We start from the raw sequence: 121,896 nt of genomic DNA, 5'->3' as shown, positions 1-121,896 counted from the left end.
TATGAAATTCACTAAACAATGGCTTCATAATCAGCACACAGTTGCACATCAGTGTCAACAATCTGAGGCATTATTAAAAAAGCGAACAAATCAATCATTACTGAGTGTGGCACTCCTGCTTTCATTAGAAAATCATATAGATTAAATGTTAATCATAGCTAACTCTATACCAGTGGGCTCCTGCCAAGATGACAGATGGACCATTAATGAGAATAACGAGGGGATCTTAGTCTATACACGGATATGGAGATGCAACAACAAGCATAACACCACACTTGGCTTCCAAAAAACTGTTATTCAGTCTGAGACAGAGGAAGATAATCAGCGTTCACATGCAGAGTCGCCTCCTCCCTGAAGTCAAAGAGTCTGCGTCGGGAACGTGTGAGATCACTTCCATGTGAATCAGACGTGTTTTAAGATGTTTACGTAGCGGACGCTGCCACGGGAGACTGAAGGGAAATTGGTGGTAACACCTGTCACACACATTCAACATCACACATTAGAATCCGTCTCTTTTACTGGTCTGTGAGCGATGAATAATTACTCTTGTTTAAAAATCTGCCTATTAGCGCTAACCAGGTTATATTGGACATCTGTCTCAGAAAGCTGACTGATATAATTGGCTGCCATCGCGTCGCGCTGCAGTCTATAGCGAAGCACAGCGGCGTGACAGGCGTCGAGGAGCGGCGGCCGATCGCTCCGGCTCTGTGACGTCGCCGCCGCGTGTCGCTCTTCACAAGTGAGTCAAATGAAATCGTACGAGATGAAAGTTGCGGCGAAAACAGAACACATATGTCCATGTGTGGCGCTCAGTGGCATGTTATTGGCACGGTGTTTTCATCAGGTCTGATAACATATGTTTAGAACTCAGGAGGCTTTGGGCAGGAGGGAATAGCGCGGCGTTTGAAGTCAACTGCCGCATTAAGCAGAGAAGCGGCACAGTTGTGTGGAGATGCTCTCTTGTTCAAAGGGATGGAAGGAACCGCTCCGGGGAGCGTCCAACATCAAGAGCTGACCCCGGCACTGTTTCCCGCTACCTTCTGCCATGCGTCCCGCCGCCGTATGCTGTGATTCCCAAAGACCGGCAGGCCTGTGCCATCTGGCCTCACTTCGGATTCCCCGGACACATATTGGGAATCCAAACTATGCCACCTCCCCGTCTCTCCCTTCCCTCTGCGCTCGCTCCCTCTGGGTCGTCTCTGCGCCTCCACTTCATCCCTGCTTGAGTGCTGGCTCAAGTGGAAGGGGTTTGCTCTCCAAGTGATCCCAGTTGCCCTTTTCCTCTTTAATCCCCTTGTGATGGGATCCAGTAGGAGCCCTTTAAATTCAGAGGGAACCGGTCGATAGTTTTTAAGATGAAGGAAAATCCCCGGAGGGTTATCCACCGAGCGGAGTCTGTCTCTGTCGCAGGGCGCTGAGTTCGTTACATGACCTTCAGATTGCTTTTTTTTACTGAGCTACAAGCCTAAAATTTCACTCCACCTCAACATGCAGACAATTCAACACCTCTGAGTTATAATTTTGTGCCACATATTGGCTTGCAGCTACAAATCTTTACCAGCCTCCCAGTTTTAAAGTGCTCCGGAGGCACACAAAGGAAGAAGAGGCTCCAGGAAGAGAGCAGAAGTGGGCTGTACAGTATGTTCTGTAGCACTGCCACAGATTTCACACTCTTTTTGTGTGTCTCTTTCTCTTCCTCTCCTCTGGGCGTCGCCTCAGTGGGGAATTCGATTCCCTAATAACTGGGGAATCAAAGTTGGACAGCACCACTGCTGAGAATCATAAAGGGAGCAGTGGAGTGGCTGGCCATTCATTCATCCGGGCCCATTACAACGTATACCAGATGGACACTGCACGTCACCGGGTGACATCTCAAGACAGCCGCGGCCGCCTGCCTGCCCGGCTCGGAAGAGATGAAAGTTAGGAGGGAGACGGGAGGCAGGTTGCGTCAAACAGAGACAGATCTGATCAACAACTGCACCGAGATGAAATCAAAGTGGCTGAAGCATGTGGCGTGAGGCATCTGGTATTCTAGCAAACAGAAGCTAGCGTAGCTGCCAACGCTTATGGGGAGAGCTGCCTCCCCCACTCCACGGCCTCAAGCCAGTGGAAGTGCTACTGGCTTGTGTTTTAAATCCACAAGAGGTGCGCTGTTCGGCTGTTCGGCTGTTCGACTGTCCGGAGGTTGGTTTGGTTTTTTTGGAGGGTGGGGAGGATTCTCGCAGGTAGCAGAGGCGCAAGATGCGACAAAGGTCCTGGACTCAAACCAGGAATTCTTGTTTACATGGTTGACACATTTTTCGACCAGCGAGCTGCCAGGACGCCCCCTGCGCTCAGCTCCTCACACAACAAGTCTAAACAGTAGCTAATTTATTCAAAGTGAATCAATAACAAAGGTGACATTAGGAATTTGTGCTGGCTGGAAAGACGCCAGTACATCTGCTCAAAATCCAGGGCCACTTTTCTTATCTGCAGCGGGAGCCAAGATCTGATAACAGATTTTTAAAATGGTCCTCTGGTCTGTTTTACATCAGCAAATATTTCATTTTCATCCCAGATACCGGCTTCTCACAAAAAGCTGATTACGGCGGCCCGACAAATTAAAACGGAGGTGATGTAATGTGGGTTTATGCGGCGTGTAACGACATTATGTATGGTGTATCTGTGTACATCTGTACGTCAAGTGTAAAGAACCTGTCAAGCCCTCTTGGCATTGATTTTACATTTCATACTACTTCCTGCATAGAGCGCTGTGAGCATCTGATCCCCTAATCTCAGAATGCCAGCTTTCACTCAATGTCATCTGCCAATGAGCTGCAACCAGGCGCCCATCCTGCCTCTGGCACCAGAACTGCACCCATCCAGCTTGTGTGCGCTAATACCCACCGTTGCTAGGCTACAACGAGAGGAATCAAATTTAGGTGGCTTCCACAGCTGCGCTGTACTGTTGTGCACCGAGGGATATACATGGCAGCGTTCCCAGTATGCACCTGGATGGAATGAAACAGGAAGAAGTGGAGAAGTCTAATCTACTAGGTACAGTAGTGGCTGTCTGCCCTGCGTTCCTCCCGAAAAGTATGTCCGGAAACAAGAGGAAATCACATTTCACATTATGGATTTTCAGATTTTTTTTTAAAGAAGCCTTGTAGTGCTGACCATGTCAATGAATGTAATGTGTTTACTGACAGCAGGAAGGTCAGAGGGGGACTGTCGGGGGAGAACGAGGGATTTTATCTGGAAAACGTTAGCTCCGGGTCTTATTCCAAACACTTTTCCAAAATGGTGCCATGAGGTGTTTGACTGAGCCATGATATAAACAGAAACATGTGAGATATAAAAATTGTAGAAGTCTTGTGATTCTTTACGGAGTCATAATGCCGCCGCTTTTAGACTTTCACTTATCGCGCTGAACAAACGCTGTGATCTCGTCCTCTTATAATCAGTTCAGTGCATCAGCGAGCGCTCTTTGCTCAGATCTGTGAAACTACAGAGTTTTGAACAATTGGCTGCGAACAGTCTCTCCGACATGCCAAAAACCATAAAGGGCTTCTCCACAGCTGACTTCCTGCATCTTGGTTTCAATGTAATCAGTGAGTCGCGCTGCTCAGACATTGTTAATTCACAGCGTTCACACAACTGCGACGACGTCTTAACAATGATGTTTTCCACAGAGTTTGTGTGCCAAAGACTGAATTGGGAGATCTCGGAAGACACGCCAGGCTGACATTAACAAGACACTTGTGAAACAGGCGTCAAAACGAAGGCCGCAGTTGGAAGAGCATTTTCTAAAAATTAAAAAGAAAAAAAATGCATTTTAACAGGCTGAAAAAGATTTATTTTACATTTAGCACAACTGGATGCATAAATGTGGTGCTGTGAAAACTTTACAGCTGCACAAAAATGCAAAATACTTCCAGAAATAGTTTTAAGAGCACAATGCTGAAAGTCAGATGTGTCGTGTGTGTTCATCTAATATAAAGCTACAGTCAGCGGCTAGTTAGCTTAGCTTAGACTGTGGTAAACAGCCAGCTACAGCTACAGTGTTGGTTGTATGAGTCTCTGCATCCTGCCAAGAAATAGTTTGTTCTTACTCTTGGTTTTTATACAGATTATTCCAAAAATATAACGTGTTTATTAGTGAGATTTAGTGCCGTTTGTAGGTTAATGTTTTCATCTTTGGACAAAGCCAGGCTAGCTGCTTCCCAGTCGAGTCTTTATGCTAACAGGCTAGCTTTATATTTAGAAACATTTCAATCTACTGTATCATATTTATTCTGTTATTTTTTCATTATTTAAGTCAAGCAATTCTTTAGGTAAACTTCATAATATAACATTCTGTATAATGTTCCTACCTCCTCCTCTTCTTCTTCCTCCTCAGCTCATCTCGTTACTAGCGGCTAACGTCTCTTTGACCAAAATTCTTTATTTCTAAATCAAACATGAACCACAAACAGTAGTTCAATACCTGGTTTCTTTTCTCCTTCTCTTTCAAGAGACTCTGTGGAACTTCTGGAAGCCGGTTGTTAGCTTCTGTTAGCGGACTTCACTTATAAACTAACGTTAGCTGCTGTTAATCTGTGTTAGCGGAGCGGAGAGAGGCACCATATCGAGTCCAGCAGCATAAAACAACTTAAAGGGGCTTTATGTGGAGTTTAAGATTCAAATATTACAAAAATAGCCTCAATTACCACCAGAATATGAAGATATAGCAGTTGAGACGTTGTGTGGAGGACCTCACAGGGTGTATTCCAACCCAGCGCTCCAGACAAGAAACCACATTCAACAGCAAAAAGAAAAAGAAAAGACAGAAATAGAAGCAGAACAAGATTTAACATCAGTGTGAAATCATCACAGTTTGCAGTATGCAGAATATACTGATGTAGTTTGTTAGCACGCAAATTTGTACACGGTCAATTTCTTTAACTAAGATCGTTCTCTTCTGATTAAAATGTCGTTAGCAAAGCTACATAATGCACCGAGAGTTTAACAGGATGTTTGCTGTCCACAACCTAAAACTAATCTCCGTTTACGACAATCCCTTTTTAAAAGCCAACATCGCTCAAGTTTCTCATCTGACTCGCAGACAGTGTGGAAGCGAAGGCGTTCATTCAGGGAGAGAGTATTCCAACATTTTCTTTCTTTACTCTGTCTCGGCATATACGGACACGATTGGTAATCCGTCCGTGTGTAACTTCAAAGCCGGACTTAACCAGTGGGTGGAGAGCAATCGTTTAATACGGGCTGTCAATGCACGCTAATAAATGCACAAATACACTTTCATTTGAAAGGCGGCCAAGTTTCTGGACTTTGGGATCCACCCCCACTTGGATAAACCTCCTCTGCACGCACCAGCTTTAAATAAACCAGGAGAATCTGTCGTTTGGTGCCAGACAAAGGGACGACTATCTTCGCGGTCATCTTTAAAGTGAACCAGGAGCTCCAGGAAGAAGCATTGTTGACCGGTATTTTGCAGGTTTATCCCAAAAGTGCAGAATAAATCCCCTCCCTCCTCCAGCTCCTGCTTTCCACTGTGAGCCAGAAACAGATGCCGGTGCCTCCATGATGCCAGCTCTCCCAATGGCAGCGACGATGACAGGAGCTGCCAAAAAAATCAGTCTCCTTCAGTGGAGGAGGCTCAAGTGATGTTCAAGTGCATCCTCTGAAGGAAACTGCGATTGTCTCATATGTGAACATTTTTGGCAATCCATATCAAACGAAGTCCTTCATTTATATAAAAAAAAGACGCACATGTGATTCATTTCCTGTCCTGTGTTTCATCCTCTCCTTCAACTTACTTCCAGGTAGGAGATGAGTGCTCGTGACCGAGAGGAAGAAAGATATTTCAGATCTGAGCAGGAGAGATGAACTGAGCAGGTGAAGGAGAGCAGAGGCAGCGGGAGGATTTTTGTTCTATCTATATTTTAAAAATGTGGTTTTTGTTAGGATAAGACATTAATGCAACAACTACCAGTAGAAATACTGATGCACAACCCGACATCATCCGCAGCCGACTGCTGGACATGTTTCCTGAAGCTAACCGAGCCCGCGGGGTGGCAGCAGCTCGGCCGGTGGGGACTTGGCCGGGGTATCGGAGGGTGGTCGGCTCAAGTCCAGCACAGACCACATTGAGGAGTTTGGACGGGGAGCTGGAGAGGTGCCAGCTCCCCTCCCCGGGCTGTGCTGCAGTGCTCATGAGCAAGGTACCGAACCGCTAACTGCTCAGACGTGTAGCAGCCCAACATATCTGCCCTCAACTTCACATCTATGAGTTCAGTAAAACATTTATTTGGCATTTGATGTCGATTAAAAGATGCACGGTCTAATTTAGTAGAAAATATGTATTACTTTGTTTATATGTGGCGGACCCTGCCACCTTTACAGCCTCAAACATATTTTCCTCTGAGAACAGCTCGTTTATTCAGGATAAGAATAATAACACGGATAACATGAATATATCTGAGTTTATATTATAACCTCATTAATATTGTAAATGTTAAAAAATCTGAGTTTGAATTTCTTCTCCATAACTACTTAGTGCTCCTTAAAAAAACATATTAAATAATAATATTTACATGATATAATCTGTCTCATGAGCACATTTACTTCTGATATTAGTATATTTTGCTTGAGCTTTTTGAATCTCATCTCATCGCAGGAGCTTTTACTCGTAAGAAGTATTTCTATGTCATGATTTAATACTTTTATCGATAGAGAAACGTATCAATGCTTCACCCAGGTAGAAGACATGTAGTATTATGTAATATGCTTTAATGTGTTTCCTTTAATTCAGAATATAAATAATATTCAAAATAATATTATATACATCGTTCAGAGGAGTAAAACCTCTTTGTCATCTCTCGGAAAGAAAATCTTGAAGCGACGCTGACTGCAGAAAAGAGATCGTCCAAATAGTGAATACAGATTTATGCAGTGGAGGATTTACAGCGTCAGAGAAGTTCTTTAAAACAACATTTCAATGTCAGAACACTTCCTTGGAAAAATGCTGAAAATCCTGTCCACTGGAAGTAAAGTGGAGAAATAAAAAATCATGCAATGTCTTTTATAACAAACTGAGAAAGACATAGTTGTGAAGAAATGATCTATATTTGAATAGCAGTTGTTGAAAACAGAGCACACACACACTGAATGAACGTTGAAGTGAACATTGTCTGATGGATGGAGACGTCTTTAACACGCAGCGCCTACCGTAGGACGGCTTATGAAATCAAAAAGCTTTATATTTCCTGTGGGAACCGGCATATCTGAAGACCTACAAGCTTCTCGTTCTCACACACACACACACACACACACACACACACACACTCAGTCTCACGCCCCATGTGAACACTCATCTTTAACGAGGGGAGAGCTGAAACCATGCGTGATTGTTTTAGAGAGGCTGCCCTAAAGGCACGTTATCGCTCAATGTGGGACCGCTTCTCCCCGTCATACGTCCCCTCTTGTTGATTGTGCAGCGTGGATCAGCGGCAACAAAGGCATCATTAGTGGGGCTTTGGTCCCCACCAGGCCCGGGCTAATTATGAATGGGGGGCCTGGTAATAATTCAAGGGCCCATCGGTGCAGCTTGAAACTGAAGAGAGAACTTCACAGATTCAGCGGCGGCGCGCTCGGCCCATCTGCCTCCATTTCCCAGCCACCTGCCTGAAGATCTGACCCACGTCAGCCACGAGGATGGAGCACCATTAAGCACAAGAGAGACGCGGAGGGAAACATATGGGATTTATACATCGCTTTAATGAACGAGCTGCAGAGGTCGTTAAAAGCTTTGGACAATTACCTGGTTAGAGCGCGGTGGTAAATTGTTTAACAATTGTTGTTTTTCTGCATTTATTTCAGGATCAAGACTCAAATCATCTCCTCTCCTTCACAGGATGAGAAAGTAGAATAGTTTCCACTGTTCATGTGAGTGCTCACACACAATACAGTTATAGATTGAGGAGGAAACATACATGGGAGGATTGGAGGAGTATGTTTTCTCTGTAAAGATCATGTGTTTAACTGCACACCTGAGGGGGTAGCTGCTCTGAATACTTCTGTTGTTGTGTAACTGCTGTGGACTCCTCCGCCAGAAGAGGGCAGTATCCTTTTTCTTAATCACATCTCAAGTGATTTCCCTCTTGGCCACAAACAAGCACAAACATTGCTCCAATTCCAAACCACACAAAAGAGGGAATTTGAAAGTAAACAAATGAGCCCGATGGGATGATCAGCATTCTCAGATTCGCAGCATAAACTCTTTTTCCCATGGAGCGGGCTCATAATTTCAACACAGGCCTCGGATTTATATCTCAGCGCTTGATTCATTCGGTGGCGGAGCTCTGATTTACGACAGCTCCCAGATTTGACATCTTTTCTTTTTTTTTTCTTTGACAAAAAAGAAAATCCAAAGCGGAGACAGATTAAAGCCTCGAACTTGGAGGCCGGCTGCAGGGCCTGCGAGGAGCCGCCCGCATTATTTATAGATGCCGAGAGTGTGTATTGTATCATTTCAGTTCACTGATACTGTACTAAGTTCAGCTAATTTGAAATGTGAGACATTTGGACAAACTCGGCGCCGTAAAGTATTCATGAAATCATGAGGTGTGGGATAAAGTGGAGGTGGCTGGAATGCAAATCAAGGACACGGTTTTCTTTTTCCAGATGCTGATGAATAACATGGTCAAGCATACAGCGTGTTGGACGCTGCGCAGCGATGAGGTGAGACCGGAGAGAAACTCAAAGTGGAGGTGATGGAGGTGACGGAGGTGATGGAGGTGATGGAGGTGTAGGGGGAGAAATTCTGATCAGAAGAGACAAAACAAACCTACTGTGTTTTTCACGAGTCAATTAAAGGTGTTCAAACTGTGTTCATACCTTATTTTCCTCTGAGAACTGCTTGTTTATTCAGTTATTAAAAATATAAATACAATATAACCTCGTTAATATTCTGAATATTAACATCCTGAGTTTGTATTCCCTTGCGCCCCTTTAAGTTAAAATCAACTCTGCGTTCCGAAATTGAACCGGAGAGTTATCGAGAGGCGTCCAGATCAATTTTCACTATATCCTCTGAATCAGATGTGAGTATGTTGAGCAGTACCAACCTGCGCAGGTCGCTCATTAATATGCAGCCCTAACCCTAACTCTTTCTGAATGGAGCAGTTAATTTGAAAATAATCGAGAGTGGCACACAGCTTTTGTGGGCGATGACATCACCCTGCGGATTATTCACGCAGCTTGCAAAGAAGGTTTCCCAGCGATCGGTTCACTACGAGTTATAAGTGCCGCCTCGGGGCGACGAGCCTCTTTTGTTTTCTTTTTCCCCTCAAAAATTCCTACACTGAGTCGCACGCTCGAACGCAACATTTCACAAGCCTACGCGACAAAATATTGTAAAGATTTAAGAGCTGAAATCGATGAGGATGTCGTGCTTTAGTGCCGCCGGTCATATTTGTGGCTGCAGTGAGTATTTGCCTTCCCTCTCAGTTTCCAGGAGCAGCGAGGGGGACTGACGGAGGAGAAAAGGGGAGCACTGAACACTGACTCACAAAAACACAGGGCTGGTTTTGATCTGGACTCAATGGCCTGGAATAACTGGCCCCCGAAGAGCTCTTGTGTCAAATGGTATCTGTGACAGGGAACAGAGAAGGGGGATAAACATGCTGCATTTAACATGTGGACATAACACCTCCCCCTCGCACCATCTGGAGGAATACAACCTCATCCTCAACTACTAAAAAACGCTTGTTTTTGGTCGCTTTTCATAAAAAGCTTAACTCATCGCAGGTTCTGATGCAGCGGCCGGCTCAGAACAAGCTCGGTTTCTTGAGGAGCCGCGAGATGAGTATCAAAATGTTCATTTTTAACAACGCGCTAGCAGTGGAGATGCATCGACAAGTTGGCTGACTCCTCTCTCCCTTTGAATCGTCCTCTGCTTTGTAATGTGAGGGTGTTTGGAGGCAGGTCAAAAGGCCCTTTCAACCCAAGTCCTCACCTACTTCCTAATGAATTCCCAGGGTCCATCAACCTGCAGGCGCTCCCATACAAGCTAACCAATGATTACACCTTGAGGGGGAGAGGGGGCGGTTGGAGGAGGAGGAGGAGGAGGAGGAGGAGGAGGAGGAGAGGCTGGTGAGATAGAGCATCCCCAGTACACACACACACACACACACACACACAACCTCACACACAACAACCACCACCACCACCACCACTACCATCACCCCCCAGATTGGAGGCAGGTGCAGCAGCAAATCAAGCCTCATTAGCTGCACCTTCTGCTAGCGTATACCGTGGACAGATGGAAGCTCGCCCTCACATGTTACCTCACATCAGATGGCAGTTGGAGGAGGGTGGCTAGGGGGTAACAGGGAGGTACACTCGCCCCCTTCTGCCGGCACTGCTTCCTCCGAGCTACAAGATGCCCCTAAGTGCAGATCCAGCACCAGAATGCTCCTTAACCTTAATCCTGCTGGCAACAACTAGTTTCCAGAGAATATCTGACATCAGATCAGTTGTAACGTATTCCCCGTCAGGCCTGGCCCTGGTTAGAGAGGTGCATGCCTCGCCCAAGGAGGAGTCGTGGACTCGCAGAGGCCTCCACGGATGTGTATCTGCCGAATACATGTAAAAAGAGCTGCGAGCGGGCGAGCGAGCGAGCGCAGGCATATGATATCCTAAGACACACTATGGGGCCACCAGGTAAGCGACAGAGCCCCAACTGCAGGGTATCACATCGCCCCCTTGTCCTCATAGCTCTGACACAAGATCCCGAGCAGCTAATTGAGGCAACAGTGCAATTCATTGGTGCCAGGCCCGGTGTCAACACCTCCTTCAAGGTAACAGCAGATTTATCCCCGTTCCACTGGGGACGTGGGCAAAAAGTGTCAAGGGGAGGCCATGTGCAAATTGATGCTGCGTGTGTTATGTGAAATATTGCAAATGTGCTTTTCAGCACAGACGTAGAAAGCACAAAGAGATCGGTTCTAGGATGCAGGAATTTCCTGTTGAGCCCCCGAAGCTGTCGGTCTAATTCCGTGAATCATCTATGAAGAGAGTTGCCAGCTCGATGACAGACAGCGAAACCAAATCAGACGCCAGTTTCCCCCTTAAATCCCGCTCCAACTAAACCGGTCACTTCCAGAACCTTCCTCAGCTGAAAACCCAAGGAGAAAGAAGTCACAGGACTGAGTGGAGAGCGCCGAGCACTGAAGCTGCAGGTAACTTTTAAGTGCTTTATCCTCATAATGAGGTCAGGCCACGTTTTATGACTTAGATAAGTGGTGTTTTGGCATGTCATTATGTGTAATTAATCAAAAAAATATATATAATTCTGGTTTTAAGTTGAGGTCCGCAGGGGTGGGTATAGGGAAATTCTTAAAAGGCTGGTGTTGCAGGAAAAATGAGGGCAGTGGCACAATGGGTACTTTGTTTAAAGCTGGTAGCTGGCGGAGGGAGGGAGGGGTCGCTGCAGTGGAAACGGAGCTGCGACATTAATGGATCGAACTTAACCGTTTTCTCACCGTTTTCAGCCGCAGCAGGCAGCTGTTGTCAGCTGCTATAAAGCTATGATGAACACTGTGCAGTAGCTGCCCTGCGCCAAGACACAGCTAGCATCTAGCATGGGAAGAAAATGGAGCATTTAGCTACTGAAGAGGCACAAATTTTCTGTCTATACTGGACGAATGGCATCCGGTTGTAGCAGGGAAGCTAGAGAATGTGCTTTGGATGAACATAGATCTCTTTCCTTCTTCTTTGTATGTATGAATAATGCTTAGAAACTGAACCAAGCGCTTCTTCTCTTCGCGTCTCAGAGACCGACGAAACATATCCATGTTGAAATTGGAGAGCTAGCGAGCTGTTAGCATCCAGTGGAGAGCAGAGTCACTGGTGAGTTTGGATAATAGAGCTAACAGCTCAATGCTGCAGCTAACAGAGCTATTAGAGCTAAAAGCTAACTGAGCCAAACACACAGAAGGACTGACAGTTTATGCTCAGAGGAATGTAAAGTGTAAGCCAGTGAAATAAATGCAAGAAAATGTGCTCGGGATGAACAAGAGATCTTTCTTTTCCTTTGCATTTACAGTTAATACTTTATGAATGAACTCCCCACTTCTTCTCTCTCTGCTTCTGTTGAAATAACTGACAGAAAACTCTATTAATGCAGGTTTGAGGCTGCGAAGTAAAAAACAGAGACGTCTAAATGAATTTAAACACCCAGATTTACCTGTACCAGTATGCATCCTGCAGTTAGCATCCTGAAGGTCGTGCCAGGTTAGCTCTCCGTACCGCTCACCTCCAATATAACCGGCAGCCATGTTGTTTGACCGTTTGTCTCCCTTCAGTTACTGTTTGACCGTCAGCAGTGTGAGACGTGTTAAATTCAAACTTCACATATTTAACATAAATTCAGGAGCCTTTTTTTTTTAGGCAATGTCAGAATCCCTGAGAACAGTCGTGTTTGTGATGTCACGTCCTCGTGTGGATGAACTTGACATTTTTAACAACATTAATTTCAATCAAGCTGCTGAGGAGGTACTTCTGTTTGGCCGGGAGCTAATGAAGAGAAACAGACACACATATGGGACTTCCTTTTTTTCTCTTTTTCTTCTTTTCTTTTCTGTGTGTCTCATCCTTCGATCTACACCCAGATCCGTGCGCCATATGGGAAAGTGTGGATGAGAAGATGCGAGCGCTGCGTTGCCATGTTCAGTCTCCCTCCAAATGCAGCTGAAGAGAATCAAAAACAGTCTCCCTCTCTTGTCGCGCTCACTCCCATGGGCACATGAAAGTGAAGGTTACACTCGCGGCTCTCTTTTTTTTTAATGACGGCCCTTTTTTAAGGGGGTTCTGTTTCATTTAGAGGAAATCTTCATTGTTAATCCGCTGCCTGTTGCCAGGTTTGAACACGCGGTGCCATATGTTGTATTCTGCCTGGCTACCTTACTTCTAAAACAGAGGATTTCAGATTTGTCATCTTGATACGCTGCACAACCAGAGAGCCTGATTCAGGTGTGCTGATGGTCTTTGTTAATGTTCAGCTGGCTGCAGTCGCTGCAGAGCGAATACTTAAACTTTAAAACCAAAATGCAAATGTTAAGGAATCGATTGAAACCCTGAGAGAAGGTGAAAGCTTCAAGAATGGTTTAAACCAAGAGCACTGCATGTCAGTCTTTTATTAAAGGGGCATTCTGTAGTTTTGGTGAAGAAATGCAAACTCGTAATTAATATTTTTACAATATTAATATTAATATTAACGGTGGCAGGGTCCGCCACACATAAACAAAGTAAAACAGTATGAAACTGTGTCGTCCTTTATGGTCAGAGAGTGTTTAGGCATAAAAATCCGTCAATTCATTACATTTTTTCCTCCCGAAAACTACACAGTGCTCCTTTAAACGCACAAACGTTTCTCAGCAAAAGTCGATCACAGTTTCCAGCTTCAGAGGAGAATTCTCCGCTCAATCACGTCGGCGTGCTTCAGCCAAGACGAAGTCTGGAAGCCATTAACAAGCGAGTGTAGCGGGGCTTCAGCAGAAAGTACAGTAAATGTTAAGCAGGTGAGGGATTCGAAAGCTATAATGATGTGAATTTTACTCATCAATCTTTTCAGCGGAGAGAGAGAAAAAAAAAGCTGGAAAAGGATTTTGTGGAGTCTGCAACTTTTATTTTCGAGCTTGGCGCCGCTTATTTCTTTTAATCTCACTCACACTGGAAAACATCTTTTGTCGCTCTCTCATCGTGCTGCAGGATTCGTACGTAGCTGCGAGTGTTGACGGGTTCATCAGGCAGATGTTTGTGGATACGAAGGATACGGACGCAACCGCGCCTGCATTTCATAAATAAAGTCGCCTCCCCCCCAACATAAACAATTATTCCAGCTCGTATTTTCACAGGTGGGAGTGTGATATTATTATGCCACAGTCTATACGTCGCACCATTCATCACATAATTAAGTTTTCATGCAGTAGATTGGCTCCTTATTGGCTGTCACTTCAACTCTATGCTGTCAATGAGAAAAGGCCCCTCTGTGGTCCCTTCCATCAGCCCATCTTCACTCTGCATACCTGCCAACACAGCCATAAAGAAATTACCCTAATCATCGCCGTAATTAACGTCAATAATTATCGACAGTGCCACAGAATGGAGGGAACGCTGAACAAAAGGTTTTTTTTAATTCTTCGATGCCTGTTTCCTGGAAGATGCGTCATTTCCGCTGGTAAAAACAGTCCAGTGAACGCACCGTAGAGCGAGTTATAGGAGGCAGGTTGATGTCATAGACGTGCTAACGAAGAGTGCCAACCAGCAACAGCAGGTGACCCCCCCAACACACACACACACATGCACACACACACACACACACACACACACACACACACACACACACACACTGCCATCCCCCCTGCATCTCCTCTCTGTTTGCCAGGAGTGCACCTGCAGCTTATTATCCAAGCCTTTAGCTTTATAATGTAGCGCAGGTGCCAAAGTGCCAAAGCACCATTGTAACACACACAAACACAAACACACACACACACACACAAGTCAACAAACAGAACAGGCATCGAAATGGGCACACACACTTACAGATGTGCAATGATTAATTAATACTATGGTTGGTGGATCCTAAGCATGGCTCCCTCCCAGTGTTGGGAAACACCGGGGGCACACATGTGAAGAGTCAGACGAAAAACCGGAAAAAGCATTTATTTAAAGAGTTAATATATGTTGTTGGATGAGACAGTGTGGAGATTTATCTCTCTGACATGATGTTGCAGTGTGCTAAATAAAGGAGAGTTGCTCTCTCTGTTGTTTTTATGGCTGTCGTTAAATTTAGTGTGAGGAGTAATGGTGTTGGCGCAGGTTAACGCTGATCTTTGTTTCATTAGCCTTTTTCTGTTTCTTTTCTTTTTTTACTGACGATACGACTGTTATGAGTGAATTATCTGCTCAGTAAAATATGTTGATGCCTCAGTTTGTGGTCAGAGTTTTCAGACTTTTTATAAATGTTTTTAAAGAATAGTCCCCACCCCAGTCTGTACTGGTGCTACGAGCTGACTCTCACTGGATCGGGCGCTCAAGCACTGGCTTTGTTTACCATCAGACGACTAGCTAGGAGGGCTAGCTGATTAGCATGCTAACTTTGAATGTTTTGAATAAAACATTTTACCTAACGCTCCTTTACAAATGTTTTTAAATGACTGAGACTGTCACTCTTGAAGGACTTTGTGTCATTTTCTTTGAGTCATACATTTGCATAACTAATGTCGCGCAGCTAGTTTAGCACATAATTGATTTAGCTAAGCTGCTCTGTGTTTGTAAGTGGTGCTGGGTCAGGCATGTGTGTGCTGACCAATCAGAGCAGACTCTGGGTATTGGGGGGAGTGGGAGCCTTAAAGAGACAGGAGCACGATGCTGCAGCAGACAAAAAGCCGAAGCAGACAACATTTACATTACATCCATGGATTGAATGCTGATGGATTAGTTTTAAAAGCCTGTCAGAAGGTTGTTTTTATCCTGAAAAAGTCTGTTTTACAAGCTGAAATAAAAGTGTCAGCGTTCAGAGTGTGCGTGGAGTGATGTGATAAAACGTGGCATCGCATGGAAACCATTAATTTTCTCTCCTTAACAGAGAGGTCAGAGGTCAGACTCCGACACAAGGACGTAATGGACTGTTACCGACTCCCTGTGACAAGACAAATAATCTTGTATCTCAACCAGGTGTGGTGCAGCCCTCAGCGTATGTGCGATAGTAGTAAACCAACAGAAATAACAACTAGGTCTCCCCTTCTTGCAGATAAACTCACTTTACTGTAAAATTCATGCCAGGCCTCATTATTGTGCAGCGGAGAACATCTGTCTGTCTTTTCATTTCCAGCACGCTGCATACTGATACGGTATATATGTTCAGTGGACGCAGAAACACACATAAACGTCGCTGGTGTGTATGTTTCCCCGCTCTGCTTTGGCGATGATTTTGTGCGCTGCATTGACGGGAAACCACAGGGAGCTCCAGGCGGGTCGAGACGCTGACCACAGGCACCCCGACTCCAGACTCAGTGACAGACCTTGTGGTGACATCTGCTTTTACTCAGGAAGAGCACTTCAGCACTTAATAAAGCATGTAATCACGCTGTTGTAACTTGGGAGCAGACAAAGCAATGCAGGCGCGCAGCGAAAACGCGTCACACACCGACTTTTTCCCCCCTTTTTAAAGAAATGTCTGTTTCTGCTTATCTGATTTTCGGTTTATCAGCAATTTTACATTAAGACCCAAATGAAGACAAACAGCTACTTAAAGCCTCCATGATTGATTACAGGTCTTTACTGCACACGCAGGAAAGCCATTTGCGTCAAAACACTACTGTAAGGTTGTTGGGTCTCTTCTCTTTCATACACCTGCATGCAATTTTCTACATGTAAGTGGACAGGAAAAGGCAAAGGAGTTAACATTTTTAATCCTGATGTAATTTAGGAGGGTGAGAGCCGTGCGGCACAATCAACAAAAGAGGTTCTGTGGGCGTCATGACAGCTGGGTCACAGTTCCCCGTGTTATCACCCAACAGGACATGCTGATGTGGACACATTGCTGAAATATTTTCTCAAGATTTCAAAAAAGAAAAGCCTCTCCCGTGTTGTCTCTCAGGTTTTGCAAAGGTTTTGCTTCGCAGAGCACATGCAGGCTAAACTGAAACTCACTTTGAGTGTGTTCTCTGTATCTCTTCTCATATTTCAGCTAAACTGCCTCCTCGCCAGGGCCAAGGAATGCATCAAGCGCCATAAATCAGGGGCTTGATAGGAACTTGGCGTCTGGACAGCAGCGCAGAGAGCTGTGTTATGTAGCCACAGTACTGTAAAGATGTTTTAAGGTGAACATTACCATCTTGGAGAAGGAGAAAAATCCAAAAGGGAGGATACTTTGATTCAGGGGAAGTTTTGTCCAAATGACAGAGCAATGAAAGCCCTTCTCACCTCCTTAAGGCCCTCGCTTTCCTTTCCTTGTGAATCACTATGATCCCCTGCAGGAACACGGGCCTCAGTCTGCTGCCGCCTTTCATTTTATTTACATGTTGGCCTCAGTAACCGGGCCGTTTATGACGAAGAGTGTGTGCAGGTGGGTTTTTGCTGGAGCTCCATCTTGTGTCTCCTCCTTGTCGTGGCGAGAAGCGGGGAAAGAGTTCATGGAAGGGAGGCAGCCGGCGCTGTGTGTGCCAGGTTTGTTTGTCACATCTCCGCCTGTCTGCGCCTTATGCAAATGGGCAGGGGGCTGGGAGGGACGGCTCCATGGGAAACTGCTGGTGCTAATCCAGCATGTTGAACAGGGGAGGAGAGGAGTACTTTTCAATAAAGCAACCCCCCCCCCCCAACCCCTCTGTCAAGTCATACACACACACAAACACACACATGAACAGCGTGTTCTCATCCCATGTGCGCGTTGGTGCCTCCGAACAAACATCACAGGGGGCGACACAAAGATGCACACATGAACTCGCTTCCTCTCACACACACACACACACACAGAAACGCTGAACACCTGTTTCTTTTCTGCGCATCCAAACAGACATGCTTTAATATGTGAACAAATCCCACGATCTTAAGACCCACTCTCAATCCGCCGGGTGTAATACCAGGGTGCATTCAATGAGATAACAACGACCCTCAGTGTGATCGGCCTGTACTTCCACCTAAAGATAGACTAATAACACGCTCCAGCCACAGTCCATGACTTAGACTATGAAATTTATGCAAATTTGTGTGGGAATACGCAGAGCTGAGAGTACTATTTAGGACTAGTGTGTTTTCAGACAGCCCTCTTTTATTCCCCGAGCTCTCCTCAACTACATTTTTGCAAACTGACGCAGGCCGTTGTCTGAGGTCTCATGAAGAGACGGGCTTTTACCAGATTTCTTGCCTTTTTAAAGTCTTCAAATGTATTTGAGCTAAAATAAATAGCTTGGTATTTTGGGAAATATGCTTATTCACCATGGAAGCTCAAAGAAGTAAATTTAGCAAAGTGTCATTTATATCGTAGGAAAATGTTTAAGACTCAGGTTTTACTGTTTTATTTGTAATCTAAGTGTTTTATTAGAAACAAAGAGAAACTCACACTATGATGTTGATAATATCACGATACAGCGTTGATGCAATAATCGATACAGTTTAAGACAATAATTTAATGATACATGGTGGAATCTGTCTGAAGAATACAAAATAAAACAGCCAAGTGGAGGATTTATTTATTTCTTACTGCATGTTGGTGGTAGTTTCACCAAATGTGACACTATCTGTCGCTAAGCTAAGTGTCTTAGCTTAGCGCCTCTTTAACACACACACTGACTGCAACGTGCCACATTTAGTCCCACAACAAATTAACCAAATATGTCGGCTTTCCTAATGTAACGTTAGCTAATAAACGTCAGCAAACAACTAATACCTCGAAGCTAACTTACAAAAAACAAACCTACCTTTTTGATTTTAACAAAGCACAACCTGCTGTCATAACTCTTATTACTTAGTTAAAGAATTAGCTTGATAATTTGTGAAATATACTTACTCACTGTGGCTGCTCAGTGCAGATGTAATGATCCTGGGTTTTATTGTTTCATTTCCACTTTTATTTTGAAACTGTGCCCTTGTGTGTCTCTTCCTGTTGTTCCCCTCCTTACCTCACCTGTCCTCCTCCCTCCTCACCCACCTCACCTGTCCCTGGTCCCGTCGTTAGTGTGACTGTGCAAAATAACGTTAGCATTTCAACAAAACAGCTAATAACTAATATTATCTGTTGCTAATAATAACATTTTTTCCATTTTTAAGAATTTGTTACGAAGAGTAGCCGTGTAAACAACACTCCCCAGGCAGTCCAGCTAGCTGCACGGCTAACTGAGCTAACAAGCTACCAGTAGCTATAACACCATTGATGGACAAAGAGAATACAGAAGTGGCTGTTAGCAGTTAGCTACTCCGGTTGTAGTTTTTTGGGAGTATGAACTCAAGAACTGGCAAATTATGGCAACAAAATACTGACAATTGCTTCCCTGACTCCAGTTGTAATGCTAAGCTAAGCTAAGCTAACCATCTGCTGGGTATAACCTCGTATTTAGCATACAGACATGAGAGTCGTGTTGACCTTCTCCTCTAACTCTCGCCATGATGTGGAATAATTGTATTTCCCCAAATGTTGGACCGTTCTTTCATGTGGAGTCCGGGTCTCTGAAACCCCCTTTCCCCTGTGGATTTACTTTCAAAGAGACAGATTTTATCTGTTTCGACAAAGTTAATGTTTTGATTCCTTTTTGTATTGAAATCATGAGCTCTGCATTGTCTGCACGAAAACACTTGCAATATAAATCCTTCCGTTAGTCATAAACCAATAAAGAATCTGCCAAATTCTGCCTTAATGACTTCCTGCGAGATAAAGTGCATTACACTTACACTTTGATGCCAGCAGACGAAAGGATCCGATTAATTCATTACCTGATTCCAACAGCACACAAGATGAATATTATATCCCTCCAATAAAACTTTGGGATGTGACAGAGTTCTTTGTGCTGGCATTGGCCCGGGTCCAGCAGCCCGGGTCCAGCCTCTGCACTCGCAGGGCTGTGTGAGAGTTCTCGCTGTGCTTCCTCCCCCCTCTCCATCCTCTCCTCGGTACACAGTCGGACGCACGTCGGAGAACCGCAAGGCGCCGTTACCTCTCTCTGGATCCGTGAGGGTGGAAGGAGGGGGGAGAGAAAAAATGGACAAACACAAAGGCAATCAACAAATCCCCTTTGCTTGAGCCCTGCGAAACATAATAGGGCCAAATCATCATCTATTTAGCTTCGTCAAATCACTGACAGCAGGCCTTGATAAAAGAGAGTGGAAAATATGTAGAGTATAAGGCGCTGCCAAGACCCTCACCGACTGGAGCCCCCTATTGAAGCCAGATGTTGACTCAACTGGCCAATTTTGATAAATGGCATGATGATTACCATTATAGATCGGGTAATTTTATATCAGCATGCCACATTGTTGGTCCTCTTTAATGATAGCCAAATGAACTCTGGTTCGTGCCCAAGGCCAGGTGGGCTGCTCTGATTGGTGTGCAGTGCCTCAACCTGCCGTCAGGAGGGCGCCCCTGCCGCGGACGGGGCGCCCGGTGTTGTGGGCACCGCTGACGGCGCCCGTTGCTGTCATCAAGTGTCCAGCTGAGCCCTGAGCCCATCACACAGCCCCGTAATGAGACTTAATTGGCGCTTTAGCCTGACTTTTGCCTCCTTCAATGTCCTCAATCCCATTAGAAGGGCTTACTAGATCAGAGCTTCATGTACTTGACACAGTGACCCAGATGGATGTTGCCTCGTATGACCCGCCGAGGTCCCAACAGACTGATTCTGCTGTGGTCCAAACACTCCGGTCTGTCTCCCATTCCTCCGGGATTGGGGTATTACAGTAGATTAGCTGGAGTAATACCACGGCGGAGCGCGGGTATGTGGGGTCATGGGATCGCTCCAGGACACGAAAACTAATGTTTGCTTTCAGTGGAAAAACCGCCACAGACACACTTTAAAATCGATGAAATCCAATTAGTTTAATACTTAACGTCAGATGGCCGTCGTTGCTCTGATTTGGCGTTCTGTCCTTATTCCACCCCTGCGGCAGCTAGCCTGCTTTTACAGACTTTCCTGCGTGCGGTGATCCTGAACAGTGTACTTAATCTTCAGTCTAATACAGACTGTAAATAAGAAAATACCTTTGTGTTAGGTCAGGTGAAGCAGGGCCTGATATAGTTACACAATGTCCGAGTCGCACGGCGTTAAATCATCAAAAACACACTCAACCTTTTAAGTGTGCATGAATTTATTTTATGATAAATCTCTCTGTGGAAGAACTAATCTGGGACATGGAAAGGTTTGAATAATCACTGAAACAACCCTCCAACATCTCCTCCTCCTCCTCCTTCCCACCGTTATCATTTTCATACAGTCCCTAAATTTAAAAGTCCAACTCAGTGCTTTTTGAATTTCCCAACAATTTCCAGCCAAACTGGCTCGAGTACAGAAATGTTTCTGCCTCTTCATCAAACATCGTCTGACAAGTGAGAACTTTCGTATTCAGCTCTCAAAATCTGCAATCATTCAAAACCAAATATGATAAAATAAACACGAGAAAACAGCCATAACACGAGAGTCATTTTTGTAGCATAGCTCATTTTATTGTTTAAACAGTTTTGCATAGGAAATATATCCACTTCCAGTAATTGACTGCAGTAAAAACAGCTGCTAGCAGTATAGGCTGGATATAACAGTAACAATCACAAAAAGTTGAGCCTTTATTTACACTGATTTTAATCTTGTGGCAATTTTAGCCCCTGCACCAAATGTAACCAGCTTGAAGGCATCGCCTAATGCTCGGCGTTTCTAAAATCAATAAAAGAAGGGATATCAAGGCCTTCGCTATACAGTTCACAATGGACACCTGTGGCTCCTAAACTGTCAATGAAAAGATAAAAAACAAAAAAAGTTTCCAAAAAGTCCTCTAAAACGTACATTCAGATACATACATAGACCTTTGCACACACTTGCAGTGTAACTACGATCACTACTGGAGACTGTTTACATATTGTTTTGTTGGTGTTGTTGTTGTTGTTCAGAATATATATATATATATAATTCCACCATGATTCATCAAGTAGAAACGTGTGCGCAGAGGGAAGTAAAAGTGCCACAAGACCCAAAAATAAATCAGCCCTGCAGAGAAAAAAAAATGGTGACGAATCTTCGGAGAAAAGAAAATAATTTTTTGATCCTTTCACTGCGATTTAACGTAGCACTGACACCTCCCGCCCCACTCCTCCTCCTCCTCCTCAAAAAAAGAAAAGAATAATAAAAAAAAAGAGTGAACATTTCCTCTCAGATTTTCCAACAAGCTTGACGTGGGCATTGAAAATTAAAAAATCAGTAAAAACAAAACAAAAAATCTCCAAAACCATCGAAGAAGTCATGACGAGCATGTTTTCCAGGTGAGTTCGCCACATTCTCTTCCGCGTGAAGGTGTGTTTTCTCTGATTTTTTCTTTTTTTCTTGTCACATATGAAAGTTAAGTCTATCACATCTTACAATTATATACAACAGACACTTGGACAGCGTTGAACAGGCACTGCATTGCTATCTTTTTGTCTTCTTTTGGTGAATGTTACATCCTGTAAAAATGCTGGTTTCTCATGTTTTATAACAACCTGATGCCGAGTGACTAGCAGCTAGCCAACGTATGGAAGGTGTACTGTATATTGCTCGTATGGGATGAAAGAAATGAAGTTCCTCTACGCTCTCGTCGGACTGCAGAATGCGTGACATTCGTTTGAAAAGAAGGAGAGAAAAATAATCACACGTATTGCATGAGTGCCACAGGTCCTCCTTGCATAAAGTCGTCCTGTTTCTCGATGATCGCAGTGACATAATACTAAAAAAAAACACACACACCCAAAAAAAAGCGAGTGTCAAAATCTGCCTGGGAAACGGCTCCTGCAGCTGCTGATGGGTGGAACACTGATTAAAATATCAAGAGCTTTAATTTTGACAGGCTACATTCAGCAGAAAGACGCAACCTTGCCCGACTACACCGTCAGCTGGAAGGTGCAGTAACCCGACTCTGGAGCACCTGCAATTAATGTCATGTTTGTTTGTAGTGTGAATGAAGGGTTTCCTACATCACATCAGGCATTGACAGCATGTGGAATGTGCAAAAAAGATGTGATGCCCAGATGCTGCTGCTGATCTTCAAATAGATTATTCATTTTTTTTTTTTTTTTATAGGAGCAGTCGTCCGCGTACGAGCCGAGACGATCTGAACTACACGGAAATGTAGCACCAATCTTGAAAAAAGTAAAATAAAAAGAAGAAAAAGAAATGTGATAGATTCATCGAGGACGTTTGTCACTGCAGATTTTACCCTGCTTCTCGCTTCAGGTGCAATCTGGGGCCTTTTTTTAAATTTTTATTTTCAATTCTTTCTCTCTACTGGTGAAGTGACGTCACCTCCCAGCTGCTACAAGGAACACACTCACACCACGAGTCTTGTTGGACAAGAATTCACACCCATTTAACAAAAAAACAAAACAAAAAGAAAAGAAAAAGGAGATAAATCACATCACACTCGCTATGGCCACACTAATGAAAGAACAACAATTCAAATATTCATGAAGTGTTTTTTCCAAATGGAAATATCTAAGTGCTAATCAAGATCAGAAATAATAATATTCATAATAATAAAAAAGCCTTCATTGTTGTTGTTTTTTTTAATATTTATGGATCTGTATAGAATATTTCCTCCCTTGTTTCTTGACTTTCACGTACAGGATCACAACAACTGATGAAAACACTTTAGATTCTACCGATCGGGGGAAACCTGGAGAGTTCTAACTCAAATCCAGCCTCCGACACAAATAAACAAAAAGAAAACCCAATATTTCTTTTTTTTTTCTTCCTAAAATGGAACTGACTCATTTTTTTTCCCCAGAATTGAAGATTTACAAATAAGGGCTGAAGAGAAAAACTCTCGAGAAAGTTTACAGTGTACAAACTCCTGACCCGCGGCAGGCTGCTGTTTTTCCTTTTCTTAAATCAATAGAAAGACCCTCATCTTCTCTCGGTGTGTCGTGTCAGAGGCACTCGATCACACACACACACACACACACACACGCACACACACACACACACACACACACACACACACACACACGTACACCCAAGCTGCCAAAGCAGAGTTCAACCCCACAGACTACTGCTATCGACGCAATCAGGATATTTACCTTTATGTACAGTCTCCTATTCAAATAAACACCAACAGCACAGTGACCCTGACACATTTGTATCACACACACACACACACACACACACACACACACATGCACACATACGCACACACGGGGACAATGCACTTCAGTGGGGTCTCCAATGGCCAAAGGCTGCAAAGCACTTGTAGTTTTTCTTTTAAAAGAAGAAAAAAAAAGGATAAAACAATAAACAAAACAAAGGAAAGACAGAACAGTGCACATAGAACGGGGTGACTTCTTCTAGTTTTTTCTGCATAAGAAATCTGGGTGAAGACGGAGAGATGGAGCTTGACTTGAGGATTATTTTTCAAAAGAACGTGTTCTGCTTCTGGACCCCGCGGCTGGCGCCGGAGCGTCGTGGCGTCTCTCCGAAGGGAGACGATTCTTTCACGATTGTAGGGAAAGAGTGCAAAAGGTGTCACGGCAGCTACGGAGGCGCTGCTCTCTCTGTGAGGAAATATCCTCTGTTTCCTTTATACATTAAAAATGGTAATGATTGATATAAATAATGCCCTGGAATACGCCTGAGAGATTTAGTTTAAGACTAGGTTGAAAACACTGCACGTTGGGGGAGAAGACGATTGCCTATGTGCTGTTTAAGTGCTATAATTTTTCTTCTAGTGGATTCTATTTAAGCTTCTACTGGGCCACTGGAGAGGAAGTTAGAAAAAAAACCACGGTCCAATGTTTACTGCTCGGGGCTCTGCTGGGGAAGTATCTCAGGAATCGACATATGTGCACATCGTATATACATTTATACAAATCTACTACTTATAAAATACTTTCTAAAGGCTTGCTTGAGCCTGTCTGCAACTGATTCGGACAGGTCTCAGTAGCATTAGTCGGTGTGTGATTGTTGCGCAGGTCACAGGCCACTTCGCTGATGTGTTTAAGGCATCTACTTGGGAGTTGCATTCGGTGACGTCTGGTGTACGATTCGGCAAAAGCGTGCAACGCTATCCGTCCAGCTTCAAGGGATTTTCTTACGACAGGGTGGGGTTTTTTTTCTTTTTCTAGGCGAGAATGATTTCTTAAAATGATTGTCACGCTCAAGTCAAGCCGTCTCTCCTGTGAAAAAAAAATGAGCTCCTTCAAGGTCACGCGCTAGCACCCCAGGTGGAAAGTTGAAAGTAAGAGTCACAGTAGACCAATCAGTGACTTTGCAGCCGTAGAAAGACCAAGGGGTGCATTTCTTTCTTTCTTTTTTTTGTTTTTTTTATAAGCACTTCTAGAAAAATAACCGCCCCTCCCGCTAAAACTCCCGAATTCAAAATACACTGGAACACCGTCATTCGGTAGGCCGATACGCTAAAGAACGAAAGAAAGGAAAAGAAAAAGAAAGACCTTGTCATACACTGCATAGAAAGCAGTCCCCACTTTGGTCAATAAAAAAGGAAAAACACCCACAACAACAACAACATCATCAACAACAACAACGACAAACAACGATATCAACAAAATAAATGCATTACAATATTGTCTATCTCCAAACTAGCCTCTAATAATTGACGCATCTATAAGCACTACCTACATAGGCAAAACTTGGTATTGCATAATTTTTCATAATTCTGAATTCCACCCTCCGCAATAGTAACTGGAAGATGAACAAAAATGAGCAATAAAGGAAAAAAAAAAAAAAAAAAAAAAAAGATGACAGGTTATTAGAAAAACCACCAAAATACTGAGGAGAGAAAAAAAAAAAAAAAAAAAAAAAGAATGCTGGTTGATTACAAACTTTAAAACGGCGACTATACACAGCCTTGATATGCGATGTAACTGTGAGATAGAGTAGTACATGAAGTTAAAAATCAACAATTTCATTCAGAGTACAAAACAATTCTTATCATAAAAATGTTAATTTTTTTTTATCTATAATGATAAATGCAGCAAAAAACAAGTGTAGTGATGTCTCTATATTCAAAGGCAAGGCACGTAATGTGGACTATATGTCATCGTGCAAATTAAGAGTATTGGAGAGATTTTTCCTTGTATAAATACGTCTGGACTGGAGAGGCAATGGCTGTGAACATGCCCGTGCACAATTCTAGATTTCAGGGATTTGCCACCACCTGGATTCATAATTTCAGCTTTTTCAACCTCTTCCACTGCAGAGTTAACCTTGCACAAACTAGCTTTACACATAAGCCTACTGTACATTTGCATGAATTGTACATTTCCATTTAATTAACACTTTGCATTCCATATTTTTTTTTTTTCTTGTGTAAACATAAGCTTTAGAAGCTGATGGCCAAATGCATTATGCTCGTGATCTTATCGTGAACATTTAATACAAAGAAGAAGAGGAAAAAAAAAAAGAAAACAGAAATGCCTTTTTAACACACTATGTGCGTCTCATTTCTTTGCTTATGTTCGGTTATTTTTTTTTCCCCCCAGAATAAATTAAAAGAAATCTCCCCCTAGTGACGGGAAGGGCTCAACAGAAGTGCTGGTTTCGCTCAGCGCTGCACAGGTAGCTTCGTGCTTGCCTTCAACTGCCTTTCACGCTTGATGTTTCGCTCATGTGAGGAGACGGATATGTGACTGAAATCAAATTCAAATGTTTCCTTAAACATTTTACCCATAAATCCATTTAATGTTTAGTTTATCCCCCTTCCTTTAGAGTCTTAGGGCTGACAGACTGATAGCTTCCCTTCAAAAATTCAATTGCACTTGCCTCTATCGAGATTTTCTTATGCTCCGTCGCTTTTTAAAAAAAAATCCTTTTGTAAAGGAGTTGCAAATTCTCTAATGAGGGGTCCAATCTCAAGCCTAACATTTAGTGTTTTTTGAAAACCGCATCAAGAGTTCTCAACTCTTACCGTAAGTGTTTTAATTCTCAAAGTAAGTAGCAGTAAAGAATAAGCAAAAGTCAACACATTTTTCCGAACAAAGAGTCGTATCACAGTAAACTGAAATCAAAAACGGAAGAAGAAAACACTCTGAATTCACAATTTTTTTTTTGTTCCTATGGTGTACACAGTGAATCGTTTGACGTGGGGTTGAGCCTCTTTTCAAGAGGTCTGAGCTGGAGAGCTTCCATTCTGGGAGCCATCCACCAGGCAGAGGTTGTCGCTACGCAGACCTCTTCGCTTGTGTGTAAATCAGGATTTTACATCTTCCCCCAACATGGAAAAATAGTAGGAATTGCCGCTAAGAGACTAGAGTGTCATGCAATAAAACATTAAGGCATCTATACATCACAGTATTTGAATGGATTGAGAAGTTCTGCAAACACAACAACTGACTGGTGGGTGGTGGATGTGTGGGCCGGGCTCGGGCGAGGACACAGCAGACCTGAAGCGTTCTCTTTTTTATTTTCTTTTTTTTCTTTCCCTCTGAACCAACCCTCGTCTTCACTTCACGGCCAGTGTCCTTCATGGGGAGGGACGGGGGAGGAGGGGAGCAGGGAGGGACGAGGAAGGGGACGATTGTGCAGCTCCTGCTGCTTTGCTGGTTTCATCCATGGCTGCGGACACCTGTAGTGCTAGCTCTGCACCACCAACACCCATCCACCCTGGGGCTCATCCGGGCCTCTGCGTCGCTCAGTTCCCAGTCTCAGCGGGGACCAGGGGCTCACCAATGATGTTTATGCTGTAGTTCTGGTGGTGGACATTTGTTGGCAGAATCGGAGTCCCGTTCGACACTTGGAATGGAACTAAGCTCGCCCAGGTACCAGGACTGTGAGGAGAGAGAAAACAAGAGAGGGAGACGGAGAGATTAGTCACATGCCGTTAACTTGTTTGTGCAGTCAAAATCAGATTCTTTCTTTCAATTATCCTGAACAACCGCTCTCGCTAATGACCGGCGTCACCGCTCTGCTGACACTCATCCGGGCGGAAGGTCTTTTTTTTGTTGTGTTGGGACAGAAAGGGGGTAAACAAGAAAACGGGAGGGACGGCTGAGCGGAGGTGATTCCACTTGATTCCCAGTGAAGGACGTCACGTGACGCAGGTCCTCTTCTCTGCATTCAAGGCAGTATAGAAAAGCATGAGAGGGGGGAGTGATTGGTGGTGGAGGAGGGTGTGTGTGTGTGTGTGTGTGTGTGTGTGTGTGTGTGTGTTGGGGTGGGGGGGGGGGGGGGTTGGGGGCACCCTACACAAAGCTGTCCCATCCCTATTCATCTCACGCTAATGGCAAAACAACACAGTGATTGTTCCTGCGGAGCAACGGCGCTAACTGAAAACGCGAGCGGGAACAAGCAGCATGTTGTTCCCGTGGGGTGCTGCGCTACGTAGATGTCAGATAATTAGCCCCCCCCCACCCTCCCACCACCACCCTCACCCCCTTTTCTCCCCCCTCAGGCCCCCAGTGTGCACTCACCCATCACCCTCTCACATCAACCCCCTCGCTAAGTCTGAGGATACCTGACAAACTTTCTTTTTTTCACGCGCAACCTGTACGCATCAGGAAGGATGGAAAAAGAGCGAGAGGGGAAAAAGCAGATGAAGGAGAGACGTTTTGCAGGAGAAAAGAAAAGCTGGATGACGAGGAGGAGGAGACGAAAACAGACAGAAGACAACACCGTCTGCGCCGCCGATCGACCAGTCTGCATTTTATACAAATCACTAGTCGCTCGTCTTTAGACTTAAAAACAATGCGAGTGCAAATTCACTTCACCTCGAACCCCCCCGAAAGAGTCAGACTCTTTAATGAGCGGCGACAGAAAGAAAGACAAGATGTGTTCCAAAATAGCAAACAGACTCGAGTCTGAGGTTACGCTCGCAAAGAGTTAAAAGACAACCTCGAGGCTAATCCTCTCTCGCAGGTTTTTTTTCCTCCCCTGTCCGACCCGTCCTTATGCTATCCTCTCTCTCTCTCCTGCTTTCTTCCCTCCCTCGCTCGCCCCGTCTCTCTTTCACCCTGCCAAAAATCATCGGACAGGAAAGGGGGGATTAAGTTTTTCCTACCTTGCTGAACAAAGAGCGCACAGAGTGGGCCGAGGGCTGCTGCTTTCTCCTTCCCCTTTCTTTCTTTCTTTCTTTCTTTCTCTCTCTCTCTCTTCCACCCTCCCTCCATTCTTTCCTCCATCCTCTCAGTGTTTTTCTCTTTCCTTATGAAACTCCTCTCAGGTAATGGCTTACATTAAGGGGGACCACACAGCTACAGAAGCGGACTCGCGGGGCCTTTTGTCCGCGGATCGGTTTTAATCTTGTTAAAATCGATGGCTGTCAGTCCGTATCTGCATCCCATAACCTGAGGCAGCGCTGGGCCCGGTTCTGATGCACAGAACTCCTTTACAATCAGGCTGAAGTCCTCCTGTCACTGCTAATTGAGATTTGCCTCATTAGTATGAACTGCGAGTCCAAACTGTGCTGAAGAAAGTCAACCTCAGAATCTTAATATTTACAATATTAATGAGGTTGTAAAGCAACTCAGAAATATCTATTAATTCCATAACTGAATTTAAAAGGTGTTCCCACCTTTGAGGATAGAACGGTGGCAGGGTCCGCCACATATAAACAAAGTCAAACATTATGAAACTGTGTTGTTCCCTCTAATCATTTGGTTGGATGCATGTTTTAAATGCAGTTTTTTGGATGCAGCACGACAGGAATTCTGGGTATTGTTGTTCTCATTTGTTCTGCTGCAGCCTGGATGGCGCTGTCAGCTAGCAGAGCTTCTCTTCCTCTACATTTTCTCTCCCTACAAGTGGTTGCTTTGTGTTTCCGCACTCCAAGCGCTCCGTTTTTTCCTTAGGTAACCTTCAAGATGGCCTCCGCTCACCCTGTCCGAGCTCCAAAACCTCACTAATTCTGCTCCCTGCAAGCACAGCCCGGGCGTACAGCGTGCTTCGTTTAAGGATTAGCTCCCTAAATTAGATTATCTAATGGCATCTTAATGGATTGCTGACCCATTTCCTGCACAATGGCAACATGCGAGTCTGGCAGCGTTTTAATTTGGGGGCTAGTTCTGAAGAGGCATTGCGGAGCGCTTCGTTTAAAAGGGCCGCGCCTGATAAAAGAGGAATCCGCCTGATCCCATCTATACGTCGGGACGGGCTTTGCGTGAATAATCCATCCAAGAGGGATAAATAAAATAGAATTACCATCCCATCTTTGTAAGAAAATTAACTGGATTTAATTGGGATCTATTTTGTCTGCGCTCGTTAACTGTTCCCTCACACGCAGCGCTGACGAGGAGTCGGCCAGCGGAGTGAGAGACCTGGAGCTGCTGCAGGGGACGTTTTCTCTCTGCTACCTCCACCGGCCTATTAGGAGGCCTATTGAGGGGGTTCTGCTGTGTGCATGTGTGTGTTTGCAGAAAAAAGAATTTGTAACTTCAGCGGGCACAAAATGAGCTGTACACACACACACACACACACACACACACACTTCCAGAGAAAAGGGGAAAAGGGAGACGTAACAGGAAAAAGCTGAGCTCAGCTCGCTCTGCCACGGTGAAATGGTTCAGGTTCTCTCCCCCCTAGAGAGGAAGACATACAGTATGGAGGAAAGGGGGGAGGGAGGGTGAGGAGGGAGGGAGGGAGGGAGGGCTTTCTTCTGTAGCTTTAAGTTAAAGAAAGTAAAGCATGACTTCAGCATAAAGTCAAACAAAGCTACGCTTGTTAAAAATGTGGAAAGTAAAACGTCGTCACGTGGCTGTAAAAGCTGACCTGGAATGACTTCTCGTATTCAGCGCGGTTTTGGACTCCGTGTGTTCGAATTAGACTTCATCAAGCTTTGTGTTATGAAATGAGGATATTTTTGTTTTCGTTGGGTGTGAGTCCAAGAGCAAGGCCATAATTCAAACCCCCGAGTCATTGTGCAATTTGTGTGGTCGTTCAGCGGGAGAATAACACAGCAGTGAAATCAAATCACAACAGAAATAAACTTCTAATATACGTCGCTTTCACAAGTCTCGCTAGAAATATGAGGTTTCTACTGTTTTCACGAGTTTGTGTACTTTATGGTGCGATTTAAAAAAGGAAACTGCGATTCACACAAAAACTCTTGAACAGAAACACAAAGATCAAAAGAGCCAGCTCTCTCTCTAAAGGGACACTACGTAGATTTGGAGAAGGAATTCAAACTCCGAGTTTTAATATTATGGTAAACAAGCTGTTCTCAGAGGAAATTAAGGTCCCAAGAACGCTGTTTGATGCCAGACAGGTGGCAGGGTCCGCCACAGATTAACAGAGTAAAACAGTATGGAACTGTGTCGCGGTTTTCAAAACAACAACAGTTTTTTTGTAGGGGAAAAAATCATTCGACGACGATCAACTTTCTCTAATGATTCAAATTTCTTCCCCAAAACTAAACGATGCGCTGCAGGTTACACAGACAGGTGAGAAGCAGGTGAAGGAACAGAAACAAGGAAATGTCTTTTCTTCAGAACAATGCATGACCTCATCTGAAAAAGTCCACAACCACGTCATAAACACTTAGAGCCACAGTCCAGACACATTAGAGTTATATGTGACTTTATATAGGAAGAAAAATCAGCTAAATCATTTATTATATGCTGGTATAAATTCAACTTTGTGTGAGTGTGTGTGTGTGTGTGTTGGTGTGGTGGAAGAGAGACGGCATGAAAGAATGAAAAGGTTACCTTTGCCAAGTAATCCCCAAAGTGTCGTCAGTGGCACTGGGGCCATAATGCCTGCCGTTTTGAGTCACGCTCCAGTCACACTTCCTCAGCTGTCAATTGAAACCTAGCAGTCAGTTCACTGGGCCAAGACAACTTCCACTTCAGATCACACTACAACTCAACACTGTATACACAGAATGCATGCAGAAGAGCCTAAAGCAGGAGCAGCAGAAATGTACAAAAAGACTCCAAATGAGTCCTGATGTTAAAAAAAGAAAAAACAGCCAATGGAATCAGTGTATTCATTATCTGTGGGGTGGAAATAAAAGAGACATAAAGGGAAAAAAAAGCATGCAGTCACAGTTAGTGGTGACAGCTAACCTGGAAGTAAAACAAAAAAACGTTTGTTAGTTAATTACAAATGTGAGGAGCATCATATCTGTGGTTCATCTGCGAGCCGTGCGAGCGGCGGGATGCATGCACGCCGTCCGTAATCACTGCTCCGCTGTTAAGTGCACTTTAAGATTCAGGAAGGAGTACGCATGCCCTCCAGCATGCAGACTTCTTTTCATTAGCTAACTGTTTTTATTGATTAGGGGTCAAAATCTGTACAATGAAGTTAAAAACCGCACCCACGCACACACACATATACACACACGCATGCACGCTTCCTCCCCCCCTCTTAAGACATGCCAACCTCACATACAGATTACAAATTACTGCAACAAAAAAGCCACACACAAACTGTGTCTCCTTTGCATGCATTATGCGAGCGCACGTGTCGGCAATCCAGCTGAGAGCTATCTCTGCCAATACCAACCTAACCTTGCCCTGTGGTCAACACATTCATTTAGTAATGCATCGGGATAAAAACTGCACTGTTAGCACTCTGCGTGCAGCGGCAGACGTTTCTGCAGAGGCTCTTAAGAGGGATTTAATCAGATATACGCACACGCTGAATATTCAGAGCCATTTGTGGCGGTTTGAGAAATGTTTTTTTTTCCCCATTTCTCCTCTGAGCACCTGGACGAAACACGGCGGGAGAAGATGATGGCTTCCTGCTTAAACACAGCGATCTGTTTTTGTTATGTTCTCCGGAACAAAAATGTAAAGTGGGCGAGGAACAGAGACGTAGTCTTGGAGGAGAAATTCAAACTCAGAATTGTGATGTTTATAATATTAATGAGGGAATAATACAAATTAAGAAATATTAATGTTTTCTGTTACCGAATAAACAAGCAGGTTAGAGGATAGAAAGGTGGCAGGGTCCGCCACATATAAACAAAGTAAAACAGTGTAAACTGTGTCGTTCTTTAAGGTCAGTTAGTATTTTTCTCCTCTGAGTAGAATTCCTTCCCCAAACCTACGGCGTGCACCTTTAAGGAGGAGCTTTTAATAATGGCCCTCGTTTTAATACATGAGTTTAACTTCATTAAAAGCTGCCTAATACACTGAGTAGGAAACAATGCGTCTTGTTCCATCCGCTGTATTTACGGAGGGATGGGAGACTAAACCCCCGCGCCGCTCCCGCGCTCTCCAGCCTGACAAAAGCTTGGAAAATGTGCGGGCTGGGCCAGACGCTCGGTGCCACCGCTCCTCGAGGGGCTCGCCATCTGTCCGCTGGCACCGGCACATCAAGAGTGGCACGGGCAGCGGGGAAAAAGGGGGGACGGAGCTGGGGAACGTTAGCAAACAGATGCGGGCAGATTGTGGATTAGGATCCTTCCTTAGATAATACCAAATGACATCTGATCACGGATCTTTCCCAGCGGAATGCTAGATGGTGGCATTCCCTCGAGGGGTTAACCAAGGCGAGAGATGAATGGAGGGTTTTCACACATTCGCTGCCTGGGAATCGTAGAGCAGGTGTGGGAGCGTGTGGTGGTGTTGTTTTTTGTTTTTTGAAGCCTACTGTGTGTGTGTGTGTGTGTGTGTGTGTGTGTGTGTGTGTGTGTGTGTGTGTGTGTGTGTTTAGTGGGGCCACATTTTAAAATAGGCCCTGCTCTAAAAAAACACAAAAAAGTAGGTTGTTTTCAGCTTTACTATCAAGTTTATCAGATGATTTATAATTAATTTGATAGTAATGAATTGATGTAATTATTATTCATAGTTTGGAGTTTACACTGCAGCAGCAGATTGGATCGGCATCAGGAGATCTATGTTTATGCTACATTATCAAAACAATCATTCCAGTTTGCCAAAAAAATTTAAAATTCTGACTTTCAGTCGGTCGCCTAATAAAGGGGCACTACGTAGTTTAGGAAAAGAAATTCAAACTCAACATATTTTTTAAAACATGACTATGGTGATAATACAATCTCAGATATATTTATTTTTTCCATAACTGAATAAACGAGCTGTTGATGAAAAGCTAGAATGGTGGCAGGGTCCGCCACATATAAACAGAGTAATACAGCAAAATGTGTTCAGGTCCTTCAGGTCAGTTTGTTTCTTAAGAGTTTGTTTATCAATCAGTCAATGAAGACTCTCTGATTTAAAAAATATTATAATTATTTTGATAATTGATTCATCATTTCAGTCATTTTTCAAGCAAAATGTCAAACATTTTCTAGTTTCTGCCTCCTAAATGTAAGAATTTGCTGCTTTCCTTTGTCATTTGTGACAGTAAATGAAGAGTGTTTGGGTTTTAGACAAAAGAAGCAATCTGAAGATGTCAATTTGTGTTGTGGGAAACTGTGATGAGCTTTAATTTAGCAATTAATTGTGCAAATAATCTGTAGTTTCAGTCCTACTTCTGATTCCGGTTTTTATTAAAAAAGAAAAAACAATATAAAAGGTCGCTCTGACAGAAGCAGAAACAGAAGCAGTGCGAGTCATGCCTCTATCCATCACACAGCCAGACAGACAGACAGACAAAGAACAGTGCACCTCCATGATCCGAGCCCTCCGCTGACACGTTTAAAGACCTCGGCATGTACGTGTGACGTTCTTCCCTTCCCAACCGAGCCTAGCGACTAACGGCTGCAGCTAAACAACTCACAGTGTCAGTCAGCCTCACAGATCCCACACAATAAACATCCCACCGCCAGATGAAGACAATGACAGAGGATTCTGTGAAAGTGTTTAGTCCTGATGGACTTGGCTCGGTGTCGGCCCGCTCCGCCGGGCCAGATTCCATACCGCAGAAAACAAAAACAACTGTCACAAGCAGAAGCATGATGAATCAACGTGAAGACTGTTTAGAGTTCTCTAAGCCGACGTGAACATTTATCCGTCTGGATATAGAACGTAATAACCTTCTAGAGAGGTGTCACTGTTGTGCTTGGAAATCCTCCGTTCTTCTTCTGAATTTAAGCCGCTGATGTGTTTATCTTCCCTCGGCCGAAAATAATTTATGTTCTGTCTTGTCAGTGCAACAGGATCAGGAAAAATATGTTTTAGGAGCATTACATTTGGGATGATTACAAATTAGGAAATAAAATAACAGTGTTTCTCATTTTATTATCATACCGGAGCAGGATATTTATATATCTGGCTGATTTACGCTCCAAAAATGCCTCACATTTAGTCTCTGGGGGCAAAGCTTTGGACAAAATTCAGTGGCTCATGCAGTTTCAGTCAGACTGCTGCTGTCTAGTGGAGTCACTTTGTGCCTCGGTGAAAGAAGTAGCAGGGCTACAAGAAAATGTGACAAACTGTGCGACATCAGCCAAGTGAATCCTCCCTCTCCTCCTCCCTCTCCTCCTCCCTCTCCTCCCGGGTGGAATAAAAGCATCCCACTACTGCTGACAAACATTCAGATTTTTTATTTTTTTTTTTGCCTACTCTGATTTTAGGAAAAACTGGGGAGTAAGAAAGCCAGAGAGAGAAAAAGGAAACCCTGAAAGAGGAGTGAGGAAACAGAGGCCAGCTTTGTCATTTTTACTAAACATAAAAAAAAAAAAAAAAAGAGGCGAGCTGAGGAGAAACCCAGCGATCATTATGTAGCCGCGTGCAGATGCATTCAATTAGTTGTGGTTGGAAAAGCCTTGGCCTGAGACCAGGGCTTTCAATAAGACGGGGTGGGGGAGAGCACTCTCTCCCCGTCCGACAACACCGCAACACTCCTAACCTCACAAACACACACAGACACACACCGGGTCAACACATATGTTCCGAGGGCCGACGCTGGTGCAGCCGCGTGACGCCAACGCTAAATATTCAGCTTGTGTGCCGTAAATGAGGCAGTGTGCTGATTACATGTGCCGTGTGTGTGTGTGTGTGTGTGTGTTTGTGTGTGTGAAGGAAATAGAGCTGAGCACATTACACTCGCAAAGTCACCCCCATGTCCCATCCATCGTCTGAGCCGTGGCCACACAATGACACTGAATTTCCTGACACTTTCATTTCTTTTCTTTAAAGTGACCTGAAGGAAACAGATGCCGTTTTTTTCCAGTCTAGACTGTAAGATTTCAAACTCTCACACACACACACCACAAACACACACACACACAAACACACACACTCTCAAAATTACACTTATTATTTATCAATACTGAAAATTCAAGAGAAAATGTACAAGTGCTGTCGTCATTTTTACCCGCATGAATTACCAATATGAGATTAATTCTACTTTGCTTACACAATTATAAAATATATGCTGTATAAAATGGAGATAATATCCTCAAATTCAGCTACTGGGGATATTAAATTATGGGTAATTTAAAGATCTTAAAGTGTCCCTTAAAATAAAACGTTTAATGTGTTAACAACGTAAAAATTAACACTGTAGTAAAGAGAGAACATGATCACAGTGCTCGAATAAAAATGATTTGATTATCACTATAACCTGCTATCCTTAGACGTGCTAAGCCTCGATCTTTTTGAGGTATGAATAACGATGTGTTGATAATGTTTTAAGTCAATGACTGCGATGCTCGACCTCCGACCTTCCTATAAATCAAATTCAGAATGCCACTGGCTTTTTTTGGGGGGGTTTCATGGATTTTCACATTTGATGTGTGGGGAGATGTGGGACAGAAAAAAAAAGGATAACAGGAGCTGAGTGCTGGTGCTGGAGGGGAGTGAGGATCTCACCTGTTGCTGGTGCAGGAAGGCGGGATCTCTCGGGCTCAGGCCTACAAAACGGTTAGCCGTTGGGGTGCCAGGGGCTGAGTAGCCTGGGTAACAAGGCAGCACAGAAACACAAATACACACTCGCATTACAAATCAGTATGTCAGGAATTCACAAGTAGCTGCTGCTCTCATCCAGAGTTACTCAGAGCAACAACAACAACTCAATTCATAGTAAAAAGTGCACGTGGAGTCCCACAGGGTTCAATGTTTGGCCCACTTCCATTCATCCTTAATTTGGACATTCTGTCAGCAAGCGTGGGATATTTTTCCACAAATATGATTTGCTAGTCTTGTAATGTTTTTTTAAATTTGAAAATCTTTCAGTCGATGTGTTACTGATGATTTTACACCGCAGATGTTAGTTTTGGACTGACACTTTAATGCAGTGAAACATGAAGATGCAAATTTTTAGCCTGGTATTAATTTAATCTTTTAACATGATTCTTCTTATTACCGCTCTCACAGTATTCCTGCAAACACTGAGCTGTCATGGAGGACAGAAACACATAGAGTTTCCCACAGCAAAGGAATAATGAAAAAAAAAAGTAATATCTGTTCTTGGCAGTATTCCTCAGCAGCAGCGCTTGGTGTTTGGTGGATCAGTAACGGCTGGTGCGTACTCACCTTCTGTGGATGTGGTGATGGGCTTAGTGTCGGGCATGGACAGCGAGACGGGTCGCACTGCGCCGTGGTGAGGGGAGGGAGCCAGAACTGGGGTGAAGTGGCCTGGGACCTTTCCTACCACCTGACCACTGCTGTTAGGCTGCAGGTGGGAAGAAAACACAATCAGCTCGAGTGTAATATTTCCCGAAAATGATTTGTTTAGACGAGGAAGGTTCATGCCAGACACGTGTGGAGCGCTTCACTCCATCTCTGGAGTTAATCAGCCAGTGTTTTCAGTTTGTTTGGTAAGATGAGAACAACGGTCAACACCACCTAAAGTATCAGAGTATCACCCGCAATCACGCTCCGGTAAAGGTGCCGAATACTCTGCATTTGTTTTGTCTGCCGCTAAAACCTCCAAACTTGTGTGAGGACAAGCAAACTGTGTCCACTGATATATGTTTACAAGCTCTCGCTCGCTTGTAAATGTGCAGTCGGCCAGATCTCAATAAACCCAATACAAGCATGAAACAAACTACGCTTTTTCCAGAACGGTTAGCGCCAAACAAGCTGAATGTCCTGTCCCCCTTTGTTGTGGCAGTTAACTCATCTTAACTGCTCCGTCTGGCCTCGCAGACCTTAAACCAACAACAAAAGGTGACCGGACGGCTCTCAGTCTCACATTTAGAGCTCGGCGTGGAGAAAAAGATTTTAGCACTTTCAGCCGCTCTGTTGTCACAGTTATTACTAAAACTCTGGGGGGGAACCGGCAACAATAGATCCTCAGTCACTTACGATGGATTTCCTACATGATTTCAAACAATGATTTTAATGGCGCTCATAAATGGAATTTAGGAGGACTCGGGCGTGAAAAGGCAGCGAGAGCGGCGGAGCGACCTGCCACAATGGTGTGAATGTGCGAGCGCAGAGAGGGAGCGAGGCGGAGAGACTATATATATGGAGGAAGAAATAAAGGAAGCTAGTGGGAGCTACTCTTTCAGACGGCTGGAGACTGTCTGGGGCGTTCGTTTCAGGGCCGCCCCGAGTTCAGAACTCAAACAGGCCTTTTTGGAAAAGAATTGTGTCCACAGGGTTCCCTCCCATGTGAATAGAATGTTTAATTAGAGTGTAATATAATCTGCGTTAAAGCAAGCATAAAAACATTCTGGCACTCGTCCATGGGATTATAAGCGCTGTGTTATTTGCCGAGCCCCCCTTCCACCCTCCTCCCTCCTCCATCCTCTCCCAACTGGTCTTCCAGCGCTCTCTCTTCCCGACCGGACCCCACCTACACCCCCATCCCCCCCCACCCAGCACCACCCCTCTCTCTCTCCGTTCTCCAGCACCCCAGCAGAGGGCCAGTTAATTCTGCACAAGAGCCGGGCCCCGGCAACGGCAAATATTTACAACCTTTATCATTCCCCGCGGTTTTTCTCTAGAGTAACAGTTCCCCCACCACCACCCTCCTCATCCAACCCTCCCCTCCAACCCGCTGCCTGCTCTGGAGATGGAGCCGTCTACGAGGCCTTTGTTTACAGTGAGAACAGCGGGGATATAAAACTCACATAAATATCACACTGCTCTCTCATCTATAGAGACGCCTGCTCTCTCTCTCTCTCTCCTTCCAGCACACTGGCCACACTGTGTACCCAGAATGTATAAAAGCCCTGAGCCGTTTGATTTACCACAATGTCCTGATACAGTTTTGTATGTCACGTGTGACTGCAAGCGCAATAGTTAGGCTGACTTCTTTATGGAGACATCGCGCTGCGTTGTTTTTTTTTCTAGCAGGGCCACAAATATCAGGCTGGGAACGCACTATAACCCTCTGGCATGAGTGTTATATCAAACCGGTCACATTAAAGGAGCATTATGTCATTTTGGGGGGGAAGAAGTTTGGACCAGAAGAGAGAGATAAATAAACTAAATAAACATACGGCGGATGTGGCGGACCCTGCCACCTCTTTTAGCTTCAAACAGTGTTCTGGTGATCTTATTTTCCTCTCAGAACTGCTTGTTTAATCACACTTATAGAAAAAAACAACATATTTCTGAGTTTGCATTATTACCTCATTAAAATTGTGAATATTAAAATTCAGAGTTTTCTTCTCCAACACTACGTAGTTCCCCTTTAAGTGGTCCGCACAGTTCAGTCGAGGGTTTTTGAAGAGCGGTTTAATTTAACTATGATTTAATTCATTGTAATTTCTTCTAATTAATTAGCTCTTTTTTAGGATGGTTATTGTAATTACAGATCTGTCCCCAGATGCACAGGCGGCCCAGCACTCATCCAGCGTGTCAGTTTTGGGGTTCCCAGGACAAAATCTTATCAAACTGTGGTCAGCTTAACGGCTTAAAACGTCTAATTTGGGGTTTGTAAAAGGATTCCTCTTCTTTTTATTATTTTTTTTTTTATTTCCTGGACATGAGAGAAGTATTTCTATAAACATGTCATTCTCGCCCACAGCATGAATAAAGAGCATTAACCAGGAGCAGCTTTCACATAGAAGAAAATTCAGCCGAACAGGATGACGTTACTGAACTTGTAGTAATGAAATAATGACAAAAGCACGCTATAATCTATCTTATCTTCAATCTGTAGAGCTGAACGAGATAACGGAGAACCACTCGAGTCCGACTGACCTGGCTGCTCTGTGGGCTGGACGGGTCGTATGACGGCACGTAGCTCTTGAGGGGATCAGCAGGGTTGAGGTGGGGCGGGTAGCGGATGGTGGTGTGCGAGAAGTAGGGCGACGGGGCCGGGGGCAAGATGGCCGAGGCCGAGAACTGCAGGGGCGAGTGTGGAGGGGGGCTCCTCGTCGATATAACTGAGAGAGAGACAGACAGGAAGACGAGCGGAGAGGGAGATACAGATTAGGATAAAGCGATCATCATTGATCCCAGAGGGTAAATTAAGTATCAACATGGATTTTTTGACTGTGTTAATGAGGGAAAACAGTGAATTAGAGCTCCAGATTTTTGCAAAAAGAACTCACCACTATGTCCTACACCTGTTAGGCCCGGGTGATGAGGCTGAGGGAAAGTGCTGAGTCGTGGCGAGGAGTCCTGCGGGGAGGTGGGGCTGAACAGCGGCTTCTCTGGCTTCTTCATGGTAGGAGAGGACATGTCTGCTGGGGGGGAAACACACAAACACAGAGAGGTCAGAACAAAGTCACGCTCAGTTTCAACTTAACCATAAAAGATGGAAGTGACATTGAAGCAACTGTTTGTCGTAAGGCTCCAGAAATGTTTGGTTCACCCAACTTTCCATCAGCATGACCGGATCTTCACTTTTAACATATTTCTTTGCAAAGAAGAGACGTCACATCATGACACGCTAGCTGAGTGTGCTCTGATAGATTAGCGGCCACTGACTCCATCTTGGTTTTGTTTGCACGTTCAGTACAAATGTTCGTCCAGAAAACTTTGACTGAATAAATGTCTAAAAGGTTAATTAATGTCTTAAGGATTATCAGAAGGCACAAGACTGGATGGGAGGAACGCTGAAGTGAGGAGTTTGTCGCAGCTGCCGTGTCGTGTTTCCAACAGGAAGATGAAATCAAACTTCAGTGCAGAAAAAGAAACAAAACAAAGGTTAGGATAACTTTAGGTGTGCTGCTGAGAGCGAATCAAACGTCTCCCCGCAGCCTCCTCTCATGCTCCTGTTTCTCCTGAACGAGAGGAATTAAGAGCCAAAAATGAATTACGGTGGAAATTAAGCAGAATTTGATCTGCGTGGGATTAGCATCACCAAGAGGCCCCTCTGTCTTTAGCAAACGCAGCTGAACACTGGGAAATGTATTTTGTAAGTCCCGGACTGCGACGGGTCAGAATCACTTCTAATCTCTGGAATCACCACAAATCAGCGGACGTCCCCGCGACGGAGGAGTCCTGTGGAAACTCGGCTTTTGTCATGTCTGAGCAGACGATTAAATCCTGTCAACTGATGCGCGCTTGTAAAGCAGCCGGTCGCTCAAATGGGATTTAGGAATTTCGAGACCCTCATGTAATCTTAAATAGAACATTACACTGTAACATCTGCTCGCCGCGGCCTTACACGCTGTCGGGCGAGCTACTGTAATTCCCCGTGCATAATCCCGGAGGCTCAGCACAAGACATGAAATTTGTTTAGAAAAATTTGTGCACTTGTGTATAAACTCCAAAGTATGTGCGCAAACTCTTACAAGTTGCTCATTATTTCTGCTCTGCACTTTCATGAGCAGTGTTCTGCTGTCACGGCTGTGCGGTTTTCAATTTTCCGTGTTGAGAAACAGTGTCTGAGGCGAACGTGATAAGAACTCGATGCGAGAGGCAGCGATCTATGTCTGCCTGTTCTTCATCTGAGCATTCATCAAGTGCTTTTCTGCTCCGTCACAGATTCTCAGGGTGTATAACCTCCGGATCGCCCGTCTCTTTCCACCCCAGAATAAGCGTTGTTGTTGAGGCATTTCCAGCGTTTAAACCGCCCTTCCCTCGCACGGCGGGGGGAAGGATCCAACGGGAAGAATCGCTCATCTCCAGAGAAACAGAGCGACAAAAGGTGGCTGGAATTCAGGGGGATTTCCCAGTCTGAGGTTGCAAGAGGATACAGGCTTAAGTGCTTTCATTTTTTGTGTGTCAGAGGCAGAAATACCTCTGAGAAGAAGATTAATGTCGCTGCTTAATGTTTCCGTGTACAAAATGGGACATTTCTCAGAGTTTTGGAGCTTTTTTTTCCTCCTCTGCTAATTAAATCCATCAGAGAATCAGCTGGACAACGAAGTTACAAGAAATTAAACACTTTCAAAATGTTTAAAGCGGCACTGAGAAATTCAAACTCAGAATTTTAATATTAACAATATTAATGAGGTAATAACACAAACGCAGAAATATTCATATATTTTCCATCAGTGAATAAACAAGCTGTTCTCAGAGGAAAATAAGACGGGGACACTGTTTGAAGCTGGAAAGATGGCAGGGTCCGCCACATGTAAACAAACAAAGTACAACAGTGTGAAACTGTGTCGTCCTTTCAGGTCAGCTTGTTTGTTCAGTCATGGAAACAGAGAGAGTTTGTTTATCTAGTTTTTTAAAAAAGAAATTAGAAACTAATCACTGTTCTCTGTCTGGTTCGTGTCGGATCAAACGGACAAACTTTCACCTTCGTGTTAAAAAACTCTTCAGAAACAGAATCGGTTTGTTCCTTCTGCAGCTTTTCGTCCAACGACAACCATGTGCGAGAAATGACCGCTTGGCACTTGGGAGGCCTCATATGGGTTTAATATCACACCACTTCTCATTTATTCTCTCCTGACAGAATAATGGCTGTCTTTGGAGAGTTTCCTACCCACTGCTTTTCCTTTCTGCTCGCCCGGAGTGTCTAAGTTTACGCTGAGCAGAGCTCCCAGGCCATGTGCGACGGGACGGGCTAAAATTTCATGCAGCCACATCGGGCTGTGGTCGGATCCCACCAGTGCTGTTGTCTCGCGTGTGTCATCTGGTGTTTCCCTCTTTCAGCTTTCCAACTTATTATACTAAGAATGTTTCAAAAATAAAACAAGGAGAGGCTTAATGAGGAAATCATTTCTCTCTCTCTCTCTCACAGTCGAACAAGATGTTTCCTGTGACCTCCTTGAGTAAAATCAGGAGGCCGCGGGCAGCAGAGTGTGGAGAGCAGTCAGCAGAGAGTGAGACTGATCCGGAAACACGGGACAGTGAGGCCTTAATTAAAAGGGTGACGGGCTCGGCTCTGCACTGGGAGACAAACGTAATGAGACATGCAAGCTGTCCCGTGAGGATCTCGCCTTCGAAACAGGCATGCACGACGGCGCGCTGGTGTCCTCGATACACACACCTCCACCTTTTTCCCTTTTCTTTCCTGGACCCAGTAAGCCCGATGAATGAGCTCATTAGGCGAGCTTTACCTCTTAATTCCCCTCTAACTAGTCCTGTGTCTTCTTAAAAGCTGGCTCGCAATCATCAAAACTCCACGGATGGGGACGTTCTCTCAAGTTCAGCCAAGACGTATAGCCTGATTTCCCGAGGCGAGATCATCTGACGCGTCCTCCCTGCGGGGTTATAAATAGGAATTTCTCCCTAACAGTCGCTGAGAAGGTGTTTCAACTGTCTGTGTGTGGATCCACTCACAACTTGCTCTTGTGGGAAAGTCAAACTCAATTCATAAAGTTTAGAAGAAATAAAAGGAGCGCCTTCAGTTCTTTGTTTTTTTTCTAGAGTTGTGAGTTTCATCTGGAACAGTTTGTTCTCGGGGCGAACGCTCCTTTGGATTCTCGGATGCTTCCTTTGTGCAGGCGACAGGTGTGAGAGAATACAGATTTACATTCAGACAGCAGTTCAAATGGGTTTAAACATTTATGTGACTGCCATGCCTGCGGCTATCTCTGTCATGGTATGTATTTTAAAAGGGTTGAGCAGGTTCACGCAGAGAAACCAGATGCAGTTCATCCGCAGTGATACGGGTGGCAGCAGTGATGTACAGAAGCTGAGAGTTAAAGAGAGTTTCAGCTGCTTGTTAGGAAACAACACGAGGTGCGTGCTCTGATCGGATCTATTTGCACGCCATGAGGATGAAACGCCGTCTCATCCCTGGTTAAGTTCTGTCAACAAGCTGCACCGAATGTTTGTGTAACTGTAAGCAGAGATGGAGGCCGTCACTGACTCGCACAGGTAAATAAAAAGCAGCCCAATAAAAACAGGAGAATCACCTCCGTCGCGATCGTGCCAGTTGGCCCGACTGCTGGCTGGTGAGCTGGGTGACGAGTAGAAGTCCGGTCCCGTCGGGCTGGTGTCCATGTTCTCGTCCATGTTGACAGTTTTGGGCCTTTTGCTGTGGACATGAAGAAGATTATGGTTTCAATTTCAGCTACGTTCTAAACTACATTTCAGGGGATAATCATTTACATTTCACTGCACTTCATTTATTGATAACTTATAAGTTCTTTCACATCATTTTGTACCATTATTATCAACATATTTGTGTACAAAAGTTAAAAGTTAAAGGTAAATAAACAACAACTAATAATCTTAAGGACAAAACTGAAATAATTCCACTGTGAAAGAACTACAACCATTAAATCTGAGTGAAGTAATCAAGTTATGCAGCTTTGTTGGTGTCCAAAATGTCCCGCAGATTCATATTAATAATGTAAAATGTAAACAATATATAAATATTATGATGTAATATTATGGATTAGATAAGATGATCCACAGGGTATGAGACTTTGGACTTCTCCATGCAAGGAGAGTAATTGCACTATATTGGAAGAATGTAGAACCACCATCAATGGTAATATGGAAGAAGGAGCTGATGACTTGTCTTGGACTGGAGAGATTGACATACATTGTTAAAGGTAAACAGGAGGAGTTTGCTTGTATTTGGGAAACATTTATGTCATTCTTGGCCAATGAAACGGATAACGCTGACTGAATAACAGGTTATGAAAGGATCCTGCCTCTTATTTTGTCTTATTTTATTTTATTTTTTTTGCTCCATTTTATTTTCATTTATCTATTCATTCAATATTATTATTATTATTATTATTATTTTTTATTATTATTATTTTTATTTATTTTTTAATTATTATTATTATTATTATTATTATTATTTTTTTTTATTTTTTTTTTGTCTGTGTGAATGAGTGGCTGTTCAAGGGGATATAAATTGAAATGTTTGTACATTTGACTTAAAGTTTGATATGCACTTGAATCTCTAATAAAAATATTGTAAAAAAAAAAAAAAACATTCTAAATTCTTTATTAACATTTTTATCGTGCCATTTGAATGGTAAGTATATATTTATTACATCTTTTGTGTATTACATATATTTTCATTGTATTTTTGTATAATAAGTTTATATTTATTGTACTTTTTGTATAGTTAGTATTTGTTTATTATACTTTTACTTACGTACGAGACCTGAGTATTTCTTCCACCCCTGCTAGTTTTATTTTAAATATACACTTCTTTACTTACTGTTGTCAAAAGATTGATATCACTCTCATTTATGTATGCTTAATATAAAGCTAATGCAAGGAGATGGTTAGCCTAGCTTAGCCTAGCTTAGCTTAGCTTAGCTTAGCTTAGCCTGGTGCTTTCAAAAGATTTAAAAAATCCATTATTTGTTCACTTTTTTTTGTACTGACTAAACAAACAGAATCACATGTTGTAAGTGCGCTTTAGAGGTTTCAATGCTAAGCTAAGCTAACTGTATTTTATTGAGCTATGCTTCTATCTTCTCGTATAACTCTTGGCAAGACAGTGAATAATATTATTTCCCAAAATGTATTTGAAGGTTGAAGTAAACATCCCATCCAACGGTTAATTTCAGCTCCATATAAACATAAAGAGATACGCTGGTCACAGGTCAAACACTGTCCTCGACTGAACTTCACTCAGATATTCCCCTGCTCGTAATAATATCATAAAAGAATACAACATCTGCTATGATGTTATAATAGATGGACTTTGTCCAAAAAGCTTGTTTTGTTGCTGTAACTTGTGCTGACCTGCCGGGAGGGGAGGACAGGGAGCGATGCAGCCCCACGCTGGAGTTCAGGTCGTGATAGTAGGGTTGGCTGGGCATGTCGGCCATGGAGAAGTTTACCGCTGCACCGTGGGTGATGGGCACTGCAGAGGACACAGAGGGAACAAAGACAGACAGTCAGGCTGCAAATCACTGCAACACAAGGAGTTCAATGTCAGCAGTGTCTGCACACGGAGCTCAGTGTGTTTCTCTATCTTCTGTGCATCTGGAGACGCACAATTAATTGAACGACAGCTTGACGGACTGTTATTGATGCTTTGTGTTTAGAGGCCCTGTGTATCAAATTAAGCGCTCCCCGTTCACAGGTTAACTGTCTCTGACCATTACAGGCGTTTCTGCTGAGCGCTGTGATTAACAAGTCGCTGCTTCACAAAGTGGCTGAGGCTGAAGTTCTTCTCATCATTAGTCCAGTTTAGATCTGCAGTGTTTAGCCCATGAATCTGTAAGTCGGTCGAAAGATGTTATTTTGATAATCTATTAATCTTTTCAGTCATTTTTCAAGCAAAACGTCAAACATGTTTTTCATTTACTTTGTCTTTTATGACAGTAAACACAGAGTCTCTCGGTTTTGGACGGTTGTTTGGACGAGAGAAGCATTTTGAAAACCTCAGTTTTGTGCTGTGGAAAATGTTGACGAGCATTTTTCACATTTTCTTGACACTTTACAGACAAACAACTATATATATATATAAATATATATATATAATAAATCATGAAAATATGAAAATGATGTCAATATATAGCAGACAATGTCGTTACCGCACCAAAAGCAGGCAGTTTTTTTGCTTAATTTTTTTTTGCCCGACAGGCCAGACTGGGTTCTGACTCGGACTCGGTCACTACTCTCAGGTCCGGGTTCTGACCGGACACTGCGACCGAGCCTCACTCTATCACAAGTTGGATGAAGCCAAATTCACACTCGTCATCATCATTTTCTTCCTCCTCTCCTCCCCGGTCCTGTTTAACACTCAGCACTCTCCTCTGCAAGTGATTTACAGCGCAAAAGGTGTTGTTTTTCTCCCTGCGGTCAAGGTGAGGGATTCTGTTTCAGGGGAGGCCGGGCCAGTGTTTACAGAACAAAAGGAGTTCACCACCCATCCTCTGTCTCTCTGTGTGTCTCTCTCTGCAGTGTGTGGCCCGCGATGCAGCCTGCAGCTCGAGCGGTTGGTTGGTTTGGAGTCGATGAGAGGATGGAGTGTGTGGCGCCGTCTGTTGTGGTCTGAGGTTCACCACTGGCACGATCCCTCCGCCAGCCTCCGCCCTGGCAGCCCGCTGCAGCCCTGGCAGAGGCCCCTACCCGCTGCTACCCATACCGTGCTGTCTGTGGAGGAATGCATCCGGCCCGAGGACGCTGAATGCAACACCATTGTTTTGAGGTTTTTTTTCATTCATGGATGAGGATCCCCTCCTCCTCCTCCCAAAACCATCTCTCTGTGCTGCTTTCTCTGTTCGGCTCTTCTTGGCTCGACACGATATTTGTGATGCCACTTGGCCGGCCCGCCCCGTCATCTCATTTAATAATCTCCGCTTTGAATTTTAAGCTAAAAAAAAACCCAAATAATGTGCCACACAGCGATTCTGCCCGCAGTAGCTCATCTTACTGTGGGAGAGAGTGAGAGAAAGTGTATTGTCCTCCCTGAGTTTCATGTGCCCGTGCATGCCCACGTTTTCTGTTGACAAAATATTTTTGCACTCGCAGTCGAGGCTCCTGTTGCATTAATGAGCGTCCTCGTCGAAATGCTGGATTGCAAGTCAGCCTTGAACTCGGCAGCTCCCTTTGATGGACTTCAAAGAATGTCTCAACAGGCTGGAGAGTCGGGAGAGAGGCGCGATGACGGACAAGCGGCTGCTTAGATATCTTCCCGGGGAGTGACCGGCTGAGTGAGTGACAATTCCTGTGTGTCCGTCGACCTTTTTAAAATTCCAGCTCGACTTCAGTGAAACCGGGGCTCGGTCACATGAGAGCAAACACGCCGGCGCAGCGGCCATCTGGTCAGGGGGCAAATTAAACACTAAACAAAAACACAGCCTTTCAAAAGATATTCAGCGTCTGAGCAGGGAAACGAGCGGCTTCTGCCTTTCAAACACGACGTGTGACACAGTCAGGACGAGCAGGTCTGCGCTCACACATCAGAAACACTGACACAGAAGGTACACAGAAACCAGGGGTCTCTGCAGAGAAATTAAAAATTCTCAATGTAAGTAGCAGGACGTCGTGTATGACAACAGGGATTCATTCACAAATTCACTCTTCTGCCTGTCTCTGAAAAACAAGGGACGTTTATTTTCAGTATCGGTTTATCTGCAGATTATTTTTCACAAGTAATTTGTAGTTTTGTGAAAAGAGATCATCAACATTTCCCAGAGCCCACAGTCCAGCCGACAGACGTTAAAACTCTTCATTTGCTCTCATAAAATGACAGAAAAGCAGCAAATCGTCACACTTAAACGTGCGATACGTAAGAAATGGCCGCGTCATCGTCGTGTTCGAAGGAAGTGTGTTTAACAACGAGTTATCGTGGCAGCTTGGCTCGTCCAAACTTTATTATAATTTGTATTAATTTATTTTCTTGACATTCTGAGAGTTTAATATTTTTATTGATAAGACTGAAGAAGATGCTTGCAGCTGAAACTGTAACAGACCTGAGATAATAACAGAATAACATCAAAACTCTTATTTTAGTTGATTTTAAATTATTTTACATTCAATCTTTTTTACATTTTGCCCCTTTAAGAAGCTATTGTTGAACATTTTTGCTTGATAAATGAGTGAAACAATTAAATCTTACGCTTCAGCTCTACATTACTTTACAGAGCAGACAGAGTTTATGTGTTTACTGTTATTTTAATAGCACTGATTCATTTGTCTCGGGTTGAAACCGTCTCTAAATCCAGTTTAGACACACACTGACTGCAGGAATTACACACCAGCAGCACCCAGACAGCACAGCACAGGTACGCTTCTTTAAACACAGGTCGCTGGGGCGGACTGGAGTCGTTGTGCACCTCAGGCACGTTCCACAGTTACAGCCTGGGCTCAGAGGCAGCGCAGGTAAACGGCGCCTCGGGGTGCCCTCGGCTACGAGAAGCGAGAGGCCTCCTGGAAGAACAACTGTCAACGGCTTTCTGCAGACGCCAGACATGTCTATACAGATGCGCGCAGGCTCGTAGAGACGGCTTCGAGAAGTGACTGGCCAAACTGGATTTACCACACTGTAGCTGCACGGTGGATTTCAGTAAATACAAAGACAGTGGGGGGGGGGGGGGATTTGTGGGAAAGCTGGTGAGAGGAAATGCACATTTAGTCTCACAAATCAACGAGTGAGATGCTTTACAGCGAGTGCACGAGTCTGAGGACGGAGTCAAAGTCTCCGCACGACTGTTTCCACTCACACTACCTGATCACACCTCTTCTCATGGCTGCGTAAGGACCAACTGACTCATATCGACTCGGCTGCACCTGTTAGGGCAGGAAAACTTGCACCTTCCACATTCTTGCAGGCGCAGGGACTTTGGTGCCCTCATGTGATTCCCGGCAGAGCTCCGCCCAGCGTCGACCTGAGCCGACGTCTAATGGCTCCATGATAGGTGCAGGAATAACTGACAAACACCTGTGTGGGTGGAGAGGAAAAGCACAGGCGGCTGTGTTTGTGTTTGTACTCACTTCTGGACACTCGCACCAGTTCTGTAACACTGAAGACTCCTGATTTGATGAAGCTGTCTTCCAAGTAGACTGTGGACACAGAGACACACAGGAAGTCATTCCATCATCATCGTCATGCTTGTTATTTATTTCATACTTCATACACATCACGATACACACAGAGTTAAAGTTTCTACAATTATTCTCGACCAATCTGCATCATTTTAGATGAACTATTAATCCTTTTCATTAAGAAATGTAGTTTTAAACTCATATCAATAATATGTTATCTTCTTCTTTCAGTCTGAAACCCAGAAACAAAATCCTTATTTCTCGTCTTCAGTTTCTTTCTTTCACTTTTATTCTTAGTATTTTCTAAATAGAAGAGAACACAAACTCATGCAGAAAGAAAAGTGTTGAGATGATAAACTATCACAGATTAGATTATCCAACAACAGATCAGTAAACAGGAGATTCAGGAAGCGTCACCCCATAATATTTTTTTAAAAACAGCGTGTTAATCAGTGTCCGTTTCCTTTTTCACCCAGTGTTTTTCAGGCTCGTCTTTCTCTCGTCAAAAGATCATATTCATCTTCATCTCATCATATTTCCCGTGTGATGTTGACAGATCAGATCGCTCAGTGCGGCACACCAAAGACTGACAGGACAGGTGTGACAGGTGACACACAAGCTTGTGCCGCGCCGCTTCCATCAAATACACGAGTAAAACTTAAAACCACGATCGTCACTGTTACGCTGAGGGAGCTCCTTAAAGAGTGACTTACTGCAGCGTGACGACACAGATCATTTTGAAATGTCAAGCTGTTTGACTCTTTCAAACCTAAATAAACTTCCTGTTTTTAAAAGACTATTTTTAGCCAGAAGAAATGACGCTTTCTTGCAGTGTTGATGCATTCGTGGCGTTCTGGATGATCTGCACAGGACGCTGCAACACTCATCAGAGGCTGTCAGTCAAGAAAAACAGCCAGACGAGTTATTGACACCCAAATGACTCCGGCTTGGCTTTGATGCGGTGCCAAGGGCAGCCGGGCCGTGCCAGACAGATAGACGGGCGGCTCGATTGGCACCTACAAAGCCTCATGTCTCCAGCGAGGCCGACGGCTTTTGCAGGGAACAGTGCCACTGCGGAGGGCCTCCAAGGCCTGAGTCATTGGCTCGCTAGCATGTTTTCCTTGGCACCTGGTCGGCAGGCCCCGCTCCTGAGGTAGAAAACTAATTATACTTCTCAAACTATTTTCATTCCAACATTGTGACGACACAGCGCGGGTCAGTCCGGGGGAACAACGGCACTGTCAGAGAATATTCTCCGGCTGCTCAGCTTTGCTGGCTCACCTTGACACACTCAGTTCTGAGCCAAAGGTGCAATATGTAGTCACATTTCCACTCCAGGTCTTTAGTGTCTCCGTCTCTCTCTCTCTCTTTTTTTTACGCTGTGTTCTGTGCTGCCACTGGGATGATGACGATCCAAATTTAATGATCCAATTAAATTTTATTCCTCCTCAGCCCATGAAAAGTTAAAAACTCCGGCCTTTTTTTATTATTTATTATTTACAGCGAGTGTGCTAATTCAGTTTATCTAGTTTGTACTGTTGTTTTCTTTTTATACAGTTCAACTCACTTAAAAAAAAAATCACTTATAGCTGGAAGGGTCATGTTTTTGTTATTTCCAGAATATAGTTGACCCCGGATCACACGGCACAAAGGACGAGTCAAACGGCGCCTCCGGCTGCTGCGCTACAGTTAGCTTGTTTACAGCTGAGGGACTACAAGTCGCCGAGTTCACGGCAGATCAGCAGTATTTAAACTAGGTAAGTTGCGGTGTACATAGTGGGCGAGCTGCTGGGGAACAATAGAGCGATGACAGGAGGGAGGAGCGAGGACGGCTGCTACTGTACATACCTGGAAGAGGGTTCTTGCCTGGCTCATTGTTACTGGGACTTCCTGACTGCTGCGAGTCTGCAAACACACAGAGAGACGGGAGGGGGGGGATTAGTATAGCATGACAGTATACTGTAGCTTCAGACAGCAACACACCATCTTAGTGAGACAGTTTCCTTGTCAGCATTGATTATTTCCTGCAGGTTTGGTGGCTGGGTCAAAACACTGCATCGTGTGATTTATGATGAGTTAAATAAAAATAAAACTCTCACTCTTTTTATCAGAAATGCTCTGATATCAAACCTAAAGCAACTTCTGTCAGGACCCTCGATCAGACAAAGTGCATTTCGTGACTTCCTGGGTGACTAATGTTTATTTCCTTATCTACCAGCGGAGCAGAGCGCAACCGCTGTACATTAAACAAGACAGTCCTGTTTGAACAGGATTATCATTAATGGGAGGGCTGGAAAAAAGAAGGAAAGCGCTCGGTGTCTGACACAGGATAGCCGAAACGTTTTTTACAGGCAGACCTCTGGGTAATTTTTCAAAGCGGGGCTGGGGGAGGATACAGAATGTGTTCGGTCCTGCTGTGCGAGGTACGAGCACACAGAACAAAAAACGTGGAGAGAAGACAGGAGGGGCCGAGGAAATGCGAGGAAACATGTGTGGAATTCTTTCCACCGGCTACGGCGCGCAGGCTTCGGTATGAGTCGTCCCGGACTGACGTCTTTTACCTCCAACCTATCATTCCTCCTGCACTGGCTCATCTCTGACTGGCACAGGTGCCTTTGTCTCTGCACCGCAAAGATCAAAATCAACTGTAGAAAATCCTGCATGCTGGAAAAAGAAAAACAAGTGACTCAACATAGCGAGGCCCTGCCATCACACATGGTGCAGAACTGAACTGCTGCCACGCCAAACGGCGAACAGCAGCGTCTGAGTGGACCCCCATAATGATTCAAAGTGGCCCAGGCCCACACATGCCCTGCCACAGAGAGGGCCCGATGAGAACCAGCAGGGAGATTATCATCTAACGCGAGAGAGCCGAGACGAGGAGCTGAAGACAGTGAACTCAGATACCCTCGCCTCGCAACAACACCCCCTTTTCCTGCCGCAGCTCTCATGAGCCGCGTTACAGAAGGAAAGAGAGAAGAAAAAAAGTTGAAAGATTTATTCCCTTTCTCGTTCTCTCTCTCTCGGTTTTTCCCTCTCTCTCTCTCTCTTGTTCCCCCTCTCCTGAATTTGACTATTAAACAGCGCTGCAAAAACAGAATGTTCTTGGCCGGGGCTCAACAATGACAAAGAAGGGAGGGAACGGGACCATACGTTAAGGAGAAAAAAAAAAATCCCCCTCGTTCCAGGATTCTCAGCCCTAAAAACAAGTAACGTACAAGATGTGGTCGTACTGTTTACCTGAGTTCTGCTTCCTAAATACGTCTAAATCACGTGCACATGCAGAAAAGTTGCGGCTGCACAGAACGATTTCATTGTCGACTGCAGAAAGACTCCCAGAGCCCACGGTGAGGTCGTCAAACCGCTTGTTTTGTCTGATCAACAATCCAAAACTCCCAAAAATATATCAAACTTACAATGAATCACAACAGAGAACAGCTGCAAATCTTCACATTAGAGCCGCTGGAACAACAAATAATTAGAGTTTGTCTTTGATAAATCACAACTAAAGAATTATTAAAGCTGCTGTAGATTAGGTTCCACTTAATCATTTCAATACTGCATCAAATTCGAAGTTGTGCACAAGTTGTTGGCATTGCAAGTTTCATTCGCCCTGCACACACACACACACACACACACACACACACACACACACACACACACACACAGTGTGCGGAGCAGCTTTTGTGGGCGGTTGGAGGTTTGTGTGGATTTGGCACAGCACATGTCCATAAAGTGATTGCAGGGAGCTCAGTGGCCTTGTCTCCATGTCTTCTCCCCCCCCCCATGCCACTTTCAGAGTCATCCATCAGTCTAGTTACGACTGCCAAGTCTACGCTCGCGCCCTGAGAACTGCTGAGAGGGGAAGAAACGGTTGTAGGGGGGAAAGAGAGAGAGAGAGAGAGGAGGCTGAGGGGGGAGACGGAGCGAGGAGGCGGAGGTGGGAGAGGTGCGGCGGTTCTCATTTCGATCGGATCACAGTTCTGTGTCTTCTCCTTCCCTTCTTCTTCTTCTTCTTCTTCTTCTTCTTGTTGTTCGATGGCTGAACAGGCAGCCATGACAAAAAGAGCAGATGGCGGTGGCAATTAGAGATCCCAGGCAGCATCCTCCAGCATGAGGCCCCACTGTAGCACCAGGAGAGACCACCTGGATGACTCAAGGTGGGATGCGAGCATATGGCGCATCTGCCAGGCCTGCACCGGAGCTGGAAACACCTCCCCCTGTTGCATTACATTCTACCTTTGACCCAAAGAGGGCAGCTCCGCGCGCCGTCGTCTTCTTTCAGGGTGATTACATTGTTTAGGAGAGTGTTTGCACATTTGTCAGGCCGTGAGTGTGATTACATCTACTACACGCTTTATTTGAGATCTAATCCCCGTTATGACTCAACAGGTATTTAGATTAAGCCCCAATTTTAAATCATCAAAGGCAGATTACAAAAGGTTGGAATCAAGTGCAGATAAACTGGGCGTGAATTTAAAAAAAGTCAGCTCAGAAATAAATGAAAGAAGTGTGATATCAGGAGCCTGAGGTCTGCTATCCGTATCTGAAGGTGTCCTGTGCAGAAGCCCGGCCAATCCGATAGTCTTCAAATAAACAGTAGTGTAACCTGTAAATAAACAGTTGCGGTCGAGGAGGCTGGGCTCTGCCCCGGGAGCTTGGCAGGGCTCGATCGCAGGCCCAGACACCACACACACACACACACACACACACACACACACACACACACAAACACGCACGTACACACAAGGCCCTTTTCCAAAAACAACATTTCTTGGCACCCTCCGTCCCGGCCACTTGTTTAAATAAACAAACCGGTTCATGAAGGAAGTGAAAAAAAGTGTACCACGTATGAATCAGATTATCTGCTGTTACTCAGCAAAAAAAAAAAAAAATGGGAGCAGCGAGGGCTTGTGGGTATTTTGGATGTGTCCACGAGTTCTTACACCTTCTTGTCCGGTGGGATACTTATCATACCACTGTAACGATTAGGGTAATTAGGGGTAATGGCAACAGAAAACTGGCTCGGCAAGAAAGTTTCTCAGTGCTTGTGAGGTTTCTCCACGCCCAAGTGTGTTGCTCGCCTGGATTTTATAATCACTAAAACACTCACACACTCTCTGCCTAACCCACCCTCTCGTTTTTTGGCATGATACCCATTCTGTTCCCACTAAATCGTGGAACACACATGCACATACACACACAGTGTGGATTAAATTAGCCACATAGTTTGGGGAAACTTTCTTTTTTTTTTTTCTTGGACGGTGGCGGTGCACGCTCCCCAGCCCGCAAACACTTACAGACACGTACAGATACCCTCCACAAAAAAACAGTGCGCACGCGCGACACGCACACCCTGCAGATGCATACCGCTGTCGACATTTCAGGAGGAGAAGCCTGTCTGGCAGCCATTTTATGCCGAGCGGGGTTCTGTGCACATGTATAGCACTCTGGCTGCCAGAGGCATGGGTCCCGAGCCAAGACGCATTTCAGCAGCCCGGGGAGGCGAGGGGAGGGGAGTGTGGAGGAGAGGTGGAGAGGGGTGGACTCCCGGAGAAGTAGGGAAACAGAGAGAGGGAGAGGGGGCAGAAAATATCGACCTAATTACGGAGCAGCTCCGATGCGTAATGTTTCGACAATACAGCTGCTCCTGAGTAAATATTTGATGTGGCCGAGCAGACTTTCTGCTCAGTGTCCTCCTGCTTTTCTTTCCAGTTCCGTTGCAGGAGACTCCACTTTGTCCTCGCTTGGAAACGCACAGCCAGAATATATAAATGTGTGTGTGGAGTGTGTGTGTGTGTGTGTGTGGGGTCATGCAAGTCTTGACAGTATGCATAAATGGCCGTACATGTGCGGGTATGGAATGTGCATGTGTGTGTGCTCTGTCCCGTGTCCTCCTGTGCTCCTGGTTTCTATCATTCGCAGCTTTTGTGGATGACCTCACGGTGCTCGGGCCGGCTTCCAGCAGCCGGCAGAACCTGCTCCCTTCTCCACATCTCCTCCTTTTTCCTCCTCCTGCTATCAGTCTATCGCTGTCCCTCCGCTCCTGCAACACTATCCGTCCTCTATTGTATCTTTTCATCCCCGTCTCTGTGTATATCTACCATTCAGAGTGTATCTGCAGAGATATCGTCTTATCCGCTGATAAGTGAACACTATATCTTCTTGATTCTTTTCTCATATCTCCCCTCTTTTTTTTTTTTTTAAACACTTAACTCTCTCTCTTCTTGTAATGTCTCCATCTGTGTTGGCGTTCTACCCCCTTTGCCGCCTTTTCTTAATGCCCCCATCTCTCTCTCTCTCTCTCTGTTTCTATCTCTTTGTCTCTCTATCTCTCTCTTCTCTCCCTCCCTCCCGCTTTGTTGTCTAAACAAAGTGGCCTTTATCGGGATGAGCCGCAACCCAAACAAGCCAAACAAAAGATATGGGCGAGGAAATCTGCCCGCAGAAGAGGGAGGATCTTATCGTGCCAGCCATTGTGTGCCAGCCTGCCAACTGGCGATGCCCCCCCCCCCCCTCCCTGCTGCCGCCGACCCCTCCCGCACACACACACACACACACACACACACACACACACACACCAAATTCTGGCATCTAATCCCCCCCCTCGCCCTGGACTCCTGCGCGGCGCTCTGCACAGGGCTGGCACCTGACCTGACCGAAAAGAGAGTGATATTGACGCCGACGGTGAAGTGAAATTGGACGCCATCTTGGTCGCGGCATTGTCTCGTACGGAGGATGAGCTTCAAATGAACAACTTCCTGGTTTTGTAACTACTCTATCTGTTGAACCCAACAGAAAACGGCCTCTTGTACGACCTCTCGGGTTTATTATCAGCGATACCTCTGCACAGACGGTAACGGATAGTATTGTGTTCCCTTTGACAAACTATGACTGCGCTCCCCCTGTGGTGCCCGTACACACTGTGTGACACTGTAATGATTATCTCATAATTGGAACAAGGCAAGTATTTCTTATTGGCTTAGAGCTGCACCTGGTAATCCGGATAGCTACCCTATCAAATGACCGCCACTGACGGGGAATGCAGGTACAGTAGGATGAGTTACACACACACACACACACACACACACACACACACACACACACTAAGGCGAAAGAGAGGGAGAAAGTGAGAGGGGCAAAGTTGAAACGTCTGTGAGAACAATGACATTTCGCCTTCTTTTCTCCGAGCCAGACACCACAGACTTGTTCAATAGAGCAGGAGGGGACACACACACACACACACACACACACACACACACACACACACACACACACACACACACGCACACACACAGTAGGACTGTCAGGGTTTTGAGACTTATGGAATCAAGTGGGATCCCAGCCCAGACAAGAACAATGAGAAGCCATACAGTGTGTGTGTGTGTCTGTGTGTGTCTGTGTGTGTGTCCTATCTTAGCGAGTGCATCTCTCGTTGCCGGCGTGCACACAGCCGCCGCCGCCACCTCGGTGTGTGCGTGCGTGTGGATCGTCGGTGTGTGTTTGTTTCTAATCGGCGCATACTAATGGCGGGCGAGGAGCGGGCAGCTCTTTCTGTCCGCCGAGCCGCTGTGCCTTCTCCTCAGTAAACTCTCACGGCAGTGAAAAGAGGAGAGCATTTTAACCGAGCCGGGAGGACAACAGGCTCCTCATTGAGGTCACCAAACAGTGTGGACGGGGAGGGAGCGCATTCAGTGGCGAGTGGGCCTTGAACAAGGGACTGAATGGCCTGACGGATCATTAGCCACACCGGCCCGGGAGAGGAGAAGGAAGAACCTGGCGAGCACAAAAGGATACACAACCACAAAACCAAGGATGCAGATGAGGGTTAACCCATCTAAATTCAACTCCGCCACCTTTTAATTTGTGAAATAAAGTTTACCCACCTCTAAACGAACGCATATACTGTGCATTAAAACACAAAAGCAACTGAAAGGCAGCACCGAGTCCTCGCTCTATGTTTCACACACACACACACGCTGACATACATGCATGCACAAACGTGGCGCACACGCAGCGTCCCGCGGCGAGCTGATCCGAGCTGTACATGTGCGATGCAGTCAGCGTCCGAGCTGCAGACAAACTACACGACACACCGCGACACAGTGGCTCATCTGTCCCATGAAAAACGAGCAGGCTGGCCTCCAGTCAGCACTCTGCGCCCCACTTACTGTTCCCACCTCCTCCCACTCGCTCGCTGTTTGCCCTTTTCTCACAATGTGGCCTTCCCTTTCGCTTTTATATCACATTCCCTTTTTTTTGTCTTTTCCTCTTTCTGTGTTCCTTTTTATTCCTCCTTACTCCCGTCACTTTCCTCTCAGCTCGCGGCCCAAAGTTTCTATCTCCTGCGCGGCACCTGGCACCATCCATCTTACTGAGTGCTGCAGCCACGTCCGTGTGTGATTAGCAAAACGACTTGTGCTGAAGCAGTCAGTCAGTCGATCAATACGTAGATGGAAGGGGAGTCGACCTCGAACGGTTCTGATCATCTTAAGGTGCACTGTGAAGTTTTAACGAAGAAATTTAATCAGAAGAGAAAGATTTTTAATATGCCTTACTTAGTTTTAAGCTTCAAACTAAAAAAAACAAATATTTCTGAGTTTATTCTGAGTCATAACCTCCAAAAAAAACCTCCATTTATTCTCCAAAACGACACAGTGCCCCTTTAATAAAGAAGCAAGTCATTAATGATGCAAAATTCCAAACTTTTTAGTTTCCTAAATGGAGAGATTTTTAACTTTCCTCCCTTTTTATCAATTAAAATTAAATATATTTGGATTTCAGGCTGTTGCCGAGTCAAAACCAGCGATTTGAGCGCTTCATTCTGGGATGTGGGAAATAGTGCCGGGCATGTTTGGACTGTTTTTTTCTCACAGACTAAACTAACTGATTAATTGAGAAAAAGATTAACAGATTCCCTGATAATGAAAAGAAGTCTTAGAAGTAGCCCCTAAAATAGTTGACACTTATAACGACCGCGCGGATTAGCCGATTTTCTGAAAGTGAGGTCTCATCATTCACGAGTTTAATCAGCGTCAAGTCTGGCCTGTGAGAAAAAAAGAACTTTGCATCTGCGTTGAAACAATGGGCCCATCAATGGCCAACCTCGGCATCTTTTTGGTATGCGCCAAACAAACAATTAGCTTTGTTGCGGCGTAATTGACTGGCAGGACCGGGTGGCATTTACATTCGCCCGCTGTTGCCACCCTGCCATTCGACGGGCTGGGGGTGAAAGAGAATAGGTCCATGTGAGGGTGGAAGGTTGGCCACATCTCTCTGGTTCGAAGACACCGCTTCTTTTTTTTTTTTTTTTTAGTTCGCGGTGGCAAACTTCCAAGCAGGAGCGTTTTTTTTTTTTAATGCACGGCTGTGGAGGAAGGAGGGCCGGGAGGGTGGAGTGAGGACGAGACTATAGATTTAATTATGCATGCGTGTTTTCTCATTCATTGTAGTGGTGGGAAGGGGAGAGGCAGAGGGTGAGGGGTGTGTGGTGGGAGGGGTGGGGGGGGGTAGACCAATGACATTCCGTCGTTGTAGTCCTCCTCCTACACACACACACACACACACACACACACACACACAAGGAGCAGTCTGGGAGCGAGCCGCTATAGGCTAATGAGGTGACACTCACCGTCTGGAGACTAGCCAAAACAGTCCATTAACTCCTAGCCAGTAGTTAAGAGGAGAAGAAGGAGAAAGGTGGTGGTGGGGAGGGTGGAGAGGAGAAAAGAGGAGGCGGATGAGGGATGGGGGGGGGAGGTGGGCGGCTAGCCGATGGTGGGCGGAGCATGCGAGGGGGGGGGGATAAAAAAAAAAGAAGAGAGTCTGAAGTCTTTCAGGATGTGAGGGTGGGGGGTATTTCTGCAGTTTTGTAGTTGTGAATGAATCAGCGGGGTGGCTGGTAGGAAGGGGGGGGCCGTGCACGAGCGTTCACTGTCGGCGATTATGCTCTGTGGAGGCAGCTCTTGAGGAAAAGTAAGACTGTGTGCGATGGAGGAGAGGTGGTGGGGTGGGCGGTGGATGCTGCGAGAGCGAGGGAGAGGGAGAGAGAGAGAGAGAGGACAAGGGAGATAGATCCAAAACCCCCCAGTCAGGCAGACAGACCTTTGACAGAGGAGCTCTGTGATTCGCCTCTTTCATCTTCAGAACCCCCCTATCCAGTCGGATAATTATGAGACAAATGCACTGGACCCCTGCTGCTTGAGTGGCAACGGGCATGGGAGGCCAGAAACACAGTGAGAGGGTTCAAACCTGCACGTCTCGACTGGTCTGGAGGGAGGTGGAGGGGGGGTGGCGGTGCTGGTGGAGAGGGAATGAGAGATGGTGGGGGTGTTTAGGGGTCTGGGAAATTCCCCACTCTCCCCAGAGAGGCGAGTTGGCCCACAGATCATAGTTCAGGGACAGCCTGGTTGTGATACTAGCGAGGCTTAACTGGTTTTAGCCGCCAACTTCCTTTCAACTTCCACACTGACGCACACATCCAGCTCGGAAATAATCCACTGTTTGGTTTTTCTGACCAACCTTTCTGAGAAACATCTGAAACACGCTCCGGGATTGGAGACTTGTGTTGTATGACTTGTATTTGATGGAGTTCTGGTCGGTGCTGATAAGGCAGCGCAGTTAGAACTGCAGTGGTACCTAAATCTTTATCTCACACCAGCCACACTTACACCCTGACAGCTTCGCCCCGTGCCAGATTCAACTGTATTTGACAACCAATTCCAATCAAAGTCAATTTACAAAACTACTTTGAATTCAAAAGTGATTAAAGTCAGAATGTTACAGTTACAAAGAGCTCTTGTTCTGTGTCGGTGTTTTTCAGCTCTGATATCTCCGGATGAAAAAGAGTCAGCTTTTTTCTCTTCACTACAATCTCAAAAGGCAAAGTCACTTAATTTTGACTCAGCCCTGTGTAATGTGTGTCTGCGAGGCCTCTGCCAGTGATGTGTCAGTGATTGTCAGCGCCTACGACGGCATCAGGCCTCAGCCAAGAGGAGTTCCCACTGGCGAGAGCAGCGGGCTGAGCCAGGGCGACTGGGTGCTCCCTCGCAGGGCAAATGGCTTCCCTCCAGCTGGGCGAGAGGCCACTGAGGATCCCTGCCACCCATTGCCACTGTTTGCACTCCCTGAGCTCTGCCAAGCGAGCAGCGGTAAAACGCACACAAACACAGCACGAGCGCGCACACACACACTCACACACACACACACACACCTTGAACTGGTGACGTGGAAGGAATTATCCGATCATAGAATGCCACCACATCTAAGACCAGATCTTGGCCCAAAACAGACAAAGAAAAACAAAGCTTGCACTCATTCAGACGATTCTGCTGGCACTGCTCCCCTGGAACGGGACATAGGGTGGAGAGAGGGGGAGAGAATCAACCACAGAGTTTAATGTGTCATTACAAGCATAAAAACAGACTACTGACATTGCCAACAGATGTCGAGCCAGTTTATTTTTGCCATTACAACTCCAGTAGGGAATGAAGCGGCAGGTGCAAATGAATACAGTCTTGTAGCGTTCTTCTATAGCATCCAGGCTGCTGTGCTGCTGCTGCTGCCTCACCTGCTCTCCTCAGTCTGGTGGTGGACTGAGAACAACTACAATTTTGGTTCTGTTCTGATTCTAAGACCTGAGTTTAGATATCTGCCGACACCGATACGACTTCCACTCCTCAGAATATCAGCTTGTAACACATTACATCACTCGTGTTCTCGACTGTTTTAGTCTTACGTTGCAACAAAAAAACTGGGACTACTAAAAAAATCTTTGGAGAGAAATTTAATCAGTGATTAATTTAATAATTTGAGCTACATCTCGGTTCTGGAGTTTAAGATTTCATTACTACAAATTAACATCAGACTGTGGAATCTGGATCGGTACATGGAAAAGTGACGTCGGTCCGATATCCGATTAGTAGCTTACGTCAGAATCAGCACCCAATACTTATCCAATCCACTGTAAGTCCCGACTCTGATCAAATGTCTGGTCGAAACTTGTAATCTTGTTTGCTTACGCTTTGATCAGTTCATTCCTGATTTAAATTGGAATTAAATTTCTGATCAGGGGTAATTCATTTGTCCTTCTACAACAGAGGGTTGTACAACGAAATGCAAGTTGCAAAGTCCCAAGAAAACATTGTTTTAATGGTGGAAGGAAGAAGCTGCTCTGTAGTCTGGAGGTACGGCAGCTAATACTAACTTCCAGCAGTGATGCTCAGTAGATAGATTATTATTATTATGAGCAATCCTACATGTGGATTAGTTATTACTTGTCTACCATGTGTGAAAGAAAGGTGTAGACCAATCTTTAAGAGCCTCACTTCTAATAATGCCCACACCTTTCTGAACTTCCTACTCGTAATAGTGCAGTAATGATGGAAAGATGTCTTAACTGTTCAGATCCAGCAGGCCGATATAGAAGCTTGTTGGTGGTGTAAATGTCGGCTGCCTGCCGCATGGCCAGTAAAACCCCTCCTTTCCTGTTAATGAGCCTGGAGACGGGGCTTTCAGAGGCCCCCAGTCAGAGCCAGCCCGAATCAAAGCATCCACGGGGAATCGAGGCTAGGGGGCAAGAGGGTTTGCTGAGGGAGTGGGGTTCGGGTGTCTCCGCTGGCACAAGACCAGGGAGAGAAGGTTTTAGGGCAACGAGGGAAATTACAGGAGTAATTTCACCGAAACCGCCAGTCTTATAAAGAAACATGTTGGTGGTTCTCGTGGAGTCTCCGCACCAGGTAAGCGCTCATTCGGCGAGCCGCAGTCAGATGCAGAGCGCTGGTTTTAAAGAAACAGCGTCATAAAACAGGTTCTCACATAACTCAAGAGGGAGTGACAGCGTCTGTGCCCGCCACAAGGTCAGAGCGTTGGCAGCCATCCAGAGACGGCGAAGCTCCTCTGCTCCGTCAGGACCCTCCAACTGTCTGGAGATCTCCCGCTAACAGCAGTTAAGGTGCAAACCATCTTTGCGCTCTGCGGTTGCAGGTCCCAGATGCACAATTCAAACACAAACATCCAGAGACTCAATGCAGTCAACAGCCCGTCACTTACCACAACAAAGCGCCACATAATCGTGACAAAACATCTTGGTCTTACAGGAGATCAAAAATGCAAATCTAATCTCTCAGGTTTTAACGGAGCATTCCCTTCGCCACACCACAGGCCTACGATTTATAAATCACACTTAAGCGAGTATTCACAGCCAGAGAGTGAGAGAGGACTTGATTCCACATTCCTGGCAAAAAAACAGAGAGCGAATCTGTTCTGTGCTACTAAGGCCTGCTGGGGCAGCCCCCTCTGCCACTGCAGCAATAACAACATGTGGTTTGGTTGCACAGCGCCGGGTTACAGTGGGAAGAGGAGAGGCTCTAAATTCATTTCGTATTCTGTTGTTTAAGAGTCATAAACAATGTCGGAGCGGAGCTGGCATCCAGCGAGGTGGCCGCAGACAGTGTTTGGTCACATGGTTCCAACACGTTACATCAGCAGCTGCTCTGGTTTGGGGGAATACACCATTATGCACTGCAAGTATTGAGATGTTGTGTGTTTACCGTGAAACTGTGTTCATATTGAGCACACTGCATGAAACAAAGGTGTGTACGAGGTATGCACGCACCGTGTCCTCCGGCATGGCAAGCCCGGTCCTCCCTCGCTATTTAGGACGAGAATCTAAAGAGCCTTTGTTTCCAAATTATTTCTGGGTTGTTGCCAGAATGCGAGGATGATACGCCGAACAAAGACGTATATCATACGGCCTCGCCGAGCAGGTTTCTGTTTGTTTGCAGGTGCTTTGCATAATGTGGTTTTGTGGTTACATTCTCGCTCTGATAAAGTTAAGAAGGGAAGGATTTCTGCTAAAGCGAGTTTAAGTAAGTTTGTCCTCTCGGCGCTGCTTCAGCCTTTCCCACGAGGCTCTCGAACCATAATCTCTTGAAATATTTGCACAGATGACGGCAGCAGTCGGCTGTTTTGACATGGAGCGGCATGAGCGAGATCCAGCAGTCACTTTTTCCATCACTTTCCAGTTCAGGAACAGGAATTCCCCTTTTGCCGCTTTTCCCTGTAACCCGCCCGCCTGCACGCCTCCCACCAACCCATATAACCCTCCCAGCACTCCTTCCTCCACTTCCTCAGCCTGCTAGGATTTGTCCACTCAGGGCCACACCGCGGGGGCCTTTACACCCGCCGCACAGCCAGCTCCCACAGCCCCTGCTTTCCACTTGCCCAAGCATGTTGTTTTGACTTTATCTGGGATGCCAAAAGTTCATTCACTGAGATCAGGGGTGGGTGGGAGGGCAAACAGGGTTGGGGTAAAGGCCGTAGGAGGATGAGGAGGGAGGCAGTTCCTGTTCTGTCCTGGTTCAGCTCAGGAAGGCGAGCGTGGCGAGTTCTGTTTATGTTTAATGTCTCTGGCAGGTTTCGTCCTTGAGCTGTGAGCAGCAGACTATAGAAAGAGTGGCCTCCTGTTTCTATTTCAATGCGACTTGATTCCTTCGCTCATCAAAACTGCTTCCCCGAACCCCCGCCGAGCCTGCTGCAAGTAGCTTAAAAACTCTTTGTGCTGGAGTCAGATGTTAACAGAAATATACGCTGTGTTCATTTGTAGTGATTGTTAATGTTTCCAGGGGTTTTTTACTTTGTCTGAGGAACGATCCGGTCTGTTTAAATTACCCTCCACTCTGCACACTCACCCTTTCTTTCCTCCTAAAAAAAAATCTAAATCTTATCGCTGACTTCCACCTAGAATATTCACAATACTACAGCCAACCCATACGAGCAAACACAAAGGAGCCGACACAAAGACTACACATTCATCATCCTGCAAGCTGCACTGATTTCAGTGTGGAATCAGTCAGAAGGCCATGAAAACACGATCTCCTGATACTCGCCGCAGTGTTGCATCACGGGGACTGGAGGGAAAATCAAAGGGCCACCACCGAAGCTGACTCCATAATCCCCCCTCCTGGCAAGCATCTACATATATACATCTCTACGTGCCGATGTTTTTCTAATCCTCCTGAGGGCCTGTCTGAGTGAGTGTGCGTAGAGAAAACAGTATCTATTGCCTGACACTGACGGCACGGCGGGATCATTGCATTTGCAGCCCTCGTAAGGTTGGCAGCCCTGCAGAAACACTTCCCATTTGCGGCGCGGGGCTCGGTCCAAGCCACTTGAACTTGGCAGGGCTTACCTGGAACAGCCTACCCGTAGGACTGCCACAGCCTCTCCCCCTCAGCCAAGCAGGAGGCCTCGCTGTACAGCTGATGTCAGACACACCTCCAGAGAAACTGGCTGCAACTGACTTCCAGGTATTTATCACGGAAGGAGGAACTGATCAGTTGTAATCAACTGCTCCATGTTGAGCTGGTTGAACTGCTTTCCTTCAGCAAGTACTTTTAATTAACTAGGACATGTTGACTGTGCGGGTGGAGCTCAGTACTTGTAGTTTCATATATCTGTTAATAACTAGTAGGAAAGAAGTTGTACAAGTAGTACACACAGTACAGAGGCTTCAGTTCCTTCCACAAAGGACAGAATTGTGCATACAAGGTGACTTTTTTTTTTATCAATTGAGAGAGAATTACACAGATCGTATGACACCATATGGAATTCTTTTTACACATAATGTATTTCCTTTGCAGGCGCTGTGAAAGGCGAGGCCTACAGGGAGTCCTCTTTAGGAGGAGGGGAGGAGGAGGAGGAGGAAAAAAAAGCTGTATGTATGGTGAGGAGGGAGGTGGGGGTGGTGGAGTGGGGTGGAGGAGGGGGGTCGAGGGGTTTAGTGGGGCGGTCCAAGCACGCTCAGCGAAAATATGCCTCATGCACTCGTTGAACTTGGGGGCCTGCGCGGGCTTCTCTCAAGGTTACAGGAGAGGCCTGTGCAGAGAGAAGCCGGAGAGAGAAACCATGCAGCAGCAGTCCACACGCAACACGCTTCCCACTTCACTCCGCTCTCTCGCTGCTTTCACTGTGACAAACGCTTTGTTTTTCAGCTGCCCATACATGCTAAAAAGTCTAATAAAAGAAAACTTAACATAACATTTTATAGATGTAGCCTAATAACACGTTTAGTCTTACTGCGGGCGGCTGTTGCTCAGATAACAGAAGCAGCAAGCGATCGCCTTTGACACCAGGTTTCCTTCCCTCCTCGGAGCCTGCCGGGACCTGGGCCATGTATCCGCTGCCGCACCCCTGAGCCCTCCACCACACAAAGGTAGGAAGCGGCGGCCGGAGCAGGGCGCATTGTGGCGAGGCCACTAAATCACCTCTCGTTTTATCCGCCGCTATTTACGCACGTTTCACCAGAGGAAGCCATAAAGACAACAAGGCCTAGTAAATACATCTGAGGACTTGCTGGGAAGAAGAGACGACGAGCTATTAGCTAATTGAATGATATGGAGAGTTTGGATATACAAGCTTAAGATATGATGAGTTCCTGATTCAGCAGTATAACTTCTGAGGTCATAGTTGGTCGCCATGTTTAGCATAAATCTTTATTGTGCAGCTGAAACTTCACTAACTGTGAATATCATCTGGTTTCTTTACTCTCTCTGACTGTAAACTGACTAGCTTGGGTGTCATCACTGACTTTGGGGAACACTGATTGACTTTTTATTCTGATTCACCTTTTTCCGTCATGTAATAGATCAAAAAACAACCTGATTGATTGAGAAAATAACTTGCAGCCCTTCACACTCCAGACTCTGACACTGTCTCACATAAGTCTCGCAACAGTCATTTTATAATATCCTCCATTTACGGCCATAAATCACTTCAATGCTCAGTAATCTCTCATGTGATGGTATGCAGCATCGAGGAGTGTAAAATCAACATGTTAGAGAAGAATGTAAACACGTCTCTTGTGCCGGAACAACAACGTGCGTTTGACTTCACCCTGACAGAGACGGGTCAAAGGGCAATAGGTAGTAAACACTCAGCTGAAGGAATTGGTCACTTTGCCTTTCCCCAAGAATTAGCAGGCCATTAGCACCTCGTAAAAAGGGCCACTTCTGTGCTTTACAACAGATTAGGCCCCGCTTTCATACAAACAGCCCGGCAAAGTAATCCAACGCTACGGAAAACCAGCGTATGTAAAAAGTGAAAAGCCTCCGAGGAATCGTGCCAGCGCAGCTTTCTTCAATGCACAGATATCACTTTGATATAAGCGCATTAAAAAGGAGCAGAAACATTTCTTCACAGCCCGCCTCAGCTAATTTTCCAAAAAAGAAAACAAATTAGCATAAGATGAAGTGGGTCATTCTCGTGTCTTGATTAAAGTAGGCCTCAGCTTTGCCCAAGTGGCCGAGCAGCAGACTGCAAGTTCAGCTTTGGGCACTGAAGGCCTTATCCAGACCCTTTTTTTTTCGTAAACAAGAGGGGGAGTGGAAAAATAGCCCCCGTCGAACACGATAAAGAGAGCATCAAAGCAGCTATAGAGGCGAATCAGTCGGAGCATTAGGAGCCACTTGGGGTTGGCAACGTGATGGCTTAGATGTCACTGGAGAACATCTTCGTGGACGTAAAGCGGGGCAAACAAATTAAGAGGGATGAGCTCGCACTTGGTGGATTAGTTTTAGATTTATGGAGGCAACTTGGAGCCAAATGCAGAGCAGAGAGAAAACAAGGCTGTCAAAGCTGTGAAGACATCCTCATAGTTAGAGCAGCTCATAAATTACTGCAGTTAAAGGACGCAACAATAAGACTTGTAAGAGGAGGATCTGTGGTGCGCTACAAACCGGCTCGACTTAATAATGAAGAACCTCATTTCCCTTAGTTAACCTTGGCAACGATAGTACAGTCTGTTCTGTAAAGTCAACTGTAAGGGTATGACAGTGCGTGTGTGTGTGTGTGTGTGTGTGTGTGTCCTGATAGCAGGTTATGTATGCTGAGCAGTAGCCCTGCGGCAAACACTCGCTCTCTACAGCACTTCATAAAACAGGGGTGTGTTGCAGGTGCTGTGGAGGAGCCTATAGATCGCACTGCAACTGTAAAGGAGTGTTTTTGAGTCAACTCGGAAAGGTGGAATGTGGAAGTTCATCCTCTCAGACAGAAGACTGGAACAATCCTGCAAAACATTTGAGCGCTTCGATGATTCCAGCCGTTGAGTTTCACTCGTGGCTGCAGGGACTAACACAGCGCCGGCTCCTGAACGGCCCAAGACGCTCCCGCAACCCAAATGTGAGTCGATGGGAAACGCGCACGCGAGGGTATTTTTAGGCCGATGCAATTTCTCTGTGACACATTTACTGCGAAGGACCTCAAGAGTGATAACACGCGCACACACCGCACTGCGCCGAGGAGAGTGACAGCGATACTCGGGAGCCACAGGAGAGCCGTAATGCCAAGAAGACGTCCTTCGAGTGCAGCCCCCCGTATAATCCGACAACCTACTTTATGGGGAACGCTCCCCTGTTTAGCCGATGTGTGGATCATTAATCACATTTCATATCAAAGGCCTATCCCTCGCCACGTACACTCATTCCCAAAACTCAAAGCTATGCATGTCAAATATTCCTCAAGCTATTCAAACTTTCCACAATCAATTATCCAGAGAAACAAGCTGGTTAAAGAGTTTAAATGTGTGTTTTTGAAAAATCATTCAAATCCAGGTTTTCTTTTTTTTCAGCTGAAGTACCTCCACCCTTGTGTTTCTGTGCTACCGGCTGAAAAGTCTGAAAATACACTTATGAAAGGAGCTTGCCAACGTCATTAAAGGAGTAAAAAGTCTGATGGTTTTAACTTCAATTTAACCAATGCCACTTAAAGCCAAGCTCTCCAAGTTCTCGCTCAGCACGCAGAACTGGCACTTGAGACATGAAAGGGCAGCTGCGACGTTTGGTTTACATTATATCTTAGTGGTTTCCACATTGTGGCCAGCGGATAAGCATCAGGAGAGGTTTATCTCTGTCACAGTGCTCTATGGAATATGTAAACACGATGTGTAATCAGCGCTGCAGTGAAATGGAGTGCAGGGGTTGTGTGTGGGAAAGTGGAGTGCTTTAGGAATAAGCCGCCATCTTACTCCTCGAGCTCAAGGAAAGATAAGACATTGGAGGCAAAGCTGGGGAACCTCTAAGCCTATAGGCTGTTTTTTTGTTGTATAGATATATATATATGTATATATCTATAACTGTTTAAATAAATTGACAGAAGCTGTTTTGTCTCATGCAGGAGGTGTATTTGTTAACTCAGTTGTAGACCTTCACTCCAGATCTCCTCCGTCTCTTGGCTTAACTCTGTCAGCCTGCCATTGTCTCCGTCATCCCACCTTTTTGTGGAGGACGGGCACTCGTTTTGGATGAAGAGCCCGTCTCTCCATCTAGAGCCCAAGTTTTAATATGGTGTCCAATCAAAAGTGATTAAGCATCGCAGAGCACAAACAATGCCGGCCCCTAAATCTCTGTGAACCCTCTTTCACTGGAGCGAATGAAAGAGCACTCTGTCTGCGGCAGCAGATGACAGACGTGCGCTTGAAGATAAGTCTTCTCCATGAGCTCTTATCCTGTGAACACCCGCCGCCGGACCAAATAAAGAAATAAAGAAGTAGATTACAAAATGCCAGAGACAACAGAACGGGATTGCACCTTGAAGGCATCAATGGGGAAGTGACGGATTGCTTGTATACGTCCCTTTTTTACAGCAAAGTGCCTTGAGGTGCTACCTAAAACCAGCAGCACCACACAGGCCGATGCAGGACAGAGTCACTCAGACACATAGGAGCTTATGAAGTAAATAATAAAATCAACCAGCTGCCTCAAAGTCCAGTGTCTTTCACATGAGAATATTTCAAAAAAGCAAAACTTGGCAAAACGTCCCACAAATCATCGTGTCTCGCACATAAATTACCAACAATCACAAAGCGTGATGTATGCTGCATGTAACGCAATACCCCGAACAAATGCATTTGATGCACGCGGTGCCTTCAAGTCATACGGAAGCATGAAGACACAGGGAGAGTTGGATACGGGGGGCGGCTAACTAATGTCGAGAGGATCCTGTTCTTACCGAGCGAGAGTAGTGTTGCTGCTCACGATGACACGGTGGGTGCACACATGCTTCATCATTAATATAATATGAACGTGTGACAGTTTTGCCCAAAACTCACATATAAGATTCCATATTGGACCGGGACAAAGATGATGTTCTTCGTAAAACTCCACATATAATTCTATAAATTCAGCTTCTGAACTATCAGAATATCACAGCGTCCACACGGCGGTGTGAGGGATTCAGTAACCACACACACATGCAGACACATGCAAACTTGAAACAGACAGAAGCAGACAAACGTCATCACCGGGAGGTCATGAGAGGGAGGAGCTGGCGCTATGACAACAAGACATCAGCCGCCTGCAGCCTGCTGCCGTCAACAAGTCAGCATGAGCACTACCATCTGACTGGGCTTTCCTCACACTGCCCCCATACGCAGCCAAAACTAGCTATTGCTGTGCTGCTGCTGCTGCTGCTGGCTCCTGCTTTCAATTTCACCCGAGTGGGCCGAGTAATGGCTTCAGCGTTTTGTGGTCTGCCGACACATATGGTCCGTGTAGCGATCCGGTCCTGTGCACCCCCCCCCTCCATCGATCGCTCTGGGACATGCGGGGAGATATGGGCAGAGAGGGAGACAGACACAGCCCCAGGGGCCGCCACAGTTATTGGGAGGCGTGTATGGGTCTTGTTATGACTGCCATGAGAACTGGGCTCCGTCGGGCTACCGCTGCAATCAGTGTGATGCCGCGGAGTTTGGAATCAACCAAATAATGCTTGGTCATTCAAACCATTAAGGTTCAGGCACTCTGGCAATGAAATGCGTCGGAGTTGAAGTCTTGCACTTGAATTTGATCTGATATGTACAGTATGTAATATTGATTTTCTGCTTTTTTTGTCATATGATGGTAGGAAGAGTCTTTGGACTGTTGGTTGCCAAAAAGACGCAATTTAAAGACGCCACTTGTGTGTGATGAGCTGTTTTTACTTTTCGATTGATTAGCAGATTTATCCAGAATGAAAATACCCATTAGTTGCTTGATTCCAACCCAGACCTTCGACCACATGGGGTCAGATGTTGTCCTTCCATCAACCCCAACAGCCTCCAAAAAAAAAAACTGGCAACAGAAATGACCGCATTAACCTTTCTTTATCACTTACGTCACCGCTAATGCCATTACTGGTCGTTAGGCTACTGCTGCCCCTATCTGGCTGCTTGACCTAGATAAAAGGTTATTTGCTCAAGTCGCAGAGGCAGCTCTTTTGGCTCACCCTTGTTGGGTTTCCTTATCTGGGTTTGTCTGGACAAATCTTGGACACAAAGCGCCCATTTTGTGCTCCTCTCTGGAGATCCTGTTACAGTGTTCCAGACACGACGCGGTCCGCCAGCAGCGCCTCTGGGAGCATGGCGTTTGGCGGCGCGGCGCGATTAGGTGCTTCCTCGACTTCAAGCATATGATACATGTGCACTCCTCTTACGTCTGCGAGCGCGCTATTGTGCCGCGATGGTGTAAAATGATCGGCGAGGGGGGTCAAATGATGTCATGCTGCGAGAATTCAGATATAGCAAACCCTCCCCAGCCCCGTTTCCAAGCAAAGAAAAATACAAAAGTGGATCCAACAGAGCTTCAGGAATCCCCAAAGTCAAACTCTGCTCTGCATGTTACTGCTTGAGATACACCAAATCATTTTCATGTACATTTTCTGGAAAGTTCAAGCTAGGATTCAAAACAAGTTGCAAAGGTTTCAGGTAGTAAGAGAAAATAATATCAAGTAGTTGCTTGTCACTGGTACTCATGCTAATAACTAACCGTCTCCACCAAACAGCATGCAGTAAGCGTGTGGATACGGTGGCCTTGACGTTGAACTAGTGGCCTTATTCCTCCTGTGCTTTACAAGGACAAAGTACAACTAAAAGAGCGAGCAGGAGGCGGCGAGAAGGAGGGAAAACGAGAGAGAAAAGAGTAGTGTTCGCTGACCTCATTCTGACAACAAGCCCGGGAAGAGCCTTTCCCTGGAACCGTTTCGCAATAGCGCTGTTGTTTATACAGGTGGTGGGTGAGTCGAGCAAGATATGCAGAGAGCATGCATTTTGCAACACCTCGTTATGAATACTAAACACATGCAGCATGTCAAATCACACACACACACACACACACACAGGCACTTCATCCCCCGTCCAGAGTGTAGCCTGAGTTTCGATTTAGTTGTGACATTTGCAGCCAATGCGTCAGTTTGTAGGCTGCGGCCAATTCGTCCCTCTCTTGTTTGAATTTCAAAGTCAAGTTCCTTTACGCGATCCAAGTGCTGTCAAACACTACTATCCGCGGGTGTCGTCCAGTGAGTGCTCGCCTCCTCGAACGGAGGCCTCTGGTTGGCTCGTGTGTTTGGCTGCGGGGCCGTCTCCTGCAACAACATCCACTTGGCCAGAGTTCAACCCACGTGGAAGGCTACAATAGCCCAAAGGTGGCTGCCCAGACCATTGTTTATGCAACAGCAGCTCACTACAGCCAGGTTGAAGAGAAAGAGCAAGACGGTGGACGGTGGCCTGCAGACGAGTTACGCTTTCTGTTAGTCTTCCCTGGACAAATGTTTAATTTTAAACCAAAGAAATTTGGCGCCTTAACTGTTTAACTTTTAGGTTAAGATTTTCAAACTAGAAAGGTGGCAGGGTCCGCCAAATATAAACAAACAGTGTGAAAAAGTGTCTTGTCCTTTAAGGTCAGTTTGTTTATTTAAATCACTCACGAAGGAACGAGGAAAGTTTGTTTATTTGGTTTGTTCAGGCATAAAAAAATAAGTTGATAAAGATTTTTCTCTTCTGATCAAAACTTCTCCCCAAAAACTGCAACTTTAATGATATTGTGTAAATCTAATAAAACCATACAAAGAGATTTTCATGCAACAGTTAATTCCTAAATACCAACAAATGCACAAGTTACTGTAGCACCAGTCGTGTTTTCCCACTAACCAGCGAGGTGAGCCAAATTCATCACTTTATAGAGATGTAAAAAAAAAAAAAAAGATCCACACAACAGCTGTTTGGTAAACATACCAAAGTAATTGTTCCAAATGCCTTACTTTAACGCAGATTAAATGCAATTAGAGGCTGTTTATCTAACCACAACAAGTCTCTCTGCCAAAAGAAAAACCTCTGTCATTGTTTCTAGCAGTTATGCTCAGAGGCATCGCAGCTGGGAATAGGGTGACTTTTCTTTTTTTAAAGTAGCTTCCTCATGCGCAGGAAGGAACTTTTATACACAAACAAAGCGTATGCTCATTGCATAGGAAGACTATAGGGATGGAAAAAAACGGTTGGTTGGGTAAGGCAAGGGTCTTCTGAGGTGAATATGAAGAATTTAGGTCAGTGCAGCCGAGACATTTAACCAGCTCAAGCCGCTGCAGCCTGGGTGGAAATAGCACGGGAGGCCAGCGAGAGGGAAACCAGTGCGTCACAGCTCCCGGCCCGATTCCAGGCTCCCCCCCGACGCAAACAAGAGCCATAACTTCCCTAATGATCCCAGATCATGTACGCCTCGGACGCGCTCCACCAATGGGGTGCGCTTCCTCTTCACCTTTGACCTCGGAGTGGGTGTGCCCGCCGTTGACTCTGCATGAAGTTCAGAACATGAAGGCACGGTGAACGCGAGTACGCTGGGATGAATGTTCGGCGATCTATCAGGTTTGAATGTTCCCATTGTGTGGAATCTTTAATCCAAGCATGTTACAAAATCTCACAGCAACACTCGCACAATCTGGAAAAATCCCACTTTAAGAGCCGACAAATCTCTTAATATCTTTAATATTTGCCAAATCTTGATAATCTGACACTTACTCGCTTTCATTTTCCGTCGCCCTGTCACACACAATTGCGCCGTTATTCAAACGTCTAACACCACACACACTCACACACTCACACACACACGCACACACGCATTGTAAACAGTCTTTATTGAGACGTGAGTGCTTGTATAAACATAGCCGAGCCCTATTGAGGGTCCGGGGCCGGGTCGAACAATAAGAGGGGGAAAGTTGCTGGACGTTCCTCACAGACGGTGTGTACAAAATCCAATTATCAGAGCCACGGCATTAACATTCCAGCAGTCTGGCAGGTGACGGCTCCGTCTTTCAGCCCCCCTCCTCCCGCTTACACCACCAGCATGGGATAGAGCCGCCCGGCAGCACCTCCACAATACACACACATGCGGCCCTCTTCAGCTCCCCCCTTTTCCACGATCCCCCCCAAAGTATTGAGACATATATAGAGGGAAGAAGGCAAAGAGTGAGGAGGCAGTTGGGTTGTGGGGGACGAGGGGGACGGGGGGGACGAGGGGGGACGGGGGGGTCCACCAGCGACACTGGTCTTTTCTTCAGGAGATCAGCGCGACCGCCCTAGCAGGCAGTATCAGTCAATGGGGCATTCTTCTCCTCTCTGTCTCTGGGTGAGAATATGTTGATCGCTGATAACATTGCTTTGATTGCCATAATGGGGAAACCACTTTTTTGTTTTTGAGCGTTTGCCTCTAAAACAGTGCGCGCTTTGTCCGCCCCGGGGTGACGTCCGCGGCATACAAGATGTCCATTAAAAAAAGCTTTAACGGTAAAACAAAAACAATGTTGTTGTTCTTGGCTGCAGGGACGAGCTGATAATGGTTTAAAATAAAGTCTGCAGCTACGGGTCCCGCCGTGACAAACCCAGAGACCTGCAGCCTGAAAAACCCTCCAACAACAACAACACCTACGAAGGGAAACTTTAAAGTCGGTCTCTGCACTCTCGCTCAGCCATAAACTCCCTGGTATCATCAAGCAGGCCATTGTGCCATCATTGACAATTGTTCTTTGCTTTACATACAGTACATATAGTCCTTATCACTATGGGATGTGGTGTACGTGATAGGGTGCATGTGATATGCAACGCCTCTGCCTGCCGTCCCAGCCTGTACCCTTGTCAGGTCCTATATATAAACGTACATCTGGCCTCCATTCTGCTCTTTCCATCATGTCATCTTCCAGAGAAGGCTGTAAGGGATCCATTACTGTACACTCGGGTGGGAGTATTACTGTATGTTCGTTATGGATGAAGTAGTTTTTCATTTTCTCCATCTAAAAAATGCCCCTCAGCGTCTCCAGATCGCTTGTTTCATCCAGCCAACATGCTTAAACTCAACCGTATTTAATTTATAATGATTTAAAACTCCTATTTTTTTTTACCTCTCTTTAAAAAAAACCGGTTCTAACTCCGCGTCCTCCTCCTCTGCTCCCGCTCTTCCCTCTCAGTGATTCACCGACCTCCTCTGTGGCAAGATGTTAGTCGAGTGTCTTGTGGTTTTCTCCACCCTCACCAGACGGCCTGCGCGCGCTTAATTATTCTTGGATGGCGGATAAAAAAAAAAAGTGAGAGTTCTTTCTTTCTTTCTCTTTTTTTTCATTAGCTCAGCAGCGGTTTCCCATTCATAATAGTTGGCACTGGTTTCACAGTGGCTGCCAGAGATCACACCCCAACCATTTTCATTTTCCTTCATCCATTTGTTTCATTCATGTCATAGATTTGGCAGCGGCCCGCGTCGTTTTCCTGATGGCCGCCGACCCTTCATCACCCTTCTTTTGAGTCCCGAACTCCCGTTTGTGGCTTTGTTTTGCGCCGGAGTGAAGTAAAAATGTGGAAACAACAAATCACACTGGTTCGCATCCAAGTGACTTCCTTTTGAAAATTACAGTATTTCACTTTTGGAAGTATTAATTGTAATCTAAAGTCACTCTTAACAGGGCCGTGTGAAGCACTGCTGACACGTTTTTGGATGGAGCGACAGACTTCACACATCGAAACTTTTCCTGGGAAAGTGGATGGATATTGTTTGTGTATGTGAGCAGCAGTGTTGGGATAAATCCAAAGTTAAAAAAGAACCATTAAGTAAAGAGTGTGGGCGGCCTTGTGTAGTATATTATCCTGTAAGACTGCGGAGGTAGTGAATGCTCTGTGTAAAGCACTCACCCCACACTTTAAGTGCATTACACAGTGCATTCAGCTATCTGAGGCCCCAAGAAACAGCAGTTTATCATCATACAACTGCTGGAACTCTGCCCACTGACAGGAAAAGCTATATCACACACACACACACACATTTAAACACAGGGCTCCCACCCACCCGTTCACCAACCACTTTGCTAAAGCCATCAACTGCAGCTGCGTGCATGTATTTTAATGTATGCACGCGAGCCGAATACACGTGAGCTCGTATGTGCATGTGAGCACACGGGTCCAAACACTCAGACGCACTGTACACACAGCGTGTTCTCTCAGGGCTGCAACCCAATCCCGGAGAACTCCAAAGTGTCAAATAAAACCCAGGCTCGCCTGCATCGTTCCCCCAACATGGAAACAAACAAGATGGCTACCGTGTCTCCGGCCCGAGCAGGCCTCGCGGTGCTCACCAGCTCCCATCTGAATGGAGTTAGAGGCCGGCTAACAGGAGTGCAGAGGAGAAGAGTCTCCTGGGGCAGTTGGCTCGGCAAGCGGGACCAGAGGATGGCTGCACCGTGGATTAGGGCCCCACAGTGGTCCATTGTTAATTGGGCGCCATGTGTGAAAGCTACAGAGAGATTAGTTTGTACAGCTGCTGCCATTTGTCATAACTGCCCTTAACAAGACACACATGGCAGCCCGAGTTACAGCCAGAGGTTTTACAGAAAAAGGGGAGAAAAAAATGTCTGGTGAGCGTCTAATAGTTTGTGAAACAGACCTGCATAAGCAGATGAAGATGTTCCTGGGAAACACCACACAGACTCAGCTGGGATCCCATATGAGACGATGAGTCTGAGCATTACTCATTTAGCCATCTGTAGGTCAGCTAGGGTCATTATCATAACTGCTCAAAAAGCTATGTTAAGCCTGTAGAAATCCCACGCCACAGGTTGCAAACAATTCTGTGAAAACAATGAGGGAAGATCAGCGATTACATCACGGCGCTGTCGGGCAAATCTCAAATTAAACACGGTCTGTGTTTTATTAGTGACTGTTGTAGCCTGATGACCTCCTGTTAGCTAAATTAGCTTGGTAATGTAGGCTACACCATGAGGCTGAGGGGAGGGATGGTGGAGCAGAGTTATTTTTTGGTAAGAATCCGCAGTGTAATTGTGGGTTGTAGGTCTGCGCACATGTTGGAGGCCTAATTACAATCTTGACTTGGTAAATCCGGAACAAGCTTTTAAAGCGTGCTCACTTTCAGTTTTCGCCCGACAGATCTAGAGCATGGGTGCTATTGAGAAGTTGCGGTTCATTGAATCTAAATGCAGCTTTCCAGCTCAAGTGCAGGTGAGCAATAACCTGCTGTGTGTGTGTGTGTGTGTGTGTGTGTGTGTGCAGTGAATGAGTTCATGCATGTATACGGGCGTGTGAGTGCGAGCATGTGTCCCCGCTTGTGCATTTTTTTGTGCTTGCATATAAAAAAAAAAATTGGACGAGCTTTCTCAAAGTCAGTGCAGCTGAATGACCAGCTGGAGACTTGTGCCAGCAGAGAGAGAGAGGGAGCCAATTTAAGAAAAATTCAAGATATCTGGAGCCAGATCATGGTAACAAGCTCCGTTCTTCCCCAGTAAAAATAATGGGCTTCATTAACCATCCTGTTAGCGCTGCGGCGGCACCGGACTAGCTTGTTCCTAACACGAAGTAGTTGCACGGTGGCCAAACACTTTCATCATTACCAAACCGACTGACTCAGTGTTTCCAACTGGTTCACAAATGTTCCTTACATCTACTGAAAGTTTTGGCAAGAGGGAATACTTCAAGTATTTGATGGTAGTGTCTAAAATTTTCCTTTCCAGAATTTGGCAACAGTTGGTGCTTGTTTTAGAGTAAAGCTGCAACAATTTGTTAATTCATCGATAAGTCGAGAGAGAGAAAAATAATTGCCAACTGTTCTGATAACCAGTTGATTATTTCAGTCTTTTTTTTTCAAGCATAATGTCAAATATTTGCTGGTTCTATTAGAAGTGGTCCTATATACGACACCACTGCTTAAAGATGCTGCCTGTAATAAATGACTGAATGTTTTGCCAGCTAAAAATGTAAATTAGTTATTCTCCTACGCTCCTCGCCTTGCCTGCTGTTCTAAAACCTTTCTTGCTATATGGGTCAATAAAAACAAACGACCACAGTGGGGGTTGTGTTGTTTATTACAGTTAATATATGGTATTTTTTTTTGCTGATCAAGAGTTGGTTCCTAAATTTAGGAGCTTTTTGAGAAGTGAACCTGACATATGTGAGGGAGGAGTGGAAGCTCTTTGGCTAGTTTTGACAACTCAATGGGGCGCTGATGAATCCGTCCCAAGCAGGCCATTCCCAAGCCCCAGACACCATATCCCCTCTTTGACCCGCTGCACTGACATTAGAAAGAAATCCTCTGGGGATTCGCCCCCCTCCCCAAAACCCCAAACAGCAACATGCCCACCCAAAAGTACATTTTGCACAGCGGTTGCGATGGCAGGCCTTTCTTTTTCTGTCCCGCTCAGGTCTTGTCGAGCCGTCACAGTGATGGGCCGTACTGTACCGCCAGACAAAAGAAGAGACAACCATCACTCTGGGCCACTGATCGGCCCTGTCTGGACTGAAAAGACTTTGATGGGGTAAAGCAGGGTGGGGGGTGCTCCACAGAGAAGTTAGTGTCTCCTGGGCAACCACTCTGATTGTCTGCCCCTGCCTAAAGTTCCCCATCACACCCCACCTACTACCCCTTCCCATTTGTGTCTCCCCTTCATTGGTTGTTCACAAGGCTCCTTCCTGCGTATAGGCGACTGGCTTTTGCATGAAAGTCTCAGTCTGGTACTTAAGGAGTGCTTTTCTCCGGGCTGACTCGAACAAATGCAAGGATCAAAAAAAAAAACGTCCTCACGTGAATGCTGAGGCCTCTCGTTTTTTCTCGCCTCTGAACTTTCCTATTCGCCCTTCCGCCACAGTGTTTGAGTCGAACATGAGCAGTTTAACGTGGGGAATTTGACAACAGGAAGTTTTTTTTTTAAGCAGATCCACTCCTATGATGGCAAAGAAGAGAGGGCAGCCATTGGACGGAGAAACTCAGGCAGCAGGGAGGGCCTGCTTTGTAAGGCAGGACAGTGAGGTACAGTGTAGTGCCTGGGATAGGGGGTGAATGTACCCATTTGTCTTCATTTGGGAGGACCGGCAGACAGGGTGGGGGTGGGGAATCTATCCGGGAGGAGTGGGAGGTGCCGGTCCTCCAGTCAAGTGGCCTCGGGGGGATTTGAAATGCATTTGGGGTCCTCCCCAAAAGCCTGGGAAAGTGTGGTGAAGCTGAGATCTTAACCATAGACTAATGACACATACTGCACTCCTTAACCAAGTGTGGCCACAAACGCAAAACTAAGTCTCCTGCTGAATTACACGAGAAAAGCCCTTTCAGCACAATGTCTGCGCTTTAGAATACCAAAGAAAGGCATCCGTCCCATTTTTTTGACGGATGCAACGGTGCAAACTGTGGCACAAGCAAATTAAACACACTGTAGCGGAGAAAAAGAGGGAGTTGTAAATTTGGTTGAGAAAGAAGGCATCCACATTTCTCAGTGGCCTCTGCTCCGAGTTGCCTTGTTTCCATGGAGATTTATGTACACATGGCACACAAAAGAGGGCTAAGGAGGTAACATGGCCTGTTTAAGCCTTGAGGTATTTGCTCGAGCAAAACCCTGCTGCTAATAACACAAGCTCCATACTGAGCCAGGCAACCTGGCAGCGCTGCACACAGGTTAGTGTTTGAGAAAGAGCAGGCGGGGGGAAGAAGGCAGAGGAAAGTCAGATGGAGATCACAACCGAGCAAAGATCCTGGAGAGGGCGGAAAGACATTAAGGGAGAAAGAAAGAAAGTGAGCAAGGAGGAAAGAAAGAAGGAAGGAAGGAAGACAAAAGATCCAAGAAAGAAAGCAAAGAAAGCAAAGAAAGAAAGAAAGAAAGAAAGAAAGAGCACTGCGAAACATAAATAGCTCCCGGGTTAAGAGAAAAAGGATCGGGAAGACATTTAGTGGGAAGCGGAAATCAATAAGGCAAGCGGTGAAGCTGGGAGGGAGTTCTAAGTGGATTAGATTGAGAGAATGTGTTCGATAGGTTATGGCTCTGAGAGAGAGGTAGCCAGACACCGCAGGCTCTATTGCATACTAATAAGGAAGCCAGAATGGAAGCTAAGAACAGGGTTGTGCAGTTCACGCTGAAGAGTTTTTCTATATGGCTCTGGAGTCATCGGTTAAGGTTTTTCCCAGCATTTGTATTTTACGCCCTTGCTGATTTTCTTCCGAGCGTTCGCTGTTAAAATTCATGTCCAAAAATACAATCCCACTCAACTTCCACAGAACCATTCCTGAGACTTTCTCTTCCCCCCGCACATCATCTCGCCAGGAAAACTTGAGATTTGGATATCTTGCCTTAACCCAAAAAAAGGAAGACAGACAGTAGTGTTCTTAACGCTGTCTGCTTACAACAACTTTTGTTTCACACTTCTGGCATAAACCCAGACACCCTTTCTCTGGCCGAGCGCCTGGGCCTGGGACAGCTGTCATGGTCGGAGACTCGGGCTTGAGAGAAAGCCAGGGAGCGAGAAAAGAAAAGAGAGGCTGGGAGAGAGAAGGAGTGAGAGAGTCATTTGGCCGGGGCAGCGTGCCGCAGGGGTGATTCCTGATGGCAGAGGAGGATAAGGGGATGAAGGGAGGGAGGGATGGATGTTGTGCTTAGTCACAGACCTCCACTGTGACCCAGAAGGTCAGGCCTCCGCACTGGCCGCCTGACCAAAGCCTTCCGAGGCGGCCGGGCGGAAAACAAGATGCAAACAGCTACCCCACGCAGTGTGGAGAGCGGGCAGTGGACGGTCTTGAAGATCGGGACCAGCCAGAATACCCAGCCTGAGGGTCTGGAGGAGGTGGGGTGAGGAGGTGTGGGGAGTCAGTGGTACCTACTCCCCCTCACTTAGGCCAGTGAACCAAGGGACCACCAGCCAGACCAGCGGTAGTGGCGGGGGAGTGAAGACAAACAGTTGCCAAGAGACCACCAGTGATCCCGCGACCGCCGCAGTTTGACCCCGATTGAGGAGGTCAACGAGGGGGGCTTACGAGCAGCTCCCCCCCGCCTCCTCCCCTGACCGACAACCACCCCCCCAGGCACAAAGTCTTCCTCCTCCACGTGCCCCGGGCCTGCAACGGCGCGTTCGTTTCCACTGATCTGTTTTGCTCAATTAAACTTCAGAGGACACCCTGCCACATCTCTGTGCAGAGGTCACGACCCCGGGGGCAGAGGTTAAGTCTGGCGCTCGTAAAACAAGGTCTCCATTAACGTGGCGGCACGTATTCGGAGGTAATCCATCCCTTTCTACAAACTAACGTGACAGTGTGAAGAAAAAAAACATTACGTTACTGGGAGAGGAAAAAAAAAAAGTCAAGGTAATGATGTTTTATGGCTGCGTTAACTTCCAGCAACACAGTAATGGGAAGGTTGGCCGACCTTCTTTCAGCTCCCGTCGGACGACCTGAGTGAGGAAACGCACTGACAACGAGAGCTGCAACGACTCACTGTTCTATAGATCACTATGAATCAATCACCAATTATTCTGATAATCAGTTGATCAGTTTGAGTAAAAATTCTCCTGATTCCAGCTTCTGAAATGTGACTTTTCTTCTGGTTGTCTGGACAGAATAAAATTTGTTTGGTGGACAAAACAAGACGGAGGACATCGGAGGATTATCTTTGGAAACACTGATCGACATTTATATATTTAGACCAAACAACTAATCAATCAATCGAGAAATAATTAACAGATTAATCAACAATAAAATTAATTCTGAGTTGCTACAATTCATACTTGAGCTACCGTTTGTAAAATGTTTAACATTCACCAACTCACACACACATTCTTAAATCATTCTACTTTATAATTCCATCACTTGTGCACATTTGTATTGAGAACTAGATGTTTCTATGTGCTGCGTCGAGTACGTTCGGTGAATATAACAGCCACATTCCGATGTTTGTTGAGGAAATAGTGACGAGCGGCGAAACAAAACCAAATACAAACGAGGCCTGCAGTGTCCCAACATGTCCCGACGTGACGAATATCTACATGCCTTGTTGCAACTATTCCATCGAGCTGTCAAACTGGATATGCAAAATATGAATCCAGGTGGGGGGAGGCGATGAGTCAAAGACAGAAAAAAAAAAAGAATTGCACTTCTTTTTATCAGATGGAGATGAAACAGTGCATTGGAGTACAACAGCAGTGTGTGTGTGTGTGAGAAGCCAGGGCCCTGTATTGAACGCGGCCTGCCAGTTGGCACAATGGATGCCACAACCCCCACTCCCAGCCCCCAGCCTACTTCCCAGCGGGCATTCATCTGGGCATGCACATGGGTGCTACAGCCCTGCCTGGCTAAACGCGTCTGTGCCCCAGAACAAGGGGGCTGAGTGCCCTCTCTAAATTCACCCGGCGCACTCGTTGCCAACCCGCCGACCTTTCTCAGGCAGCGACCCACCGGATTCAAAAGCAAATACGCTGTGAACTTATTGATTTTTGCCACAAAACATAACAGGAAAAAAAAAAATACTGTTGAGTTTAAAAAAGCGGCAGGAAGAAATTTCACGCTGCAGACGTGGAGTTGCTGCCAGGTAGCAGGACAGAGAGAACAATATTAAAAGCACAGTCCAGACCTTTTTTTTTTGTTCGCACAAACACCAGATTCTGTTCCAGTCGGAGCCGTTTGCTAGTTTCTTTGTGTTTGATTGTATGTTTGTTTGTTTCGTGCAGTTGCAGCAGAACAAAGGCAGCGGCTTCCATTCTGCCACTGTCAAAAAACTTTCCAACGTGCCCACTGCATTGCGGATGCCAACCAACGAATCAAAGGCATGCTGCAAGCAGACAAAGAGGGTTTGATGCCAACCTCCAAACCTCTAACAACCATTACTGGTGATTTGCCTGCCTCCCTGGCACGGTGCAAAACAAAATGGCGCCGCACCGCACGCTACCACAATATGGCTGCATTGTCTGGAGATGGGCACTGCTTGGTAACTTGAAGAAAAGGAAAAGACGCTTTCGCTCGCAAAAAACGAAAAAGGAGGAAAAAAAGCACGCCCGTCTCTGTGATCCGGCAGAAGAATTCTATTTTGTATTTGCCAAAGTTTCAACTCAGAAAATTTGAGGAGAACGGCGAATAATCGCTCTGATCCGCAATGCGACGTCGCATCCAAGTGAACTTAATTCTCCGGCGAAAGAGAACATTATGTTCAGCGTTTATTCTAAACAATAAAATTCATCTTCTTGCCAACATTTTACTCTTCCCCCATAGCGGACACATTCCCCTGGAATAATAGCTGATGTTACACCGTCGGTAATGTGAAACACTGAAGCACTAACATATCTAAATGGTGTGATGTGAGAAAAAAAAAAAAAAAAAGCAGCACTATGCCGCTCTCGAGTTGGTGCTGAACAGTTAAAAATGCAGCAGATGCAAACTAGAGGAGCGGTGGCATCCTACAAAAGACACAAAAGAGGGTCTGATGCCAACCCCGGTGCCAGTGGCAACCATTATTGTCTGTGTGCTGTGCCTTCTGCTTTCCCTGGCACTTATCAAACACAAAATGGCGCTCAGGGTTTGATGATAATGAGCTAGCTATACCACCATTTCTCCCCCAATAGCAAAGTGCCGCTGGTTTATTCGGTGTTGCTGCAGTGGATTTAATACGGGGGGATTTCAACAGGGAATACTATCGGGGGGGATTCCTGTGGTGTGATCAGATAAAGGGAGGAAGTTCAAAACTGTGAGAGACTCAGAATGACTGAAATTTAATTAGAAACTGTAACAAGCACATTTAGCAGGAGGCAGAACATTTCAGTTTGAAGGTTAAAAGGTTAAAATCTGAAAAAAAGATGAATAAGAATAAAAAATAGAAACGTAGACCTGAAGAGTTTTTTTTTTGTGCTGAACTTGGACATTGTCTTTAATTAATGTTTCCCTTCTCCTTAAATTTAATAATGATTGAGCCAAATCATCAAATTCGCTTCTTCAAATTTACAGTAAAGAATACAGATAATGCACAACAGAACTTCCTGTTTCAGCTCAAATGTTTCAGTGAATGCCGGTTATTTTTTGGCTGTTCAGCACCGAGAAAAATAAATTCTGATGATTCAAATCTGGTTAAAAAAATCGTGCATGTTGAAACCTTTTCCAGCACCTGTCCACAACATTTCTCAAACTCTAATTTCGCACTGTGGATGAAAAAGAAAAAAGCCCGATTCGGTCTCTGCATCGAGCACCGCCGCCGCCGCCGTGTCCGCAAAAAGGCTTAAAGAAAGCAGCTTTTCAGGGCGTTAAGAAAAGACAGAGGTTTCTATTCCAGCACGAACACGATCACACAACACACGCAGGATTTAAAACGGACACAAACTCTCATACAGAACTGAACTGAAAATAAGTTTACACACATCTTTCATTCCTATCCTTAATGTTTATTAAATCTCTCGTTTTTAAATTGCGCTAATGTGATTATTGAGGTTTGAAAATTACACACTGTTACTTTACATAAATCGGAGTATGTATGGGGATTAAGAGCAAGATTTTTTTTTTAATAAAGTAAACATAACATTAGTTAAAAAAATAAAAATGCTGTGAATAAACACATAAACAAAATGTAACACCAGAGCTGGAATAACAAACACTTTACTGGTGAGAAAAATAAACTACTGGTGGGTTCATTATAATTTAAATCGTCTATATAACTTTCAACAATTGTCACAACTTAATATCCAGGCAAACAGAACGTGTGCACAGTGTGTGTGTGTGTGTGTGTGTGTGTGTGTGTGTGTGTGAGAGATAATAAATACCCCGTCTGAATTATAGTAACTGGATAATTACGGAACATGAGTGGAACTCATTTAAAACATGTTCTACATTTAATTCCGATCACAGATGGTCTTTCTGGTTTAATACCGAGTCGCACTTGAAGCGTATATAAAAATGTACGCAGCACGTACACGTTACTGACGGTCCAGTTTCTTTATGTTTATTTGTCTGGCGAGCGGAGTGATGATCTCAGCCAGTCGCCGCGCGGCTGCCAAAAAGTAACACATGTGACCCTTGACCTCGCCAAGCCATCGTTCACACATGCGCATTAGCTCACACACACACACACACACACACACACACACACACAGTGAAACAAAAACACACAGTGAGAGTTTGAACCTACCTTGGTCCTGGACATAGTATGCTAGAAACAAGTCCAGCTCCTTGACCGATACTGTTATGTGGTGTGGCTGGACACAAAGTGCTGGGTTGGTGCAATGTGGAGACTTGACGAGGCGTTCCCCGTCTGTACTTTCCAGAGGGATGCCTTTGAAGAGGATGACCATCACCAGGTCCAGACGCCAAACTTTGTCGGCCTGCCGCAAACAGTCGATCCGGCGGATCTTGCCCTTCTGGTCCGGGTTGGATAGCACGCAGCACGGGTGCTTCTTGCCCGTCACACTCAGGACAAAGTCCTCGCGGTACTCCTGCCGAATGTCCTTACGCAGCTTGGCCAGCAGCCTGGATGCCCATTTCTGCTTGACCTCAGGCTTCTCGCCCAGGAGCTCGTCCTTCACCGCGCGCTCCTCGTCCTTGGACATCCGCTTCTCGTGCTTCTTGAAGTACTTGCGTTTTCTGGCCTGGAGGTTGAACCATGTGTAGGCGATGGCACGGACGTGAGGGAGAAGTGCCTCGATGAAGGGATGAAATTCATCCTGGAGCATCCGAAGGAACATAGTGAGGAGAGAGGAGAGAGAAGGAGGGAGATATAATCAGAAACTCATGGAGAAGAAATATGGGTTTAGTCAGCTACTAATCTGTGGCAGAGGGGAAGTCAGACCACAAATAAACAATTCCTCATAATCAGTCACATAATTTCTTATTGGCACTTTCAACAGTAGTTTCTCTTCACATAGCAACTCTGGGTTTACCATCCTAGATGTCTCTGGGTGACACAGACTGCAGGTATGACAAGGACATTCCACTGTTTATATCAACTGCCAGCACTACAATAGCAGCAGGCCGGTGACTGAACGCATTCTCCGCTCTCGTTTCCCGGAGCACGCTCTGAGCGGGACTCCTGCTGCAGGGAGCATGCGCCGCTCACAGTTACACTTCTCTTATCAAACTACCCGCATTCCAACGTGAACTTATCCCACAATCACGATGAGGATGGAGGATGAGCTGAGCAGCCAAGTGGGGGAAAAATATAGGAAGTTGAGGAGATTCCCTCTTCTGCTGGCACGTACGTGGTGCGTTCAAAATACATTTAAAAAAACACAAGCAGGGGAGGAAGGCGGCGTATCAAACGGAGCAAAACGTATTTGCGTAGGTCGAGTATGACTCCATTGGACGTTCATGCCAAATGATTAAAGGTGTTGAGGTGAGCACAAAGAAATACACTCGCTCAGCTTCACTCCAAAAACATGAGGACAGACAGAGATGTTAAAATCATGGCCTACTTTCAACATCTCTATTTTAATTTTTTTTGTAAAGTTTGATTCAAACATATTTTTGGAATAATTATCAGAGACTCTGATTCATATTTATTTATAGTAATTTAACATTTTCATACTGGTTATGTGTTGTATTCTGCATTATGCCGTCGTACAGTTAAAGGCACATTATCGTTCATTTTAAATGACAGAAATTTCTCCAAATACGAGTCAAAAAAAAGAAAACTTTCTCAATCCGCGTTTGACAGAAATTCTCTTGATCCTCACAAAAAGGAAAAAGCGAAACATTTCTACGTCAGCTCAGCAGATTCACTGAACTCCGGGCGAATTATAGTAATCTCTTAATGCTCGTTGTCTGTAGGTGAAGGAATGCACAAGGTGGCGCGGATGATTTAGAAGTCAGGAAAAATTACAGGAGCTCCGAGTGACAAGTGGAAACATCAACTTATCTTTGTTTTAGGTCGTTAAAATGTCAAATTTAATAAGTGTGAGCGGGCCCCTTTTTTTCAAGCGGGCTTTTGAAGAGTTAAACCACATATTGTTCTTTTTGTAGGCAGCCAGGCAGGGAGGCAGGCTGCATGGGAAACCACAGAAATCCACTCCCTATCTGTGCCGGCCGCTGGTGCTCCTCTGAGAAGCCACATTTCTGCTCCACACGTTCGGACCAATAAAACTCTGCTCCAGTGTGATAAATTCAAATTATAACCATCTATAATACAGCATGAATAAACATTTTACTCCCTACATATTCTAGTCTTGAATTGTAATACATTTACTATGAATGCCAGAAATCTGATACGTATTCATCGTCTTTTTGAGAGGTAAAACAATAAATAAAATAAATTCCCAACTCCTTTAAATGTCATCTCCTCACTATAACGCTGCCAATTAAACTGACAAACATAAGCAGTGAATGCTAGTAAATGTGCTCGGCATCAACTGTTACTGAAATCCTTCTCACTTCTGTTTTCCGGCTCAAAAACACTTTAAATATTCTGTTAATTTTTTTTATTTCAACCAGGCTACAGCCAAGCGCTGTAAAGATAAATGACTTGGCCGGGGCCTGTGCAGTGCACTTCAGCTGGGGCCATAAAAGCACAATCCTCTTAAGTACAAACTAAACCACATCTCAGTCAATCACTTACTTATGCCAAGTAAAATATAAACAGTAAAACTGAGTCAGCCAAAACAGTCAGCCACTCTGTCCAACCGCTGAATCAACCTTATCGCCTGTTTGATCTTCCTACAGTGAAAGTTGCTTTATCTTCTTCCAGCTTCACTTCCCTAAAGTATAGGGGTTTTACTCTAAATAAAAAATATACACGTGGAGGGAAAATATAAACAGCACGAGCAAGGCTGGGGAGTGTGTGTGTGTGTGTGTGTGTGAGTGTGTGTGTGTGAGAGAGGTTACTGGAGGACGCAAATAACCTAATTAAACTTGACACAAAATGAGAATACCTGTGCCAAATGCACACAAGTTAATAAAGATGGAGCGAGATCTTTAAAAAATCATCTTTACGCACAACTTTACGCACACGAAGAACGCGTAAAGTTTGGCACTTCAGCGACTTTCTAATTGATTTTTCGTTAAAAGAAAAAAAAGTCATCACAATTGTGTCACAAAATTGCGCATTTCTGATCAAATACTTGAGTATTTCTAACTTTTTTTTTTTTTTTACTTAAAATGCTGAATTGTGAAAGTATTTCCCGTGCACACAACTTTTCAATCCGCTTCCCAACTCGTCCGTGGCAATTTTCTCACAAATATGCAAATCATGGCAATTAAATGTGCGTTAAAAAAAAAAAGACACAAATACCTGAGTGAGACAAATTGGAGAATACATGACGAGACGGCTCACACACACACGCACAACGTGAATGCACTCGGACTGATTCCTCTGATCACTTTATCGCGCCATTCCTGGGGCCGACGTGCGCCGTGCGAGACCGTGGAGCAGCTATCCGCGTAAAAAACAAAACAATGCGAGGTTATCCAAGAACATCCATGAATTCGTGCGATCCAAAGATTGTCGTCTCCGCGGTGGAAAGAGATTTTACGCAGTGTTTAAAGTTGTCATGCACTTTCTGCAGATTCTACTCGCGGAGCCGGTGCGAGCGGTGTCTGCTGCTGCTGCTGCTGCTGCGTACTCCTCTACTACATGGGGCTCTGTGCGCGTCACGGTGCTCTGAGATCTCGTTCATAAAAGCATCGTGGGGAGCTTCAGAGGGCGCCGAGTGTGTGATGTTCGCCCCTGCTTTCACCAAACTTGATATGAAATCGACCGGTGCACCTTCGGTCCTGCGCGATTCCAGCAAATCAGACCCAACTTTTTTCCCTTTTTTTTTTTTCTTTCACCCACGTAATTACACAGTCACACTCCTCCTCCTCCTCCTCCTCCTCCTCCTGCAAACACACAGCCCCTATCCACCATCCAGCACCTTCTCCTCCTCCTCCTCCTCCTCCTCGGCTTTCTGAAAACATTTACGGCCTCACTCCAGATTTTTTTTTTAATATATATATATTAGCTTCAGGGACTTTGGAGCATAGAGACGGAAAAGGGGAAATTTCCCTCCACAGATCTGGCAACCTTCACACTCTCCCCCCCGCCGAACCCCGTGTCAACAACATGCGCTTCACTGTACTTATTCCCCAGTTCAGATCATCCAACAAAGCGCCTTCACTGCGCAGTTAAACCAGAAATTCAGGTGGTTTGTTGCTTGACAGTCGCTTTCCAGCAAAGGAAACCAACACGAGCTCCATGAGGAATGTCTTTAAAAGTTCCCAAATTAATTAATAATGACACAAACAGCACGTAAGGTAGAAATGAAGGAGCATTTTCTGTTTTGACCCCCAGCTGAGGAGAAGAATGAGCCGGACAGGTAAAACTGACACCTCGCTTTTAAAAAGTTGGCCGCGTCACACATACTTTGAAACAAGAGGGATTTTTTTTTTGTTTTAAATTTCACATTTTTAAAATGCTTCCAGTGAGCCGAATAACTCTCCTCCACCTGAACACTCGAATTATCCTTTTAATAAAAGTGTTTAAACGCTCGCGGCGCAGCTGAAGTGTGTATCGCGTAGAAATGACTGGAAGTTAAAGCGAGTTTGTTGCTGCAGCGTGTGAGTGTGTGTCTGTGTGTGTTTGTGTGTCCAACAGAGCTGTCAGCAGTCCACATAGAGTTCATTTGCCAAATTAAGGGGAATGGGATGTTAACATAGGCTGCCGGAGAACCCGTGCCAAGTTTGGTCCGATGTTTGGCCCGACCGTGCCAGTGTTGTGGTCCGTGTTACTCCTCCACACTCCTCACCCCCGGAGCGGACAGCACCAGCGCGACCCAATAAAATGGTACCACATTTTTCTTTTTTTTCTTTATATATATGTATATAAATAACAGTCGGTATCATCACAACATTTGACAGCAATAATAATCCATGTTCACGTACCATCGCACTGTACTGCATGGATTAATGGGGGATCCTGGAGCCTGGGGTTGAAACACACAAGCCGGTAGCTTCACATTTCTCACGTTCAACTTTGTGCTTTGGAGCTTTTCTCTTTTCTCTCGCAGCACAAAAAAAAAAAAAAAAAAAAAAAAAAGTCAACACCGGAAGACAATTCTCTGCAGATAGCGGCGAACAGAAGTTTGGAGCACCTCGCGTTTTTTTTTCTCTCTCTCTCTCTTTTTTTGTCTTCCTTCCTCTTCAAGTCTTACTTTTTTTGGATCGGGTTTTTTGGGGTTGTTCAGTGAAGTTGAACGCGATCCAGAAGAGGCTGAGTTTTCTGCACTGGGCTGGTCTCCGCCTTCACTTTCACTGTCTGACTGACTGACTGCCGCCCTCCGGCTCTCCGGCGCGCACCGGCAAGCTGGACACCAGCTGACCGGGGCGGCTTCCGGCGCGACTCTTTCAAAATAATGGAGCGATTCTTCTAGTTCTGGAGTGTGTTTACTCAAATAAATAGACATGCACTTTATTCCTACATTTTTTTCCTGTGGCTCTGTATAAAAAGTTGCCTACAATTCAATTAGCAGATAAAAACATTAAAAATATAATTGCATATTCTTATTTATCTATTTATTTATTTATTTATTTATTTATTTATTTATTTATTATCTATTTTTGTTATTATTATCAAAATACATGATGATGTGAAAACTTTTAAGATGCATCATGCATCTTAAAAGTTTTCACGTCATCATGTCATCAACTTTGTATTTTATCGTCTAACTGAATTGTTTTAAAGGGTTTGTCATAACCTAAAAGACAATTCACTTTTTTCTTTTTTAAACTCATTTACTCATTTTCATTTTATCTTATTTATCTGTTCATCTTTTATTATCATTATTAATTGTTAAATAATAATAATTATTATTATTTATTTACATATGTATTTTGTATTGTTATTTTTATTGATTTAACTTCTTTTTTCTGTTCCTGATTTATCTGCTTTTGCTTTCTGAAGTCCATGTGTTGAATATATCCTCCATAATATTTTTATGTAATTTCTGATATGACATCAGATGCTTGTAATCATCATTCGATTTGTCTTTGCTGTAAAAGGAATCAATAAAAAAGTATGAAGAAAAAAAATAGAAGATAAATTAACAAAAAACAAAAATAAAATATATTAGGTGAGTATATATGGCGCTAATGTTGTTGATATTGTTAATTACACGTGCATTAACTCAGTTACATCAGAATTATTTTATTGTTATTTTACTTCTCGCTCTTATTTTGAAAGAATCTTCCCGGTGACGCTCCGGCTGTCTCTCCGCAGCTTGACGCAGCGTTTTCGTAACAGTGCGCTCGGCCTCGCCTCTGATTGGTCGGACGCGGTGGCCCCGGGACTCTCTACCCTGGGCCCCTCACTTCCGCTCCTCTGACGTGCTGTGCGGGTCTCTTGACGGAGCAGAGCCGCTGCCGGACACCCAGACAGCCTGGAAGTCTCCACACTGCACTAATTACTGTTGCACAATTAACAATAACAATAACAATAATAATAATAATAAAGTAGTAACATTATCTCTATAATATCTATTAAAGTATGTGATAGAATAGCAACAAAACAGCTATAAACCCACTGACACAGCCACAATCACATGTAAACATAATTAATATTACAGTATCTGATGTCATCAGTGCTGTAATGAGCTCATTAAGAGAGAAGAACAGCAGTGCAGCACTGCTGAAAGTGACTCCAGTAATACAGTGGTTAATATAATGGTTAATATAATGGTTAATGTTGTAGTTTGCAGCTGATTGGCTGATTTTTAAAAAGGTTAATGTTGCACTGATTAATCATTCGCTGGATGCTCGTTACTGTGTGTGCCAGTGATCACAGCGGGACTTCATGACGTGAATGGGCAGTCTGACAATATTCACACAATATTCAGTGTTGTCATACACACACACACACACACACACACACACACACACACACACATGCAGCTATGATTCACTACCAAAACAATTAAGCCCAGAACAGTTGGCTGAAGTAAAGATGGCTTCATGTTTCTGATGGTTTTCTGTTTGTTACGCCTTGAAAAAACAGAGTTAAATCTCTGCTAAATGGAGATTTCAGGCACACTCGATAACACTTTATATTTATATCGCTCTTATATTTTTATTTCTCTCCCAGAAAGTTTTATTTTCACCTCTTAATGTCTGTTAATGAGTGCTTTAATGAAACGCTGGCTCTTCATCACACACCCTGACTCTAAACTCTCCCTCCATTAGAATCCAGCATGACATCCCTGCAGTCTGCCGGTTCTCACAGCAGGAGCCTGCACACATTCAGACCCCTCTGATGTGGAGCTACCGCCCCCGTGTGGCCGCAGACACAACCTCCACCTGCCTGTGTGCAGGTTCCACACCAGCTAACAGGACATTTGTGTATTTAACTGAAGACTGGCACAGATAACAGGGTTATAATTATCACCATCAGGCTGGATTATAATCAAAGAAGAAGACAGGTACAGATAATATGAAGCTCCTTATAATAACAAAGACGCATCCTTCTCCTCTGAGAACAGCTTGGAATAGAAAAACAAATATATCCCTGAGTTTGTTTTCATACCACATTCATAATGTAAATATTAAAGTTCTTTCCCTTCAACAATGACTCTCTTGTATTAAAGCATCACAGTTAGAGTTGTTTTGATTCTGATACAGTAACAAAAATGCCTCCAATACTGCCGAAAATGCACCAGAGTCCCGGCACCGATCTGATACCATGTAGTTAATAATTTGTTAAATACGGCACTATTTAAAGATTTAAATGCCTTTATTTACTTTAAGTGTTTTTTAAAGGAATCATTGAAGTTGCTGTTGGACTACTTTTTTATACTGTTCTATTTAAATGCCTTTGTTATTTTACAATATTGTGGCTGCACTTTAATTTAAAAAAAATAATTATTATTCCTAGATTTATTTAGTTAAGTTACAAATGTTTTATACTGTTCTGTTTAAAAATACGTTTCTTCCACTTCCATTTGTTGTATTCATTCATGTTTTACAAATTGTTTAACATGAGCCAGGCCTCACCACAATGATAATCATATCACAGTCATGCAGGCGTAGTAGGATATTTCTTTTTTATAACACACCAGTATCGGTATCGGTACTCCGTATCTGCTGATACCCACAGCACAGGTATCAGAATCAGTACTGGGAGGGAAAACGTGGTATCAGAACATCTCTAGTCCCAATGAGAATGAGCACAACACCAGAGTTTTAATACCATTAGGTGGAGATATACCAGTACTGTTACTATGATATGATATAATGTATAATAGAGATACCATTAAAGGGGCATTTCACCCCAAAATCAAAACGAACTTGTTTTCCTTCTCACCTGTTTTTTTATCCATCTACATTGTTTTGCTGTGAGATGCTGACTTTTAGAGATGTTTGTGTTGTGTGAGAGAAAGATTATGTGTTTTTTATTTCGGGGTGAACTGTCCCTTTAAGATGAGATCGTTAACTCCAGAGCAGAGCTGTTTTGTTGTGCAATTTCCTGCCAGTTGCACCATTTCCTGTGAGCTTTTTTACAACAGGGGTAACTTTTCATGACGAGACAGCAGGTAAGCCTGCCTGCGCTTAATCCTTTAATATCCCTCTAACCTTTAGTGGGAACTTTTAATTAACTGCTATTTCTGACCACCATGTACTACACTGCTCTTAGAATCCCTCATGACTTCTTGCAGATATGAGCGTTGAAGCTTGAGGTTTGCATGCTAACCAGCTAGCGCCGTTTGTACCTCAAGATTAGCGAACAACGGCAAATTAACTCCTGTGCTCCCACCGCACAGCTAGCTGAGCTAACACTGAACAGCTGTTAGAGGTCCCTCTGGTGATGTGCTGCCTCCCTATTGGTGGAGCACATGCCAATGACAGCTGGCCTATTCTTACATATTGCGGCTTTAAAGGGACAGTTCACCTCAAAATCAAAAGAGCATATTTTTCTTCTTACCTATAGCAGTGGTTATCCATCTAGACTGTTTTTGTGTGAGTTCATGAATTTTGGAGATATCGGCCGTAGAGATGTCTGCCTTCTCTGGAACCACCCAAAAAATAGAATTAAATGAGAAAAAACTTAACAGCCGTGTCTCTTTAAAGAAGTCATGGATGCGAGGCTAGCTAACTAAGCTAGCTACCGTTTTAGTTAGTGAAACACACAGCGGATGCAAGGAGAAATATGTATTTTTGATTACTGAGTTTGGAGATATGTTGGCCTTCTCTCGAATAAAGGCCTGATGGAACGAGGTGGCACTCATGTAACACCGTCCTCTGTGGCTGTAATGTCAGCTAGCTTAGTTAGCCTAGTGGATGAACACTTCCTGAAAGAGAATAATTCCTGCATGAAAAAGTCTGTGGATCATCTTGAGTGACTGGGTCAGGTTTTTCAAATGAAGCATCACAAGCTGAGGGCCACCTGATTACATTATATCCACGAGAATGCAGACATCTCTGTGGCGAATATCTCTGAAACTCAGCAATTCACACCAAAATAATCTAGATAATAAACAGCTCAACAGGTGAGAGGTAGAGTAGGTTGTTTGGATTTTCTGGAGATCTGTCCCTTTAAAATTGCATCAGTTAAATACATAGGAAATGCAGAAAATGTTTGTGTTTAATCCATGTATGTGAATGTCACTCATTGTTGACTCGATATAAACAGGACAAGCAGCAGCAGCAGCAGCATGTGAGCAGGAAAGGTCAACATATGCATGGGGGACAGACAAACAGACTTCAACTTAAACCCTGGTGACGGAGCACAATAAAAGCTCGCCTGTAGTCGGACGAGTAAATAAATATTCAGAAAGAAATGTCAGCCTGCGTTGCCTCTTCAGCATGGGAAAGGCGCGGGCTGGACAAGGGCTCTTTGTCCGACACTATGGAGTTAACGCTGCAGAGGGTGCACAGAGGGGTGCACTTGAGGAACGCTCTTACACTGAAGGGAGGGTAAACGCTTCCTGCAGTCACTCATCTCTGCCAAGAAATAACATTATTTTTCAAGCTCTATTTGAGCGCTCGTCACCTTCAAAGCCCCTCGATTCTTCACATGAGGAATGAGGATTCAAAACATGTCAATGAGCACTTATTTTTACAACTTCTAGCCTTGAAGATCACATTCACTCAGATGAACGTAAGTGACAAGTGGAAAATATTCCTCAGGTGAAAGCTGATAGATGTCTTTGTTGAAGGCACTTAGCACATGACCAACTAATTAGAGCGGGTGACAACTCGAGTCGAGTGCTGCAGTCAAACTTCAAGTTCCAAAAGCAGTGCAGGTAAATTCAGCTTCGAGAGCGTAATGTGATATTCGACTGGGTCGGACGGTGTCACAGTTTGAGAATAGACTCGGATTCTTACAGATATATTATGTTAGAAGTCTGCAACATGACATGGAAAACAAAAATAATATATGTTTTAAAAGGGGCACTCTGTAGTTTCTGAAGAAGAAATTCAAACTCAGAAATTAAATATTAACAATATAAATAAGGCAAAAATATAAACTCAGATATATTTATTTTTTCTATAAGTGAATAAACAAGCTGTTCTCAGAGGAAAATACGATCCCCAGAACACTGTCTGAAGCTAGAGAGGTGGCAGGGTCCGCCACATACAAACACAGTAAAACAGTATGAAACTTAATGAAACCACAGAGAGTTTGTTTACTCAGTTTGTTTTCAGCATAAAAACAGTCCGTTGATGAATATCTTTCACTTCTCCAAAACTACATATTGCACCTTTAAGTCGATTTTAGCTTGAAATTGATGTTTTTAAGAGAATAAAACAAGTGAAGAGAAACGCGCTGCACTCACCATCCACCACGTCCTGGCTGACATGTCATAACAAAGCTGCCATTTAATGGACCCCTCTGCCGGTTTCCCGGTCATCCCTGTGCTCCCGGCCAACATCAGACGCAGCGCGGTGGACGTTGAGACCCCTAATCACAGCAGCGGCAGTGGAGGCATGCTGTGTCGCATGTGGGCCAGTCCCTGACGACGTTGCATTGTGGGAGAAAAAAAAAAAACTTGACCAGTGACTTGAACCTGACTGTGGTAATTACAAGAGGCATGACCCCTGCGACCCCCACCATCCCCCCTCCCTCCCTCCTCCCTCCTCCCTCCTCCCTCCTCCCTCCTCCTCACTTGTTGAGTAAAACAGATGAAATCCATCCTTAAAAATGAGTCAACAAACACCACTTTGATTGATATTTATACAGAAATAAAACAAATCACAATGAAGATAGCAGATTTTTTTTGATAAGCTTGATGCAAAAATATGTATAATATTTGAATTTGGACGCGGCCGACAGCAGGAGCATCATTCCTGTGTAACATTACGAGACAGAGTCCGCAGCAGGCCGAGTGTGAGTCAGCGCTGACATTTGGCCTCTCGGTTTTCAATCAGCTCTGTATTTGTGTGATTAAAAACCTGCCAGCATTGGGAATTATCCACTCAAGAGCCGGGGCAGCTTGATTCCACTGAACTAAAGGTCACTCAAAATAATAAGATGTGTCAAAGAGAGATCCTGACGGCTCCCGTCTATTGACTGCAGAGCAGCCGTGAAGATCAAGCGGCCGTCCGGAGGCCCGTTACATTAAACTCCCTGTCTGTGTCGGAGGCTTTGCGGGAACACGACTGTGTTTTGATCCATGAATTAAGACGTTTGGCGCGTCCATGTAAATGTTATCTGAATGCCGGGTGAAAAGACCTTTTCTCCCCTGCCACATTCCAATCCTCCTCACTGAGGCCGCTCGGTGGCAGCTGGATTTCCCCGCAGGGATGGTGGGTGGACTTAGCAACAGTAACTTAGCATTAGTTACAACAAATAGATGAAAAAACACAGAGCTGATGTTCCGAGACCAAGAATATTGTAGTTCTGGGGCACATACGCACTCCAATGAGACGTTACTGAACACTATGTTAGCACTTAGAGTTTAAACTCACAAAAGACATTTTAGAATTAATTGTAAATTGCCTCAGAAACTCCAAACACAATGGAAATAAAGTGGGATTGAACCACTCCAATTAGGGAACATGTGCTGTTTGTCCTGCAGCTGATTGCACTGCACGGCTGCTGTTAATGTAATAAGTACCTGTTCACAGCTGACCTTTACAGCACACCTGACTTTAATGAAGCGCTAATAAGGAGCCTAATTAGGAGCCTTATTAGGAGCTGGCCCGTTTAATTGGTTGCTTAACACAAAGAACAATGAGACACTCAGCAGTCATCATGGAAGGCAAATGTCAGCTCAAGGCAAATTAATTCTACTGAAGGATGAAAGACGACAAGCGACGTCTCGGCGAGCAGAAATCATCAGAAGGAAACTTTGGGGAAATACACATTTTGAAGCCTCGCTGCCACAGAAAACTGTTTATTCTGCAGAGGTTATATATCTAAACATGTTATTTCTCAATGTGCACGTTATTTAGCATCAGTAAAAACAGAATACACAACCATTTTATTGTTGTAACTAAATGTTTTAGATGCTCTAACAAGATATTTTCACATTATTATGTCACACAAACTCATCACATTATAACAGGAAACTTTCTGTGTTATAACATATTAATAAAAACATTTACATGATTATCTAAACGATCAAAACGCTGGTGTTGACAGCAGTTTTAACACAACTACCAATCTCAAATTAATCTATTTGAATTTCTAGACTTTTTTGGGACTTTTGTAAGTTTTATATATTTGATCAGCAGAAGTCTGACAGTGAGTTTCAAGTCACATCAGTTCAGTCGTATATGTTGATGCATAGATGCCAGTATAACTTAAATTAACATTTATTAAATGTTTGTTTACTCATGTTGGGTTTAGGGTCAGAACAAAATGGGTGATTTTACTTTTTATCTTTTGATTTTTAAAAGTACAGGATACAGAAATAGAGTCCAACAATGAGGAAGTGAGGCAACAAAACACAGGAGCTGACAGTGTTTCAAGAGTCTGATCGCTTCAGCAGAACAAACAGTTTGGCAGAATTTACAGTTTTTCTCGATTGTTTACACACATTTTCTGAAAGCATGCCTCATGCTCTCAGAACTCTACACACAAATCAAAAATCACACAATGGGCAAAACCCCTCAATTCTCCTGCAAAATGAAACTTTACATTCAAAACAATGTTATTTCTTCTCAAAATGGTATTTTGTTTTCAAATGACACACAAACCATCAAATGAATAGACATTTATAAGAACCAGCTGAACACTGATGTGCTCAGTGTAAAACACTATGATGAATGGAAAACACTTCTTCTTCTTCATCATGATGACTTTGGCCTTTTTTGTTCAGTTACACTTACTACAGTCAGTACATACATAAGTGTGATAATCAGAACACACAAATACACGGTAACAGATATATTTTATTTTTCCCACAAACACAATGTACACAGTGTACATCCCAACCAACACAAAGTGCATATACAACAATATACAGTCTACATACAAAACAACAGAAGAATTTACTGTAAACAGTTACAGTAAAAAAACAAACAAACAAACAAACAAACTGTGCAGCATGCTCTCCTCTGTTTCGGTCTGGTCACAGCACCTCATCCACATCACAAGCAATGTTTTCACTGGCCAAGCAGCAAGAGAAACATCACCTAGCACGGTGAATCCAGCCATGAAAAGCACCAGCTGCTATATATCCACATGCATCTTCCATAGCTTGGAGAAGGGGTATACACATTTGTGGATTTCGGTCATAAACTTTCCATCTCCAGGCAGAAAAACAATTCTCAATAGGATTGAGGAATGGAGAATATGGAGGGAGATAAAGCGTGGTTGGGCAGTGAACCAGTTAGGAACCAGAGCAGCCCAGTGGAAACTTGCGTTGTCCCAAATGACAACGTACCTGAGCTGCTCTGGTGGAATGAGTGTGTTGTGTAGAGTGTCCAGGTGTTTGCCCATGTGGTGAGTCAGTGTGCATAGTAGAACAATTAGCTTTATAATTTTGAATGACAAAGTGTTTTTTGTGAAAGCAAGAGATTTTCCTCATGGAAATTGTGCCAAATGCAGAGAATTGTGTGTAGTGTTTTGAACAAAATGTGTTTTAGAACTGCAATTTGAGTGTAAAGCAGGAATTGTGCCTGTAGTTTAGCAGAACTGGTTCAGGGGGTTGGTGCATCAGTTACATGTTGTGCTCATTGTGTCTCAAGTACCAATTTTTGTGTGTAAACAATTGAGAAAAACTGTAAATAAACAGCCTCTCTGACGCGTCGGTCACTTCATTTATTTCAGAGAAAGGAAAATGTTCCGGGCCGAGGAACCAGGCGAGAGAGAGCGCCGCGTGCTGCTTATTGATTTTGAGGGTAAAATCGATACATTTCATCGTCTTGATTGGATTAACCGTTTCACGTTCAACTTTTTAATTGGATTTCTACTTTCTACACTGAGAGCTTATTTGAAAATCAATAGGCCAATCAATACCTCCGTGTTCAGGAAGTTCAGCTGTGGAGCTGGAAAATGGAGGAACGTAAGCAGACGCCTGCCACCGCCAACCCGCCACCATGACTCACTGAGGTCTGAAAAATCTAATTATGCCTTTACTGATAGTGGAAGAACACGCAGAATGATTTCTACTGTGTCGAGGTGGAATCACAGAGACATCCTGCTTGTGTTTAAAAAGCTGACTGTTCTATACATGCAGAAAACTGGAGACATCTTGATTTATAAGGAAGACAAACCACGACTACAAACATGTCGGATCTTTGAGAAGCTCTGCGTCACAAAAAAAAAAAAAGGCCGCCAAGCAAAGCAGAAGTGATGCAGGGGGATGACCCCGTTTACAAACCATACTGAATACACAGCCCATATGGATTGAAATCAAAAAATGATCATGCTTCCAATTAATAGTGATCCGATAATAAAATTTATCTTCCATCTCCGAGACTTAATCCTCGTCTAGGCTTTAGCAAAATGTGCGCAGAACACGCCAAGCTACTAACTCCAATCCTAGACAGGAAGACGGCCTCGACCCGGAGAGATAACTGCTCCAAGCATAGTTTATGTTTATCAAGCATGTGGCTAATTATTTCTTTTGTTCAGCCAGATGTCAGACTATAAAAGTAGCAGGTGGTCACTTATTTAATTAGTCCAGTTGACCAACCATCACCAGAGATTAAGAGCACATGTAGCCCCGGCCGCTGCAGACTGGACTCCTGAAATCAGACGGCACCAAATTAAATTTCACCTCAGGCTCGTTTAAAACACTGACGAGCGTGTTTCTGATTAAACAATGACTGCTTTGGATATTAGCTTGAAAAACAACAACAGAAGCTGTCTTTGCTATCTTTTAACATATTGTCAATATTTTTGACTTCATAACAAGATATTTTCACATTATTACATCATACAAACATAGAACATTATAACAACATGTTATAATAATTTACTTTTTATCTTGTTATCATTTGAAACGTTTTAATGTCACAAGTCTATTTTGTTATAACATAACATGACAACATAATGTGAAACACTTTAATATGTTATAAAGGGGAAATGTTTAACACTAAATAATTCTCTAAAGGTTTCTTGTTATAACAATAAACTCTTCACATCAGAACAATTTACCATTTATAGATTTAATTTCTCTTTCTCCTCATACGGCAGTATTATACTTCTGTACTTTTAACACAACATTACCCCGACCAGTCCAAAATAACTCTTTTAGAATTTCTCTAATTGGAGTTTTATAAGGATTTTAAATTCAATGATAGATAAATTAAATATTCAAATAATATATATATCAAAGTACAAGCATTTAAACTTATTGCTTTATCAACATGTGTTGGACTGAAAATGATCCGGTTCTTGTGATGTTCCTGAAAACTGTGATGTAAAGAATAAAAATCTAGATCCTCGTCTTCCTGACCCGGTTAGGACTGCAGACAAATCAACGTTTCAGCTGGTTGAGAGCAAGACAGTGTGTGTGTGTGTGTGTGTGTGTGTGTGTGTTTGGAACATGTTACCACTTCTGACAACACACATAGCTTACGTTCATGGATCGTGCACACGTTACGTACGCCTCACTGAGGCTTAAGAACTGTTCGGGACGACGAGACAACAGAAGTGCTGCCCGGCTCTTATTGTGACACGCTGAGAAGCAGCCGGGACTTTCAGACGAGATATTTACTGCAAAGATAGCTGAAAAAAAGAATAAAAATATGTGTCTTTTTTTGTTTAAAGTGAATATCATCTTGTCCGCAGAAGAAAACAACTCTGTGGTGCCGTTACGTACAACCATGAGCCCAATACGTTTGTGTAAAACATAAAAACAGAATAATTCACTGATGCTTTTTGATGTATAATAAATAGAAAACAGTACAAAGACGATTTGTTCATCAGCTTCAACCTCATGTCGGATAGCTGTGGATTCAATTCATGTCTTGTTAAAGTCTTAAAAAGCTGATTTATGCAGATAGGTGATATTTAGATGTTTTCATATCCACAGGAAGAAATTCATCCTCTGATTTCAGCTCAAATTGAGGCGCTGTTGCTCCAAACACAGTTCTCTTATATAAAGTCCAGCCTCCTCCGATGCTTGATTACATTTATGAAAAATGCAAACATCACAAAAACATGCTGATTTCCCCCATTTTATTTTGATCATAGTACAATAAAGCGCTTCAGCTGCAGCCAAACGTGAGGTCGCTAAGCAGCAAGTTTAAAAAAGGAGAAAAGAATCAACTCAAACTTACCCAGAATCTAATTTATTAGAATATGAATACCTATATGATATTTTCAATAATCACAATTTATACAGCTTTTCGTGATCAATCAATGATCTTTTTTTTTATATATAAGCTTCCTCTGCATAAGGAAATGGATGATATTTTATGTCGTGTTCATTTAATTCACAAAACTTAACTGTTCCAGTGTTTGAGGTCTGAATTAAACAAAAATAAAGCTTAGAAAAAAAATTACATTCCAACAAGACAGCAAATTAACAATGTGAACAAAACAGCACCGGTCCGAGCTGAGAGCCCTGGGGAACACCGGACAAAACGGCTGTCAGGAGATTCTCTCTGACACGCTCGCACGTCTTTACTGCAGCAGCTCCGGGTTGAAATCAAATGAACTCGAGCCTGCATGAGGTGTCGCAGCTGACACGGCGTTAACCGAAGATGTTCTGTAAAACTATACGCAACAGCTACAGCAGTGTTCATCCAAACTGAGGGGCTGAAGACAACATGTGATCGACAAACAATTAAGATTCAGACGGCGGTTAGTGAGCAACGAGCGAAAATCATCCGACTGGTTTATATGCGTCACAATACATGTCAGATTTTCACTACTGATGTTACAATAAGAAATGGCTTTACAGAAACACAATGCTTATTGCTTTCATAAAGTTATTTGTAAAAAACAGACAAACAGAACAACAAAAATAAAAAGTAAACATAATCTATCAGTCCCCCTTCTTAAATACCAATCACACACATTTGCCAACAGATCATCTCACCAACACCACCACCACAAAAAATATATATATATGGTTATAATACTTGTTCACACAAACATCCAAGAACCTGAATCTGAGTTATAAAAACCACTGAGCAAATTTATCAACACACGCTCATGCAAACGGCAACAATCAAGATTAAAGATATGAATAAAACAGAAGATAAACATCGAGTATAATAACTTCAAGTAAAAACTTTCTTTCAAGAGTGCCAGTGGTGCAGTAAAACAGAGTGCTAACGTGTAAATCAGTGCATAATATCGAACCGCTACCTTCAGAAATTTGGTGAAACATGCATTTTTTACGTAATGCTCGCTGACTATTGCAACATTTCCCCAGGTCTTTGGCTTTAACGGAGACCAGCGTGATGGCGATGTAGTATGAGAGTAAAAAGAAGACCTAGAAAGGCACTTAAACTGCTTGGATAATGTATCGTATACCCACACATGGCAAGCTTTGCTAACATACAGGTTTAGCTATGGGATTGCCAAGTATTATAAACCAGGACAACCACGCTATGCTAGTATGACTATGCACTGAATCATGTTATCCTTAAGTATACTTAAAGAATTCAATAAAATCTCTTAACAGTACCATAGTGTTACAGCAAAACACTGTAATAAATAAATTGTCAAAGTTGTGTCGTGTAGTGTTGACTAGCTGTAATTCACCACATGTAGGCTAATCTGCTAGTTTTCATATAATGTTATGTACTTATAAAGCCACATGTTTAGACACATTAAAGACACAACTACAACAGTTGTAGCACTAAAATGATAAGTATAAATAACAATAATAAGGTCAGCAGACCTAAAATGAAAGACGTGCTTAAAAGACATATATGGTTGACTTACGCTAAACAGACAATTTAACAGATTAGTAGAATATTTTGGGAAAAGTTTTCTTTTTGGCGAGAGTTAGACGAGAAGATTGATACCACTCATGTCTGCGCTACAAATAAATTACAGTCAGCAGGCAGCTAGCTTAGCTTAGCATTAAGACAGGAGGAAACAGCTAGCCTCGCTCAGTTCAAAAGTAACAAAATGAACCTATAAGCAGCTCACTAATTGGGATTTATATCTTGTGAAGCATACAATGTAACAAGCTGAGGTTTTACAGGGTGTTTGTGTCTTTAATGCTAAGATAAACTAAGCTAAGCTAAGCTAAGCTAAACACCTGCTGGCTGTTTGAAAACCAATTTCCTTTAGAGTGAAGCAGACTATTCATTTTAAAGGTGCCACATGTAATAAGATTTCACTAAGTTTAGCAACAGAATGTGGGAGAATAACAGTTTGGACATCATGACATCTATATATTGTGTTGCAATGCTTAGCATGCTAACCAGCTAGCCCCAGGCTGTCCAGGTTCAAAGCTCTTGTGCCAGCGACTTTTCACTGGTGCTCAGAGCTCCTAGCCCAGACTGCTAGCTGCACAGCTAACTGAGCTACCTAGCAAACGGCAGCTACAGTTAGCAGTAGTCAGCGGTTGCTCTGGTGACATGCTGCCTCATATTTGTTGCGAGTATGAATTCGACAAGTGGCCAATTTGTTTTACATTTACAGTGTAGCTTCATATTTAGCTCACAAAGATGAGAGTCAATCTTCTCCTCTAACTAAAGGAAAAAGTTTGTGATACTTCCCGAAATGTCAAACTAGTGTTTTAGCACAAACAGGGGATATTTGATGACAGTATATGATAAACACCTGCAATAAGGATTTCACAACAGGTAATGGTCAGATCAGATATCAACTGGCTGCGAAATGTTAATTATACTGAGAGAAACTACTCGATTATACAGCAGCTTTGACAACAGCGTCTACAGCCTAAGATTGATTGTATAAACTTCTTTCTAATTTTGGAACTTCCACCAACGCATGGTGAAGTGTTGACTGCTCACTATTACACGTCTTCATGTCCGGCTGGTCATTTGTGATAAAAGTATATCATATCAGCAGTCAAGGTTAAGAACTTTGTTCTGTGACCATGCTTCATAAAACAATACTTCACAGATAAACAGTCATTGAACCATGCCAATACCAGTCATAAATCATTACATGATTACCAATTGCAGGAATGCAGTTGTTGCCAGATCCCTTCAGCATTCCAAACTGGAAGATAACTGACCAGGAAACACGAACAAAAACACTTCTTGTGCGCAACAAATAAAATGGACAGAGATAAAAGAAACAAGGCACAAAATTCATACAAAAAATGCCTTTCTAATAGACACTGGAGTTACCCTAGTTCTGTCTGTAGTTGATTAAAGGTCAGTAGTGAAGGCTCTTTATTAAAGTAACCTGAGAGGGGTCCCTTTCGCCAGCTGCTTTCAAGCGAAGACTTCCGTCCTTCAGATGCAATTAGCCATTAAAAGTGGTTTCCAAATGCTGAAAGTAGCAGTCACAGTGAGTAAAAAAGCAACAATTTCCCGTCACTCCCACAGGTGTTTCTTGACCCTGTTTACTGCCAGTCTGGGTCTTGTAGTGAAAGGCAAAATTAAAAATTAGAAATAAAAAAAAAAGGAGAAAAAAAAAAGGCTTAAAGTATCCACTGACAAACCAAGACTGCTGCCCAGCTCCCATAGCACGAAAGAGGATGGTGAAGGCGAGCAGATGGATTCTTAAGTGTGTTTACAGTGTTTCATCGTGGCAGCGCGACCGTCTGTGCAGGTAGGAGGTGCCGGAGTGCTACCGACCTACACGTGGGTGCGGAAGTGGTGGCTGGCTTGAAGCGGCTGCCTGCTTCGGAGCGGGATGAACCAAAGGAGTTTCCAGCGAGTGCCGCAAACTTCAGCTAGTGCCCACTGCCAGGTTCTCTTTGAGCCAAATCTGTCAATTTAAAAAAAGAACAATCATTCATGTTGAAATGTGTTTAATAAGGGTGTATCAAAGCTGCTATAAGTGATCAAAACGTTTCAAATAGCTCTTTACATTATGACCTATGTGTTGTTTAACAGTCCTATCTACTGAAGTTAGCGTGCTAACCAGCTAGCCCTGTCCTGTCCTGATCCAACACTCCCCTGGTCCCCGAGCTCCCAGTCCTGACCGCTAGCTGCACAGCTAACTGAGCTAACTAGCTAGAGATGCTGCTAGATGTATTTTGTCACCTTTAGATAGAGTGCCGCTAACCGTTTCCCTCTGGCTGCAGTCTTTATGCTAAGCTAAGTTAGACTATGTGGTTGCTGGCTCCAGCTTCACATCAAATGTACAGATGTGAGAGGCATCGATCCAGCTAATACGTACATTTAAAAAAAGGTCAAACTATTACTTAACTTAAATGATGTCAACTTCCATCAGACAGCAGATTGGCGTATTACCAATAATGTCAACCAATTTCTTTAATGTAATACGAACTGTTTCTGGTGAGACAGAGTTAAACAGACTCACATTTCATTTGAGAAGTGGGCCATTTTCTCAATGGTGGTAGTGTCCTGTCAGGAAAAAGGAAAAAAAGACAATCCATTTCACAAAATAAGCTCCGTCATGAGAATCTGGGACCTTGATTAAAGTGTGATGATGACACAAAAACATTAGCATCATTAAACTGTTTCTCAGCATCTAAGTTAAGAAACTTGCAGCTCTGCCAAAACTTTTAATGAAAGCTTGCAAAACACTTTGTCTTGCAAGAATAATTATTTTGTTATGCCATCAAAGATATTAAGAATTCAACTCTCTACAAACACTTTTGTGCACACAGCCCGACCCCAGACTTTCTCTCTTGTTTCTTCACTATTGATCCCTGCATTACTGGCATTGACTGTTTTATTTTGGTGCACTACGTCATGTCGTCCAGACTGAAGCTTTGTGCGCTGCTGCCTCGTTTGCTGGATCTTGTTTTCCACAGGATGAACAAGCAAAATTAATCTGCATATAATTATAACGAGTAGCATCATCTGACGTTAGCTGTGTAAGTCTTTTGAAGGTTTAGTCTTCACGTCATTGCTCAGTACTCACAGAGAGGACGCCCGTCATCTGAGTGTAAAATAAGCTGGACATGCCACCAAACATGACCAAACCCATGAGCGTTGAGACTCGCAGCAGAGCCAGTTCATGGCGTGTTGTAAACTTCTCCTGGAAGAGGAAAACACAGAGCAACTCGTCAGTGTAGAATCATCTTATTTTATAACTGTTAAGCTCTATGTGATGATTTTTACACAGTTAAAAGTCATAATGATCATATCTTGATGTAGGCTGATCATAAATCACATAAAAGGAGCCGCAGGCTTTAAACCATGTGTGGGAGCTTCAGAGTCGTTAGGACTGAAGACCTTCATCCACATGACCTTTAATATCAATCTTTCTTTTTCAACAGTGTTATGTAACACAGAATTTAGTGCTGATATATACCTGGTTGTCACACTGCGTTTTTGAGATAACTAAATAAATAAATACAGCTATTACTTTTACTCCAACAATAAGCATGTCTAAAATGTAGTCTGTGATCTCTGAAACGTTCTCTTCACGTCAGCGGAGCGTGTCATTTCCTGCAGAATGTACCTGGTCGAGTCCTGTCAGAGGCTGGAAGTAGTAGTACTGGCAGAAGTCCAGCACCAGGGTGAATAAACTGAGAACCTGAGTGTAGAAACAGAGCTGCAGAAAGAGCCAGTGGTTGTCTTCTCCCACACAGTTATTGATCCTGGAAGGACATGAACAGGATTTAAGATACGATCTCATATCATGTTTTGGTTTTTGTTTTTTAATTACTGTTTCATTTATGTCAATTCAAAGATATTAATGCCATTACAGTAAGTAAATAAGTAAAAGAGGTGAATGTAAGACAGTATTTGTCTGTAAAACATCTCTTGATGTAATAATTTGCCAGCATCTCACTGGATGCCTAAACTCAGATGCTGGAGGGTGCGTTTGACTTTCTATTTGTATTTTCAGTTTATTTATATTTTTCAGGGCTTTATATGTCTGATATATAAGGTGAGTGTGTGTGCAGCCTCACCATGGACAGTGGTGGTCCATTCTGCGTACACAGTGGCCACATCGACTGCAGTGGTGGGACCGTTTAGGTCTCATTAAGTTGCACTTGTTGCACAGCTCCCATTGCTCTCGCTCTGTGGCATAAAAACAACATGGTGACACAGTAATTACATATTCAAACCTATTCTCTTTGGTGTAAAGGTAGAATCAGAAGCCGATATCCATTTTCACATGAGTGTGTCCATACCTGAGTGAGGTATGTGGGGGTCCACAGGAAGACGACCAGGATCTGCTGTGGAAGCTCTGAACAGCGCCGCGATGCAGAGTGCAGACGCTATGTAGTAACCTGAATGAACACACAATGATTAGTTCCATTTTAAATGTGTGAACCACACACTTGTCGGCCCATCTCGAAATTCCAGTGACTTACGTTCGGTGGTTTCTCCCACACAATTCTCTCATACAGTGTCAACAATGATACTCACAAACGACGATGGCCCAGGGGATGTGCCCTTCATTGTAGTGCGGTAGTAGAACCAGTTTGGGAATAAAGAAACTGTTGTAGAGCCAAATCCCAAACACCATGCTGATACACAGCCAGCCCATGGGGTCCACCACAAAGTGCAGTCGGAGCTTCATGGCTGCTGCGACTCCAGGGGAGACCTACAGAGTACAAAGCACACACACATTAAATAGCTTCCTCGTTACATAAAGGAACAGTGTAGGGCGCCATGTAGATGTGGACGAGATTCAAACGTGTGTATTATTTCCTCGTTGATGTTGTAAAAGTATTAATCTACGTAGTGCTCCTTTAAAATTCTCTGTTCCAAATGATAAATCACACAGAATCATGTCATTCTGCCTTCAGTACTGTGACATGGCAGTATGAGTCCTGATGTACAGAAGCATGGCTGACTGTATTATATGACATATAATGGGATGAGACCACAGCACAGGCCTTACTACTGAGCCAGGGAGCAGGTGTCTGTACACAAGGAGGGACCACCTGAACACCTCACACACAGATCTGACATCAGCACAATCAGGGAGGTCCAACACAGTCTACAAACAGCCCTCATCAACCTGCTGGTCTGCACTCAGAACCTTGTTGTTACCGAACCATCGCCCGCTCCATCACCCACACCACTGAGCCCACTGACAGCCGCGATGGGCTGGGCTCTGTAGCCTCAGTGTGTGTTAGCTAACAGCAGCGGGCTAACACACACACCACACACACATTAAATACTTCAACGTGTTCGAGCGTCAGTGCCGATACTCTACACAATAATGAAAAGGTACATACTTTAGTGTTTTGTTTGTTTTAAGCGGTCCAATTCGGCGCACGTATCAGTGTGGCCACTTCCTCATCCGAGCCTCTGTGGGCTGGACAGGAGCGCTGCCTCGTTACCTGCATGGAAAAAACACGTTTCCGGTGCGTTTAGAAAATAAAACACACTTTGACATTTATTTTTATTTATTTATTTTAAATAGAACTCAGAGAGGGGGTATCTTATTTTGTCTGTGTTATTTGGATTATTATTTCTTTTGTACGAAAAAAAATGAACAAAAAACAGCAATGGATCCTTCATCCTGTCCATCATCTCACAAAACAGAACATCCCTTTGTACAGGACCTCTTTTTATAATGACAATAAATAATATCATTTTTTAGAAAAAATAAAAAATTACATTTTTAAAAAGTGACAAACAATTTCTACAAGCATGATATATTATATGGAAATATTTTCTATAATAGTCTGTTACAACACAGTTCAATTACAAAAACCCATAATGCTTTAATAAATGTGTAACACTCTGAACACACATGTCAATCTTTATTCCATTGTCCAGTCTCTGTATCATTTAGTTATTATTTGTGGTTTTACATCCTCCTGGTTAACAGTCATCATTTTCTTGGCAATCAATAGAAGTACCCGTAGTATGTGCCTCTGATCCATGTTGGATGTCTCATTAAGTACAGCTCCCAGCAGGAATAACAGAGGATCTATAGGGACGTTTTCCAAACACTTGAATTATTAATTAATTTATTGTATTTTAACTTTAACTTTCTTTATTTTACTGTTTTGTATCTGTTGTGCAGCACTTTGGTAACTTTATTGTTTTTAAAATGTGCTATACAAATAAAGTGGATTGGATTGGATTAGGCAATCATATAAAATATGTGTGTGATCCCCAATATTTCCACACTTCCTCCAACACAATGCTACAGAGGGCTCGTTAACATACAAAGAAATGATGAGAGGTGTACTGAAATATCTGATTTTTGATTTCCAATCAAATTCTTTCCATAACTGACTATTAATTCCTTTATGAATGCAAGCACAGAAGACATCCCAACTATTATCTTTATTATATTATATTATATTACATTACATTATATTACTAAGAATATTCATATACATATTAAGATTATATTATACTATATCATATAGATATTTGGTCGGAGCTCATGAATAATAGGACTCTTTTGAAATATTCATTTAATTTTTTCATTTGCAAAGTTTAGGCTTTTATTCCAGTTTCCTGTTACATCCTGTTTCCGGTAGCTTGACGCAGCCGCGGTGACAGGTGGCGGTTGGAGCGCAGTGCACCATCATCTCTATGGGAACAACCATCTGCTGCCGCCTTCCGGTCAAACATGATTAATACAAGAGGAGGCAGCCTGTTTCTACCACTCCTGTTATATTTAAAAAATATAGATGCTATAATTCACTATATAGTTATAGTGAATACATTTTATCAATGACAGTGCTTTAAACTTACCACCACACATATTTAATTAAGTTAAATTATATTAATTCGAACGGTGAGATCAGTGACGTAATTCAACTTCCGCTAGCGGACGGAGTTTGTTGACAGCGGCGCCGCTTAGCACAACTCCGCTGTGGTAGTTTCATTGTGTTATCGGGGCAAAATGGCATCGGCTAACTCATACAAACTCAGGTGCTCCATCCCGGGCCACGAAATGGATGTCAGGGGACTCGCATCGGCTGCTTTTCCGGAGGGAGCTTTCGTGTCTGTGTCCAGAGACCGAACCGGAAGAGTCTGGGTACCAAACTCAAGGTAGCTAGCATTAGCCTGATACTGACTCAGTAATTATGATGGCTGGCTCCGGTTAACTTCAGTTTACAAGTGGCTGTGTTGTCAGGAAATGTGCCCTGACCAGCGAAAGTAGAAAGGGACCCAACAACCCAAACTGAAGTCATTTACTCGTAATGAACTCATGTTAACGTTGGTAGCTAACTTGGCTAGTCGGCGCTCTGCTAACCAGTACTCAAATTAGCTTTGTCATTCATTCAGTACACACACAGCGCGGGTGATGAAATACTTGGTAAAGTTCAACAACCTTTGAATGCTGATCTGTTTTCTGTCAGCGATTTAAATCCACTGACCAACAGCCACACCTTTGTCAACTACTTGTTCCCATACAAGTAGCTGGACCACTAACATGCCTTTGCTCTCTCTCTTTCTCTCTCTCTCCTCCTGACAGCCCAGACAAAGGCTTCACAGAGATGCACTGTATGTCTGGACACTCAAACTTTGTATCCTGTGTATGCATCATAGCACCCAGTGAAACATATCCTAGAGGACTCATTGCTACAGGTGGAAATGATAATAACATTTGTGTTTTCACGATGGACCAACCTCAGCCCCTGTTCACCCTCAAAGGACACAAAAATACAGGTGAGGTGTGCCTCAGGGTTTTACATTCAAATAAGCATCTCATTTGCTCTGCTGTTATTTAGAAGCATCTCTTAATCGCTTAATCTCCACAGTTTGCACTCTGTCTTCTGGAAAGTTTGGGACACTCTTAAGCGGCTCCTGGGACACCACAGCCAAAGTGTGGCTCAACGAGAAGTGCATGATGACCTTGGAGGTATAATAATGCTTCTGTGATGGTGCATGTTACTCTGATCTTCTCGTTGGAGGGTTTTCCTTAATATGCGGTTAGTTAAAAGTTTGCTTTCTGCGACAGTGACTGCAGTAGACATTTGTACGTATATAGTGATTACATCTTTGCAACTGGAACAAGTATAAATATGATCTGGGCAGTGTGACAGAGCCAAATCTCTGCTTTTTGCAACAGGGACACACTGCAGCAGTGTGGGCAGTGGTAATCTTACCTGAACAAGGCCTTATGCTGTCTGGATCAGCGGATAAGACCATCAGGCTTTGGAAAGCGGGCCGATGTGAGAAGACATTTACAGGTGAGAGGTTGCAGAGACACACTAAAAGTGAAAAAATATATATTTTCGTTTCAAACTGTTCACAACTGATTATAGTTCACAGTTCACCCTCGATTCTGTTAAATGTTAGAATTGGTTTTATCAAATAATGAAAACAGTTCAATAATCAACAGTTATGTCATATAAAAACATTTAAAATAGTAAATGGTGTCATTTTTTGGTGATAACTGAACACTATCTTGTCTAATCACATAATAACAAATAGTTGTAATAATTCACTCTGTTTGGCCACTATCTTTCACTTTTTCTTCTACTTTAGGTCATGAGGACTGTGTAAGGGGGCTGGCAGTGATCAGCAATGCTGAGTTCTTCTCCTGCAGCAATGATGCGAGTATCAGAAGGTGGCTGGTGGACACAGGCGAATGTGCACAAGTCTATTACAGCCACACCAACTACATCTACAGCATGGCTGTCTTCCCTAATAGCGAAGGTATGTTCTCTTACATTAATAATTAAAGGCCCGTGAAAGAGCAGAATGGGTGACTTGTTATTTGTACATGACTACACGCTGGTGCAGCATCCATTTGTTTTCCTGCTGTAATATGGCGGCTGGCTCGCCCTGACCTCATACAGATGCTTTCCTTCTTAGATTTCATAAGCACAGGAGAGGACAGGAGTTTGAGGATATGGAGGCAGGGAGATTGCACTCAGACCATCCGGCTGCCGGCCCAGTCTGTCTGGTGCTGCTGTATTCTACCTAATGGCGATATAGCCGTGGGAGCAAGGTAACAGAACTGCATTTTACATAATAATGTGTGGTCAGACCATACATTTCCTTGATAATTTCACACTAGTTAGTATTTTTCTGGCTAACCCAGATAATCCTCCTCTGCCCACAGTGATGGCATTATCCGTGTGTTTACGGAGGCTGAGGACCGCATGGCGAGCGTAGAGGACCTGCAGGCCTTTGAGGATGAACTCTCCAAAGCCACCATAGACCCCAAGTTAGGTGACCTTGGAGATATCAAAATGGAGGATCTTCCTGGAAGGGAACACCTTGATGAGCCTGGTAAGAAAATCGACTGACTTTGATTTTATCATATGTATGATAGCTGTATCTTATGTTTCTTTGCACAAGTCGGTCTGATAATGAAAAAATGCAGATGCTGTTTTTGCATCAAGATTGTTTTGTATGTCTGATTCCTTCAGGGAATCGTGACGGACAGACGCGGCTGATTAAAGATGGACAGAAGGTGGAGGCATATCAGTGGAGTGTCAGCGACGGCCGCTGGATGAAAATCGGAGATGTGGTCGGAGGCTCGAACCAGCAGTCCTCCAAGAGCGTGATGTATGAGGGAAAGGTGAGACGATTTGCTTTAATGACAGGGCAAGCTACGCACACCGAATGAGAACAGTCCTTAATGACTTCCCATCTCCCCTCAGGAATACGACTACGTCTTCACCATCGACGTGAACGAGGGAGGGCCGTCCATGAAGCTGCCTTACAATGTGTCAGAGGACCCCTGGCTGACGGCACATAACTTTTTGCAGAAGAATGACCTCAGCCCCATGTTCCTCGATCAGGTTGCCAATTTTATAATAGAGAACACCAAAGGACATGTGGTGGGACCGGCCCAACCTGCTGGAGGGGACCCACTCACTGGTGAGGCCAAAAGGAAAATGTCCACGTCTTGGCTCATACACTTTAAATTTGTTTTATTTTCATCACTGTGTCTAAAGGTTGTTAAAGTATATTTATATTTTCTTAACGTTGTCTTGTCTCTTTATATGGCAGGCGGAGCCAGGTACATCCCCGGGGGTGCTGATGATAAGCCAGGCTTTGGAGCTGATCCCTTTACTGGTACAATATGTTTACTTTCAGAATTTAACAATCTGAACATCGTCAGAGATTTTCTTTACACATTTGATTTTCCTCCACACAGGCTCCGGTCGCTACATCCCAGGATCAGGTCCAAACCCAAGTGGTCCTGTAGGCGTGGCAGACCCCTTCACAGGTGAGTCACTTATGATTTATTTATGGCAGCTGTTCAGTGATAGACCCATGTACTTTAGATCATACAAGGCAGTTTTGTTTTGTTTTTTACGTTGAGAGTAACACTAATTGGATTATATCCGTCTCTGCTGTGCAGGAGGAGGCGCCTACTCCTCGGCAGCCCTCAGACAGACGGCTACCAACATCTACTTCCCCAAGACTGACGGTGTGACCTTTGAGCAAGCCAACGGCACGCAGATCATTGGTGAGTATTACATGAAGTCATGCTGATCAGGTTATCATCACTCTCGACTATGTTAAGATTCTGAATTGGTCAAAACAGAAATAACGTAGTTTTCCTTGTAGTAAATCTCTGCATGACATGCACGTATATTTTAAAGAAGCCATTCAGAAAACTCCCCATTTTTAGTATCAAATCCAATTTAAATATGTTTTATAACCATATGTTGCTTATTTTGTCCTGAATATTTGATGTTTTGGAAAAATACACTAGATTTGAATAGAAATTCAGGGTGTTTTAAAAGTATATATTGCATCAGATTTCTTGTCATGAAGATAATGAACCAAAATTCCTCCAAAATCTCCCCTGGTTCATTCCCAAATTTCCTTGCTGTGTCAAATTCAACTATTTCTTCTGTCCTCTCCAGCCAAGCTGAAGGAGCTGAATGGAGGTGCCCCTCAGGAGCACAAGCTTTCTGAAGACAATTTGGAAAGCCTGGAGATGCTGCTGGTTGCTGCCTGTGAGCCCGTCTCCTCGAAGCCTCCCCCCACCCTCCAACAGATCAACCTGCTCTGGAAGGCAGCTCACTGGCCTGAAGGTACGACAACAGCATTCTGACCCAGTTTATGTTGTTTGTAACGAATATCAAAGTGATTTAAGGTTCTCTTGTTCATTGCTGTTCACTAACTGAACTCTCCTTCCCCCTGGACTCTAGACATCGTGTTTCCAGTCTTGGACATTATGAGGTTGGCAGTGCGCCACCCGCTGGTTAATGAGAGTCTCTGTGGAGAGGCAGAGGGAGTCCAGCTGTGCAACCACTTGCTGAGTCTGATGAGGCCAGAGGGGCGCCCTGCCAACCAGATGCTGGCGCTGCGGACTCTATGTAACTGCTTCAGCGGCAGGCACGGCCGAGCCCTCCTCATGGCCCAGCGTGAAACGGTGCTATCACGTGCAGCCGACCTTGCCACTGTCTGCAATAAGAACATCCACATTGCCCTGGCCACTCTGGTGCTTAACTACGCTGGCTGCCTCCACAGCCAACCTGATCTGGAGGCCAAGGCCCAGTGCCTGTCTGTGGCCAGCAGAGCTCTGGAGACGGTTCAAGACAAGGAGGCTGTGTTTAGGTTGCTGGTGTCCTTGGGAACCACTGTGGCCTCAGACCAGACAGCCAGAGACCTGGCTCGCTCCCTGGGTGTCAACTCTCAGATTTCCAAGTACTCGTCAGTGTCTGATCCATCTAAGGTGGCTGAGTGTTGCCAGCTGGTTTTAAAAGAACTTCAGTGATGTGAATGATTAGAAAAAATAGATCACTTTTTTCTTACTATTACTCTGTTCTGCTTAATCAGTTGTGGTGGACTCTAATTGTATGTTCTGCAATAAAAAAAGGACAATTGAAATCTCTGCATAAGCTTAGCGTTTGTTTTTATTTTGCAACACGTTTCAGGGACCCTATGAATAATTTGTTGTTTGGGTAAATGTAGGGTGAATGCATGTAAAAATGGCATATAAATATGTATGAAATAATACTGTGTAAAGTCAAATCTGTTTCACCTTCAACATGTTTTATATTATCCACTTTGTGGAGTCGACTGCTACTGTGTTAACTGCAGACTACTTATTCGGGGAAAAGGCTTTTAATTAACAATACGGTTGTCTTTTTTTATCTTGGTATCATGTTCCACTTGTTTACAGAATATTAAAACAGGCCTGAAGCCTCAACACTTCTTTGGATATTGTAAAACCAGTTTGCCTTGTCCATAATTGAATAAAATGAGGCACACTTGTATCTACACGAGGTTGGGTGTCACAAGGTTCTCACAGAAACCCATGCTGGTTATATCTAGCAAAGTTATAGTACATAATAAAAGGTCTCCATATATAGATAGTTATCATTAAAAGTTTTTTTATTTTTTTATTTAGTCAAATGTAAACAACCAGTTCTACAATTTCAGTGCAGTAATAGCAGAGAAAAAAACAGACAAAAGGAAAAAAAAATAATGGCTGAATAATACAATAACTAACAAAAAATACATTGGTGACATAACTTTTTGGGATAATGTTGACAGACAGTTAAAGAAAAGAAATAAATCAAAAAGCATTTGAAAGGTGTGACGCATTCGCTCACCGGAAGTACTTTTAACAACTTCCGGGTTAATATAAAAATTGGCGGTTGGCGTTGTTGCTGTTGCGTTTCCGTTCCCCTCACTGAATATTAGGGAATTTTAGTTTGACAAATATGAACTCAAAGGTTACTTAACTGGACTCTGCTCTTATCATACTTGTCCTTGTTCATCGGTAGCGCGTTTTAATTTCACAAGCGTGTTAAATGTCTGCTGACAAACTCAAAACAAGTTTGAAAGCTAACTTAGCTAACAGTAAACTTTGTGACTAGCTAGCAGCTAAAGCTAACCGGCTAGCTGTTTAATATTGAGCCAGGCTGGCATTTTGAGCACCGGACACCCGCACGCTGCTTCTTCCATCTCGGAATAATGGCGAACCCGCTATTATGGCAGAAAAAGAATGGGAAATATCTGTGGTTTGCTCTCATCGGGCTTGGATTTCAACCAGACGCCGTTACGTCTTCGATCGCCGGAAAAATCAACATTAACGTTAAACACCTCAACCTGGGACCGTGAGTCTGCTTGTATTGTGTCATAGCGATTACGTTGTCACGTTAGTGTTGATCACAGCCTTTACCATATACGTCTGAGATATTCATTACAAGATTATTAAAGCTTTCTTCCGACTACGTCGCATGTTATTCTGTTGTCAACAGGAATATGTTCGACAAACCAAACAAAGATGCCTGCTACCTTGTTACCCATTTCCTGTTGGAAAAGCTCAACCCGACACGATTTAAAGAGGCGTACAGGTAAAGTTGGATACGATCAACTATTGCCAGTCGTGTATAAAATGTGCCTTGAATTCACTGTAAAGAAAATGTCCTTCTTGTTTTGGATTAGGACGTGTTGGCCTGTTTTGAACCACAAAGCAGATGCTGAGTTCCGCAAAGTTACCTGCTCTTGGCTGCGAGAAATAATGGTGAGAATTCAAGTTTATTCAAGTACATTCATCCTTCACATCTGTCCACATACTCCAGTTGTGTCCTCACAGTTATGAAAATGTGTCAGTATTTTCTTTAGGGCTGGACTGATGAATTGACCATTATTATCCTATCATAGATATATTTGTATGGGCATATATCGTTTGTCTGAAATATGTGGATTACAAAGCAGAAAAAGGTGCATTGGAGAATGTATTATCATTGAATTCCCAGTGAGGGTTATTGGTTCAGTGCACCAATGTCATTTAGGACGATAAAGTGTATTGTTAAACTGTAAAATATCCTGCCTCAGTAACATAACTTTGCCAGAAGTGTGTGATACCAGGATTTGAAAAATACTTAAAGAAATGGGGGCGTACTCACTAATAGCTTTCTTGACATCAGCCCTACAAATCAAGCACTGGTCGGGCTCTAACTTTTCTTGACTTCAATCCTTCTGGCTTTCCTCTTATCCATGTCTGCTCCCCAGTCTCCTCACCTCCCGATGCTGTCACTTTGTTGCATGTTATTCCACTCTCTCCTAACACATCAACTGTCTAAACTGTAAGAAAACATTGTTGTATTCCACAAGTGCAGTGTTGTCCCTCGTGGTCCACATAATTTAATGACTGTTTCTGATTGCGTGCAGGACGAAACTGCAAACGCAGGATCCAAAGTGGTGGCATCCTTGTTCCTCTCACCCGGAGGCCCCAAGTTCATCAGCTTGATGCTACAGTTGGCCAATCACGTCATGCTGCAGGAAATGAAGACATTCAAAACAGGTATGTCTCTTAGAAATAATTTTTCCCCGATATTCCTAGCTTGTATTCACAATCTGACTTTAATGCAAAACTATAGAGAAACAAAGGGATGTCCCAGCATTGCTTACTTAAATCCAATGTCATGTAATTTGCCCTGGAGTTGGCACACAAGACTGTCGTATAATGTTCAATATTTTCTGTATCAGATGGCACCTGGGTTCCTGAGGCTGCAGCGATGCCTGCTTCCTCCCTTGACATGGCAGAGAAGAGACTCAACCTGATCACCTCCAGGTTTTTGAGAACTGCAGTGGATCAGGATCGTTTTCTCCACGAGTACCAGAGACGAGCCCAGTAAGTCTTTGATAGTTCATCTTATCAGCTGGACAGAGCTAGATGTTATTATATATTTAAATCAGTACAGTGCTACAGTAAACCTTGTTAACATTTACAAATGTATTAGCTGTATAACCTGTTGTAGTATTTTATGTGCTTATGTTGTTGGTCTTTAAAGCTGAATTTATTCTATCTTTCTTCAGAGATGTGATGCGTCAATGTTATGCCACTACTTTTGATTTGCATGTTTCATTGCCCCACCTGTTTCATATGAACTAATTAGTAACCCTCTGGTTAACGAGGTCAGGTGGTAGCTGCTGGAGGTGCAATCAGTGTCCTTTTTTCAGACATGTTGAGTCATCATAGCATGACAAGAACAGGTGAAACAGTTTATGTTAGCGAGGGCTCAGTCAGTTGTCCCACTAAAGGAGGCCATGACAGAGAGTCATGCCTGTCCATTTTCTGCCATCACATGCTGAAATGTCTGAGCTTTTGTTTATTCTTCTTCTTTTTGAAGGCTCCTGGTGAAGTCTTTGAAGGACAACAAAGCTGAGGGTGCCAAGTATGATGACTTACTCAAGTATGTATAATTTTCTTTTCTCAGTACTTCCAGCTTGTATGTTCATAGTTGCTTAACAGGATTATCTGCTTCCAGGCGTAACAGCGGTGCTTCTACACAGGAGGGAGCTTATCCAGCTGAGAAAATCAAAAGGGTATGTAATGTTCTATTTGTTAAACTTCCTACAAAACAAAAGACATGATTTGTATTCCCCAAGTGATGGCAATCGTTCTGCTTTTCTTAATCCAGTTATACTGTGGCCAAATTCTGAAATTTGAAACAAATTTGCTCTTTACTGGTTGTTTCAAGGTACGTGCTTTGTGGTCGGCAATTGATGACATGCTGGCAACTACCAAAGAGGAGCAGCATGCAATGGCAAGTGTTCTGAAGGGGGATGTAGACCAATACGTCCTGGACGGGACAGACCGAACCCTCAAAATTCCCCGCTGTCTGCTGGAGCGAGTTGAACAGCTCCCACATCAGGTGAGGGTGAAGATGAGTCAGATTATTCTGTTAGCAGAGGCCCGTTGATTCTTATTATACAGCGTTGGTGATTTGGCTTAGAGGATGGTCCTTTTCTTTTTTTTTCTTTCATATCAAATCCAGTTTTGCCTTAATTTTGAATGAATAGTTATAATTACAAGCTATATATGGACACGGAGAAAACTGAAATGCCATTGCAGACATGGACATAAATCAGTGTGCCAAACTATTTGAGCCAAAGCACTGATTGTTTATGATTGTGCATGTTTTCCAGTTGAGTTCAGGGAATGTTTATGAGGCCGGCCAGCTGAACGCCCTGTGTGTGTTGGAGCTGATGAACCACGCGCTACAGCTCCTGAGGGAGGAGCGTTGTCGGGTTGCTCACGCCCCCAAGCCCCAGCTCAGTCCTAAGCACCTGCAGGAGAAATGTCAGCAGATGGCCCGCACACTGCAGAACCTCCACCTCATCAGGTACACATTGACACACACTGGCTTGATTAATGATTAATTTAGACAGATTTCGTTTTGAAAGGTGGGTATCCATATCGGTAAACCCTCAATATTTGTTCAGAAGCTGTGATGGATAATGGAATATTTAAAATCATGTGCATTAACATCCAGTGCATTAACTTGTTTTTCCACCAGGCAGAAGATTTCAAAGGAAGGAATTCCTGAGGTGAGGAGTGCCATCAGAGAGTTGGAGGCTGAGTGGGACCAGAAGTGGATGGATACACTGAAAGAAACTCCACTCGTCTCTTTCCTGAATGAAGATCCTGTGAGTTGTCCTTGGGAGGTTTGAACTTGTTAACCCTTCCTGTCAGAATGGCAGTATAGTCATATCTGTAGTGACAAAAGCTCTGTGTGCATTTCAAAGGTTTGCAAGAGTTTGTCTATGCATCTTGAAAGGTATTTCAGTGTAGTTGCATGTCTTAATTTACTATTTAACTTTGTGTGTTAATTTAGGCTCTTGGCTTCCTCTCGCCAATGGCTCCTCTGTCTTTTGAACCGGCTGCGGACGCTACTTACAGAAGTAGTGTCTTCTCTCAGTACCCTGCAGCACTTCTTGGTGAGCAAAATATCACGCCATGTATTCATTTGATTTGTCGCATATCTCTATCGGTCTCTCATCATGCTTCTTGCCATTTTTCAGAGGAGAAGCTTTCAGAGGAAAAGCTTGCAGAGAGTAAATCACAGGAAGTTGTCCCGCTGAGTTACTCTATCTTGCAGAGGTACAGTACTCCATCTTTTGAACAGCTTATGTTTAGTTTTAAGATGTGTGTTTGGCTTGTGATGGGAGGCAGATACCTGGGCAGTCCTGAGCAGTGCTCTGTCCGTCACTAGTCCTCCCTACATCATCCTTGCTCTCTGATGACCGAGGCGAATTGAGAGAAATCGCCACGGACAGATACGGAGCAGACATTCTGTATTTCTGCATGATTTTGAATGATGTCGCACAAAGAAGCTAAAATAGTTTGCGGAGCAGATGATGAAACTCTAGCTGCACTGCATTGTGAGGAAAATATGCTGTACTGGGTTGTCAAGCTGCGACAATCTGCTGATCCTCGATGATGAAGCAGTGGTAATAAAGAGCAAGGATAATGACGAGCTGCTCATCCCCTCACTAAAGACGGAGGCAAAGCAATTGCAAATGACCACAGGTCATTTCTGTCAGATCCAGCAGACGAGCAGCAATGATTCTGTCATGGAAGACAGGAAGAGGACACCAGAGTGTCTTCTGTCTAATCACATGGTTTCTGGTTTGGCCAGATATTGGCTGATGGAATCAGTGGAAGCCACGGATAAGGTCTTCTCACTGGACCGAGACACTGGTTTGTTAGGAAAATACACTGTACTCTGGGCAGATGCCATAAAAAACTGACAAATAACATGTTCAATCTTGTCTTTTAAACAGCTCTTGTCCTGTAACAGCTGAGAAGATTGAAAGTCCTACTGTAACCACTCGGGCATCCTCCAAAGCAAACACCTCTCTTGACTGGCTCTTCGACACACCTCCTTCCCCGCCTTTTAGGGCTCCATCAGCACCACCACCACAGGCTAGTATTATATTACAGCTGACCTTTTTGTTTTTAGTTAAAATTCAGTTTTTTGATTTAAAAAAAATATTTTTTTTTACTCTACCTTTTCTGAAGTTGTGCATCTGATAAACGGTGTTTAACAAATTTGTGCTTGCTATCTTTTTAGGCCAGCATGAGGAAACCGATCCACGTTCATCCAAAGGCAACTCCCGCGAGGACCAAGACTCAGATATTAGACATGGAATGTGATAACCTTGCTGATCAGGTATATTGATTACATTCAAACCAGTAGATGTGCAAAAAGGCTGCAATGCAGGAGTGTGGGGATTATGAATGTTTTTGTCTTAAGTAATCGAGAAAAGGGGAAAGATGACATGAGACAAGTAGGGAAGGATTTGTCCTCACTAGAGTGTATGTGTAGTTTGCAGATGCTGTAACTACAACCAGTCCCACAGAAGGCAGGGTCAAAGGTCGTGACCTGGAGGGCCTCCTCAACACTCTTCATGGAGATCCCTTCTCCACTAGAAAGCAGCTGCCACGCACACCTGAGAGCTTGAGTAAGTCACGAGCTGTCACATCTGCCCCTTCAGACTAAAATCTTGGTGAATTTTGTCAATGCATGAAAGTGTGACTATGTATAACTGGAGAAGGGTTTTATAATGATGAATGTGGCCTCGCATATGAAGAGTTGCTATAGTGATTAGGAGAGCGGGCATTTTATCGGCAGTGTTTCAGTTGGTAACATTTTAAAGCATCTCCTTTTTCTTTTTTCCTCAAGTTATGGATGTGAAGAGCTCCTGGCGTAAGGCACTTGAGGAGGACAAAGCAGAGAAAATGGGGCGGTCATTCACGGGTAACGACAGTGTCACAGGGCGGCTCACTCCCCTCTATGAGCCTGATAAAGTGCTGCTGAGCCACGATGCTCCCTCCGCAAGTGTCTCCGGAAGTATCTACCCCACTGTCACAAGCCACAGCAAACATCCTGTCAGCCATGAGGGGATCTCGCACAAATCCTCGCTGCTGTGGGACACCTTCAACACCGAGGCCCTCGACAGTTTCAGTGGGACAGGCAGCAGCGCGGTTCATTTCAGTCTCGAGCAGGAAACTCTCCCAGAATTGCCCAGCTGCGACAGTCTGCTGAGCCTCGACGATGAAGCGCTGGATATGAAGAGTGAGGATGAGGATGATGATGATGATGATGATGAGCTGCTCATCCCTTCACTAAAGGCAGAGGCAAAGCAATCGCAACAAACCACAGGTTATTATCTTGGTCAGCTCCAGCAGACCATCAATGATTCAGTCATGGACGACAGGAAGAGGACACCAGAGTGTCTTCTGTCTGATCACATGGTTTCTGGTTTGGACAGAGACTGGCTAATGGAGTCTGCGAAGTCAGTGGAAGCCACAGATAAGGTCTTCTCACTGGACCTAGACACACTGGAGACGGCCTCGCCTCCAAAGAAGCAGGAGTTCAGCCTCCCAAAACTCATCACATTCTCTCCAATGGATGACATGAAGTGTTAACTACATATTAAAAACCACTTGTCAGCCTCAACTGTCTTAAA

The 121,896-nt window shown here is 44.1% G+C and overlaps 4 protein-coding genes, 1 long non-coding RNA gene and 1 other non-coding gene across 15 annotated transcripts in view; 4 read left to right on the top strand and 2 right to left on the bottom strand.

The window, feature by feature from the left end:
• Window positions 1–21,168: 21,168 nt before the first annotated feature.
• Window positions 21,169–89,586, bottom strand: LOC115589492 (nuclear factor 1 B-type). Of its 9 annotated transcripts, none has more exons than XM_030430401.1 (12): window positions 89,206–89,586; window positions 84,488–85,019; window positions 51,125–51,181; window positions 49,226–49,294; window positions 45,524–45,644; window positions 43,723–43,844; window positions 40,015–40,149; window positions 39,662–39,846; window positions 37,040–37,178; window positions 36,377–36,459; window positions 31,361–31,449; window positions 21,169–27,490 (listed from the first exon to the last, which is right to left on the bottom strand). In XM_030430401.1, exons 1-12 carry the CDS (start codon window positions 89,221–89,223, stop codon window positions 27,355–27,357), a joined length of 1,686 nt encoding a protein of 561 aa, XP_030286261.1. In that variant the 5' UTR covers window positions 89,224–89,586; the 3' UTR covers window positions 21,169–27,354. The 9 variants fall into 9 exon arrangements, with proteins under 9 accessions (XP_030286261.1, XP_030286259.1, XP_030286263.1 ...); XM_030430399.1 differs by lacking the exon at window positions 89,206–89,586 and adding an exon at window positions 87,578–87,604; XM_030430403.1 differs by lacking the exon at window positions 89,206–89,586 and adding an exon at window positions 85,236–87,405.
• Window positions 88,243–89,359, top strand: LOC115589494 (uncharacterized). The gene is made up of 2 exons (XR_003985533.1): window positions 88,243–88,640; window positions 88,919–89,359. It is a non-coding gene; the product is annotated as an uncharacterized LOC115589494 (long non-coding RNA).
• An 11,282-nt stretch (window positions 89,587–100,868) lies between the features above and the next one.
• Window positions 100,869–108,098, bottom strand: zdhhc21 (zDHHC palmitoyltransferase 21). The gene is made up of 8 exons (XM_030431857.1): window positions 107,979–108,098; window positions 107,161–107,338; window positions 106,923–107,021; window positions 106,698–106,809; window positions 106,244–106,382; window positions 105,701–105,817; window positions 105,134–105,177; window positions 100,869–104,575 (listed from the first exon to the last, which is right to left on the bottom strand). The coding sequence occupies exons 2-8, from the start codon at window positions 107,312–107,314 to the stop codon at window positions 104,443–104,445; spliced, it is 798 nt and encodes a 265-aa protein (XP_030287717.1). The 5' UTR covers window positions 107,315–107,338; window positions 107,979–108,098; the 3' UTR covers window positions 100,869–104,442.
• Window positions 108,099–109,510: 1,412 nt separating this feature from the next.
• Window positions 109,511–114,640, top strand: plaa (phospholipase A2-activating protein). Its single transcript, XM_030431383.1, has 14 exons — window positions 109,511–109,758; window positions 110,186–110,379; window positions 110,472–110,572; window positions 110,783–110,903; window positions 111,202–111,372; window positions 111,532–111,667; window positions 111,782–111,951; window positions 112,092–112,243; window positions 112,326–112,545; window positions 112,678–112,743; window positions 112,826–112,897; window positions 113,033–113,140; window positions 113,544–113,714; window positions 113,832–114,640. Exons 1-14 carry the CDS (start codon window positions 109,610–109,612, stop codon window positions 114,398–114,400), a joined length of 2,400 nt encoding a protein of 799 aa, XP_030287243.1. The 5' UTR covers window positions 109,511–109,609; the 3' UTR covers window positions 114,401–114,640.
• Window positions 114,641–115,270: 630 nt separating this feature from the next.
• haus6 (HAUS augmin-like complex, subunit 6) overlaps window positions 115,271–121,896 on the top strand; it is a 6,874-nt gene continuing 248 nt past the window's right edge. The window contains exons 1-16 of one of the 2 annotated variants that reach the window (XM_030431382.1): window positions 115,271–115,748; window positions 115,893–115,988; window positions 116,080–116,158; window positions 116,809–116,941; window positions 117,127–117,271; window positions 117,771–117,833; window positions 117,909–117,966; window positions 118,122–118,295; window positions 118,570–118,766; window positions 118,941–119,070; window positions 119,259–119,361; window positions 119,461–119,524; window positions 120,208–120,349; window positions 120,498–120,596; window positions 120,753–120,888; window positions 121,110–121,896. The exon at window positions 121,110–121,896 is cut by the window's right edge and continues 248 nt beyond it. In XM_030431382.1, coding sequence (XP_030287242.1) covers window positions 115,606–115,748; window positions 115,893–115,988; window positions 116,080–116,158; window positions 116,809–116,941; window positions 117,127–117,271; window positions 117,771–117,833; window positions 117,909–117,966; window positions 118,122–118,295; window positions 118,570–118,766; window positions 118,941–119,070; window positions 119,259–119,361; window positions 119,461–119,524; window positions 120,208–120,349; window positions 120,498–120,596; window positions 120,753–120,888; window positions 121,110–121,855 — 2,508 coding nt within the window. In that variant the 5' untranslated portion in view covers window positions 115,271–115,605 and the 3' untranslated portion in view covers window positions 121,856–121,896. Of the gene's footprint in view, window positions 115,749–115,892; window positions 115,989–116,079; window positions 116,159–116,808; window positions 116,942–117,126; window positions 117,272–117,770; window positions 117,834–117,908; window positions 117,967–118,121; window positions 118,296–118,569; window positions 118,767–118,940; window positions 119,071–119,258; window positions 119,362–119,445; window positions 119,525–120,207; window positions 120,350–120,497; window positions 120,597–120,752; window positions 120,889–121,109 lie in introns of both variants that reach the window. The other variant, XM_030431381.1, reaches the window with a different exon arrangement.
• Window positions 119,587–119,717, top strand: LOC115590675 (small Cajal body-specific RNA 8). The gene has a single exon (XR_003985825.1).

This window comes from Sparus aurata, chromosome 10 (genome assembly GCF_900880675.1).
Source record: "Sparus aurata chromosome 10, fSpaAur1.1, whole genome shotgun sequence".
NCBI lineage: Eukaryota > Metazoa > Chordata > Actinopteri > Spariformes > Sparidae > Sparus > Sparus aurata.
Note: the sequence above shows the minus strand (reverse complement) of the source record. Positions and strands in the feature narration are given on the sequence as shown.

Bases quoted from the DNA above. Each gene is read 5' to 3' on its own strand.
- plaa (XM_030431383.1), top strand. From the start codon at position 109,610: ATGGCATCGGCTAACTCATACAAACTCAGGTGCTCCATCCCGGGCCAC. The intron at 110,904-111,201 runs GTGAGAGGTTGC...CTTCTACTTTAG, and splicing joins ATGTGAGAAGACATTTACAG to GTCATGAGGACTGTGTAAGG. The intron at 112,546-112,677 runs GTGAGGCCAAAA...TTTATATGGCAG, and splicing joins TGGAGGGGACCCACTCACTG to GCGGAGCCAGGTACATCCCC.
- zdhhc21 (XM_030431857.1), bottom strand. From the start codon at position 107,314: ATGAAGCTCCGACTGCACTTTGTGGTGGACCCCATGGGCTGGCTGTGT. The intron at 106,810-106,922 runs GTATGGACACAC...TTTATGCCACAG, and splicing joins CCCCCACATACCTCACTCAG to AGCGAGAGCAATGGGAGCTG. The intron at 105,178-105,700 runs GTGAGTACTGAG...TTTTCCTGACAG, and splicing joins AGATGACGGGCGTCCTCTCT to GACACTACCACCATTGAGAA.
- LOC115589492 (XM_030430399.1), bottom strand. From the start codon at position 87,604: ATGTATTCTCCAATTTGTCTCACTCAG. The intron at 36,460-37,039 runs GTGAGTACGCAC...CTTGTTACCCAG, and splicing joins CATCACCACATCCACAGAAG to GCTACTCAGCCCCTGGCACC. The intron at 27,491-31,360 runs GTAACCTTTTCA...CTCTCCTCACAG, and splicing joins TTGGGGATTACTTGGCAAAG to TCCTGGTACCTGGGCGAGCT.